The following is a 144,179-nucleotide window of genomic DNA, read 5'->3' as shown; positions in this document are numbered from 1 at the left end:
CTCTCCTACAATTTTACCATTACAAAACGAATTTTCAGTAGATTGAAAAATAATACTTCTCAGCAAAGACTCCATTAAAGCTCTGCAGAATTTTTTGTAGAGTTAGTTGATTTCATTTATTGAAATTAATGAGAGAAGTGCTGCCCAATTTATTTCACACCATTAAAGCCTTACAAACTTGTAACACTCGTTATTTAAAGCTCTCTTGATTGTATTTAATAGCTTTTGATCGAAGCTTTGAATTTTTAGAGTGATAGATAGAGCCCCAAATTGATTGCTATTATTTTGGTTCTCTCTATATTTGTTGCTTCGAATTATTTATATTCGGAGTTGTAAGCAAATCTTTACGATTTAATTTCTTAATAAAAAGAATTATTCCATGAATCTCTTAGTGTTTGTTTATTTCATTTTAGAGGTTTATTTTCCGCTGCAATTAATTAACGAAAAATGAAAAACATACATTCAACCCCCCCCTCTGTATGTATATTTGGACCTAACAATTGGTATCAGAGCTTGTTGATCGATATACAGATCTGATCCGTTAGATTATCAAGTTTTGTTGTTGATTTTGATTGTACGGAGTCTAGGAGTGCTTTCGGTGTGTAGATTTGATTTGGGTTTGTTGGTTTTGACTTGACTAGTTTGGTATTGTTGACTGACTGCGTTATCATATTTTGAGACGGTTTATTGCAAATTTTTCTCAGATCTGAAAAGATGAGTTCTCAGAAAGTTAGTAGTGTCAAGGTTCCTCAGTTTGATAAATCGAGATATAATCAATGGAAAAAGAAAATGCTATTGTATATTCGGGCGTCGAATCCAGAGTATATGAGAGTATTAAGAGAAGGAAGACATGTGCCAATGAAGGATCATTCGGAGTTGCCTAATATGAGGATATCATGCCCTAAAGAAAAATGGAATGCTCGTGACAAAAAACTGAGTGATAGCTCTGGATGAAGGCCTACAGCTTATTTTGGTGGATTCGATGGATGATGACATAAGTCACCAAATTATGGTCTGTGAGAGTGCAAAGCACATGTGGGAAACCATAGAACTGCTTATGGAAGGAACTGAAGATGTCAGGCAAAATTGATTGGATATCTTAACTTCACAGTATGAGGCCTTTAAGTCCTTGCCTGGAGAAGTATTACTCAAGTCTTTGAAAGACTGAACAAGTTGTTGAATGAATTAAGTATTCATGGCAAGACTTATCCTCAGAGAGAAGTCAACAAGAAGTTTATGTTAGTCCTACCTCACCACTTAGAGAATAAGGCTTCATCTGTTCGTGAGCGTGTTGACTTTGAAATCATGACACTTGAGAAGTTGTATGGTAAACTGAAGACTCATGAAATGGAGCAAGAACAAAGGAAGATCATCTATGGTGGTGGTACAGTTGATAGCAAGAATGCTGAACTACTCAAGACAACTGCTCTTGTAGCTAGTGGAATCAAAGAGCTTGACATTACTGCTGAAAAGCCTAGGTCTAAAGCGGAAATGCTCTTTGAGGCTGAGATGGATGATGGAAACCTCTGGGAGCCCAAGTGACTACTACACCACTGAGGAGCTGCAAAGCATGGAAGATCCTACTATGGCCAATCTAGCAGGGATGTTCAGTAACATCAGGTTTAGAAGAAAGCAAGGCTTTGAGGGTTCTGGAAGCAGCAACCGGGGTCAGAGGTCAAGTTCATCTTCTGGATCAGGTTACAAGACAGGGATGGTTGATAGAAGCAAGTTCAGATGATATAACTGAGATGAGGTTGGGCACTTTGCCACTGAGTGCATAAAGTCTTAGTAAAGAAAGGATAAAGGCAAAGCTTATCAGAAAAAGGACTCAGGTAGCTCAAGGAAGTATCCAGTAAAATCTTACATAACTGAGGGGAAGAGTTGGGATGACACTGATGATGAAGAAGAGCAATATGGAAATCTTGCATTGATGATAGAATCTTCATCTCAGGTAACATTTCCAACTATTCGTGCTTTACCTCCAGATAACTTGTGTGAGAATGAACATTATGTCGCCTTCAGGCAGACTGTCCTAATGTATGGAAATGTTGTTTCTCATCACTATCTTAAGGCACGATACAATACAAAGGAATGCATTGAACAACATGATCACATAAAAGAAGTGTATAGAAACGTTAGTACTACACTAAGATGTACTCTGCTTGATGTCGAAAACCTTAAAGTAGAACTAAAGAAAGTTAAAGAGGAAAATGATAAGTTAATTCTAGATAGGGTCAGTGTTGAGAATCTTAAGCAAACTAATAAATATTTAAAGCTTAAGATTACCAATCACCTTGAGACAGAGGAAGAGCTAAGGAACAAGAATGCAGAATTAGAAACTAAATTGCATGCTTTTACTGATTCTGCAAATCTTGCTAAGAAGCTCATAGCTGATCAAGTAGTAGGTGGAAAGGTTGGAATAGGTCTAGACTACGACGAACTTAGAAAAGCTTCTAAAAAACGAGTAGTTAAAAATGACCCTGTAGAGAAAGTTATTAATTCCCCTGATACACCTCATATTCTTAAGGAAGCTAAGAAGCCTCTATTTAAGAAAGCTATTGTTGAGCCCTTTGATGAAGATAATCTTTATATTCATCATGAGATTTTTGTTGAGGATCTCGAGCTCTCAAGGAGACAAAAGTCAAAGAAACCTACGTCTGTTGCTAGTGACTCTGACTTATCTTTTGTCGGACTAGGTTTTACTTCCAAGAATAAGAAGAATAGAAGTAGAAATGGCAGGATAGGAACTAATGGCCCTAGGAAGTTATGCAACAATTTTGGTTCTGCTGGTCACCTTACTCATGCTTGTAAAAAGGTTAAAGTAGACAATGTTAAGAATGCTTATGTGCATAGCATGCCTAAGATGCCTAAAGTTTCTAAGTGTAATAAATCTGTTTGCATGCCATGTGTAGTATCTTTCATGCACACTTATCTTGATTCCACACACTCACATAATACATCTCATAATCATGATAAGCATGTTAGTAAGAACACTGGTAGATCAAAGACTGTAAGCCCTCCTAAAGCTAGGAAAGTGGCACCTGTCACCAAGCCCAAGAGCAAGTCTGTTGGTGCTTCTGAAAGTGACAAGGAAACAGTCAATGATAAAGCAAAAAATGTTAAGCCTGTCAATTTTGTGAAGAGAAAAGTTATATATTCATATGCTTCTAAATCTTCAGGACCCAACGTAGTTTGGGTACCAAAGAATACTTAATCACTTTTGTTTTCAGGGCATAAAGCAGAAGAAGGTCATGTGGATTCTGGACAGTGGATGTTCAAGGCATATGACTGGAGATAGAGCCCTGCTATCAAAGGTGGTTGAGAAAGCTGGCCCAGTGGTTACTTTTGGAGATGGCAACAAAGGTTATACTACGGGATATGGCTGTTTGGAAATTGGCAATGTCATCATTGAAGAAATCTCTCTGGTTGAAGGTCTTATGCATAATCTTCTCAGTATCAGTCAATTCTGTGACAAAGGATGTGAAGTTCTGTTCAAGAAAGAGAAGTGTTTGATCTCTAATCAGAAGAATGAGAAGCTGACTTTCGATGGAGTTAGAAAGGGTGATTTGTTTGTAGCTGACTGGAATTCTGCAGATGGTCAAGTAATGTGTTTCTACAGTAAAGCCTCTCCAGATAAAAGTTGTCTATGGCATAAGAAGCTCTCCCACTTGAACTTCAAGACCATGAATTCTTTGGTTAAGAGGGAATTGGTGAGAGGATAGCCCGAGATAGAATTCAGTCCTGATGGACTTTGTGAAGCATGTGAGAAGGGAAAGTCAAATAGGGCATCACACAAGAAGAAGACAATGACTGATATCACTGAACCACAACAACTCCTTCACATGGATTTGTTTGGTCCTGTCAATGTCATGTCTATGTCAAGAAAGAAATATGGCTTAGTGATTGTTGATGACTATTCCAGATACACGTGGGTGTTATTCTTACATTTAAAGGATGAAGCACCTGATATAATTATTGATCACGTTAACAAGATTGAGTTAGAAGCTGGAGTGCATGTACGAACAATCAGATCAGATAATGGAACAGAATTCAGAAATGCAAAGCTGTATGATTTCTTTGTCGAGAAGGGCATCTCAAGACAGTTTTCAGCACCAAGGACTCCACAAAATGGAGTGGTTGAGAGGAAGAATCGAACATTGGTTGAAGCTGCAAGGACTATTCTTAATGAAGCCAATCTTCCTACCTACTTCTGGGCTAAAGCAGTTAACACTGCATGCTATACTCAAAACAGAACCCTGATCAACAAGATATATGAGAAGACCCCTTACGAGATAATGGCCAATAAGAAACCATCAGTGAAATACTTTCACGTGTTTGGAGGAAAGTGTTTTGTGCTTAAGGACGATGAGCATCTTGGAAAGTTTGATGCTAAAGCTAAAGAAGGTATCTTTCTGGGCTATTCTCTGGAGTCAAAGGCTTATAGGGTGTATGTGATTAGTGATCAAAAGGTTGTGGAAAGCCTTAATGTAATATTTGATGACGCCAAGCTCCCAAGTATTCAGAAGGAAGATGACAGTGATAATCTTGATGTTGAAGATCTTTCTGATGGAGAAGATGAACCTGAAGTTGTTCCAGATAACAATGATAATGGCAATAATCCTGATGATCATAATTCTGATGCAGATTCTGAAGGTAATGGTCATGAGATAAGTCATACTATCTCAGGGACTAGTCCTCAAGCTTCAGATTCTGTAGATCAAGCTGGCAACAACTCAGGGAGAGCAGAACAAGAAGAAGAACAAGGATCCGGTAGTCAAACACAACACAATTCTGGAAATGCTGAGTCATCAAGGGATAGTCTACCAAGACATAGAGTATGGAGTAAAAACCACCCTTAGAACTTGATACTTGGTAATCCTGACAGTGGAGTCAAGACTAGAAGAGCTACAGCATATGAATGTTTCTATTCTGGGTTCCTATCTCAAATGGAGCCAAAGAAATTAGATGAAGCTCTTGGAGATCCTGATTGGGTGATTGCTATGCAAGAGGAAATCAATCAGTTCGAATGACAGAAAGTGTGGAAGCTTGTACCTAGACCTAAAGACAAATCAGTGATTGGCACAAAATGGGTTTTCAGAAACAAGCTTGATGAAGATGGAATTATAACAAGGAATAAGGCGAGACTGGTTGCTAAGGGATACTCTCAAGAAGAAGGAATTGACTATGATGAGACCTTTGCACCAGTTGCTAGACTTGAAGCCATTAGGATGTTTTTAGCATTTGTAGCACATTCAAACTTCAAGGTATATCAGATGGATGTGAAAAGCGCTTTCCTGAATGGTGAGCTTAAAGAAGAGGTCTATGTGGAGCAACCCCCTGGTTTCATAGATCCTGAGTTTGAAGATTCATCTATTTTCTCTTCAAGGATCTTTATGGTCTAAAGCATGCGCCGAGAACATGGTATGACACTCTCTCAGAGTTTCTTCTTGAAAATGGTTTCACTAGAGGTGTCATAGATAAGACTCTGTTTCATAAAAATCATAAAGATGATACCATATTTGTGCAAGTTTATGTTGATGACATTATATTTGGGTCTACGAATGATGCACTTTGTGCAAGGTTTTCTAAGCTTATGCAGAGTAGGTATGAGATGAGTATGATGGGTGAGTTGAGCTACTTCCTTGGATTACAAGTGAGTCAGAAATCAGATGGTATCTTCATTTTTCAAATGAAGTACATCAGAGATCTTCTGAAGAAATATCAGTTGGAAGCTCAACACCTACAAAGACTCCGATGGCAACTGCCACAAAACTTGATCAAGACAAGTCTGGTAAGATGGTTGACATAACTTATTATTGAGGCATGATTGGATCATTACTCTACATGCCTGCGAGTCGTCCAGATATTATGTTTGCTATATGCTTGTGTACACGGTTCCAAGCTGATCCGAAGGAATCTCATATGATAGTGGTTAAAAGAATTTTTAGATATCTGAAGGGTACACCTAATCTAGGTATCTGGTATCCCAAATATACAGGCTTTGATCTCATCGGCTATACAGATTATGACTACACTGGTTGTAAGATTGATCGGAAGAGTACTTCAGGAAGCTGTCAGTTTCTTGAGAGAATATTGGTTTCTTGGTTTAGTAAGAAGCAGCATTCAGTTTCTACATCTACTACTGAAGCTGAATACATTGCTGCTGGTAGCTGCTGTTCTCAACTTCTTTGGATGAGAAATCAACTCCGAGACTATGGACTTGATTTGAAGAATATTCCTATCTATTGTGTCAACACAAGTGCCATAGCAATCTCAAACAACCCTGTTCAGCATTCAAGGACCAAACATATTGATATAAGGTATCATTTTATTCGAGAGCATATAACGAATGCAATTGTGGAACTTCATTATGTTCCTACAACGGACCAAATTGCAGAAATTTTCACAAAGCCACTTGATGAAGTTACCTTCAATAAGTTGGTTAGTGAACTTGGCATGTTGAATTTGTCCAATTAATTGGAAATCAACAAATATAATTTGGTGCGGGTAAACTTTACTTCCTCGATGATGATGCTATGGGGGAAAGGAAGTTTACATATCTATTAATTATATATATCCATGTTTGTAAACTTGTTTTGAAGCTAACTGATTACCATGCTTTACATGTTATATGCTAGTGGTAAGTAAGTTAGAGTTTTTGATGCAATATATGAGTTGTTTGAATATTTACATGTTATATGTTATCTCTGATGCAAACACTCTTGATATTGATATTCATTTTAGCATACACACATCTCTAATTATATTTTGTGTGATTATGTCATATTTTTTGAGTAATTTTGTATGTTTGTTGAGTTTCAGACCCTAGGCAACTCTGACAACAGACTCCTTGGTCACTCTGAATTTCTATTTATGCTAGAATAACTATGTTTGTCTTGTGCTAGAATAAATATGCTGCATAACTAGTGATAGTTGTGACATGATTGTATGACTTATATGTGATCTTGTTGTAATTCTGATGATCTTGCTATGCTTATATTTTGTTCTGGATATTAAATCCTGATATATGTTTTATACTCTGATTACCTTATGCATATCTTATAAGCTTAAAATAATGTTCATCTCTTTCCTCTATAGTATTGATCTATATTGGACTAACTTTGAACTATTTTGAAATGATGAGTTTCGTTTGAGTAGCATTTTCAAAAAAAATCAGAAAGCATGATCATCTGAGACATCCTTCATAAATCCATATAGTGGTAAGTAAAGGTAAAAGACCTCTAGTTCTAAGACTACTCTGTTCTTGATTATCAAATTCTATGATATTGAACTTCGGATGTTTGTGATCTTCAACACCCTCAGTGGTTTTAGGAACTGGCTAAGAGCCTATCAAACCTCATAGGTTCTAACCCAAGTCATTAGAACCAAACACTTCTCAAACAGTATTCCATTACCTTACTCTGATATATTCCCCAGATTTTGCTCTGAATAGTTACTATGTACATTCTCCCAACAGAATGTTATCTATTGAAAATTCGCCTGTCAGCCAGGGCATCTGTATAAGAGTCACTACCCCTTGATTAAAATGTTTCCAATGCACATGTGAGATTCACACACACAAGGAAAGTATTGACGCAACAATCATTGTCAAACCATATCAAGGTCAATGGCAATAGGTTGAAATCCTGGATCATGTTCTAATCTTTATCTCTGATTTTGAATAAGAATATATGATCCTGGTTGGTTACTTTAATAAGTCCTCACAGACTTCAGAAGAAATCTTTGATCCCTAATGGCATATCATTGATCATTGGTTATCTTCTCAGAATTCAAATCTGGATATGATTTTGACTTAGTCAAAATAGCGACTTATAAATGAGGACTCAGATATCAACTAACGAATTTATAAGGTATACTTCTTCATGGAAGTTAGGGGATATCAGGAATTCTGCCACTAAAAAGAATCCTAATTTCCCCTCTCAGAAGGAACATTTCTGAATCTCTTGACTGAGAGTTTCCATCCTTGAAGGTGGAAGGCAACTTTTCTATGAAAAGGATTTTCTCGCAGGTACACTTGGATGTTTGGAGCTTTGAGTGAGTGACACACTGTGAGACTGAGTGGCAAAAACTTGAGTGTAATGTGGAGTGAAACACAATGTGAGATCACTAAACAGAAATCACACACTTGCACTGTGAGGAATGGTTACCAATTATTCTCTTCACTTGGTTGGTTGATCATAAGGTTATACTCTGAATACATTTTGAAGGATTACTCAACTAAGGGGGAGAGATTTTGTGTAACACCCCCAGATCCGGGGTCGGGGATCCGTGTCGTCACGGTCTTTCTTTCCACAATATCACTTCACTTAATTAATAATAAATAACCTCATGTTGTGACCCCACACTAACACACACCACAACCCGTTATAGTATCAGAGATGAAATTGAAATAAGTACAAGTCCTTGAATCCACAATTTTAAAAGTTATTACAACCCAAAATGATTACTTGATAAGTTTACAGTTAATTGCCATTATCTGCCACAAGTTATAATTATACAATATTTGGTTCCCAAAAGTAGAATGCTTGATCTACCAATAGATCTACCTCTGCAGCTATAGCAGCTACAACATCAACGGGAAGACGCGGGACGCTTCCCACGCGCTTGCGCTGGGTCTGCTTGAGTCTGGCCATCTTTCCTAACTGTTGTTGTGTGATGAAGAAATGAAGCAAGAGTGAGCATTACAGCTCGCAAGATAATATATAGTGTAAACGATAATGCAAGTATCTAAATGGATAACTTACTGGAATCCTTTATCAAGTGTAAGGTAATTACTTACTGGGTATAAGCTTAAAGGAAGATGAATTTACCAATTACTTCACTATACTTATACCATTTTTAAAAATCTACTTGAACTACTACTGTTCAAAGTATAATAAGTTTCAAAAGGTCATCCCATAGATGAGACCACAAGTTAAGACTTGAATAGATTCAATCTTTGAAATATTTTTAAAGGAAATGAAGTTACGAGATACTTCATTCAATGGAAACACCATTATAACTGTTTGACCCTGTCAAAGCTTCGGCAACCACCCATTTGTAGCCTTTCGATCGAAATGCTCCGGGTAGTGTTGCAGAATTATCCAACTGGATGATGAACTCATTACGGGAGTTTGTCGCGCCAGGAAGACCACTTACGATGATCAGTCATAGTAGTGCAACCCCACCATTTTCTACATGTAGAGGAGAACCTGTCGGATTTACTTGTCAACCGAACACTGGACTCCTAAGGAATGTACCGTCTTAGCGGAACTTCCAGGCCATTTGGGCCAATATAATAAGGCTGGGCCGGCGCCACTCGACCACTTACACCACTCCTAGTTCAGATGAAATCCATGACTCTGAAACGTAAAGCTCGTCCCCCCTTTCCCCAAGTAGAAACTTGTTGATACGGCTCCACCAAGAAGTCATATCTAGTTGGAAAGGAAAACTCACCAATATTTCCCAAGCGATGCCTTTTAATGGATTAACTTGTTCCAAGAATTTTACTTCCCGAGTGTTGGGTAAGTAATCAAAAACTCTTTTATCAAAACAGCAACCTTGTTGCGAATATAAAATACACCACAGAGCCGGATCCCTCAGGTTTTGAGCGAGTATTTAAATCCCCTTCGAATGGAGGATCTTAAATATAAAAATGAGCTTTGGGATCCGCCCTAACCTTTAAAATCATTTGGAAGACTCGAAAACATTTTTAAGAATGTTTGGAGTGATGCTGATTTAATAAAATAAATCAGTCCCAATATATTAGAAAATATCTGAATATTATTATTTAAATAATATTCCCATTAAGAATAATCTTTATAAAAATAATTGAAGTAGAAGCTTTAAAACTTATACTTGAAATTAATATTAAATAACCAAAGATATACTTATACGAAAGTACTATCTTTATTTGAATAATCAAAAGTGAGTTTGATTATCGACACATTATTCTTTAATAAAATAAAGAATAATAATTAGTAAATAATCGGAGTCATAAGTCCTCGAATGAATATTCAAATAATAATTTTCATTAATAAAATAAACGGAGTCATATGTCCTCGAATGAATATTCAAAATAATATTCATTAATAAAATAAACGGAGTCATAAGCCCTCGAATGAATATTCAAAATAATATTCATTAATAAAATAAAGTTATCGAATAAACCTTATTCGATTCATAGTTTTGAAAACTATATCTATATATATATATATAAATATATATATAATATACTCGGGAACATCGGCTCCCAGTTTTAGAAAATGTTCACATTTGGGTCCCCTATACTCAGGGTATACGCAACTACTGCTTATCTCTAGCATAGGTATTATGCAAATTATAAGTGATTGAATCAATAGATATATATCAAGATTACGAAATAGGCATGCATATATACCATATCACATGCTCCAATATATCGCAAGAATTTGCTAATTAACCATCATGCATCTATCACAAGATAATGCATATACATATGTATACATCACAACAACAGTATAACGGGTAGAAAACTTGCCTGAGCGACTGGGGGTTATAAATGGCTTGGGACGAGTCTGGTAACCTATAAACAACATATAAGTTGGAATTAAACCAAAGTCACTTATAAATCTATACTTTAACCAATTTAGACTCTAACGCTCGCTTTGCGCTTAATGATTCTCTTAAGTTGCTCGAGTACCCTCGGCTCCACCATTTTTAATAAATTAGCCATTAAGAGTTTTAAGGCGATTCTTTCGCGAGTGCCTTAGCAACTGCCTAATACACTTTACATAAATGTTTCATATTCCAATTAGTCCTTTTAGGTCTTTAACCTATGTTTCAAAGTAAGGCGAGGGGTAATGGTTCGTTCGCGAAACGCCGTTACTTAAAACGGTCGTTTCTCCTAAACCGACATCGGATTCAAACGAACCACATACCAAAACGAAGCTCGTAACATGAACTATCTAATCATGGCAATGGTCAAAACCTAGCAGTGAGTTCACGGGTCCTAATGTTAAGAACAAAAATAGTCTAAAGTAAATCGGGCATTACGACAGCTATGTTTACGCGATTACCCAAATTTATACCACTCCAAATCAACCCACAATCAACATCCCAACCAAAATCCATCCATACTTCACCATAACAGCCCCAAAAACTCAATATTATCAATTTATACTATTCTAAAACATGAATTTAAACTATACTTAAGTTCATTAATCAATAATCCAAGAATTACAACTCCAAAAACATCACAAAACCAACTAACCTCTACATACACAACAATCAAGCCTCTCATGAACTATAACAACAAAACTAAACCTAATACTCAAAGTAAATTTAGGGTTTGGAGGGGTTATACCTTCCTTGGAGAGTTGAGAATCAAGTAATTAGCTTGGAATCACCGTTAAAAGTCCTTATCCAAGCTTAATCTAAACAAAAACTCAAGAACAAAAATTTTAGTTCTTGAAAAACACTATTCACCCTCTTCTTCCATGATTTTTAGGAAGAGATTGTGAATGAATTAGAAGCTCAAACTTATAGGATAGCTATATCTATGTATAAGGAGTCTTAGATAATTACCTTGCTAATTAACAAAGCTTGGATCTAGGATTTTGAATTTTCCTTCTTGAAATAATGCAAAAGGCCGAGAGCTTTGCTTGCAAAAAGGGGAAGTCAACTTGTGTTTTGGTGAAATGAATTGTTGGTTGGTTGTTTTTTTGGTTTTTTTTTAATTTATTACTTTTAACCATGGTAACTTTTGTGTGGTTCTTAATCAACCAACAACACACTTTGCTTTGGTCATGCTTATGTCACCTTGTTATGTCATCCTCCCACACTTGTCCTCTTCTTATTGGTTTGATGACATCATCCTCACTAACCTCTTTGATTAGCTTCTAATTACTTGGCTAATGATCGCTGATCTATTACACGGTTCGCTTAACTTTCGTTTTCGTTTATCATTTGAGGGATCATAACCGGGATCTTATTACTTGGGTTCCCTTAACCTTTCTCAATACATTAAATTCCTTTTTATGATCCTCTCTTATAATCCTTTAATTTAAATCCTTTTTATCCTGTTACCTTATACTCGATTCTTTCGGTATTTGGTGGATTTTCGGGAAAAATCAAAGTGTTCGAATTTGGATTCTGACGATCTTTACATACACTTATATATCATATAGAATACTAATACAATCTCAGAATAACAATAAAAGAACCCCTACATAGTGTGGCATGAAAAGTTTTCTTATTCATCAATATCAGCAAAAACACTATTCATAAGGGTTACAAAAAGTTCAAAATTTTGGGGTTATTACATTATGAAGAGATTATGGACTGATAGTCTTTCTGTAACTAAGAAGAGGGATTTCTGTAACTAAGATTATGGACTGAGAGTCTTTCTTTAACTAAGAAGAGGGATTTCTAACTTTATTGTACTAAGGAAGGGACTCTTCATCTTAGGGGGAGAGATTATTGGGCCTTGGTTCTGGATTCCAAAATGTTGTCTATGTACTTTATAGGAAGATCTGAAGATGATTGAAGACAGGGTCTGGAAGACGTATCTATCTGCAACTTTACATAAGGGAGAGAAGAATATGTTCTCTGCTGAAGCTGAATGCTTACAGAAGATGTGATAGGTATAAGATAGTATTATTTCCAAGTCCAGGATTGAAAGCTGATTGAAGATTTTGGGATAAGGTTAGTTGAGTTATCCTCCAAACTGTTGATTCTCCATTATTATTTGACCGTCAGGTGTAACAGTCAAATAGGGGGAGATTGTTGAGCAAGATTGAAGTTATATGTTTATCTCAACAATACTGGTTTGGATAACTCAACATAGAACAAGGACTTTGAAATAATCTATGTTCCACTAGGATCTGTACAGATTGGATATTGGGTATATGCACAAAAGGTTTTGTTAGCTGCAGTGAAGAAAACGTCAACAGTGATCCGTATGAAGTTTATTAATATGTTCCAGTATCGGAGGAATAAGGTTGGAGTCATTTGAAGCAGTTGTCAGAATCAGTGTGAAGACCTCAAGGATTCCTAGTGAAGTTGGTTATATTTGGTAGAAAACTTAACAGTTGTTTTTACGGGTATAATACGAAGGCCTGAGAGCGGAACTAGTCATCTGTGAACCAGACCCGTGCACTAGACGTCAGTGATCCGTGAAAGGGAAATGGAGTATTATTTTTAGGAACTGCTGTTAAGTGGTTTTGTACTCGAGGAGTCTGAAAATATATATTAAGGTACAAAATCCCGGAGATTAGAAGGCTTGCAGATACATAAGAGTACAGCTCGAGGGTTTAAAGGATTTATTTTTTAATCAATGACTAATTTTTATTAAATGAATAAATGGAAAATTAATCATTTATTTATTTAATTCAAAATCACATTTGATTTTAAAGTAAATAAATTAAATATTGATTTTTATTAAATAAATAAATAAATCTCAAAACATTTATTTATTTGATTTAATATCAATATTTAATTTTGGAAAAATAAATTTAATGTCTGAAGTTTAATTAGACAAATAAATAAAATCTTAATTTTATTTATTTATTTATTTTCAGCCGAGTTATTTAAAAATAAAGACAGTTCGTTAATTCATTCAAGAAATAATCTAGTTGTACTCTTATTCACAAAATGGCAGCCTACTAGTTCATTTGATTGCTTATTTATGTGGGACCCCAGATGAATAACAAAAGAAATGAAGCAACAGGCATGAGTTGTTTTTCTATTCGGCAATTTCTTTTTCCTCCGCACGTGAAGCGTACGACTGGCAACACCTTCTTCTTTATGCGCGCGTGGCCAGCAACTTCCCCTTGGTGCCTGTTTTCCTTCTCGCGCACAACAGTCACCCTCACCTGCATGTTGTACGAGCTGCATGCATGTGATACAAAAATTGTGCAAAAGAAATAAACAAATATTTGCCAGAGTTGAAAAACAAGACATGTACTGTGTGTTTCTATCGCCATAGAAGAATCGCCATAGGCGAATAAGAACAAGGAAAAGGTGGCTGTTTTTTTGTGTATTACGACTTATTTTCTCCTCCTGGCAGATGCATGTTGTCCAACTTAAATAGTAAAGAAAACAGTTGGTTGGCTTATTCTTTTGTGCTCACAGGTCGCCATAGGTGATATAATTTGCTAAGGAAAAGGCTGTTATACAATTTTATCCTGTCACCACAGAAATCAACACAGACACACTTGATCGTCACAGAATTAATCTTGCAAGTTGTGCCACTTCAAATACATGGATAAAAATTGTCCACGTAGTCTCTTTATCTCTCCTACAATTCTACCACTACAAAACCAATTTTCAGCAGATTGAAAAATAACACTCCTCAGCAAAGACTCCATTAAAGCCCTGCAGAAGTTTTTGTAGAGTTAGTTGATTTCATTTATTGAAATTAAGGAGAGAAGTGCTGCCCAATTTATTTCACACCATTAAAGCCTTACAAACTTGTAACACTCATTATTTAAAGCTCTCTTGATTGTATTTAATATCTTTTGATAGAAGCTTTGAATTTTTAGAGTGATAGATAGAACCCCAAATTGATTGATATTATTTTGGTTCTCTCTATATTTGTTACTTCGAATTATTTATATTCGGAGTTGTAAGCAAACCTTTACGGTTTAATTTCTTAATAAAAAGAATTCTTCCGTGAATCTCTTAGTGTTTGTTTATTTCGTTTTCGAGATTTATTTTACGCTGCAATTAATTAACAAAAAACGAAAAACATACATTCACCCCCCCCCTCTATATGTATATTTAGATCTAACAAGCTTCTCTATACTCTTCTTCCAGGATGCATCACAAAAGGACTCAATACATTGAACTTTAGTGATTTGAGCATGAACATCTCTAGATGATTTCCATGCCTTAATCAATTCATGTTCTCATTCAAGCTGTTTCTTTAAAATTTCTTCTTTCTTCAAGGACTCAGTTAATTCATCCTTAGCAATCTTACACTCAATTCTCAATTTTTTCAAATTCAATAAACTGAGACTCTAGCACATTATTCCTCTCACTTAAAAATAGATTGTTTTCTTTAATTTTAGCATTTTCCTTAGTGAGGGACTTAAGTGTAACACGCAGGTGATACAATTCTGTAGACATGTCATTTATTGCATCATTACACTCTGCTTTAGATAAATGTGCTAGGTTAGTGGTGACTACCTGATTGCTTGAAAAAATGGTCTCTGTTTCATCTGATTTTGCCATCAGGGCTAGGTTGACATAGCTTGTATCTTCATCTTCATCTTCATCCATTCCATCTGCAGCCCAGTCATTCTCCTGTGTGATGAAAGCCCTTTCCTTTTGCTTGAGCAACTCAAAGTATTTCTGTTTATAATCAACAGGCTCAAACTTCTTTTTGCTGGAATCAGACTTTCTACATTCATTGGCAAAATGACCCGCCAAGCCACATTTGAAACACTTGAATTTTGACTTATCAACCATGTTTCTGTTTGGCTTTGCTGCTCCAAAATTCTTCTTGAATTTGAGCTTGGCAAATCTCCTGGATAAAAATGCTAGATGTTCATAAATATCATCCATGTCATCTTGGCTCAACTGATCTTCATTCTCAGCTACCAGCCCTTTACCCCTACTTTCACAGACTTTTAATGTAGACTCAACAGCTTCCACCTTCATCTCTTTCTCCTTTTCCAACTCAGCAATCAGTGCTATGGATCCTCCTTTCTTCCTTCCCTTCTCCATCCTTTCATCTTGATCTATTTCAAGCTCATAAGTTTTCAGGATGCCATATAGTCTCTCCAAGGTGAACTCCTTATAATCCTGTGAATTTCTCAATGAGACTGTCATTGGCTTCCACTCTTTTGGGAGAGATTTAAGGAACTTGAGGTTAGAGTATTTTGTTTGATAGACTCTTCTATACATCTTCAAAGCATTTAGTATCTTTTGAAATCTACTAAATATATCAGTGAGTGACTCACTTTCTTCACAGTGGAAATGGTCATATTGCTGAATCAGGAGCTGCATCTTGTTCTCCCTTACTTACTCAGTACCATCACAGATAATCTGTATTGTGTCCCAAACCACTTTGGTTGTTTTACAGTTAATGATGTTGTCAAACATATCACCATCAACATCATTGAACAAAATGTTCATGGCCTTCTTATCCTTCCTAACTTGCTCAATATCAGGATCTGACCATTCATGCCTAGGTTTTGGAACAGATGGTTCATTGCCAATTGCAGCTCTCATTGGTACATGAGGACCTCTCTCTATACAGTCCACATTTGCCTCATCTTGGGAAAGAATATGTAGGTGCATCTTCACCTTCCAGTGGTGATAGTTGTCTTTGTCCATAAATGGAATTTTAACTTCAACATCTTTTTTGTTCATTTTGTTGTTTGTTGTGATCTTTAAACTCTTTGTATTTTAAAAGATGGCTCTGATACCAATTATTATTCCCTAACAATACAACAAGAATTACATAAGGGAGGTTGAATGTAGTTCTGGCTTCTTTTCTTGATTTTAAAAAATGTTCTAACTTAATACATATAACAGTTTTTGATTTTCTAAGTGCGGAATAGAAAGATAATTAAAATCAAAACACTAAGTAATAAAACACAAGGCTTTAAAACTTTCCGGTGGATTTGAATGTATCCACCAGATATATATATATATATATATATATATATATATATATATATATATATATCAGAATGAGAACTCTGTGGAGCTTTGAGTAGCTCGCAGCTGCTTTACAAGTTGAACAAACAAACTACAGAGAAATTCTTACAGAATACAGCTTGATATGTTTCTCTGAAAATAAACTTGCTTAGTTGATATTGTTCTACTTGCTACTCTTGGTTTATATATCACCAAGTTACATGATAGTAACACAAGATAATAAAATAAAATATATCTATCATAACTCCATGCTACTTCACTACTTTATTCCAGCATCCTTCAATATCTTCACATTTATATGGAAATGGTAATGCTTCTTTGTTCTCAAAATCCTGCTTAACAGGCTGCCACATTCCTTTTGCAAACACCCAATGCATGTGACTGTGTTATCACTGTCAACAACTATTTTGAATTTGATCATCCGTCGGGACTATGTTGATCATCCGTCGGGAATTTTGTTGATCATCCGTCGGGAGTCTTGCACACTTGACTCTATTTCACTTATACAGAATTACAAGACATCTCATATTTACAATTAGTCAACCTATTATGCATATCAATCTAGTAGTCAATATGACTCAGAGAACCCTACACAATTTACCAGACAAAAACATGTTATTTGCAGAAATGTGCTACAGTACTTATTTGTTACATAAGCTACACTCTCGATGGATGTCAAATTATCATCCGTCAGGACTATAAAGTTCATCCGTCGGGACTATATTAGATCATCCGTCAAGAGCTATAAATTTTACTAAGTTAAATCTACTAAGGTGTTTTGTTTAACTTATCATCAAGTTCACAACATATTCCTAACAGGGTTTCAGTTTATAATAATCATAATACAAATTGTGATACTCTTTACATGTATAAATAGAGTTCTAAACACTATCACAATGAAAACAAGGACTCTGTGGTTTATGTCTAACTAATATATTCCTAAACTCTGATTTGGAAGGAACATTATTTATCTCTTTATTCTTCCTGCAAGAATTAGCAAGATGATTAGTACTACCACAGTTCAAACATGCCTTTTTAGGTGAATTGGGAGGAGTTACATAATTACCATTCTTATTAACACCTACCTTGCCATTCCTATTTTTCCTAGGCCTTTTCTTCTTATCTTTCATGCGTAAAATCCTTCAGCTTTTGCTTAAGCTGTTTCTGAGTCATTGAACCAATATTTACTGATTTTGTGTGAACCTTTTCACTCTTATCAGTAATTAAGTTTGATCTAGGTGCTGAGGATGAACCTTCCTCATAGATTGACTTGACAGTATTAGCACTTGGATTAACTTAACGCTCTTTATTTGAACCTTATTTAGTTTGACCTTGCTGTCAGTATTTATTGGTTTAGTTTTCTCAGTTTCTTTTTCAATTTTCTTATTAGAATTAGATCTAGTAGCATATCCTAATCCTGATCCCCAACAGCCGTTCTCTAAAATTTCCTGAGTTTTTTTCCTGAGTTAGTCCAAATTTTAATAACCTCTCTTTCTTTAGCTAACTCATTTTCTAGATAAGCATATTTTTCTAACAATTTTTCTTTAACATAAACAACATTATCTCTTTCTTTTTGAATTTCTAGCATAGAAAGCAACTCAATTTTTAGGTGATCATTCCTTTTCTTTAACTCAGAGTTTTCACTCTTGATTCTATTATTCTCTAAGTTTTATCCTTATAACTAACATGCAGAGTCTTAAGAAATAATCTTAATTCATAGATATCATCATTATCAAAAGAAAGAGTTGTCTGAGGTACCTTTAATTCAGCATTATCAGCTTCAGCATCAGCATTTGCCATGAGAGCATAATTGACCTCATCATCTGATTCTGATGAATCATCCCAATTTTTCTTCTTTGAGATCAAGGCTTGTTTCTTCTCAGCTCCGGGTTTTCTGCAGTCAGCTGCAAAGTGTCCAATTCCATCACAGTTCTAACATCTCTCCTTTGACTTGTCAAGTTTTTCAGATCTTGATTCCTTCCAATCAGTATTTCTTTTTCCTCTTATCAGAGTTTGAGGAACTATATATTTTCCTATAAAATCTTCTTCCTTTCTTGAAATTCTTGTAGACCATTTTCTTGAAGCATTTAACCAATAGTGCAGCCATTTGATCCATGTCTTCATTATTATCATGATCACTATCAGTATCTGCTTCATTATCAATATTTGAGTCATCATCAGAGTTTGATGATTCAGTATCTGACTTTACAATCATAGCTTTTCCTTTGGAGTAGCTTTTTCTCTTAGCTTTCTCATTAGGCTTCTCTTCAACTTTGAGTGCTACTGGTTTAGATTTAGATCATTTCCTCTTACTTCTTTACTCCATCTCTAGTTCATGAGTTTTCAGTATTCCATAGATCTCATCTAGAGGTGTGTCATTAAGTTCATAGTTATCCCTTATTGATGTGACCCTAAAGTCCCACTTTTCAGGGAGAGCAAGTAAGAACTTCAAGTTTGAGTCCTCCAAATCATACTCCTTGATGACAAGAGATAAGTCATTCAGAAGCTTCTGAAATCTATCATAGATCTCAGTTAAGGACTCATTGTCTCTTGAGTCAAAGTGCCCATATTCTTGAGTAAGTACTGTCCTCATGTTCTTCTTGATAGCAGTTGTACCTTGACACTTTACCTCTAAAGCATCTCATATCTCTTTTGATGTCTTACATCCAATAACCCTATTGGACATAGCACTATCAAGACTTCCGTGCAAGATGTGTCTGATCTTAGCATCCTTCATAATAACTTAAAGATCTTCAGAAGTGTAGTCCTTCTTGTCTTTGTCAACCATCTTTTCTGGTTCTCCTGCAACAGAATCAGCTACCTTCATTGGTTTATGAGGATCATCATAAATCCTGTTTAGATATTCAAGATCTGTGTCTTCCAAATACATGGCCATCCTAACTTTTCAGATTGGATATTTTATGTATCTTCAGGATTGGCACCTTAATTGCTTCATGCCTACTCATGTTGCTTCTAATCTGTGATGTGGCTGGGGTTAGTGGTTTTGGATTCTGTGGTTCTTCTTTTTTGTCTGATATTGTAGATTGATTTTCAGATCTTAAACTGTTTGTATGTTAACAACAAGCTCTGATACCAATTGTTAAGCCCGTAATCAACTGTAGAGGGTGGTGATTACAGTTTATTCAACAATTTGACAAAACTTCAACAGAATCAACAGTTTTTATATTAACAGGTAAAAACTGATTATAAAGGTACTCTCTCAAAAGGATGAAAAATATCCTTGGGAGCTTCTAGGTTATGCGAATGATATAACAATGTTCGCAATGCTTATAGCATGGACCTAATCTGTGCTTTATATAGAATACAACTACACAATCAAATAAGGAATCCTATTCTATTACAATAAGGAAACTTATCCATGTATGATTGCTTCTGAGATAAAGTCCTTCACCACCTTGAATTCCTGCTTTCCTTTTCCATATTGAATATCTACTGAAGTGACAAATCCTGATGATATCATCTGATGATCATCAAGTATTGATATAAGTACTGATGACGTCAATCTTCAGTAAATGCTGATATAAGTCTTGATATGAACTTCTGATAGTTTCTGCTGATAACTTTAATTATATCTAACAGACAATGTCTCCGTCCAGTTTTAATTATATCATACTAAAGTGTCAATATAAGATTGTTATATTCACGGCCGCGACGTGTAGTTAGAAATTGTCAGATAATACATATTAGTTATTGAATTGATCTTATAAAAAATATCAAACACATTTGATTGATATAAGACATTCAGAGCATTCCGCTATATTCATAAAATATCTTCGTCAAACTCGTAATTTAAATGAACTAAACCTACGCGATGAATCAGTTCTCATAATGACGAATATTTTTTAAAAAAATTAGCCATATATTGAATTCGAATTAAACCGAAGTATTTCGGTATTTTTCAAAAAAAAGGGTCAAATTATATTTTTGAATTCAACTGAAATGCACCGATTTTTTATAGTCCTGACTTATATATATATATATATATATATATATATGCGATTCTATTTTTAGTATTTTTTTAAATATAGGAATTTGTTGAATTTATTTTATGTAGAAAGTTGAAGACACATTTTTAAACTCAAAAATGATTAATAAATAAGATAATGATTTGTTAATGTATTATGTTTGAATTTATATTTTAATTTAATTTGCCAAAATTAAGTTCACAAATAATCCAATAATCCAATAATCATGTTTAAAGTTAAATAAAATGTCTCAGTATTAAACACCAATTACATATTTTGTGTATGAGAAAACACGAATGATAATTTGGTGTAGTGGTGAAAAGATATATTGCTGAATGGGTATAATCGGATTCGATTCCTAATTATAATATTTTTTTTAAAATATAGATAACATACGAGCAAATTTATCTTTTCACGTGAATAAAATGTCTCACAATTTTATAATATTTGAAAGCAAAAAAATACCTAGTCAGCACATTCCAGTATTAATGTTGACTGTGAACAAAAAAACAACCAATTGTTTTAAACTAATTTTGTGTTTTCAAAAAGAATATATAATAGATTAATTCAATGGTAGTACGGTACATTATGCTAAACTAGCATAATAACCTGTACGAGGCACGGTCATTTTCTAGAATTTTTTTATGCATCATGCAATTATTATGTTCATAATTATTTTCTTATTTGTAAATGTTGTACAATGTCTAACGTATATTAAATACAAGTTGATTGCTTATCAATGTATATTATTTTCATAAAAGACAATACCAAATTACACAACGTTTCAATTATAACTCATTAAGCAATATATATATATATATTCTTGTTTGTATTGTATAATTTGTATTTAATGAATGAATATAAATAGGGTAGTCAGTGTACGTTTAAAACGAAACGATTATACTTAATCTGTAGAATGTCGTTAGTATATTTACAAATAAAAAGTTAAAAAATAACATTTATGTTGAATACAGAATTAACCAAAAATTTTGAATTTTATTTAAATAAACTATATGTAATGGTCTATATTATTACTGAGTTCACTACTGAGTTACAATTAACTTACTCAATTTAAAAAGATTAAAAATGCATAATTGAAGTCAGGATGTCTTGCAATCATAATATACAATAATGTAAAATTTACACTATTGTTAATATAAAAGTTAATTTTAATGAAAAGGTTAGTTTTTGAATTTCAACGTATGTATGCATGAAAATTTTAGTTTTTTATTTACACTACGGTTACCAAAGTAACATTAAGTTATATGTGTGTGTCAGCATGTAAATTATCGTATGTTACATTTCTTAGTAAATTACAATGGTTTCAATTATTTATATGCTAAATATTTGATTTATGTATATTTTTAATCACTATTAACATTTAGTGAGACAAATGATTACTTAAATAACATGCATTTATAATTATTCAGAAATTAAAATTATGTAATAAAAAAATTATAATAATTTATATATGATATTCATATTATCACTATATTATCAGTGACAAACAATCTATATCTAGTTTTTACGCAACTGAGTATCAATCATGGTTGTAACATAAAAATAGATTATATATTATAAAGACTTATAATTGATATTTGTGATTTTTTTCAAGGATTCGAATGAAAAATTATAATTATATCATTTTTAAACCGGTTTTAAGTTCCTTTCACTACTACGCTAATATTTCTTCATATAATAATTTGATAACATTGTATACTATTCTCCTAAAATTAAATATTTTTCAATTTGATAAAGTTTTAAAAATATCAGTTGAACTAGTTAATTCATTCAGATTATTAAACAATATATATTCTTTCTTTAAATAGTATAAAATACATTGAATATAATGTTACAATATATAGATATAACTTTTATTTGAATAATTCAAAATATAAAAATAATTCAAAATATTTGTAAATATTATTTTGATCAATGAATATTATTGATCTAGAAGAATTCTTTTTAAAATGCTAGTTTTTTTAAGTGAAAAATAAAAAATAAATCGATTTAATATATCATCGTAGTTTTAAAAAATCTCGTGAGATCTCATATCAAATTTCGAATATTTTTAAAATCGGAACAGGTCCCAAATATAATAATCACGCTACCAGTGAAGTTAGTAATTTTAATATAAATAATCAATTGACTTGATCTTATAAACATCTCAAACACATTAATTTATATTAATATAAGATATAAAAAAATCACATTATTGGTAGGATATTCTCGCCGAACTTGTAATCTAAATTTACTAAACGTAGAATGTGACGATGTTTTTCGGCCGGGTCATATAGTCAAATTTCGAGTATTTTTTAAGAATGGGCCAAGTTCTAATTTCAAATCGGAATAAAATAAAATGCTTTGACTCATTATAATTCGAGCTCATCTAAATATGTAATACCATTATAGATTATTTATATATAAGCGATTCTATTTTCAATATTTTCATTAAAAATTATATATGTACATTTTAATTACTTTTTATAATAATAAAATATGTTAAAAATATATGAGATACATTTTCAAACTAAAAAAAGATTAATGAATAAAATAATAATCATTTATGTACTATGTCTAATTTTGTATTAATTCTTTAAAATTAACTGTACAAATATTAAAGTAACTATCTTTTTTTGTGTAATTCAAGTAACTATCTTTAAAGTTAAATAAAATATTCATTTAGCATACTTACATATTATGTGTATGATAAAAAGCACATGTGACATTATGGTACAATGAAATATCTCGAGTTTGATTCCCACAAAACACATCTTTTATATAAAAATTAAAAACAGGGGTAGTTTAGTCTTTTTAATGAGACTTTTTAATCTCACTAATTATCCATTTGTTCTCTTATTATATATAGAAAAGATTGATGTATAGAAATTTGAATATAATACCAAAATATTTGAGTCTTTGAACTTTTTTTTTTTTTTTGAAACAAATTTGAGTCTTTGAACTTGATAATATTTTATTTAATACATAAAATTTAGTCAACAATCCAAGTCTAGTTAAACGAGGTTATATCAATTTTGAGTTAAAACAATTTAAGCCCGGCATTACATTTACGATATGGCATAAATTCAGTTGGGCTTGTTTTATTTGTTAAGTCTCGTCCTCAAGTAATTAAGATAACGGTTTTTCTGTTGTTTGCTCTAAACACAAACTTTTATAAATTTAGCTTGTTTTGATTTATCAATATTTTTTAATAAGGATGGACCCTTGCATTTATAACAAATACACCAATTAAAACACTCCAGAATTTATAAATTTTAGTATTTAATATGTGTCATGGACATTCACCAGACAAACCCTTAACATAAAATCTCATAACCTTACCATAGATCTTCAACACAGCCCACACTCAGCCCAGTAATCAAAGTCCCCACTCGGCCCAGCTGTCAGTCAGAAAAGATTAGTTGTTTTGATCCTCTTATTCGGTTCTCGTCATGTTATGTTAATTGTAAAAATTAAGATTTAATTGACTTTATAACGCGTGCGAGACACGGACATATTCTAGTATATTATATAATTTTTTTATTATTTTTTATTTTTATTTGAGATATTTGAAATTATTGACAAATATTACGATATTACAAACTTATTTTTGTATTATATTTATAATAAATTCCAAGCGTAGCTATATTATTATCAAATTACCGGAAAAGATTTAAGAATACATAAGATGTTATTTGTGTTGTATTAGTTCCTTTTACTCTGTTGATATGAATTTCGTTCAAGATACGTGCACGGTATAAATGCGATTATATTATTGTCAAAGTGTCACTAAATATTTGATACTATATAGTACATGGTATGTTTTTTGTATTATATTGGTAGGAATTTCGTGTAAAACAAGATGTGATAATTATATTGTGTATTGTAATATTCGTAATATAATAATATGATATGAGCTTAAAATTAGCCTTAGCCTAGAAGTATAATTAATGTTGAATTGATTAGACCTGATACGGTCCAATAACGAAGCCCATTTATAAGGCCCAAAGCCCTGATTATTTATTAATTTCGTAATTAATTAATAAGGGATAAGTCAGCTGATAAGATGAGTCCTAGAGAAGAAATAAATCCTTGTAGATTGGTCTCCAAGGTACCTGGTGGGATAAGGAATCAGCTTCCTTCCTCTTAGGACTCCAAAGTCTATTCTAATTCTGAGACTTGCCTACCAAGTCTTCTAACCCAGGTCCAATTCAAGGACTCTCAACATCTATATAAAGGGACTCACCCCATCGATCAGAACTACGTTTTTGACTTGATCCTTGACATACAGCAAGGTACGTAGGCGTCTTGTAAGGCAGATCGAGTCATGAAGCACAAGAGCAGTCAAATCGAGCCTCGAAGCTCACGTTCCTTAGTGATAAATACAGCAATTATTATACTTTAATTTTTTATCTATAACATTTGGCGCTGTCTGTGGGAAAAGCACAACAACAACCATGGCGAGAACACGGAGAACAAGCAGCACCCTTGAAGGAGGAACACCCGCGGGGACAACCCAAACGATTTCGTCAACCGTGGAGGTACCTCCGCATTCAACTTATGCCGCCACCCAAAGAGAAGCCCAGGTAGGGGCAACTGAACCTCAGCCACAAGGGACAATTCCCTCGGCCACTCAAGGGACGAGTTCCCAACTTCAGCAGCTACATACACCTGTGAATTCTCGACCCATTGGGTATGAGTATTCAACTATTGTGACTACTAACCCCTCTTATGGGATGCCCTTTTACCCCAAGGTTGGAGGAAGTGGACATGCTGGACGGGGTGAAGCACGAGGGCAAACACCCCCTACATACAAGGTTTGGCTCCTATCCCGGAGGATCAGGAGTTTTCTGGTCCTTATACTGAGAGAGACTCTGAATCTTCGAATGATGAAGCGGCCCCAAGAAGGAGACGTGCTGGCAAAGAGCCAATGACTGATGGTAACCAACGTCCTAGAAGCACCCGAGGGGTGAATCCCCAAGAAGTGTAGGAGAGAATCAAGGACCATGGGGCTGAGATTCAAAGGCTGAAGCGCGACTTGGAGGCGCACCAGGTTCCCAGGCCCCCATTACACCTAGGGGGAGAAATCCTCCTCCAATCATAGACCTTGATGGTCTGTCACAAAGAAGGGCCGTAGTCCCAAGAGCTCATCCAAGCAATCTTCTTCCCATTGGAGATCCTGATGATCCTGCTCTACCATTCACTGAAGAGATAATGAATTCCCATATCTCAAGGAAGTTCAAGATGCACACTATCAAAGCTTATGATGGCACGGGAGATCCCGCTAATCATGTCAGGACATTCTCCAATGCACTATTGTTGCAGCCCGGGAATGACGCTATTAAGTGTCGGGCCTTCCCTCAAACCCTGTCGGATATGGCTCAAAGATGGTATAGTCGTTTGCCCCCGAATTCTATTGGGTCCTTCAGAGAATTAAGTCAGGCTTTTATTAAGCAGTTCATTAGCGGGAGAGTGCATGAGAAAAGTTCAGCATCCCTCATGAGCATTGTGCAGGGAGCGAAGGAATCCTTGAAAGACTACCTGAATCGTTTCACGAAGGAAGTTTTAAAAGTCCTGGACCTGGATGACAAGGTAGCCATGATAGCACTGCAACAGGGAACTAGGGATGAGCTCTTCAAGATGTCCTTGGCCAAGCGGCCCCCTGAAAGCATGTTGCAGCTCCAAGATAGGGTCGGGAAGTACATCAAAGTGGAGGAGAGCATGAGGAAGACAGTAGTGAGTAACGAGCCCACTGAAGTCAAAAAGCGAAAAACTAATCTGGAATATATTGCTAAGGACAAGTATCCCAGAACTGAGCAAAACCCTGATTCAACCCCAAAGAAGGGAGGACCTGGACAAAAGTTCACTGAATGCTCCTAGAAGCCAGATCTTGATGGAAATCGAGAAAGATCAAGATATTTGTTGGCCTAAACCCTTGAAGGCTGATCCTGTCAAGCTAGATAAGAGCAAATATTGTATATTTCACAAAGATGTTGGTCATGACACCGATGAGTGTAGGCAATTGAAAGATGAAATAGAATTCCTCATTCGGAAAGGAATATTGAACAAGTACACTGGGGAAGGAAGAGATTGGAATAACAATGGAAGAAAGAACTTTGAAGATCATAGGAGGGACCAAGATGATCAGGGGCAGAATCCCTAGCCTAGGGGACCAGTTATAAATGCAATCTTTGGAGGACCACGACCCCGAGCGCCTGTGATAAACACAATCTTTGGAGGACCAACTGCTTCTGGATTATCCAGGAACTCTAGGAAAGCATATACCAGGGAGGTTATGCATATTGTTGGAGAAGCCCCTAAGAGGGCCAGGACAGGAGTAACAATGGCTTTTGATGATTCTAACCTAGAGGGTGTGAAATTTCCTCATGACGACCCGCTGGTCATAACATCGATAATAGGAAACAGCCCGGTCAAGAGAGTCCTCATGGATAATGGTGCTTCGGTGGATATATTGCTTCATGACATCTTTTTAAGGATGGGTTATATTGACTCCCAATTGACCCCAACCAACATACCGATATATGGATTTGCGGGAGTGAAATGCCCCGTGGAAGAAGTTATCAAGTTGCCAATTACCATAGGTCAGGAACCAAGGCAAGCAACACGGATGTTGGACTTTGTGGTGGTGAAGGCTAGTTCAACTTACAACGCTATCATGGGGAGAACAGGGATAAATGCCTTCAAGGCAGTCCCTTCTTCCTATTATTCAATTATGAAGTTTCTCACATGGAATGGGATTGGAGAAGAAAGAGGAGATCAAAAAATGGCTAGAAGTTATTATGTGGCCTCACTAAGGGCAGATGGAGTCGGGGGGCAAGTTCTGCCTATTGAAGATCTGGATATTCGAGAAAATAATGAGAAAAGAGGGAAGCCAACAGAAGACTTGGTTTCGATTCCTTTAGCTCCCGAGGATCCTGAGAAAGTGACTTTCGTTGGAGACACACTAGAGGAGCCCCTTAGAGGGAAATTGGTGAAATTTCTGCAAGAAAATAGTGATGTGCTTTCATGGTCGACAGCTGATATGCCAGGAATAGACCCGGAACTGATTACTCACAAGCTGAATGTGGATCCGAGTTGGAAGACGGTGAAGCAAAAGAAAAGAACTTTTGTTCCAGAGAGGCAAGAAGCTATAAAACATGAAGTAGAGAAGCTCTTAGAGGATGGTTTTATTTAGGAGATATAATTTCCAGAATGGTTAGCAAACCCTGTAATGGTGAAGAAGGCCAATGAAAAATGGAGGATGTGTGTGGACTTTACTAATCTGAATGACGCATGCCCTGAGGACTGTTTCCCATTGCTAAGGATAGATACTTTGATAGATGCCACTGCTGGACATGAGATGATGAGCTTCATGGATGGATTTAGTGGATACAATCAGATCAAGATGCACAAGGACGACATCCCAAAGGTACCATTCATCACTGACTTTGGTTTTTATTGTTATCTTGTTATGGCATTCGGTCTCAAGAATGCAGGAGCCACCTATCAAAGGTTGGTAAATAAAATTTTTAAGGATCTTATTGGCAAGACCATGGAAGTTTATGTTGATGACATGTTAGTCAAGAGTCTAGTGAATACTAACCATATAACCCATTTGAGGGAAGCCTTCGAGGTCCTGAGATACCACAAGATGATGTTAAATCCTGTGAAGTGTGCTTTCGGAGTAGGATCTAGAAATTTTTTGGGATTGATGGTCTCCAAGAGGGAAATCGAGGCCAATCCCGAAAAAATAAAGGCAATCCTAGACATGGAACCACCAAAAACTTTTAAAGATGTTCAAAAGCTCACTAGAAGGGTTGCAGCGTTGGGACGATTCATCTCCAAATCTGGGGACAAGTGTTTGTCGTTCTTCAAGTCCTTAAAGAAAGTAAAAGATTTTGTATAGAGTGAGGAAAGCCAGAAGGCATTCGAGGAATTAAAGAGGTATACGGCCCATGCCCCGTTGTTGGCCAAGCCGGCTCTGAACGAAATTTTATACTTGTGCTTGGCTGTTTCAGAGAATGTCTTGAGCGCTGTATTGGTTAAGGAGGAACTTAAAATCCAAAAACCCGTGTACTATGTTAGCATAATTCTGCATGAACCTGAATTGAATTATTCAACTATTGAGAAGTTTGCTTTAGCCTTGGTAATGGCTTCAAGAAAGTTACGTCCTTACTTTCAGGCTCATCAAATTGAGGTGCTAACAAATCAGCCCCTGACAAATATCATTCATAGTCCCAAGGCTAGTGGGAGGTTGATTAAGTGGGCAATAGAGCTGGGATAATTCGACATCAAGTATAAGCCACGAACGGAAATAAAAGCCCAGGCATTGGCTGACTTCGTGGTGGAATGTACCATACCCAACCAAGAAGTCGGGGGGCAGGAAGATACCATACCTCAAGACAAGGAAGTTGATAAGGGGGACAAAGAAAAGGATGATAAGGAGAAGGAATATTGGGTTCTCTATTTTGATGGAACATCAAAAACAAATTCAAGTGGAGCAGGTTTGGTTTTACAAAACCCCGATGAAATACTCCCAATACTATGGGCCTATAGGACTACCTGTAGAGTCATGACTGGAGCAACTCCCTTCTTGTTAGCATATGGGGCAGAAGCGGTTGTTCATGTAGAAATATCACATTCCTCTCCCAGGATTCAAGCTTTCAACGCTGAGGAGAATGAGGAAGGGCAAAGGTTAGCCCTAAATCTAATCGACGAAGTACGAGATGAGGCACATGCGAAGATAGTGGAATATCAGAAAAAGGCTTCGTTCTATTACAACCTAAGGGTTAAGGAAAGGTTCTTCAAACAGGGTGACTTAGTCTTGAAGAAAGTGGAAGCTTCTGGTATAGGGCAGAAAGGGAAACTTGCCCCAAATTGGGAAGGGCCATACAAGGTCAAGAGTGTTCAGGGTAGAGGAACCTACAAGCTTGAGACTTTGGATGGTTTTGAAGTCCCGAGAACTTGGCATGCACAAAACCTGAAGATTTACTATATGTGAAGCGGTTGAGCACGATTCTCACTTGTCAAGTTGACAAGTAGGTTGAAAAGCACCTTGAAGATTTACTTGCTTAGGATTTACATATTTTAGTTTTGTTTCGAGGTTTATTAAGACTTGTGTAAGGGATGGATCCCAATAATTTGTGAAATTCAGGAAGTTTTCAAAATATGTTCCAGTAACAAGACAAGTAAACTAAGTGCATAAGATGAAAGCATAAAGTTCGATAAATAAAACTAGTTTGAATAAATAGTACAAAGTCTGATAAACAAAGTCTCGAAGACAAGATAAAATAAATAAGCCTCGCAGGGCTAGAAAAGCTCTAAGGAGAAGAGGTGCCCTCGGCATCCATATCATCATCTCATCCGCTCTCGCTGGAAGTCTCAGTCATCCCGGAGGAGGAAGAGCTATCATCCGCAGCAGGCCTCAAAGACGACTCGGGAGGAGGAAGAAGTGGGTCTTGAGGGATACGATCTGAGACAACCACTCGGGTATGAAACCTCTGCAGTAAAGCCTCGTCATCAGGACAGACATAGTCCGCCGGGTTAATATCAGGACAAGCCTTGTTCACGGTCCCAAGGGTCGTGTCCCAGCCAGTCCTAAAAAACCCAGGGAAGACTGAGTCGTCCCTCACCCTCATGGACTGGGTAAACTCCTCCGAGTCCAAGTAGTTATTAATCGCCTTATCTTTCTCGGCCCGTAGCACCACCAGCCAGCATTGGACTCTCCGAGCTCCTCCTCCTTACGCTTCAGCTTCCGCTCCAAAGTGGCGTACTTCTTCTGCTGCATCCTGAGGGTATTATCCGCTTTATCCGAAGCCCTCTTCCAGGATTCAGCTTGCCTCACAGCGCCTTGGAAGTAGGCGTTAGACTGAAATGAAACAATAAACAGAAATGTAAGGCAAGTGAATGCTACAAGTAAAAAAGAGTACAAACGTAAGAAATAGTCATACCGAGGCTAAGGACTGAGCTCCCATGAGCTTTATCCTCTCCAAGTCGGGGGTAGCCACCACGTCGGTGAAGTCCTTGGGAGTTACGCCGTGGTAAGACCAATCCCAGGCGTGCTTCATGGATCCAACCACGGTATCCCCTCGGCGGAATCCCCAAAGAGGCTGAAAGGCACCCGTAGCAGAAGAGACAGGAGCAGCAGCAGTGACAGGGGCACTGTGGCCCTCAGCTCCCTCAGCTGGAACCTCCACCATGGGCTCCTTGTGCTTCCGTAGGAAGTTAGGCTCCGTAACCTTTCCTCGAGTATCCAGACCCGTAAGGCGAGCCTTCTTCATCCTGGAAGTCTCTTCAACAAGAGGCACATTATCCTCATTGATTTCCTTAGCAGCTGCAAAACAAGAGAAAAAACAAAATAAGTGGTGTTAATAATGTATGAAAGAAAGTAAAAACGAGAAGGGAAGAAAAATACCATGTTGAGAAACAGAGGATAGCCCCACATGGATGAGGGAGAACTCCTCTAAAAGAGTCCAGGTGATAGTGGCACCACCATCCCGAGTAAGCTCATCATAAATGATAGTTTTCTCGAGGGTTGGGTGAATGGATTTGAGGCTACCATCACTAACCTTCTCGAAGAAAGATCTGAAGAGGGTGCCCCAGTCACCATTCTCCCACCTTAACCCGACAAAACTATTCCTCCAATTTTGGTTATTGTCAGGAATGGAGGCGCTGTTAAAAATATGCTTACACTTGGGTCTTTGTTTAACGTAGACCCAACCACAATTACCAGAAGAACTGTTGTAACATTGAAAAACCTTCCTAAAAACAGCTACGGATAAGGGAAAATCTCCCCTAAGACAACAAACCATGAAACATAAAATGTTCCTCCAAACGTTTGGAAGAAGCTGACATGGGTTAATTTGCAAATCAGCTAGGAGGTGAGGAATGAAAGGGTGAAAAGGAAACATAAGCCCAGCATCAAGGGCATCTGTGTAAATAAAAAGAGTATCGGGTTTCCAGTGGCAAGTACGGTCACCACCAGAATCTGGAACTAGCCTAAGGGGAGGACGAACATTATAACGTGTGTTTAACTTATCATAATCAATATTGTGCCATGTATTGCAATGATTGAAAGAATCAAGATGTGCAGTTGAGGGATATTCATCCCCCTAGTGTTAATCATATATATCAAAGACATGTAAGAAGAACGGATTTCGACACCCTTACCTCGTTTTGAAGCTGAGGCTATCTTGGTCGCTCTCTCGAAATTCTTGTCAGCCATTGATGGAGCATGGAAGGCCCTAGAAAACCTCGGATGGAAAAAGAGGCCGGAAAAGGCTAAGGTAGTTTCCGGAAAAGCTTCTAAGGGAGGAGAGTTGAGAGAGGAGAATGTTAGAGTATTTGGGAAGAGAAATGAGAAGTAGAGAATGATGAGTGTGAATGAAAACACACTCCTCCCACCCTTATATAGGCGGAAAAAAGGGCAAGTTGGGCCTGAAAAAAGCCCATTTGGGCCCAAAGAATGGAGGAATCTGGAATGTTCCAGAAAATCTTGGAAGGTTTTTAAGAAAATTCTGATATTATTTGGCAAAATCTGGAAGAATCCAGAAATTCCAGAATATTCTGGAAGTTGGACTTAAGGATTAAAGCCCAACCTAAGTTTAAATGGGCATGTGGATGTGAAAAGCCCTGTAAGGGTTTATGACTGAAAATTCTTAAACCCAAATCTTTTGGGCCTAAAAAAGTATATATCAAGCCCAGTGAAGGGCCCAAATATTTAAATTAAAGGAAAACCCAGTCAAAAAGGCCCAAAAGATGAGCCCAAGGATAAGCCCAGTAAAGGGTTTATGTTAAAAACCCAAAAAAGGGCCCATATAATTGAAGTTATAAGCCCAGTAAAAAGTTGGCACAAGAGAAAAAGCCCAGGAAATTAGGGATTTTTATTCAAAATAAAAATTTCTGACCTAATTCGACCAGGATTGATACTATGATTTTGGTCGAATGATTGAGGTCGAGAATGCCTTCGACCAAAATTACGAAAAGAGGCTAATTCGGTCAAGAAAACCAAGATCCTGACCGAAAATAGGTCAGAATTCTAATTGAAAAATCCTTACCCAACAATAAAGTTTTTCGACCTGAGAATAGCATGGATTCGCGATCGAATGATTTTTGCTCGAAAATCCGTCGGTCAAGAATATAGATCCTGACCGAAAGGAAGATTCCTGATCGAACAAAAAAAAAGGGTGAAAATCCTGGCCGAAATTCGACCATGATTTTTGCTCGAAGTACTCCTCCTCGAAACCCTGTCGACCAGGGCAATTAGAAGGCTAATTCGACCAGGATCTTGGTCGAACAGGATTCCTGGTCGAACCAGATTTATAAAAAAAAGGGAGAAAAAGAGAAAGAGAAAAGAAGAAAAAATGAGGGAAGAAAAATCCTGAAAAAATAAGAAATTCAAGGGAATTCCTTAAAATATTTTCTGAAAATATAAATATTTTCAGGAAATGAGGAATAAATCCAGAAAATCGAGGAAAATCCCAGAATTAAGGGAAAAATCCAGAAATCAAGGAAAAATCCCAGAATTCCGAGAAAATTCCAGAAAAATCGGGGAAAATTCCAGAAAATTAAGGGAAAAATCCCAGAGTTCAGGAAAAATTCCTGGAAATTAAGATAAATTCCTAAATAATAGGGATTAAAGCAAATCGTTGTAAATGTGTAGGTCTCTCCACACTTTACGCAAAACGATACCCTGTAAGGGAACGAATGAACTTAACTTCTGCGAAACCTAGTCACTGTTTCCCAAAAATTGGGGGGCAAATGAAAGCGAATAAATAAATCATGATTACGTAGTTAATGTTGCATTAATTACACATGATTTGGACTACAAGGCCCAATAGGAAGATGTATGACATTCAGACCAAAAAGGTTACACATTGATCAGGCCTGATGGACCAGATCATACCTGATGGAAAAAAGAAGGCCCAAAACCCTAAATATTAATTAATGTTATAATTAATTAATAAGTGATAAGTCAGCTGATAAGATGAATCCTAGTGGAGAAATAAATCCTTGTAAATTGTCCTCCAAGGAACCTAGTGGGATAAGGAATCAGCTTCCTACCTCTTAGGACTCCAAAGTCCATTCTAATTCTGAGACTTGTCCACCAAGTCTCCTAACACAAGTCCAATTCAAGGACTCCCAACATTTATATAAGGGGACTCACCCCATAAATCAGAACTACATTTTTTGACTTGATCCTTGGCAATCAGCAAGGTACGTAGGCATCTTGTTAAGGCAGATCGAGTCACGAAACACAAGAGCAGTCAAATCGAGTCTCGAAGCTCACGTTCCCTAGTAATAGATACAACAATTTTTGTACCTTAGTTTTTGATACATAACAGAAACATAGGCCCTCAATTGATATATTTACTTAACGGGTTCATTTCTTTGTCTACCGCATATGAACAAAAACTGGTATTGATAATCTAATCAAAGCATAGTGCTAGTAATTTGGTTGTGTAGATTTCGGTCTATAACCCATTAATTATAGTTAGTTGAGGCTTGGGTTAAATATCATGGTTATAACTTGTCATATTAAGATGTTAAAAAGTTAAATAAGATCTCAACACTATTACGTGTCTACCTTATTATTGTACATGTGCTTGTGTTTATGTGCAGTAAAAAGAGATCAAAATTGGAGTTTTGTAATATTAGGATCAAAGAAGTTTCGAGTTTTAACAAGGTGCACCTAATTTATCATGTATTTATTATATATTAAATTGGCATTTTGACTAATCGTTGTGCATTATTTAATTTAGTTATGTAAGTTAGAATTTGAAATCTAAATCAATCGGGATTTTGCATGTGTAAAAAAAAGGCTTTAATTTTATTTTAAAATTATTACCCTCCTTTTTCAACAGATGTTATATAATAAAATTTAATCTTTTAATATATGTGCTATTTTGCTATTTTAAATTATTGCAGGGATGAATACATATCAAAATTACTTTATGATATAAATTAGATTCACTTTTCAAGTTTAGTGACCACACTGTCGCCTCTTCTGCATTTAGTTATTGGTACCTGACTACGTGAGCATATCATTGAGTATTTGAATTGTACAAGCAAAACAAATGTAATTAGGAACCATAGATTAGTTTAATTTATTTATGTAATTGTTTTTTACTAACGAGTACAGTGCCAAGTTAAATTGATTATTATAATAAATTATATTTTTGTATTTAGATCGGGTACCAGCAATTTAGAGGACCGTTTGCGGATTTTATTAATATTAAGTTTTACGATTTTTGAGGTACGGATTTATCCTCTTTTTATTCAGCGCTACTACTCATATAAATTAAATATCTCTGATTTTTTTCAATTCCATATTTCATTCGTTCCGTTATAGTTTGATCGTTTTGACTTCCGAAAATTGTTTTAAAAATTAATTTGAAAAGTTTTAAATATCTGTTATTGCGAATTTCAAAAATTATTTTTGACACCCTCTGCTTTGAATATTTTTATTTGAACCCTTAGAGATATAGGGTATACCGAGTTAACCAGCTGTAGGGGTACTACAGTCATGTTATTGCGGCACCAGTGACATGACACTTCCGTGACAGTGTGATTGGTCACGGCGTATCCTTCTGTTAGCTCTTGGGAGGAGCTTTTGCGCATTTGATATTTGTTTCAGGATACGTGGTGCACTCAGAGCTTGATTTGATTTGATTTGACGGTGACGTTGTATATGTCGTACACGTCAACCAGTTTGTTGCATACATTATGGTACCTTATGATGTATGTATTTGTATATGTTCTGATCTCGGTTTGAAATATCCTAACACCTTATTGTTTCAGCCATACTTATTTTAAAATTATTATTTTATTATAAACAGTGAAAATTTATATTTGATTTTATGTTTTATAAATTTGTATTCCAAATCCGTACTGGGGGTTTGACTCATGCCGTATTCTTTTTCTGACAGGTGCATAGGGGGATCTGGTACTGTGTGATGAAGAGGTACCCCTTTATATCATTTTTAGGATATTAGACTTCTGTCATTATTTAGACTTAATTATTTAGTAGATATTTTGGAATTTATATTTTTGGTTTGAACTGTTTAAAGATTTAATAAATTATTTTGAAGATTTTTAGACTGTTTAATTTTTATTTAGGGAAAATTTAGTGTTCTGTTTGCAGGTGTATGGATTTTAAGTAATATCTTCTTCTATTATTAAAAGGGGATGTTACATGTATTTTGTAAGCAAATATTTGATACTTCATAATTGTTATATTATATATTAAATAATTTAAAAAAATATTACTCAAAATAATTTTGTAAGTATATTTTAAATTAGATATTGATGAAATATTGTCGTCAGTTACTTAAACCACGATTAATTTGCTATAAAATTGTGTCATGTCATTTAAAAATTTGATAATAAAATTATGTTATATTTATAATTATTTCAAAATCTCTAATTTTTAAATGATACATATAACTTAAAATGACATATGTATAAATATATGTGTAGGTGTATGTTCATATATATGTATAATTATTTTAAAGTTTGACTATTAATGAATATTAGATATGAAATAAATAGGATAGGAGTTTCATAAATTGAATAAGGAGTTAAGTGTAATTATAGTGCTTGGAGGGTATAATAATCATTTTACCATGATTAAATTATCTCCCTCAGCGCCGACTTGCTCTATTATTTGTACTATATTATAATAACCAGAATGTGGTATAATTTGGTTAAACGGTTATTCCCTAATTTTTGTTATTAAAGGAAATAAATAAATAGTGTTATATATCCACTAAACTGCTAAATTGTTAAACTACTAATATAGTCTACTTATCCTACTAAACTACGACCACAACGAAATTTATTATTAAAAAAATAAATAAATAATGTTACATATCTGCTAAACTACCAAATTGTTAAATCACTATACGGAGTCTACTTCTATTAAAGTTATCCTATTATTTTTATTATAAATTTATAATTATTATATATTTACAAAAAATATTTTCAGAATTACAATATGACGAGATAAATAAATTTTTAAATATTAACGGGAAACCGTGCACCGTACGAGATTTAAACTAATATATATAATAGATATTAACCCTAAGAATAAAATTATTACGTGAGCTTGTAGGGTTTACCCAGTACCCACCCGAATGGTAGCGGCTGCGGGTTACCTACCAAGAAAAAAAAAACCTAAGAATAAAATCGGTTTAATTAATAATTTATACTCCACTTGGATTATAAGTGTTATAATAGTGTGAAATTACAATATATTTCATGTTGCATATAAAATTGTATCATATTTTATATTTTGATAAGAAATTTTGTAACTCATGTATTTTTGGGAAAAAAAGCACCTGCTCAAGAAGATTTATTTTTAAAATTTATTAAGTCACCTGTCTTTTCCTGGTCAAAGAAAAATAGTAATTTCACCGTCGGTCATTTATTGAGCTGGGGGCACCACGACCTACCATTGCAACATAATCCGAATTTTCTACTAAGCATTTAATATTTTTATCCTCATAATCAAATTTTTAATTCCTTTATGTTGAACTTTCCTTTTTCCCACTTTCTTTTCTTTGTTCCTTGCCACTAATAATCTATTTCTGTCTGAATCAGTCTGATCACTGTAAAGTAGTACTAACATATATGCTCTCAAATCATGTATAAATAATTAAATAAAATTTGGGGTCCGTCCTGTATTTAATACACGAGAAATTGTTACTGTAATCTCATGTAAATATAATAAACAGCTGCCCCTTTAATTTATTACCTCAGATAGCTCCGTTTGAAATTGTTGTTACAAATTGTTGTGATGTTTGAAAGAGTGTCGTTTAAAAAAGTGTTATTAAAAAAATCATATAACTATTTAATAATATCTTATATATATATAATATATATATGTTAAAATAATAATATTTTTGGAGGGTTTTGATGGCAAAATCAGCAACTTCTTATAAAAATAGTTTTTTCCAAAAGTATGAACTGACATATTTTCTCTAATATCGATTTTAGACCATAAATACTTGTATGCCATAAATACTTTTCAGAAAAATTGTTTTTAAATTAGATGGCGATACGGGCCCTTAGTTAATTGTTGCACACGTTATTTTTCTTATTTGACAATAATAATCTTAATTTTGGTATTTTTCTTTTATTTGTTATTTGTATTAAATTATACATTTTAATTTAATATAATTATAGGTTAAATTAAATTTGCTAAATTATATAAATAAATTTTGTCTTATTAAATAGTTGTGGGAATCGAACCCTGAGATTATTTAATATAAGTATCATAATTTAATATTATGTACTATTGTGTTTCGTTTTAAACTGTTTTCTGATTTTTAATAAAAAGTATAAATTTATATCTTAATTTATTTTAGTGTATTCAAAACAAAAAATCTCATAATATTTGTTTTATAAATGTATTATGACTCTTTTTCTTAATTTTTCTTATATTATTATGTTATGATATTTTACTAAATTATGATAATTAATGCCACATGTATATATACAATAATTTTTTTGAAAATCAACTTCAATATGTCAACATGTATATTTTTATGATGTAATAATGAAAAAATTAAGAAATAAGTACAATATAATTAATTTCTAATCAAATAAAATGAATATTACGAATTTAATTAACTAGATGCTTAAATAGAGGACAAAAAGAAAATATGAGATAAAACTAGGGGTAATTTGGTAAAGTCGACAATAAAGGGTGTGCATCCACCAATTGAGTTTGTGCAATTATCAACACCCTTTAAATTTTATCAAAAAAAATTAACTATTTTTGAGCAAAAAACTGATATTGGTGTTTATAACAACAATGCCAAAAGGTCGGCCCTAGGGTTGAGTAAAACCGAATTAAAATTGAACTGAATCTCGGTAATTCATTCTGGTTCAGTCCTGATTTTTTCAGAATTTCGGTTTATTCGGACCTAATAGATCAAAATATATTTCGGTTCGGTCTGGTTATTTGCAAAATATTTCGGTACGACCGAATAGATCGAATATGCCAAATCATAAATATTATAATTTTTATATTATATACATTTACATATATCTTAAAAATTATAATTATAATTTTTAATTTTTAATTATATATATACACTTTTTTTTAAACCAGAATTGTATTTATATGCTACTAAAACTCTCTACATCTTGTTACCTTAATGATGTATTAGATTTTATAATTTTTGGTTTAATTTTTAATAAAAAAGAATCACTAGTACAGAAGATACTAGTACAAAAAATAATTATAGGATCCATTTTTCCAATTTTGTCCTGGGCCCTTATATGTTATGGAACGGTCTAAAAAGACCCGGAATTACTACAGGTCCATAATGCAACTCAAATGGGCAAGCAAATTATAAACAGTGGAGCAAGCCTCTAGATGTTGAATGAAAATTAACTGTGATGCATTTTGTGTCGTTAATGGAGTCATAGGGGCTGGACGTGTGCTTCGAAACTCTCGGGGATGTTTTATAGGAGCCACAAGAATAAAAGGAAGTTGAATCCATTAGTCTCAAAGAAGCGTTGTCCTGGGCTAAGTTGCTGGGGATTAAGTGTTGTATCTTCGAGACATATTCAAAGATGTTAGTTATAGCGTGTAATGGTCGTGGAGGGGAGTCTTATTTTTACACGATTGTTTTTTATTGTATGTAAGAGTAGATTTTGTGCATAGTTCCGCGAACTGTATGGTTCATTTATTACCAAATGCTGCACGTTTTACGCCTGACCTTTATAGGCTTCTCATTTGAGGGATAAGAATGCGTCCGACACTTCAGATTAATAGTGATTATACATGCACGCATTAATAAAGGAGATAGCTAGTAGCACAACGCTATCTACATTATCCGTGAATTCATATGATTTCGGACGAGTCTTGAGTATATGCGATTAGATCTTGTAGTTACATGATCCTAAAATTAACAGTTGACAAATTTTCTACCGGATCTTGGGTCCTGGAATAAAAAATCTAAATTGATTAAATATCTTGTTCCCCAATAACTACACTACGTTAACTTAATTTTCTGAAAATAGATTTATATAGGCACGTGGTTTGAAAATTAGAGTATTAGAGAGTCACTACACTACTAACCGTAATTACTAAAATTACATTGTCAAGTAGGCTGGCGAGGTAAGTATTTCTCTTTTTAACTCTCAAAAGATATAACGAACACATTCTTCTTTTCCTCTGATGCTATCATATCACGTAAGTATCACTATATAGAGTCTGGGTAAAAATTGACAATCAAATGCCTACGAACATGCATGCAAGCTTTTCTCTCCATTATCCTAAGCCCAATATAGATAAAATAAATGTCCATCAAGCCGTCTGCAGTCATGGTATGTCGGCAACCTCCAAATTCAAAAATCAGTAGTCCATGTCTACATGATATGTTGTCTATAAACATATGACCCTACTCTTAGTATTAAGTATTAACACCCCCCCCCCTCAAATTTTCAGTTTTATTATCTATAAAGTATTCAAAACTTTTTATAATCTACTGAATAATCCTTTAGCCTCTTTTCTTTTCTTTTTTATAAAAAAACATCCTAAATCTGTCACTACTCACACGTATACGCGTGTACTGAATATGTATAAATTAACTAACTGCAAACAAAATCTACAAACATATCAAATCTTCTACTCATAGCCGTGCCCCTACCATACTATCATCCTTTTGCTTGTTTACTTTGTTTCTTGCATAACTTTTTCCTAAGATGAACGCTAAGAGACCACTGCTACTGGTTTTTATGTTCATGTTTTTAGCTGCAGGTCAAGTCAATGGCTCTGGTCATACACAGTTTCTAAAGGTGAGGCCTATTTTGGCTCCTGATTTATCTGCCACTTCTACTGCCTTCTTGCCTAAAGGAGCTCCGTTTCCACCATCCGGGCCGTCGTTGCGACATAACTCATTTGGTGGCCTTAAAAGCTGGCTGAAGAAATCTCCTTGAGCAAAATGATTCAAGTCTGAGGTGATGATGAATAATCAATGAAATTAGCTAATTGTCAAGATGTTTTTGTATATGTTCGTTGAGATCATCTATATAGGTCAGACCTTTTTTTAACAATATATATGTGTTTATTCGATAACTAGTCATGTTTCTTTAAAATCATGTCTTGTACAAGTTAACATAGTGCCTGAAAATTAGTGACATTTAACATTATATGTACAGAAATTTATGTATCAGTTCAGAGAGATTCAAACTTTCATTCACTGGTTATGTCATTTGAAACTGTTGTTTCTGCTGGAGAAAATGGTTGTTGACTTTCTCAAGACTGTTGATTACAGGCGATAGATTAAACAATTTTATAATGTCAGAACTCATTTAGACGCGGCATCGGTGCCACTTTATTTTGTTATTGAGCAGAAATTTGTCTGTAAAAAAAAGTTACCTAAATGTGTCTCTGGATAACAGACTTCTGCCCACATTTCATTTTTTTTCATTACCAAATGACCATTTCCCAGATTCTAATGGCATGTTGATCATTTTTTTCTACAAATTTACCATGATTAAATTTATTAGACTTAGTATTTAACCTATAAATTTTGGTTAAAATAATTGTCATTTTACATTTGGAGAAATGCTTGTAGGACTGTTTTGATTTAATCTCTAGCGTTAAAGTCCGTGCGATGGCACGGGCCTACATACATATATATATATATAATATTCAAATATTATCTCGAACTAACTTGTACCTTATTATATAAAAATATATAGAAATATTATCTCGGGAAATAATCAAAAATATTAATCTTGTAATTTTAATAAATTTTTATGATTAAAAACAATCTACTAAATTCTTATTATAAAAAAACATTGTATCTCAATTTTTTAACATCAAATCATATTAGAATTGATTTCTAATATAAAGAAATGACACATTAAAAATTAAAAATATATATTATACTACATTGTAAAAAAATTGATCAAAAAAGTATAGATTATTTTAAAAATATACTAATATTATAAATCCTATTATATATACACACATATCACGGTCCCTGAAATATTTATAAAACTTTCCTCGATCCCCGCCCCTAAGAATTCCCTAAATCCTCGACCTGAACAGGCAGGGATCGTATTGAGATTAGGTGGGCGAGATTAATACCCATCCCTATTTATTTGGCTGAGACTAAAAAATGAAGTGTAAAAAAGGCGAGTATATTTATTACAAATTCGTATCACTCCTAAATTCTTAACACTTACATTGACTAAGTGGATTTTATATATGTGAGATGAGTGAAATAAATTGGAAAATTATTCGGTAAATTAATAAAAGTGTAAGACATAATAAAATTAATGAAAAATGACATGCTCTCTTAAATATAATAACAAATAAATTACTTTCAGAAAACTATCATGATAAAAACTAAATTGGCTGATACGAGGGTGTAAATTATTGTCTAATTTTAATAAAACTTTTAGTCCTAATTTTCTTATTTTAGAAATATACTTGATAACAAATATTGAAATGTACAATATTTAATATAATATTTATATTAGATCAGATTTTAATATTTTATTTTTCAGAGTCACTGTCCGACCAATCCAAATTATTGTTTAAAAATTGACCGTCTTGGCCAATATATCCACCGAGTACACATACTTGAACATATTCACGAGTTGATTTTTCATTAGTCAAATAAAAAAAGCTTTTGAGTCTAACTCACATCAAACTCGGTCCTACTCGGATTAAAAATTAAAAAGTATAAAAATAAATGATAAAATAATATTGAACCAATACAGTTATTTAATTATTTAAGAGTATTACAAAATTTACTTACACTGTGTAATCTATATATGCGCAATTTTATAAAAAATCTAAAGTTTTTCACCTACGTTATGAATTATAATTAATATTTTTTCTATTATCTAGGAGATATATACAATAATGATAAGAATAAGAGTAATATAAATATATATATATATATATATATTAGTTGATTTCATCTTTAAATTAATATGTAATTTTTATATTATACATATCTATACTAATAAATTAGTTTTAAAAGTTAACTTTTAAATATATTTAATTTTTTATCAGAGTACTCATTCCAAGTACTCCAGAATTAAACTGAATACTCTTGACTCAGTAAACTCATTAAGTCAAACTTAATTAAACTGAATTACGATTTTTAAAAAATAAATCCGAATAAAGTATAAATAAATATTTAATAGTATAAAAAAATAAAAATTATAACAACTGACTAAATAATTTATATAAATGTGTGTGTTAACTTAAATAACAGATGCACATAAATAATATAAGCGAACATTTTATTCACTCAAAAGTTAAACTTATAAAAAAGAATTTGATATAAAGAGAGAATATGGCTTATCAAATAATAATTTCAAAGTAAACTAAAAATTATATAGCATATTTGGTAGTGACTTGAAGTTGGTAAGTAGGATGCTTGGTGTTCAATATCTATTGAATACAAAAATTGTATTTAATTTTAACAATAATTTTATAAGAATAGCATTTTTATAATTTTTAAGTATAAAAGGGCAAAATCGTAAATAGATAGAAGATTAGATGATACCGTGGAGTTGGTTCTCGCAATTTCTATTTTGATCGGCATGGTGGATTCCTCTCCTTTTAACTTTAAAATACTATATACTATACCTTCAATTTATAATGTGTGCCATAAACACTAAAATTTATAATTTTAACTCATGTGATTAGTGTAGATTAAATGAATGGAGAGGATCCATTATCATTAAGAACTAAGTCAATTATAATGAGTCAAACTTACACTCCCTTGGTTACGTTTTTTTATATTAAGGGACAAGGGATTAATACTGCTCATATTAAGTATAATTCTCGAATTTTTTTAAAAAATATATATTTTTCTTCTAAATAAAAATATAATGTTTAGATTTTTATATAAAAAAAAGAAAATTTCAATTATATTACATAACTATACTTTATAAGAGTATCTCCGAGAGGATTAGCTATTTTCATTAGTTAAAACATGATAAAATAGATATTATCTAAAATTTGTTGAATCTGTAAGAAATTTTACTTTAATGGTATTAGCTATAATGGTTAGTCATATTTGAAAAATATTATTGATTGTTATTTTTAAATTTTAATGGCTTTATTCATATTTTATATCTATCTTTTGAAAAAAAGAGGTTGTAAATGAATTATCATTATTTTTTAATTTTTTTATTTAATACAAGTAAAAATAAAATATATAATTAATAATTTTTTTTTTGATATAATTGTTACAATCTAAACATCTGAAAAACTAGTTAACAAACATTACATATATATACTATAAAATATTTACTAATTTTATTTATTATCGTTTATAAGTAATTTTTATAAATACATAATTTACATTAAAATAGTTATAAAAGTAATTAATAAATTTAGTTAACATGATTTTTTTAAACAAATAATGAATTTTTTTATAATTCTATAATAAAATAATTTTACACTTAACATTAAATAAAATTAAAATATAATATTTAAAAATAATATATATATATATTATAACTATTAAATTATGAATATATATACATATATACCTAGACACATAACTAGGATTATAGCGGCAGAATACATTTATTTTGGAGGGAAATGACCTGGATTTGATATGGATAATGGATTCTCATTCAACATATGTAGCGTGCTGGTTTCTCGTTATCTAAAAGTTTTGCTAATAGGTATCTGCGTTGGGGTATTGTTTTTTTTTCATATTAGGTATATTTTCAAATTTTTGATTGACAGCTAGATTTTATAGCTAAAAGGTGCATCCCGTTGGAGATGCTCTAATAATCTTAAAATATGTGTCAAATATAAGGAAAAATTATAAAAAAAATGAGTAGAACCAAGGAAATAAATTTTAGTACCTAACTAGTTATCTTGCCCGTGTTACGCATACGGGGTTTAGCTATATACGATCTATTTTTAAATTTTAAAGATATATATTCATGAAGTTGCGATATTGTGTGCCAACATTTTTATACCAATTATCATCATGTGTAAACAATAACAACAAATCATTCGATTACGTCTCTTTCCTTTTTCTGTGTTTGATAAAGAAATTGTATATTATTGTCGTCTAATAGTACGAAGAGTTTTATTTTTTGTATATATTTTAAGCACGTTTATAGTATAAAATATTAACCACATAACGGAAAGCATAATAATCTAATTACTGGACAAACTACTTGCTATTAAAAATTATTGGCCCATTAATTTAAAAATTTGCAAAAACATGAAGAACATCCAAAACTTTCAACTTCACCGTCGTGCAAAATGTTACTGTTTGCAAAACAGTAAACAACAATGGAAATTAAAATCAAACATAATTATTGAAGTTCTAAAATGGAAAAATGAGATAATCTTCATTCAAGATTCCTCGAAACGAAGCGATTATATGAATCTTGAGTCCGGTACCAAAACATATTACTTTTCCTGCATATCAGAAATTGATATAATGTTAATGCAGTATGATTTGATAAACAACTGTACGTATATTTTGTATGATAAATCACATCTAATAATGGGTAATTATACAATCTACCGACCTTTTTAACTCGTTTGCTAGTCAATAGAGTTGAACCTGGAGTGCATGCACCATCTGATAGACTGGGAATACTTATCTGCAATTTTGGTTATAGTATGAAAACATTTATAAATTCAAGAGCTAACAAATATCTTTAGGATATATAGTATTGTAGGTATATTATGAAATAAGCAGGAAATTTTTAAGATGTGAAACATGAAGCTCACATTTGTATAATTTGAAACTGAAGTCCCAGTATCAATGTCTTCAAGCACAAGAGAAGTGGTAACTGAACATTCATATGCATCCACAACATAATATACCGTGCTGCTAACTAATATGTTATCATCAGTGAGCTCAACTTTAACAGTAATTTCTCTTCCTGCAATTTGCTTCAATGGTGGATGATATGATGCAGGATCCTACAAAGTTACAATCAGTAGACAACTTGATATAATCATAAAAATAGTAACATATATTTCGGATAAAACAATTAATTGACACTAAAGGGATTAAAGTACTTTACATTGTATTCTTCAACCATCAGATTAATTACGATTTACCCAACAGTCGTTTCACGGCACGATCATATAAAACAAAATTAAAAGTTTATGTGTCATCTTCAGCAAGAACAACGATCTTGAACCTGCAAATAAGATATATGAATTGTTGGTGATTTTTTAGGCGATCAGTTATTTGTTCATATATACATTTAACTTTACAGATTTATATTGATAAGAGTATAGACTGAATTTATTTCTCGATAACCTCTTTTGTGGTACTGGATAATTCTTCTAGCATCTGGCACATCGATACTTTCCTTCGAACTTTATAACTTCTTCGTGACAATCATTCTTGTTGCAGGTACGATACCACCAGTTTTACTTTCTTCAACGGATTTAACCTTTACTTTGCACATAAAACTCATCTACACATTCCATTAACATGTTTTCATTTATTACATTCACAAAAAACTCTACTTTGTATTTATGCATGCAGTATTAATCAAATACAGAATGTATTATATGTGAACTTACACATTGATCTTAAATTTGCAGCATTCAGTAGAAGTTTTCTCACTTAACTCCTTTAGTGTAACCGTTTCAATGACAGACACCACCTCCTTAACATCTGTCGTAGTTGGAGAAGAAGTTGTCTTGTCAGAAGGTACATAACCTTCTTCGCGAAGTCTGATACAAATATGGATAAATGATTTTGAGATCTTCAAAAAATAATTAACTAATCATCTAAGATATATAGATGAAATATAGTTGATGAAAATGAGTGTACCTCTGTCTCATAGCAAAAATAAAATCATGATCCAAATTGATGTATATCTTAGACGCGGGTAGTGTGCTAATCTGAACATAACTTGTATATACATAAGAAATGAAATCATGTTGAGTACATGTTAATAATCTCACACTTTACTACTTTAATATTGAATTTTATAGGACTTACTCTTCCAAATCTTAAGCTTTGTACTTGACGCTATAACAATTATAGGCTCCTCTTCACCATCTTTAAATCCTGCCTTAACCTCTCTAACACGTGCATCAGTAGTCACGGCAAGATTACCCCATACAGTGACCTTATGAGAATCTCTGTATATGTAAGTTCAAGATTATTAAATAATACAAAAGCTATTTCTATAAAACAGAGTTTGATCAACAATAAATCTTAGCCAATGAGAAGTCCAATATAAACCTTCCGTCAGTAATCCTGAACTTGCAAATATCCTTCAGACCGCACATAGTTTTGATTTTCCATACATGCTCAAAATCCACTAAAACACCAATCACATCTACATACCAAGACCAATTATATATGTTGGATTAATAAGTGTATAAAATGAAATAATTTGAGAGACTAATATAAAAACTTAATTTGTTAGACTTATTGATACGTAAGTACTTGAAAAATAGTATAACCTGTTGAATAATCAGGAGAATCAGGTTTCTCATATGCGTTTGCAAGAGCAAACAAATCGCTCAAATCAACAAATTCAAACTTGTGCCTGGCTATCATGAAGTCGTCTTCAACTCTTTCAACATTAGTCGATGGCGAGAAGTTGATGCAAAATTTAGAGCTCACTGGTCTGAGAGAGCCCAAAGCTTCTTTTGTGTAAAAATTCGAAAAAACAAAGACACCACCTTTTACTATTTTGTGAGCATGATATTTTCAGTTATCAGCATAAACAAAAACATGAACATGACAGTCCTGATCATAAAATAGACAACATCAAGTTGTATAAATCAGTTAATATGAGTGTAATTAATTGGAAAACGTAAGAAAGTAAATTATAAATTTAGAGGCTTACAACGTCATCCAGTAAAACTAATTGTATTCTTTCATTGTTTCAGTCCCATTATCTGCGACAGAAACAGAAGGCCACATTCTGGTAACTCTAGCCTTTATCTTCCATGCGGTTCTAGAAGCGTCAATAAAAGAGAGCTGATCAAACATTGTGGATAGTTATCTGTATCATAAGACAGAAACATTAAGTACAATAGAAAGATAGAAGAAAAGGACAGTGGGATGTGGTTGTTTACCTGTATGAAGTCGATTTGTATGATGTAAAAATCGAATATGGTCTGCCAAGAAAGAAGAAGCAGTTTATAGAAGAAAGTGATGGTCGAAAAGGTAGGAGTAAATATCTCTAAGCAAAAAATTAGGAGGAGTAATCAGTTTATGTTTGTTACAAATCATAAGATATGACAGATAAATTGATTTATTGTAAAGATATTTTAATGATATACATTACATACCTATATGAATCTAGAAACATAAAATTAGGAGGCAAATTAATCATATGATCTTTGTATAAAATAAAAAGATATAACGTGTTTTACAAATATAAAAAGCAATAATATTAATATAGTGCACTATTATATTACCAAAAATACTATTTAAATATTTAACTCACTTATACGTTATTAATTCCAAGCATGCATCCTGAATGGTTGTTAAAGAAAAACTTTTACATATGGATTTATTTGAACCGGATAATTAATTGTAAGCATGTTTCATGAATGATAGTGGATTAATTATGTATTTTAGAGTTACAGAAAGGCAAACTTGTTGACAATAAAATTCTTTATTTATTTTAGATTCAAACGACCATCTTGTAAAGATTGATTCGATCTCTATACTTGAAAAAAAGATTGTTTTGTCTTTAAAATTATTGTTGTACACCTACCAATTGGATATTTTCGCTTTATAATTCACCAACATTATTGTCGTGTTAATACAATTTTTTTATGGAGATATATTTATCATCGCTGCTATATAGGATTTTCAATAATCGCACAAATATTGATATTTAAATGGGAGAAATATTAAAACTAATGACAAATCAAAGTTATGAGGACACAATAAACCATATGAAAAACATTGAAAGCTAACAATTACAATAAGTTCACGGATAGAATTTAATATTCGATCATAAAGTTTCGAAGACCGGATGTCCTAACATTGAGCGACATTTCAGAATTAAATAATAAAACAGATGAAATAGTGTCTTATTGATGAATAAAATAGTAAATTTCAGGAGCCATATCTTTCTTCAAGATATTTCATCATCAAGGTGTGTGGGCAGCAAGGTAAGCCATATCCTCCAACCTACACGATATTCTTAAATAATTCAGACAAAATCATTGATAAAATATTTGAGTTGTCTTATTGTGTTGCTTAACTACATTAAGTATGGTTCAAAGTTTAATGTACCTCTGTCGCATGAGGAAAACTTGTGGATCATCAATGTTGATATAAATCTTGGTAGACGGCAGATTACCAATTACATATGTATCTAAAATATTCCAAATCATAGTTAACTCATGAATAGAATAATGCATGTGAACTTTTCAAAACATTGAAAATAGGTATGAAATGCAAAAATGTACTTCGAAATACTGAAACTCTGGTTGATGCCAGTATAACAATAACAGGATTCTCCAGCTGAGTTTCATACAATGCTTCATAATGTTCAGGAAATGGAGAATAAAAGGATACACAGTGCCTATTCCTGTGAATTGTGTAAAGTATAAGTCCTTATACATTAAATATACGCAATGTAAGACTGAAAGGCATATGTCATAGCCTACTCGTTTATTCGAGTATTTAACTCAACTCAAATAAGAATGTAATAAGTAAATAGTGGATCAATCATCAGATAGATCTCACAAAGTAACATCTGTCAAAGAATAAAGAAACATTGTTCATCTGCAGACTTGAAGATTCACTGGAAGAAGTTCAAGAATTTGATCATGCCTCAGTGATATAAATCAAGATCGTGGATTTAATCAAGTGACAGAGATCTCGTCAAGGTATCATTTATTACAAGGATTCAATCAGAACAACAAAGTCAAGACATGAAGAAACGTTACGAAAGTTAGTCACTCATGAACCAGACAGTACATCGAGTGTCAGCATTGAAGTGACGGAATTGATTCATAAGTCTCAGTGACTTTCAGAAGATTGACAGAAGAATGGTTGCTGCTCAGGGTTAGTATTAATTCTCCATTAGTTAATTAAGTCATATAATTTAATTAAGAAAATAAATTATATCTGCAAGGATTAATTTATTAATTAATTGAATTAAATTGATTAATTAATTTAGAATTAATATTAAGGAATTACAGAATTTTAATTGGTTTAAAATCTATTTAAATTGAAACAAGGCAAACTGATTGTATTAGTATGACAATCAATAGTCATACCGAAAGTCATGCTAATTCATTAATTGTCTTGTTAGAATTTTTATTAGATTAAAAATCTGTTATTAATCTTTGCAAGACAATCTGAATTGTACTTATGTAACAATCGGTATGACAATCGGTTGTCATACCGAAAGTCATGCTGGTTCAAAGGATTGTCATTGCAGTTCATTTGCATTCGGCTGTTTACTTAAAAAAGAAACAAAAGAAGCAGAAGACAAGATCATCCAAAAACACAGCAAAAACAGAACATACAGAAGAACAAAAGAGAAAAAGAAGCAGAAAAATATTACATCTATTCTGCAACTTCAAGATCAATTTCTAGATTGTAAAGTTATATCCAATCAACTAGAAATACTTATCTTGTTCTTGTGTATCAATCTAGCGGATTAAAATCCCTAGAACTTAATCTCAAATCGCTTTTAGCATTTGATCTTTTAATTACAAAAATAGAAAAAGTTCATGTCGAATTTATTCTAAATTTGTAATAATTGATTTGAGATTAATCCCTTGTAACTGATACCGTAGTTGTAACACCTTTCAAGTTTAATAAAAGTTTTATTTAACTTGAATTTTGTTTCACAATTTTATTTCGCATTTTATTCGACTAAACGGTATTGTTTGCATTCAACCCCCCCTTCTACAAACAAATTGGGACCTAACAATTGGTATCAGAGCCTTCTGATTAACGTACAAATCTAGATCCTAGACTTTTGTGTTTCTTTCACTTCTTGAATTTTTTATTCACTCAAAAAATTCATAATGACTACACAAAAAGTTGGAACCGTTAAAATTCCACTTTTCGATAAAGAAAATTATGTTATGTGGAAGAAGAAGATGCTACTGTTTTTACAGGTTGCTAATCCCAAATATTTGCAAGTGTTGAAGAAGGGTCCAAAAATACCTATGGTTATTGAACCAGAGGTAATAGAAAATGATGTGGTGATCACCAAAGCGAGAACTTATGTGAAGGATCCTGAGGACTTCTCTCCTGCTGAAATAGAAGAAGCTTCCCTGGATGCTAGCCTTCAATTAATCTTAGTAGATTCCCTTAATCCCCTAATGAATAGACATGTGATGAATTGTAAAGATTCCAAACATATCTGGGAAACTATTGAGATTATTAATGAAGGCACAGAGGAAGTTAGGGAGAACAAACTAGAAATCCTAACCTCTGAGTATGAATACTTTAAATCCAATCCAGGAGAAGGAATCACTGAAGTGTTTGAGAGGTACAATGCATTGATCAACAACCTGAACATTAATGGTAAATACTATTCCATCAGGGAGGTCAACAAAAAGTTCCTTTTGACACTGCCAACTCATCTCGAACATAGAATCACTGCCATAAGAGAAGCAAGAGATCTGAGTGAGATTTCTTTGGAAAGGCTCTATGGTGTGTTAAAGACTTATGAGTTGGAGCAGATTCAGCAGAAGGAAGTTTACGGGAAAGGAAGAGTGGTCAGCACGTCTACTGCTCTAGTAGCTGATGAACAGCAACAACAACCACTATATCAACAACAATCTCAACAGTCAGATAGAATGGTACAGTCTTCCAAGGTTGAAGATAATGTGATAGTAGCAGAATTTGATTCTCCTACTATAAATCAATCAGGAGATGATTATTATTCCTTGGAAGAACTGGAGCAATTGGAGGATGAGTCAATGGCCCTGATTGTCAAGAGATTCTCAAATGTCAGATTCAAAAGGAATCCCAAGTTCAAGTACAAGTCCAACTACAACAGATTCCAGAAAGGTGGATCTTCATCCTCTAACACCAGCAGTGGTGGGTATAAAACAGGGATGGTTGATCGAAGCACCATTCGATGCTTCAACTGTAATGAGTTGGGACACTTTGCCACAGAATGCAGGAAGCCAAAACAAGCAAGGAAGAACTCTTACGATTCTAATCAGAAGAGTAAATCTGAAAGGGCGTACCTGGCAAAGGGAAGAAGCTGGGATGATACTGACAGTGAAGATGAAGAAGTTGGGAATCTTGCTCTCATGGCTAGTGATGCAAGCACCTCATCGTCAAGAAAAGAGGTAAAACTTTCTGATGCTGAAATGGTTTATCATCTAAGAGGTAACTTAGATTGTGCTCATCGTGATAATGAATTGTTAAATCAACAAATCAAAGACCTTGAGAAAGAAGTCAATGAATTAAGACTTGTGCACATTAATCAAGATAAACTTAAAGATCAAGTATCTTTTCTAGAGAATAGAGTTGACTGTTATAGACAACTCGAAACTATTCTCAAAGACAAGATCACCGGTCTTGAGGCTAAGGTTAAAGCTTACTTTAATTCTTGTTCGAAGTCCAAAGAGTTTTACAATAAGCAAGCTGTTAATCAAACACACGGAATAGGTTATGATTACAATGCTGCTATTGGAAAATTAGGCATAAACTCCCCTCCTCATGTATGTGCTAAAGGCAGGGAAGTACCACATGTGCTTAAGGGTGTTGATGAACCCCTCTATAAGGAATCAATTGCTGAACCATTTGATGAGACCTCTTTTATTATTCAAGAAGAAATCCGTGCTGAAGATAATGCTAATGGGAAAGCTGTCTCCAAGACAAGTGTGTCAAAAGTTCCAGTCAAGGTTGTGAAAGCAACTGAGACTAACTCAGACACACATGAGTTGGATAACACAAATGCCATGTCTACCATGCATAAGTTGCCTATTGTTAATCCTTCTCATAAAGCATGTGGTGTTCCTGATTGTATGTCTTGTGCTTTTAATCTGTTGTTTGCTTATTTTAATGGTAAGCATGTTTCTAATGATAAGACTACTCCTCGTCAGCATGTGAATAATAGAAAGCATGATAGGTCTAAGACTGCTAGTCCTCCTAAAGCTAGAAAGGAGACATTTGTGCCTAAGCCTAAACATAAATTTGATAAGGCTGTTTTAAAGGTCAAATGTTCAGTCATTGAGAATGTTGAGAATAGTGAAATTAAGAATGTTGTTTTGCCTGATAAAGGCCAATTTTACAAGTATGCCGGACCCAGCCAAGCTTGGGTTCCGAACAAGTTCTAATCCATTTGTATTGCAGGGCATTAAATAGGTACAACCGGTAGTGTGGATTCTTGACAGCGGATCGTCAAGACATATGACCGGAGATAGAGCCCTGCTATCAAATGTGGTTGAGAAAGCTGGCCCAGTGGTTACCTTTGGAGATAACAGCAAAGGTTTAACGGAGGGATATGGTTGTTTGCAAGCTGGAAATGTTATCATTGAAAATGTATATCTTGTGCAAGGACTTGAACACAATCTGCTTAGCATTAGTCAGTTCTGTGACAACGGCTACTATGTTTTATTCGACAAGCTGAAGTGTCAGATTCTGCACAAGAAAAGTGAAAAACCCTCCTTAATGGGAATCCGGAAAGGAAATCTGTTCGTAGCTGACATGAACTCTGGAAGCAATCTTGAAGTCAATTGTTTCTATGCAAAGGCATCGTCAGATGAGAGTTGGCTATGGCACAAGAGACTTTCCCATCTCAATTTCAAAACAATGAATTCTCTTGTCAAAAGAGAATTGGTAAGAGGTCTGCCTCAGCTGGAATTCTCTCCAGAAGGACTATGTGAGGCTTGCCAGAAAGGAAAGTCAAAGAAAGCAAGTCACAAAGGCACTGACACATCTTCCATAACTGGTGTTCTGTAATTATTGCACATGGATTTATTTGGTCCAGTTAATATCCTTTCTATGTCAAAGAAGTGTTACTGTCTTGTGATAGTTGATGACTATTCCAAGTATACGTGGGTTTTATTTCTTCACTCTAAGGATGAAACACCACAAGTTGTGATTGATCATATCAAGATGATTGAGTTAGATTCTAACGTCCCTGTTAGAGCAATAAGGTCAGATAATGGAACAGAATTCAAGAATGCACTTCTCAATGGATTCTGTACAGACAAAGGGATTACCAGACAATTTTCAGCTCCTAGAACCCCTCAGCAAAATGGAGTGGTAGAAAGGAAGAATCGTACATTGATTGAAGCTGCAAGAACGATGTTAAATGAATCAGGTCTTCCAATGTACTTTTGGGCTGAAGCTGTCAATACTGCATGTTATACTCAGAATCGAACTCTAATCAACAAAGACTTCATGAAAACTCCTTATGAGATTTTGAATGAACAGAAACCTTCTATCTAATACTTTCATGTATTTGGTGCCAGATGCTTCGTGCTCAAGGATGGAGATGATCGTCGTGGTAAGTTCGAGGCAAAGGCATATGAGGGTATTTTTGTTGGATATGGAAGAAGATCATATAGAGTGTATATCATTGATCAACACAAAGTAACTAAAAGTGTCAATGTTACATTTGATGACACTAAACTCCCTAGTATCCAAACTGAAGATCCTTCTGAGAAACTGAAGTTTGATGATACGTCAGATTCAGAGTCAGAACATGGTCAAGAACCTGAGGTTGTTGCTGGTGAAGAACCTGTTAATCCTGATGATACTCAAGGTAATAGTGATGGAAACTCTGGCAACAATGGAGATACCACTGCTACTGACGGAGAATCTTCAAGTCAATATGGCAACAACTCAGGGGGAGATGCTGAAGGATCATCTAGTAGGACACAACATCACAATGAATTTCAAGGCGAATCATCAAGATCAAATCTTCCAAGATAGACTGTCTGGAATAAAGCTCACCCTTTTGAGTTGATTATTGGTGATCCAGATGTTGGAGTCAGAACTAGACGTGCTACTCAAAATGAGTGTCTGTTCTCAGGATTTCTTTCTGAGATGGAACCTAAGAAAATTGAAGAAGCACTGACTGATCCAGATTGGGTGATTGCTATGCAAGATGAACTCAATCAGTTTGAAAGTCAACAAGTCTGGAAACTGGTACCTAGGCCTGTACACAAGAAAGCTGTTGGTACTAGGTGGGTATTCAGGAATAAACTAGATGAAGATGGTGTGGTTACAAGAAACAAGGCAAGACTGGTAGCTAAAGGGTATTCTCAAGCTGAAGGTATTGATTATGATGAAACCTATGCTCCAGTGGCTAGACTTGAGGCCATCAGGATATTTCTGGCATTCGCAGCATTTTCAAACTTTAAAGTTTATCAAATGGATGTCAAGAGCGCCTTTCTGAATGGAAAGCTGGATGAAGAGGTATATGTAGAGCAACCTCCTGGTTTTGAAGATCCAGATCATATGGATTTTGTCTTCTTTCTTTTCAAGGCTATCTATGGGCTAAAACAGTCTCCAAGAAAATGGTATGACACTCTCTCTGAATTTCTTATTGAAAATAGCTTTATTAGAGGTGTCATAGACAAAACTCTCTTTTCTAAAAAACATAAGAATGATACTATATTAGTCCAAGTCTATGTGGATGATATAATATTTGGGTCTACTAATGATAATCTCTGTAAGAGATTTGCTAAGTTAATGCACAGCAAGTTTGAAATGAGCATGATGGGAGAGCTGAAGTTCTTTCTTGGATTACAAGTAAATCAAAGGTTAGATGGAACATTTATTTGTCAATCCAAGTATCTCAAGGAACTCCTCAAAAAGTACAATCTAGAGGATTCTGCATCAGCAAGGACTCCATCAACTACAGCTGTCAAGCTTGGACCATGTGAAAACTCCATTAAGGTAGATGTCACAAGCTACAGAGGTATGATTGGCTCGTTACTCTATCTTACTGCAAGTAGACCAGATATTATGTATGCTACATGTTTATGTGCAAGGTTCCAAGCGGATCCTAGAGATATTCATCTCGTTGCTGTTAAACGAATCTTAAGATATCTTAAGGGAACACCAAATCTAGGTATTTGGTACCCTAAAGAATCTGGTTTTAACCTTGTCGGATATACAGATTCAGATTATGCAGAAAGTGTTGTTGATAGGAAAAGCACCTCAGGAAGTTGTCAATTCCTAGGAAGCAGGCTAGTCTCATGGTACAGCAAGAAACAGCAAACAGTTTCCAACTCAACGACCGAGGCTGAATATATTGCTGCTGGAAGCTGCTGTGCTCAGATCTTGTGGATTAGGAACCAACTACGAGACTATGGCTCTGTATTGAACAAGATTCCTATTTTATGTGACAACACAAGTGCAATAGCCATCACCAACAACCCTGTGCAGCACTCGAGGACAAAGCACATTGACATCAGGTATCATTTTATTAGAGAGCACGTCATGAATGGTACTGTTGAACTATTTTTTGTTCCAGCAGAAGAACAAATAGCAGATATTTTCACTAAACCACTTGACGAATCCACATTTACCGGATTAGTTGGTAAATTGGGCATGTTGAATAGTTTTAGTGATTAATTTAGTTAATATCTGGAATCTGTTCTTGAATGAATTTACAAATGAATTTTTCATAAATGAAAAATTCATCTGCAAATTTATTTTATCATTTTATCATATTTCTTGCTTATTTCTTTGTAATATATATTATCTTATCTATTTTTATTTTCCCTATTTGTTAATTTAAAATATCTCAGAATATTTTATTTCCGTATTCAAATAGAAGTCTGTTCCATTTATTTTATTTTATTTTGTTTTCTACTGCAATGACAATCGGCAAGACAATTGAATTGTCTTGCTGAAAATCATTTCAGTACTTATATATATATATACTTATTTTCATATTAATTCTGTGTTTATTGCTGGTATGACAATCGGCAAGACAATTGAAATTGTCTTGCTGAAAGTCATTTCAGTGTAAATTATGTTAATTATGTTCTTCAGTATAGTTTTATACTGGCAAGACAATCGGTATGACTATTGGATTGTCTTGCCAGTTATAAACCATATAGATAATTATTTTCATTTTATTATTATACTGGTATGACAATCGGTATGACTATCAGATTGTCATACCAGTTATAATTTTAATATTTATTCTGTTATTTCTTTTCCTTCTTTTTGCCTGGTATGACAATCGGTATGACAATCCCGGATTGTCATACCAGCTGTTATATAAAGGCTTTTGCTGTTTTGTTTTAAACCATTTCAACATAACAGTTCATTTCAAAAATTTTGAACAGTTTTTCTCCCTAATTTTTCTCTCTTCTCTCTCTTCGAACCAAATCAACAATCTGTCTTCTTCCTTGCTCGAGTTTTTACTCAGCACACAAAATCATCACTTTGTGATATATACATACAAGTATATATATAAAGAGATGCTGTTGAATTTTTCTTAAATAAAAATTATTATAAAAAATGCAAAATCAAATAAAAATCAGTTTGCCCCTTCAAATTCCAGTTGTGTTATTGAATTTGAACCTTTTATTTTAATTTTAATTTCTGATTTGTGTCTTTTGGTTTGTCAAAACTGTGTTTGTGAGTTAAGAATTTTAACGAGATACATTTCTGTCTAAATTTTTCGATTATAATTAATTTAATTCAAATTATTAAATTAATTTAATTAATTCGAATTTTCTTAATATTATTCTTAAAATTCTGAAAAGCTTGTGTCTTATTATTATTTTATAAAATGGCTCTCAATTTCCAAATTGTCGCGCATAATCAGGTTGGTTATTTTAATCCGGAAAAATGTGATGTTGAAAAATTTAAGCCATGGATTAGATTTTTAAATGACCATTCGATTGTTAGCTCTGCTATTAAATCAAATGTGATTTTAAACGTCGATCTACTTAGACTGATTTGCACAACTTCTACTGTGGCCGATGATTCAAAATCTTTTTCATTCACCATCGCAAACACACAGTATGTAGTTGATGAAACAGTCGTCAATCGTGCGTTAAATTTTCCACTAGACAATTTCTGTAATTTACCCTCTGAAAATGATATCACAAATTTTTTCAATGCTATTCACTATCAGGGGGTGATCAATTTAACCAAACTTTCTAAATCAAATTTGGTGTCTGAATGGGATATATTCTTCGATACACTTTCCAAAGTGTTTGCCAACTGCACAAAATCTAATTTTCATAACATTACTTCCACCCTGCAGTATATTGGTCTTGCGGTTGTTTTCAATCAAAGGATCAATTTTGGCAAACTACTTTTTCCCATTCTCTTGAGACGTCTAACTTCTGCTTTACGTGATCATTCTACAAATCGTAGGGTATCATGTTACTATGCTCGTTTTCTTATGCTTATAGCAGATCATCTACTCACCCCTGAACACAAAGCACTTTTTGCTAACTCTGCTGTAACCGAACCCCCACCAGTTAGCAAAAAGATTTACACTCGCCAAGACACAACCTTCAAATTTATGCAAGTTCCAGTACTTGTATCTGCTTTCATGGCCAATTATATTCCCTTACCTATTTTTAATCTTCCCGGCCATGAACAGCAACCTCAACCTCCAGTGGTTCAAGCCACCCAGGCTCTTCCATTACAGGTAGTAACTCCTCACTCTCACTCTCTTCCTACTTCTGTTGTAAGACCCTCAGTGGTTGATAGGGCTGACCATGAAGTTGTAGAACCACAGCTTCAATCCCAGGTCATAGAGCCAAACACAGAGTCTCATTCTATCTCAACCTCTCCCCCACTGTCTAAAATGTTACCCAGGAGATTACTAGGAAGTAGTACATTGTCAAATATGAGTGAACCCTCAGCTCTGCCTCCTCCTAAGAAAAGAAAAACCTATTCTGAGGCATCTGAAAGCCCATCCTTGTCCTCCCAACAGGACATGGACTTTGAAATGGCCAATGAACAGTTACTAGAGGCATTCTCTCAACAGGATGCATCTATTGAAATTCGCCATAGGGCCATGGCATCTTGTACTGAGTCAAGCACAATTCCATTACTCACAATGGAACCATACACTTCCCCAGATCATACTCAGGACACACAGCGAGGAGTGCACGTAGAGTCGGTTACAGTGCCTGCCATAGTTACGGCAGAAGAGCAGTCACATGCTTCAGAGGGAAAATCTGACTCTCCGCCATCTTTAATAGAGTCATTTTCTCCCCTCCCAGATCCAACACCTCTGGCTCCCTTATGGGATTCTCCACTCGCAGATTTATCTGGAGAAAGTGGAGGGCAACTCGGTCAATCTATCCCTGAAGCAATTCAGACATCTATTCCAAAAGATTTGATAGTATTGACTGAGGATCGGGACTCGCGAATTCCCATTGCACCACCACTGACCTCTCTTGAAGAGGCTAGGGTGATTTTTAATGCAGGTACACAAGAACAGCAACTGGAAGACTCCTCACGAGCAATCATATTGAGAGAAACACATGCACGTGAGATGAGTGAACCAAACACGAGTGAAATTCAGGTGAGAGCACACACAGACACTGATACTGTCAACCTGTTAGCTCAGATTGCTGCCCTGAAAGAAGAACTTGCTAAAAGCCAAGCTGAAGCTCAAGCATTCAAAGCACAAGTGGTTGAACGGTCTTCTTCTTCCACCTCTGTCAACAATCAGCTTGCAATCATAAGGAATGACATCTCAGATTTAAAGACTACTGTAATACCAAAGCTCAATTCTATTCAGGACACTCCAAATTTATCAGCTGATGACATATCCAACTTCTGCTCCCTACATACAAGAATGACTTCCCTTGAAGACCTCGTTGAGATGAATCATTCACTGGACAACTCAAGATTTCTAAAGATAGAGACGGGCATGGAACATCTAAATGAAGGGATGAAGCACTTATATTACATGATCAAGAATTCTCATTGCCCTAATGAAGAACAAAGAGCTTATTTTGAAGGACCGTCTGGTGGAGGATCAGGCTCTGGAAGTGGTGGAGGTTTCAAAGGAAAGTCAGCAGAGGATCCCTCAACTAAGGGGGAGAAGAAAGGGAGTAGTACCAAAGGGAAAGAAAAAGATACTTCTGCTGGAGATAAAGGAAAGGCTGATGATGCCTACTACAGTGGAGAATAGGATGACTTCGATATTTTTGACATTCCCACTGAACCAGTTCAGGAAGATAAAGATGGGTTATTTGAAGCTGAAGAAGAAAGTGATTTTGAAGATTGGGAAGAAGAAGATACAGTGGATCCTAGGTTTGAGAAAGAATTTCAGAAAGAGCAGTCAGAGATGCAAAGAAAAGAAGCTGAACTCAAGAAGGTCTCACAGATCATTGACAGGAGAAAAGACATACAAAGAACAGAAACTCTTCAAAAGCAACGTCTTCATGACATTAAAGCTCAAGAAAGGAGAAGAGATGTCAGACTAAAGATTGGTGAAAAGTGGGATGAAGCTAGGAGAGTACTCGATATGCCTCAGCTATGCACTAACAATGATAGGCAGTTCTTACATCTTCTTGACAAGCTGGAAATCTCAAATCCTAACAATGACATGTACATGAATGCTATCAAGACTGAAGTCTCAAGGATCACAGCTGCTTTTGATAGATCCCTAAATGAGATGAGCATTTTTGTATACTGTCAGAGTGAAGGATCATTCAAGGTGTCACTTCATCTATTTGAGAATCGTTCGTTGTCAGAGATTTGGGTTCTTTTAAACAAAGTCAAAAGAAGCTCAGAATTGAATGAAGTTCTTCGGGAAAGGCTTAAAGAGTTTGCCAGCAGGGCTAGTCCTCAAGTGGTCAACAATCCTCATCAGGTGAGATTCTTTAAGTCTGATTGTCTTCAAATCTGTCAGCTAGATGTACAATCTCTTAAAGACTACTCAGCTAAGCATCTGGTCTGGATGGAACATCATTTGAGAACTGCTGGATATTCATCCATGTTGAAGACTCAAGCTGCTGACTTGATTCAAGCTTATTGTGAAAAGAATGTTAAAAGGTACAATCAACTCAAGAATAAGTTGAAGTCAGTTGGAGTTCAACCAGTCAGACCTGCAAGCTTCACTTCAGAAAAAGATCGTGTCTTTGACAAGGAATTGCTTCAAGATTTAGAAGAAGGTGAAGTCAGAAGAGAAGACAACTAAAGTCAATTAGCTCAAAACTCAATGTAATATGATTAGAGCGTTATGAATCAAGATAGACTAATGTAGTTATATGTTCAGGCTAGAGGAACATCTATCTTGTATTCACTTGTAAATTTCATTTGGAATCTGGAAAATGTTAAATATAATCCAGAACTTTTCTGCTATTTACTTTACATTACTGTTTATATCTTTTTCTTATTTGTTAGTTGAGTTATCCTCTAGGTATTTGTTGTTATTGTCTAACAAGCAAATAGGGGGAGATTGAAAGGCATATGTCATAGCCTACTCGTTTATTCGAGTATTTAACTCAACTCAAATAAGAATGTAATAAGTAAATAGTGGATCAATCATCAGAGAGATCTCACAAAGTAACATCTGTCAAAGAATAAAGAAACATTGTTCATCTGCAGACTTGAAGATTCACTGGAAGAAGTTCAAGAATTTGATCATGCCTCAGTGATATAAATCAAGATCGTGGATTTAATCAAGTGACAGAGATCTCGTCAAGGTATCATTTATTACAAGGATTCAATCAGAACAACAAAGTCAAGACATGAAGAAACGTCACGAAAGTTAGTCACTCATGAACCAGACAGTACATCGAGTGTCAGCATTGAAGTGACGGAATTGATTCATAAGTCTCAGTGACTTTCAGAAGATTGACAGAAGAATGGTTGCTGCTCAGGGTTAGTATTAATTCTCCATTAGTTAATTAAGTCATATAATTTAATTAAGAAAATAAATTATATCTGCAAGGATTAATTTATTAATTAATTGAATTAAATTGATTAATTAATTTAGAATTAATATTAAGGAATTACAGAATTTTAATTGGTTTAAAATCTATTTAAATTGAAACAAGGCAAACTGATTGTATTAGTATGACAATCGGTATGACAATCAATAGTCATACCGAAAGTCATGCTAATTCATTAATTGTCTTGTTAGAATTTTTATTAGATTAAAAATCTGTTATTAATCTTTGCAAGACAATCTGAATTGTACTTATGTAACAATCGGTATGACAATCGGTTGTCATACCGAAAGTCATGCTGGTTCAAAGGATTGTCATTGCAGTTCATTTGCATTCGGCTGTTTACTTAAAAAAGAAACAAAAGAAGCAGAAGACAAGATCATCCAAAAACACAGCAAAAACAGAACATACAGAAGAACAAAAGAGAAAAAAAAGCAGAAAAATATTACATCTATTCTGCAACTTCAAGATCAATTTCTAGATTGTAAAGTTATATCCAATCAACTAGAAATACTTATCTTGTTCTTGTGTATCAATCTAGCGGATTAAAATCCCTAGAACTTAATCTCAAATCGCTTTTAGCATTTGATCTTTTAATTACAAAAATAGAAAAAGTTCATGTCGAATTTATTCTAAATTTGTAATAATTGATTTGAGATTAATCCCTTGTAACCGATACCGTAGTTGTAACACCTTTCAAGTTTAATAAAAGTTTTATTTAACTTGAATTTTGTTTCACAATTTTATTCCGCATTTTATTCGACTAAACGGTATTGTTTGCATTCAACCCCCCCTTCTACAAACAAATTGGGACCTAACAAAGACACACTTAATTAAATCACACTCACAATCTGTCACTAATATTGAAGCGCATAAGATCCCTTGAACCATGTCGGGTCGGCACAGTCCTCATGGCTTCCAGATTCTCAACAACTCCAACGATATCTGTTAATTTAGACATTTAGCCATAAGTTCAATACATAATATACTAACAATTGGTATTGCTAAATCTTATAAGTTACCTGTAGAGTACACAGGCTGGTTTTCAGGTCCATAAAAATAGAAAGAATCGCGAAGCTCGTTCAATGGTGTGATATGAAACTTATGCCTCGGGATGAAGAGATCATTGTTCAGGTCCAATACAACAGTGGTGGAGGCAGTAAAATGGATCATATCCTTCGAATGTACAGGCCTAAACAAACCAGTAGCCGGGGAAACATTCATGTTTCTGATGCAATAGATGGTGCCTGGAGTAATAATACCAGCAAAGAGATTCCAAAGCTCTGGAGCAACGACCGCGTGCATATGGTTATTCTGGAAATTGAATAACAGAGATAGGTAATGTATTTATATAAAACTAAATGCCACATTTAGAAGATATGATAGTTTATGCAATGTTGTAATGAATCATATTGTAACGAATCAATATGGCAGAGCTAGTAGTATTGTTCAAAATATATAGATTTGTTGTAACATACCTCACAATCTAACAAAATCATATTGTAACGAATCAAAATGCCAGAGCTAGTAGTATTGTTCCAAATCCTGGTGACACGAACTCTCAGGAACCAATCGTTCTGAGTCTCATTCAAAGCAGAAAAATGACTGTGCATCTCCATATCTGCAAAATGTTCAACAAATAATGAGTATAAAAGGCTACATAAGAAAGCACTAATGTGTTTATAATGGTTGCTCTTACCAGATGCAAAAAAATTATTGATCAATGGTAGTGAACCAGGTATGCGTGTTGTTTATTCTCATATAAATGATGTGATCGTGTCCTATATAACTACCATCTTCCCACGTATCATGGTTCACAATTGATTGTTAGGATATTGATTGATCCCGTAATCATGCATTATTCTGATTTATCTAAACAAATTAACAGCTAAACATTCCTTAACAAATAAACTGATAAGGCACTACTAGAAATAGTGCATACGACATCGGTACTTAGACATCGGCACGTAATGTACCCGATGTTAAAAGGGTTTTTAACATCAGTTTGTAATTAAGCGATGTTTATAAGAATTTTGACATCAGTTTCGTATAGTATCCGTTGTCTATGTTCAATATTAGAAATGCCAAATAAATATTTTTAACTTTGACATCGGTTATTTTTAGAAGTCGTTGTCTATGACCAATTCTAAAAAAAATAAATTTTAAGTTATCATTTATCCCCAGTTATAGTATACAATTCCCCCTCCCCCCTAAACTGAAAATTTGGCCCCTTCAACTCATTTTTCATTTCCCCCCCTTTTTTAGAATATCTCCCCCTTTGCCCCCCTTTACTCACACCCGACTCTCTCTCTCTCTGTCTCTTCTCAAATCACCATTGTAGCTTTCTTTCAAAAACCTCGACTCCATCTTAAACACCATGATTGTTCCTTTCAAGCCTCGATTTCATCTCCTTCATCTCTCATCTCTTTCTCTCCTTTTTCACCCTCCCTCCCATAAACCCCCTAATTTAGACCTAGGGACCTAATTAAGCTCCAAATTGAGCTCTCTCTTCACTTTTTCTATGTATTCTCTCTTACCAACTATTTCTCTTTTTTCTTTCGTCTCTCTCAGCGTCTCACTCTCCCTCTCCCATCTCCCTATCAACACATCTTAAACACTAATTTACCCTATTCTAACAATTTAGTACTCACAGTTTCATAAATTCAAACCACAAACCCTAATTAAGGACGAGCCCAACCCAAAATTGGTTCAATTTGGACCTTGGTGAAAGCGATTGAGGATATTTTGATGACAGGTAAGGAGTTTGTGTTGTTTAATGGCTTCAAATATGTAGTTAGAATGTGAGGAATAGTGGTTGTTTGTTAATCGTGTGTATGTTTATGTTTTTTACTTATGTTTATTAATTGTAGATGAATTCTCTATTATTTAGTTTATTGTAGATGTAATTTATTATACTAAGGAATTGTTTACATTTTTAGGATGGGGAAAGTTTTAAAGCTGATGTTTCGGTGGGACGGAGTTGGAGACAAGATTTTTTAACAGTATTAGAGTATCAATCTTCTCAAGTTTTTGTTTTTTTAGAGTATTAATCTTTCATTCTTTTAATATATATCTTTCAGGTCTCATCACCAGCATATCTGACTCTTGCGGGTGCTTATGAATATATTTGACTGATCTGCGAGCATCTGAAGGAAGTTCTCACAAACACTAAAACCTCTTATATGATTTATCAAAACATGAAGGTCCAATCTTACCACCAGCAGCAGCTTTGGCACCAACAATTTGGCCCCAATACCATCTGCGGTGGGCTTGCCCTTCTAAAGCTCAAGTAGGAGAAGTTGAAACTCATTGTAGGGGTTTGATTAAAAAATTCTCTGAACTATAGAAGGTAAATTTTGGTAACCGTTCTACTTTATGATTAAATTTGAGGGTGATTATAATTTTTGACCGTTGATGTTGCTTCTTTATCTTTATGCTGAAAAAGATATTAAATCGGTGAATACTAGTGTACGTTTGTACCAACTATTAAACTACTGGTGTCTGGTGTGGACTAGGGGTTTTTCTTGCTAGCTTTTTAAGTTGGTGAAAATAACTTATAAGCCAATTTTTATAATTTTCAAACAATTGAACGAGTAATTGCTTTTTTTTTGACAAAGAGATGACTGTTGGCTTTGGCTTATAAGTTGAGATGGTAAAGCCATCTAATATGCCTTAATACCTTTCTCTTCTATTTATGATTTATGGAATGCCCTTGTATATTGTATATATCATCTCTGTTGACTTCCCATTCTACATTCTCTACGTTCCCTCCTGCTAGTAGCAATGCCTGAAGATGACAATTCCTATGAAGGACCATGCTTTTACCAAAATCTTTAAATAGGCTTTTGATATTTTAACTTCCTCCCAATGATATATTGGAGAGGAGGTTTTTTTTTCTTATATGTAAAATGTAAAATTTGTTTTATTAAACAAATTCTTTCTACATGATATGTTTAACCGGGCATTTTTCTCATTACAATCCACTTGCATCAGAATAAACTTTTTTCTTTAACATAACTTCAGCATTTTGGCTAACAAATACTTAAAAAGAATAAACATTTGTTTCCAGTTATACAAAGTGGTCTCTTCGGATAAGCTAGTGTATATCTGTTCCCTGAAATATCGCATCAGTTTAAAGGACTATCCAAACTATTAGCTAATGTTCGGGATGCAAATCAGGGGAGGTATCAGATCAGAGTGCTCGTTTTGTTTTGGTATTTCTAGTCCCTTTATCAATTTTACAGTCTATATATTCTACCAGGAGTGACGGTAATAGTATGGGACGTTCCCATTGCTTTTTATAAATTCTCTAGTTACCAATCATCTTCATCAATCATCAGATCAATCCATTTTCAGCTTTTCGCAAATAGAAACATATGACTTTGTTGTTTCTGTACTTTCTCAGAGGAATAGGATGGACTTGAGGGTAAGGGGATATGATCCACTCCTCAACACATTCTACCACATTCTCGACGACGACAATCACTCTGCCAATGACAACAAATCCAGCCACGCTTGTACTGATGTCCGTGATGCCAAAGCCATGACTCTTGCAGACGTGAAATAGTATCCAAATTCCTACGTGTTTGTGGTGGATATGCCGGGATTGAAGTCAGGTGATATTAAGTTGCAGGTGAATGAAGACAATATGCTGGTGGTGTGTGGTGAGAGACATAGGGAAGAAGAGAAGGAAGGCGTGAAATATGTTAAACTGGAGAGGAGAATTGACAAGTTTATGAGGAAGTTTGTGTTGCCTGAGAATGCTAATTTGGAGAAGATCAAGGCTGTTTGTCAGGACGGTGTGTTGAGTGTTACTGCTGGAGAAAAGTAATATGCTCTTACTGAAGAGCATATTACTGCTGCTCTGAATAACTTTGATCCTGAAAAATATGACAGTCTTGCAACCATGTCAGATGGCGCAAACAAGCTTTTAATGTCGGTATGGTATATGATCAGTTTCTACTTGTATATATATATATTTTCATTTGGCTAAATTTCTACATGCATTCTTTAATGATATGTTTTTACTTGTATATTAAGAATATACTAATTTGTTAATATAAATATTCTAAATTTATACTAATTTATCAAGTTGATGTTATTTATAATTCTATGTTGGCATTTGTTTCGTGGTGGCCTGTGGGGGACCAAACAAATTAAGAATATAGTTGGTCTTCTCACAGCCCCATTGCTTAATCACTAGCTTTACATTTATCTCAACTCAATCGACAGCTTAATTATATTTCATTGCACTCTCTTGTTCTTAATTTAAAAACCAAATTACCAAAACTAAACATTAATTTCCTGCGTGTAATAATAATATCAGGGACGGTGAGAGTCATTAAGATATGCGCTTGAAATGAAATGGTCTCATCCAAACATTACTTCTAAGCAGCAAATATTGCTAAAAACTTCATTACCACCAAGTTATTAGTATCATTGTATAATATCTATGTAGAGTAAACAAGAACAACAAATAACACAACATCCATGTTCTGACTTAGAGGAATAATTAAGAGAGGCTGATATATTTTAGTGAATGTATATTTACATTGACAATTTTTCTACATTTAGGATTTTAAGATGTTTTATTATGTGAAGTTTGGGAGGAAGAGAGAGACTGATGGTATGACCTTACTTATTTCTCTCATTCCTAATTGTACGTTATGAGAATACGAGATAAATGAAAGGTTTAGCAATGCGCATAAAAGCTGCATCATGTTCCCTTGAAATTCAAAGCTGAACACTTTGATTCTCTATTTTCAAATATTTAAGTGTAGAACTTGATACATTGAACCGACTTGTTTTACCAAATTTAGATACATATATTGATTCTGACTTGTAAAAATAGAGAACTCTGGGTATCTCGTGTGTTTTATTCCTTTCTTCTCATTAGTTTTCTCATTTTTTTTGGGACCTAATCACTTATTGTATATGCAGGTATATGAGCATATTACTTATGACAACGAGAAGAACATATCTCTTGCAAAACTTCCAGGAATGCAATAAAGGACCATCATCGCATCTTCATTGTCAAAAACTTTTAGTGTAACTGGTGAGTTGTAAATACAGTCTGAATCATTTGTACCATTAGATTTGGACATACCATGTAAATACCTCACTGAAGTTCTGATCCTAAATGATAGCATGAGTGTATTGCATTGCCTTATAGCCAGCAGTCTGGATGCATTTCATAACTGTTCGTTCTTTGGTTTGGATGATCAGGTGATATGAGTTCTGGCTTCTTTGGCTTTGTCGAGGTAAGTAGTTCGTCGAGGTAAGTAGTTCATCGAGTTGCGTACTAGGATAAGTCTGGAAAGTTCAATCATATCATTTCCTAATGATGTTTTTTAACATGTCAAGTAGGGGTTTTTATCGGAATCACATGGAAGAAGTGATCAGGTTTTTCGAAACTCATCACAAGGTAACTCTGTAATCTAGATCTAAAATTGCAACCCGTTGAACCCCTTAAGATGGTCTGTAGAGGTAGCAGCGCTTAATGTAGAGGTTGATATTTTAAACTACACATGTTACGTGGCTTGCAATCTGTAGTCTTATTCATAGTATTTGTTATTCTGGTAATAACATGCAGTGAAGATTACAATTTGTGGTGGAGGGCTTACCCTACAGCAGGATCATCTACCTTGTACATGTTCCTCTATTCCATTTTCTACTTTTTCACAAAGTTGGAGATCACAAAGCTAGTTTTCGACATCCTGTATTTTGGGTATATGTCAATCACGTCGTTTGCCTTCTTTGTCTTTGACTTGGATGATTGGCTTTTATGCTTGGCTTCTATGATTTCCTTTGACATATTTGTTCCAAGTCAAATATGTTTAGATTGTTGGATGTAATAACTAGTGAATTTGGGTTTTATTGTTTGTGGTTGGGATATTTATTTTGGACTTGGAATGTGTCTGAATTGACCACTTGTTGGAATATTGAATGTTAAGAAATTTGGCATCGATGTAGCATTATGTTTATGTTGCATTGTTTGGTATTTTTTTGGTTGTAAATGTAATTGGTTCATGTGGATGTGAACAGTATAAGGATTGCATGCAATATACAAAACATTAACATCATATTGGTAAATATAAACTGATGTAAAAAATATAAGAAATACATCAGGTAAAATAATATTAAACGAAAATGAACTAAAAAATCCGATGTGAAATAGTCATTTGACATCGGTTCTGAAAAGAAACTCAATGTAAAGAAGGCAAATAACATCGGAAGGTTATAAAAGCTGATGTCTTAAATTTTAAAATTGTAGAGAGTACACATCGGTTTAAGAAAATAATTGATGTTAAACATATGATTTCACATTGGATACAGAAACAGAACCGATGTCTAATCCTACATTTCACATGAGACGTCTAAATGAACCGATGTCTAGTCCCGCATTTCACATCGGGAAAATAAGTGAACCGATGTTGATTCTCTATTTTGACATCGGTTTTTTCGAAAGAATTTGAATAAATGGCTTTTAGAGCTTGTAGGTTTCATGTTTTAATGGATAAATACCTCATAATATACTCATATTCACTTAGAAATACTGTAATATAAGTTGAGATTTGTTGCAAATACATCACATTTAATCTTGAAACCGATGTATAGCAGTGTAATAGACATCGGCTGTTAACCGATGTCAAAGGCTGATGACATTTAACATCACACGCGAAGACATCGGTTCAGATTTTTTTTAACATCGGTTCTGAACCGATGCCTGATGCCATATTTTTAGTAGTGAGGGGAAATCAGATATCTTTGTATATATTTCAAAATAAAGTTGTTCCCAACACATTTTATCTTCCATTTCTCTATACCTTAAACCAAGTAATTAGGTACATTTGCATTGTTTATCTTATAATATAATGGTTAGATTTTTATATAAAAAAAATTCAAATATATTACATAACTATACTTTATAATAATCTTAAAATATGTGTCAAATATAAGGAAAAATTATTTAAAAAAATGAGTAGAACCAAGGAAATAAATTTTAGTACCTAATGTGTGCTCGTAAACACACTAATTAAAGCGTTAATTGAAAGCTTACTTCCTTGATTAATATTGAAGAGGTCTTTCAAAATATGCATATGATATCTTATGATATCATATTCAATGGCTTGACAGTTGGCCCTATATTTCCTAAAAGAGGTCTCCGGCGGGGAGACCCTCTTTCTCCCTACCTTTTCTTATTCTGTGTTGAAGACTTATCGAATTTGTTTGACAATATGGAGTCTGAAGGTAAGATTCATGGGTGTAAAATTAGCCCAACAGCGCCGGGGGTGTCTCACCTTTTATTTGCTGATGACTCGTTTTTGTTCTTTAAAGCAACGGTGGAGGAAGCTATTTGTGTTAAGGAAATTCTGGACAAGTATGCGGATATCACTACTAGAAATAGTGCATACGACATCGGTACTTAGACATCGGCACGTAATGCACCCGATGTTAAAAGGGTTTTTAACATCAGTTTATAATTAAGCGATGTTTATAAGAATTTTGACATCAGTTTCGTATAGTATCCGTTGTCTATGTTCAAATATTAGAAATGCCAAATAAACATTTTTAACTTTGACATCGGTTATTTTTAGAAGTCGTTGTCTATGACCAATTCTAAAAAAAAAAAAATTTTAAGTTATCATTTTTCCCCAGTTATAGTATATAATTCCCCCCTCCCCCCTTAACTGAAAATTTGGCCCCTTCAACTCATTTTTCATTTCCCCCCCTTTTTTAGAATATCTCCCCCTTTGCCCCCCTTTACTCACAGCCGACTCTCTCTCTCTCTCTCTTCTCAAATCACCATTGTAGCTTTCTCACAAACCTCGACTCCATCTTAAACACCATGATTGTTCCTTTCAAGCCTCGAATTCATCTCCTTCATCTCCCATCTCTTTCTCTCCTTTTTCACCCTCCCTCCCATAAACCCCCTAATTTAGACCTAGGGACCTAATTAAGCTCCAAATCGAGCTCTCTCTTCACTTTTTCTCTGTATTCTCTCTTACCAACTATTTCTCTTTTTTCTTTCGTCTCTCTCAGCGTCTCAGTCTCCCTCTCCCATCTCCCTATCAACACATCTTAAACACTAATTTACCCTATTCTAACAATTTAGTACTCACAGTTTCATAAATTCAAACCACAAACCCTAATTAAGGACGAGCCCAACCCAAAATTGGTTCAATTTGGGCCTTGGTGAAAGCGATTGAGGATATTTTGATGACAGGTAAGGAGTTTGTGTTGTTTAATGGCTTCAAATATGTAGTTAGAATGTGAGGAATAATGGTTGTTTGTTAATCGTGTGTATGTTTATGTTTGTTACTTATGTTTATTAATTGTAGATGAATTCTCTATTATTTAGTTTATTGTAGATGTAATTTATTATACTAAGGAATTGTTTACATTTTTAGGATGGGGAAAGTTTTAAAGTTGATGTTCCGGTGGGACGGAGTTAGAGACAAGATTTTTTAACAGTATTAGAGTATCAATCTTCTCAAGTTTTTGTTTTTTTAGAGTATTAATCTTTCATTCTTTTAATATATATCTTTCAGGTCTCATCACCAGCATATCTGACTCTTGTGGGTGCTTATGAATGTATTTGACTGATCTGCGAGCATCTGAAGGAAGTTCTCACAAACACTAAAACCTCTTATATGATTTATCAAAACATGAAGGTCCAATCTTACCACCAGCAGCAGCTTTGGCACCAACAATTTGGCCCCAATACCATCTGCGGTGAGCTTGCCCTTCTAAAGCTCAAGTAGGAGAAGTTGAAACTCATTGTAGGGGTTTGATTAAAAAATTCTCTGAACTACAGAAGGTAAATTTTGGTAACCGTTCTACTTTATGATTAAATTTGAGGGTGATTATAATTTTTGACCGTTAATGTTGCTTCTTTATCTTTATGCTGAAAAGATATTAAATCGGTGAATACTAGTGTACGTTTGTACCAACTATTAAACTACTGGTGTCTGGTGTGGACTAGGGGTTTTTCTTGCTAGCTTTTTAAGTTGGTGAGAATAACTTATAAGCCAATTTTTATAATTTTCAAACAATTGAACGAGTAATTGCTTTTTTTGACAAAGAGATGACTGTTGGCTTTGGCTTATAAGTTGAGATGGTAAAGCCATCTAATATGCCTTAATACCTTTCTCTTCTATCTATGATTTATGGAATGCCCTTGTATGTTGTATATATCATCTCTGTTGACTTCCCATTCCACATTCTCTACGTTCCCTCCTGCTAGTAGCAATGCCTGAAGATGACAATTCCTATGAAGGACCATGCTTTTACCAAAATCTTTAAATAGGCTTTTGATATTTTAACTTCCTCCGAATGATATATTGGAGAGGAGGTTTTTTTTTCTTATATGTAAAATGTAAAATTTTGTTTTATTAAACAAATTCTTCCTACATGATATGTTTAACCGGGCATTTTTCTCATTACAATCTACTTGCATCAGAATAAACTTTTTTCTTTAACATAACTTCATCTTTTTAGCTAACAAATACTTAAAAAGAATAAACATTTATTTCCAGTTATACAAAGTGGTCTCTTCAGATATGCTAGTGTATATCTGTTTCCTGAAATATCGCATCAGTTTAAAGGACTATCCAAACTATTAGCTAATGTTCGGGATGCAAATCAGGGGAGGTATCAGATCAGAGTGCTCGTTTTGTTTTGGTATTTCTAGTCCCTTTATCAATTTTACAGTCTATATATGCTACCAGGAGTGACAGTAATAGTATGGGACGTTCCCATTGCTTTTTATAAATTCTCCAGTTACCAATCATCTTCATCAATCATCAGATCAATTCATTTTCAGCTTTTTGCAAATAGAAACATATCACTTTGCTGTTTCTGTACTTTCTCAGAGGAATAGGATGGACTTGAGGGTAAGGGGATATGATCCACTCCTCAACACATTCTACCACATTCTCGACGACGATAATCACTCTGCCAATGACAACAAATCCAGCCACGCTTGTACTTATGTCCGTGATGCTAAAGCCATGACTCCAGCAGACGTGAAATAGTATCCAAATTCCTACGTTTTTGTGGTGGATATGTCGGGATTGAAGTCAGGTGATATTAAGTTGCAGGTGAATGAAGACAATATGCTGGTGGTGTGTGGTGAGAGACAAAGGGAAGAAGAGAAGGAAGGCGTGAAATATGTTAAACTGGAGAGGAGAATTGACAAGTTTATGAGGAAGTTTGTGTTGCCTGAGAATGCTAATTTGGAGAAGATCAAGGATGTTTGTCAGGACGGTGTGTTGAGTGTTACTGCTGGAGAAAATTAATATGCTCTTACTGGAGAGCATATTACTGCTGCTCTGAATAGCTTTGATCCTGAAAAATATGACAGTCTTGCAACCATGTCAGATGGCGCAAACAAGCTTTTAATGCTGGTATGGTATATGATCAGTTTCTACTTGCATATATATATTTTTTAATTTGGCTAAATTTCTACATGCATTCTTTAATGATATGTTTTTACGTGTATATTAAGAATATACTAATTTGTTAATATAAAGATTCTAAATTTATACTAATTTGTCAAGTTGATGTTATTTATAATTTTATGTTGGCATTTGTTTCGTGGTGGCCTGGTGGGGGACCAAGCAAATTAAGAATATAGTTGGTCTTCTCACAGCCCCATTGCTTAATCACTAGCTTTACATTTATCTCAACTCAACCGACAGCTTAATTATGTTTCATTGCACTCTCTTGTTCTTAATTTAAAAACCAAATTACCAAAACTAAACATTAATTGCCTGCGTGTAATAATAACATCAGGGACGGTGAGAGTCATTAAGATATGCGCTTGAAATGAAATGGTCTCATCCAAACATTACTTCTAAGCAGCAAATATTGCTAAAAAACTTCATTACCACCAAGTTATTAGTATCATTGTATAACATCTATGTAGAGTAAACAAGAAAAACAAATAACACAACATTCATGTTCTGACTTAGAGGAATAATTAAGAGAGGCTGATATATTTTAGTGAATGTATATTTACATTGACTTTTTTTCTACATTTAGGATTTTAAGATGTTTTATTATGTGAAGTTTGGGAGGAAGAGAGAGACTGATGGTATGAACTTACTTCTTTCTCTCATTCCTAATTGTACGTTATGAGAATACGAGATAAATGAAAGGTTTAGCAATGCGCATAAAAGCTGCATGCGCATAAAAGCTGCATCATGTTCCCTTGAAATTCAAAGCTGAACACTTTGATTCTCTATTTTCAAATATTTAAGTGTAGAACTTCATACATTGAACCGACTTGTCTTACCAAATTTAGATACATATATTGATTCTGGCTTGTAAAAATAGAGAACTCTGGGTATCTCGTGTGTTTTTTTTCTTGCTTCTCATTAGTTTTCTCATTTTTTTTGGGACCTAATCACTTATTGTATATGCAGGTATATGAGCATATTACTTATGACAACGAGAAGAACATATCTCTTGCAAAACTTCCAGGAATGCAATAAAGGACCATCATCGCATCTTCATTGTCAAAAACTTTTAGTGTAACTGGTGAGTTGTAAATACAGTCTTAATCATTTGTACCATTAGATTTGGACGTACCATGTAAATACCTCACTGAAGTTCTGATCCTAAATCATAGCATGAGTGTATTGAATTGCCTTATAGCCAGCAGTCTGGATGCATTTCATAACTGTTCATTCTTTGGTTTGGATGATCAGGTGATATGAGTTCTGGCTTCTTTGGCTTTGTCGAGGTAAGTAGTTCGTCGAGTTGCGTACTAGGATAAGTCTGGAAAGTTCAATCATATCATTTCCTAATGATGTTTTTTAACATGTCAAGTAGGGGTTTTTATCGGAATCACATGGAAGAAGTGATCAGGTTTTTCAAAACTCATCACAAGGTAACTCTGTAATCTAGATCTAAAATTGTAACCCGTTGTACCCCTTAAGATGGTCTGTAGAGGTAGCAGCGCTTAATGTAGAGGTTGATTATTTTAAACTACACATGTTACGTTGCTTGCAATCTGTAGTCTTATTCATAGTATTTGTTATTCTGGTAATAACATGCAGTGAAGATTACAATTGGTGGTGGAGGGCTTACCCTACAGCAGGATCATCTACCTTGTGCATGTTCCTCTATTCCATTTTCTACTTTTTCACAAAGTTGGAGATCACAAAGCTAGTTTCCGACATCCTATATTTTGGGTATATGTCAATCACGTCGTTTGCCTTCTTTGTCTTTGACTTGGACGATTGGCTTTTATGCTTGGCTTCTATGATTTTCTTTGACATATTTATTTCAAGTCAAATATGTTTAGATTGTTGGATGTAATAACTAGTGAATTTGGGTTTTATTGTTTGTTGTTGGGATATTTATTTTAGACTTGGAATGTGTCTGAATTGACCACTTGTTGGAATATTGAATGTTAAGAAATTTGGCATCGATGTAGCATTATGTTTATGTTGCATTGTTTGGTATTTTTTTTGGTTGTAAATGTAATTGGTTCATGTGGATGTGAACAGTATCAGGATTGCATGCAATATACAAAACATTAACATCATATTGGTAAATATAAACCGATGTAAAAAATATAAAAAAGACATTAGGTAAAATAATATTAAACGAAAAAGAACTAAAAAATCCGATGTGAAATAGTCATTTGACATCGGTTCTGAAAAGAAACTCAATGTAAAGAAGGCAAATAACATCGGAAGTTTATAAAAGCTAATGTCTTAAATTTTAAAATTGTAGAGAGTACACATCGGTTTAAGAAAATAATTGATGTTAAACATATGATTTCACATTGGATAAGGAAACAGAACCGATGTCTAATCCTACATTTCACATGGGACGTCTAAATGAACCGATGTCTAGTCCCGCATTTCACATTGGGAAAATAAGTGAACCAATGTTGATTCTCTATTTTGACATCGGTTTTTTCGAAAGAATTTGAATAAATGGCTTTTAGAGCTTGTAGGTTTCATGTTTTAATGGATAAATACCTCATAATATACTCATATTCACTTAGAAATATTGTAATATAAGTTGAGATTTGTTGCAAAGACATCACATTTAATCTTGAAACCGATGTATAGCAGTGTAATAGACATTGGCTGTTAACCGATATCAAAGGCTGATGACATTTAACATCACACGCGAAGACATCGGTTCAGATTTTTTTTAACATCGGTTCTGAACCGATGTCTGATGCCATATTTTTAGTAGTGTATGTCAGGTCAGCAAATCAATTATCAGAAGTTAGGGATCATGTTTAGTTCTAATGTGCGAATGGACAAGCAAAGGCAGTTATCTGCAGTATTGGGTGCTCATAATGACATCTCGTATAGTCACTATCTAGGACTCCCATCTCTTGTGGGAAGATCAAGAAGAGAGTGTTTGGCTTTTTGAAAGACAGAGTGGTTAAACGCATTCAAGGTTGGATTGCAAAACCGTGTCACGGGCAGGGAAGGCGATTCTTATCAAGAATGTAGCTCAAATTATCCCGGCGTACAGCATGTCGTGTTTCTTACCACCCAAGACATTGACTCAGGAAATTGAAAAATTGTTTAACGGGTTCTGGTGGAAATCGGGGTCGTCTCGGAGGAAGGGACTATACTGGCTTTCATGTGAAGGTGTGAGTATGTCCAAGAGCAGAGGTGGTTTGGGGTTTAAAAACCTGCACGGATTTAACATTGCTTTGTTAGGGAAATAGATATGGAAATGTATTATGCAACCTGATTTGTTAGTCTCTCGTGTTTTGAAAGCAAAGTATTTCCCTGAAGTCTCTATTTTACAGGCTGGCAGGGGGGAAGGGTCAAGCTTTCTCTGGCTTGGGTTATGACAAGCAAAGGAAGCTCTGTGTCAGGGTTTCAGATGGGTTATTGCAACTAAGGATCCTTGGCTGTCAAAAAAGGTGGATTTTAAAGTAGAGAAACACTGGAGCTACGAACACAGGAATGAGACTGTTTCTTCGCTATTCTACCCAGGAACTAAACTCTGGGATTCAGGTAAGGTATATGAGATGTTTACCAATGATGATGCAAAAGCCATTCTGGAAACCTCTGTGCCGCAACAATCTGTTGAAGATAGGATGGTTTGGTCCATGTCCACTGATGGAATTTATAATGTAAGGACTGGATATCATTTTTGGCATAATCATTTTGTTGGTGATTCTCTATGTACCCGATCTGTTGGCTGAAATAGATTATGGAATCTGAAAGTTCCTCATAAAATGAAAATATTCTTATGGAGGTTTTGTAGAAACAACATACCAGTGAAAAACCGTCTTCGTCACAAAGGAGTTCGTGTTACTATTATTTGCCCAATGTGTAGTGAGGATGTTGAGCATATGTGTCATGTATTCTTCGATTGTCACTACGCTAAGAGTTGTGGGCAGGCTGCTGGTCTATCATTTGATATGTCCCAAGTTCCCTCTGCACCCGAATGGTTACTTAGTCAGCTCGAAATCTTGAGTGGTAAAGATTCTATTAAGCTGGCAACTGTGTTGTGGGAAGTATGATTTTGGCGTAATAAAAAGGTGTGGGAGGATAAGCTTGTTCCTGCAGTGACAGCTATGGAGTTGAGTTTTAAATATGTTGATGAATGGAGAAAGGCTAAGGGGAAGGTGACTTATGCTACTGGTGACTATTCTGCCCGTGTGCTGCTAACACGCAAATGGACTCCTCCTCCTCAAGGGATGTTAAAGGTAAACGTTGATGCCTCTGTCTACCCTCAGGCTGATTCATTCTCAATAGGAATGGTGCTACGTGACCATACTGGCTTATTCCTAGAGGCAAAAGTATTAACACTGCCATGTCCAAATACAGTTTTTGAGGCAGAATGTATTGGAGTTGGTGAGGCCCTCTCATGGGTTATACAAAGAGGAGAAGACAATGTGATCCTCGAGTCAGACTCTCTTCTCACCGTTAATGCTGTGCGTAAGAAAGAGTACTTAATCGAGGTTGGCCATAGATCACTGCAAGAGGCTTCTGAACTCCATACCAGGTTCTAAGATTCATCACATTCGCAAGCAAGCTAACATCTTTCAGAAGCGAATGCTTTGGAATATTCACTTCTTTTTCTGGTCGTTCCGCTCTCGAGTTCCTTGTTCACTGAATTGCTTCCATGTTTTTACGTCTCCTGCTTGTTTGTTGGAGACAATTATGAATGATTATCCTAATGAATAAAATTCTTATTTGCTTTCAAAAAAATATGCATATGATGAAAGATGCATGAACCACTGTAAAATGAAATTCAGATTCAAAATTTTGTAGTCGCTCAAAATTATGGGTTCAACTCTCACCCCCATCTACCAATGCCCTTCCAAAGGTTTTCTTGGAACGTTGCAGGGATTACATTCTTCAATATTGGCACTCACATGTAGCAAACCTTAATAGAGATTATGATGTGTTAATCGTATATAAAATTTCATTCTACAAAAGATTAAATTCTAATACGTTAAAAGCAGATAAACAAAATAAAAATATGAAATAATTTTATCAACATTGCAATTTCTCCTAAATCTTGAAAGGTCCCTTTTGAAAGTGCAAATCAAAAAAGTCGATTAAATTGGGATTTTCCACCTTCCAAAGAATCTGCTGAAAACGGTACCAAAAATTTCCTGAAACTCTTACTTGGAGATTATGTACACTACATGACTACAACACAAATTGGGAGGACTGGGATGACTGGAACCTGCTTATAGATTTGATAAAACAAGAAAATAATTATTGAACAGGAGACGAGAACAAAAATCAGGGAACTATAACTCCCCTCCCTTTCCTCAGCTTTCAACCTACTGTGATATGCCAAAATAATGTTCACTGGAAACTCATCCTCTAACATTGTACTTCTGGTATACCTTTTCCCGGTTCTCGGACCACCATGTCTCTGCTTGGTGCTCTCCAAATTTTCTTCGACTGCAAATATGGAACATAAAGGTCATCATTGACAATTGAATTTACCATTTACTAAACGCATACACATGGTAATATAAAATGATTGTTTCACAAATAATGACCTTATAGACAGTGGCTAATAGGACTAAATTATAGATCTAGCCCTCTAGACTTCTGATAAATGAGTCTATTTTTGACAAAATAAATGTATGGTTTCAAACACATTTAATAAAACAATATAATGTCAGTACCTGAAGCGCACTCTCTTGAGATCCCTAGTTCCATCTTGTAGTGCTACTAGTGTTATATACACACCGGGTTCATATTGCTCTATCCACTCGGCCTCAACTTGATTTGGATTAGTAGGCACAGTCAAATTTCTGTGTTTCATGCCATTCTCGCCACCTTGAAAATGCCCAGGTTCCTTGTCGGGGCCAGATAAAACACTATTACTTCCCTCTTGCACTCCATTACTACTAGGAAGTTTATGATCCGAAAAATCTTCCCTTACATTGGATGTCAAGAGGTCCTGGCTGTTACTGGAACTGATTCCATTGCACACCGTCAGGTCTCTAGGTAGTTCAGTAGGGCCATCCGCCCCATCAACTGAACTAGTTTCCCCGCCTACTTGAGAAACAAAGTTAGAGCTTTTTATCGAATTGGATCTTGAACTTCGTTCTCCATTTGTCTCCAGATGGTTTACACTGTCTCGATCCAAGCCATTGGGCAAGCATGCAAGCCTTATGCTTTCAGAGTCATAAGCACCAGGTGGCAATCTCTCAGCCATATCTTTGAGCTGACATAAACAATAGAAATAAAGTATTAATAATTTAAAGTGTGGGTGGAAAGCATGACAAAAATAATATTAACATGGACAAAAAAACTGTCGGCATCAAAGCTTCATGAGGGTGGTTTAGCTTTCTAATATCAGTGCAAAAGCCATGGATCCTCACAATATTAGATAGTTAGATTTGAGTTTCTTAGGCGTAAACTAAAAATGCTTATAGCCTACATTGAAGCAAATGGAGTGAACAGCTTAAACAATTAGGATTCCTGCATTACTGTAACATCTAAGGATCCGTTTGTTTGAAAAAAAAAGAGAGAATTGCAGAATGCATCCCATTACTTTCAAACCCGTTTCAAGTTGCACCCCTTTTGTAATTTTCCGTCAAATACAAAAGTTAACGTCAAGTGTTTGAAGGGTAAAGTTGGTATATTAGTATTTGAACGGTAATTGCAGCTTGCAACCCCTAACTTTCAATTCGCATGCAAAATGCACCCCTTTGACAGTTACAACTAAAAATAATGAGGGTAAAATAGGAATTTTAATATAAAATTTAAATAAATTTTGTAGTTATAATTCGAAAAAAGCTAAAAATATTTATAATAATGAATTCTTCCCCTACACTAAAAATAATAATGTCACATTATTTAAAAAAAATTGATGCAACTGATTTAATATTAAAATTTAATATACATGTAATTTAAATTAATTTTAGTGGATTATAAATTTTTGGAATTAACACCATGTAATAAAAACTAAATTTGAAGCTATGACTCAAAAACAGAAAAATATAAAATATATGTAAAATTCAATTTTTAACACAATTTAGAACAGATAAATATTTTAATTAATTTTTTCAAGCTGAAATTCCTATTTTGCCCCTGCCCAATAAAGGAAATTAGGCAAAAGGGGTGCTTTTTGTACCGAGTTTCAAAAAAAAGGGATGCAAACTGCAATTTTTGAAAATAGGTGTATAATATTGATTTTGGACCAAAACTAAGGGATGTAAAATGCAATTCTCTCAAAGACGTAAATATGTTTTAGTTATGAAAGTACTAAATTACCCCCGTTGACTAACGTTAACGGTCATATTTGACGGAAAATTACAAAAGGGGTGCAAGGTGAAACGGGTTTTAAAATAATGGGATGCAATCTGTAATTGTTCAAAACAGGTATACAACTTTGAATTTTGGCCAAAGTTAAGAGGTGGATTCTGCAATTCTCTAAAAAAAAGGACTTAATTTGGAAAATTGTTTCTAAAAAAAAACCGGAGAGTAATTTAAAATATTTACCAAAAAATAACTTATTTTATTCGCATTGTTCCTGATCATAATTTGTAAGCAAATGCTCCAAGGAATTCAAGAATTTAAAAATAGTACTATATGTTTGAAGATTATACATAGAAAGGATCCTTCTGACTCTTTAAACCTCAAAGTTTACATACATTTAATGCAAAACCTTAATATATATATTTAGGATTTCTAGACTAAATTTAAAAAAATTATAAGGAATGAGGACAACTTTACCTTCACACACCAATTACAAGATTGTATCTCAGAGACTCAGACACAACAGTGGAGGAGATCAAGATTTAATGGCAGAGATAGCAGGCAAGAATGGGAAGTAGAAGACAATAACAAAAGCCTTGAAGGATGAATAAGATGAGGTGATACGTAAATTTATCTAGATATATGCATGTAAGTATATACATACGCAAATAAGAATGTTACTTTTGGGTATCATCAGGATATGCATTTTACCAATGTGTATACCTCGGAGATACACATTTGGCGCATATAATATATGTATCACACTATCATTCACAAATTAGATACAACATTCTCATTTGTGTATCCCATTCTGTAGGTGATCGCCAGTCTGATTAAAACCTGTTGTTTTAGTGAACTTATTTTGGAAAACAGTTATGTATTATAATTGTCCTTCAACCTAAATATAACTACATCGCACATGTATATAGTTATAAACTGATGAAGTTACCCATATTTTTTGTTTGAATTCCAAAACCCACATGTACGCTACCTAGAACTCATAAAAAAAAAATACGAGGCAGGAGAGAAGATCACGAAGAGAAACTACCTGTGATGTGAGCGACTTTATTACATCTTTTGCAGCTTTGGATTTTAGAGATTCCTCCGTGGCCAATGCCATCGCCTCTTGGGTTTTCTGTGTTGATTTCTGAAGCTCTTTTTCTTGAAGTTCACATTGATGTCTCAAACTTTCCACCTATTTTAAGTCCCTAGTAAATCTATTATCAACATTTTCAAATTATATACATCCAAAAGGCATTTATTCGAATATTAAATTTACCTGCCGACGCAACTTAAACACTTCCTGATTTAATAGATCATTTGTCTTCTTTAAACTATCAGCAACACTCTTGGAAAATGAAAGTCCTGATGTTGTAGGAACAGGTGTTGCTGAACGCGGAGGGCTTGGCTTTCTAGAAAACGGCGACACCGACCTGGAACTAACACCGGATGAAGTAGGCAGCGATTTGGGAATAGTTCGTCGGATATCAATGGCAGTGGACAACACAACATCTTTTAGTTGTAACAGGGAAGGAGCCTGCGAGGAACGGACTAGTGAGAATGTATCAGATTTTTTAGCTTGCCTAGCTGCTTTGCTATCTAACTGTTTGATCAGATCCACATTGGACGGGACCCCGAACTTTGCTAATCGAAGTTCAGTTTTGTCTAAGCGGTCCTTATTTTCACCTGAAAGGCGTGGTATGGCAGTTTTTCTTATACTTCCACCAGTTTCAGTCATCTTATTCAGTTTCACAAAACAGGAATCACAAACACGATATGGTTTGCTAGGGTTTGGAGCCAATGCTGCCCTCAATGCTTTCTTAGAACTGCAAGAGTGACAGTGCACAAGCCCACAGTTATAGCAGTTGTGCCTCTTCCTAGTAAATCCAAAAGCTTGCCTACAAGCAGAACACTGAGACTGCTCGGCACCAGAAACCCATTTATGAAGACAGATTGCTGTAGTGTAATTTGAGCCACAAGATATGTACTTAATGTGTCTATCTTTCAAAGCTTCAACTAAATTGGGTGTTTTCCGATCTTCAATATCTCCATGACCCAACCTCCCGTTAGCTCCTTTACCCCACGTATAGACCTCATTCTTAGATGTTAATACAGCTACATGATATGCGCCACATGCAATTTCTTCGACAAACTCTCCAGATAATTTATCGTCTATAGAGCAAGGTACCTTACCATCAGACTGAGGATTGCCCAGCTGACCATACACAGTACTTCCCATTGTAAAAACATGTCCCGATGTGGTCAAACCTACAGTCAAACTGTGCCCACAAGCAACTTTGTGAAAATCATAATCAATAAGAACTGGCACACACGTAGGTTTGAGTCGGGCTTCCTTGTCTCCATGTCCCAAACGATTTTTGTCACCATCACCCCAAGTAAACAATTTTCCAGATGATACGCTTGAACTAGACTGAGTAACAATAACTTCAACTACAGCAGCAGTGTGCCATACTCCACAAGCAACAGCAATTGTCCTCAACCCCGACAGAGATTCTATTTCCCTTGGATATGGAACACTTTCTCTGTCTCCATGGCCCAGAACACCAAAGGTTCCATCACCAAATGTAAACAGTTGTCCAGTTGACGTTACCAAGGCTGTGTGCCATGGACCACAAGTAACCATAGCAATTTGAAGTCCCTCGAGAGGACCAGATAGTTTCTTGGGTATCCAGTGACTGACTTCAGTTCCATGCCCAAGAAGCCCAGCATTATGTGTGCCATCTCCCCAAGTGTAAATTTCTCCAGCCATTGTAACAGCACAGGTGTGAAATTCACCACAAGCAACAAAATCTACATTGCAAGCTGCTAGAGATTCAACTAATTGAGGTTGCGTAATATCTTTACGAACACCATGGCCAAGTCGCCCACCAGATTCTTCTCCCCATGTAAACACTTCACCCTGCCTCGTGACAAGAGCAGCATGCCTGACCCCACAGGCAATGTGATGTACATCCAAAACTACATTGGATTCCAGGGGTCTTGGAAGGAGGATGTCAGTTCTGCTGGTTATAGAATCACTAATTTTATCACTATCTGATTTGACAAGATTATCACATATTACCTCACCCCATATGTACACATCAGCTAAAGCATCGTAATCATCTGGCACAGATCCATGACTAGATGTACTGGGGGCACTAGAAACACTGACACGGAAGGCATCTGAACCTGATCCCTTTACTTGCATATTTGTTTGATCCAGAGCTACATGTGACCCTTCAGAATTGATGGACTTCTTAGGATGATAGTCCTTTGGAGAATTTTTGTTGAAACTGAGAGAAACGTCAGGAGAACTACTATCTCGAGCAGCACTATCGCTTGCACTATTTAAAGTTAAGTCTTTACTATCCTGAAATTATTTGATGCAACAAACATTACACAGTCCAAAAAAGTAGAATATAAAACTCAAAGTTATTTTTTAAAAAACAAATTAATGAACAACATTAGTTCACACAGTTTAGGACCTTATCCAGTTAAAAATGCATATTAACGGCTTAATCTAAATTTAAACTTACAACATAGCAACTTATAATCAAGATTAATAGGTTAACTGTGTAACATCGTTGATTCGTTGTGGTGTTACCACATGCATGGCTGAAAAATTACATAGGATATATAATACACACAAACACACTTAGAAGACAACTTGCTAGGAAAGTTTAAACATTAGCATCTATTACCATATATTAGATTCAAACGCCTTTCAGTGGTAGGCTGAACACTGGTACCATGATTTAAGTTAAAATCTATTTATAATATAATAATTTAGATCTAATACAAATATGTGTGTGTATATATATGTGTATCATAATTTGTTTCATATATTTCCATTCATGTCAAAAAATAAACTCAATAAGTATTTGATTATAATTATAAATCCAAATATAGAAAACATTCTATTATCATTCATGTCACATTTAAATTATTTATTCCATTTTAATTGCTTACTTAAACCTATATGCTTATTGTAATTTTGGTTTTTATGAAAACCAATTTACCTTGAAAACATTGGAACCCTTTAAAAGAAACTGAAATCATATTATTTTTTCCCTGTCGAAACAAAAGTGAAAATGCCAGCTATTTTAGCATCCACTAGTTTGATTTTAAAATAATTAAATTTTTACTCTAATTAGTTATCGACCAAACCGAACTATATACATTGTTATCTATTATCACCATTCTATGATACAGTTGTTAACAAACACATTCTTAGAAGCAATTTATGCATAAATATATATTCACTATACTCCCTATGTCCCGTTCATAAGTTCATTTGTATACACTTCCCTTTCCCTTTTTGGGGTGTCCCTCTCAATTGTATACGTTCCAAAAATAGTAAACTTTTATAATATACAAACTAACTACATCCACTACTTTCTATATACATTAAAAATTTATTGCTCCCACCACTTTACCCACTTTTCTTAGAGCATCTCCAACCCAAGGGAGCCCTTACCTATATTTGTGCCTCATAGATGGATATAGGGATTGTTGCTCAAAAGATCATCTCCAACCATGTGAGCCCCTGACTAATTTTTTTAGATGAGAGAAAATGGTTCTCTACATTTGATTAACCAATTTTGCTTCCCTATCTTGATGACTCATCTTAGTGGTATCATTTTAGAATGACTTTATTCGTAAATTCAATTCATAAACGATCAAATTCGATGTAAATTCATATTTATTTATTTGCTACTTTTTTTTGAAAAATATATAATTAATAAAAATATATTTTTATATATATTACAACTAATATTTTTTAAATAAAATAAACTGTATTTCGTAGAATAAGGGTACAAGATTAAATTTAATAAAGTTAATTATTTTAATTAGTGTTAAATTAATAAATAACTAATGAAATAAGAATAAAATACCATATCTGAAGATACACGGAATCAATATACGAAACACCGTTGGAGCAAAACATCTTTTCGACTCCCTATATTTTAGGTAAGCATTATTTTAATATAGTTTGGGGAAGCATTCTATATTATATTATAGGTAACCCAATTGGAATTGCTCTTATTCCTTCTCACTAAATTACATTTTTTCTTAATCTCCGCATCCAACACCCAATGTATCATGGTTGTCACGTCGGAAAGTCCAGGCGAGGCGAGTCGATGGACCTCAGGCTAGTCGACTAGTCGACAAGATAATAATATATTACTAAAATTATGTATAATAAATATATTATGTATTTGAAGTTTCTAATAGCCAGCTTAATGTTGTGTTTCACAATTTTAGGATCCAAATACTTGAAGAGAATGCAAGTGACAATTTACAATAGCCTGATAGTGCCGCAACTAAATTTATAAAGCTTAAAACATCAAATGAAAACAATAATAAGTTTATTACTTCAAAAATCAACCGAAAACAGAGCCAATAAGTCGAAACATGGCAGATATACATACAAATTCGTATATATATACATACATAATATGTATGTATAGTTAAAAAGCATCCACTGAAAATTTGTATATATATACATACATCATCTGTATGCATAAAAAGCTGTTAGGTCGCGTCGTTTTTTTGTTATATTAGAAATTAGGGTTGAAATATTAGGAAAAAAAGGATTTGGGCTAGATTTGGGTCATTAAAATAAACCAGTCGGAGGCCCATAACGACTAGTCGACCTGACTAGTCACCCAGTCGACCAGTCAATCGACTGGTCCCAAAATATGCATTTTTATCAAGTCGACATGTTCAGTCGAGTGTCAGATCTCGACTGCTGCTGGACTTGTCTAGCCGATGACTAGCCGAGTGCGAATGTATACATTTCAACGGGACAGAGGGAGTACAAATTCTTGAATGTATCTAATATAATCTTAATTTCTAATGAGAAATTCATTAATACTACACATTTTTTAATCTAATTAACATATTTTATAAAGATATACTAATAGCAGCATGGTTTTCCCGGTGTATGTGCTAGTATAACTGAATTGGTAATCAAACTCCACTTCATAACTCTGTAATTAGAAGCATAGAGTTGTAAAATTATTTGTAATGCAGGGGTGAATGATAAAAACTAGATAGAAATACAAAATATCAGAGGGTACTGGAGTTACATCAAGGTAGAGGCCTCCATCACCCCATCCATCAATTTTGGAGCGTCCACCTTGCCCCGAAGTTAATAAAGATTTAAGACCTGCAATCCAGACCTCAGCCTCAGCTTTGTCCTTGCAAATCTGGAAAAAAAACTAATATTAATTTAACATTGAAGTCAAAAACAACGGATGGGGGGCAAATTTGCTAAAATGAACAGATTACAGAATCATATATTCATAACCCACCAAATCAAGTGACCGTTTCCCGTTGTTGTATATGAGAGAAAATGACAAATAGTCCTTTTCAGGACGAAGATACCGTTGAAATACAGCCTGATGAAATATTAATTGCAAAAAGTTAAAAACCAATATAAGTACTACAAGGTGTTCAAACTATATAGTCAGATGTAATATAGATAGTAAACCTATTTGTCCAGGGTATGTTCATTTGCAATTCATAACATAATCAGGATTTTTTTTAAGAAAATCTGAAGTACAGGCAGACTGCAGACAAGTGGTTATTGAAGCCTTATTCTAGTAACTTACAGTTCTTTGTCCAGGAATGATTCGTGAAACCGAAGCTAACTTTAAAACTCTTTCGCCACTACTAGAGAACCAGATCAAGGAAGAACAATCCTGAAATTGAAATACAAATCATCAGCTAAAAAATCAGAAAAGCAAACCTAGCAGTACTGTGTACATATGATAACATATATACAGTTTGCCATCGTAGTGATTAGTGCATTGTGTGGTCAAGGTGATACACTGGAAAAGCAACAGATTAATAAATGAAGTGACAATCTCATACTAATGTAAAACAAAATATTAGCAACAATCAAGAAATGTCCTTGTAAATGAAACCCTACTGAACCTGTTTTAAAGACTAATTCCGTCTCACTTTACTAATTTATGCCATTGGTACTCTATTAGGCCTTCTCATTTTGTCAAGGATATGTTTTGACAGAAGTCCAGAACACAAGGAATGGTCACCATATTCATATACGAATCTCTATTTTAAATATAATTAACAAACATAATCAATTAAAACACACATCATATATTTCAGGTCAAGGCTTCTTGAGGAAACCCAGGTAACCAAAATTGAATGATGTTCATGCAGCCTTTAACTTATATACTCTCACGCCAACTAGCATTTCGCAGAAAAAATGTACTCCCTCCATCCTAACAGATTGTTAGCACTTTTCTTATTGGTACGTCCCATCCAGTAGTTAACATTTCCTAAAATTGTATATTCATCTTCATTAATTTCAGTAGGTCTCACTAACTTACCCACTTCCTCTTCTCTTTTCTTTACATTTATTAATCTCTGTGCCCTACCCAACTGTAAACAATTAGGTAGGACAAAGGTAGTATATAAGCAAACAGGGGCACTCTCCATTACATATTTCTTAGGATTGTGGCACTCTCCATAACATATTTCTTAGCCTAAAAGCTAAATCCCCGATACCGACAAGAAATGCAACAAAAATAGCGCTAAGATTCTCTAAAATATTGGAAAATAGAACACACACAAATATATATATATATATATATATTACTGAATTTACAATACAAATTATATTAACCAATATATAATGACTATGTAATAAATAAATTTACAATTAATTAATACAACAAAGTTTTATTTTATTATTTATAAAATATTTGGCAAATACTTCTCCACACTTCTAATGCACTCTGTGTTAGTTACTAGTGAATTCTTCTAGTAAGGTTTAGCTAGTAGGGTTGTAGGCTAAGAATGTTTTTAGTTGAACATAATTATATATATAGATAAATATAATTAATATATATATAATTGCTAACAAATTTTATTATACAAGAATATTCATATCTGTTTACACATAATTACATATCTTACTTTGCAAATTAAGTTCCTACAAATTCAATGGTAAGAAATACTTACGTAAGAAAGTCTGAATGGACAAAATTTTGGCTTTCCCTTCCGACCATATTTAAGTAGCTGAGAACCCTTCTTTAAAGTAATTAGCGCCTGCAACCGGTAAAAGAGGAAAATACAAAGTGATAAGCTGTTCCGATACATATAATAATATAAATGCAAAATCATTACGCACTAAATTTACGCTGGCAACACCACCACCACCAACCATGGTGGGATGATCTTTTAACCAACAAGGCCTTCAGATAATAATATTAGTAGTAGAAAGTTCTGTTTGTTCAATACATTATTTTGCAGAGTACAATATTATATCTTTTGTAGAGTAGATATCAAAAGAATAGGAAGTCAAGGAACACAAACCATTCCAGAATTTAACAAGCTGTAGCAAAAGTTATGGTGTAAGCTTTTCAAGAGGGTTCTGAAGCCACAAGTAAGTGTTAAACTGTTGATGTATGAATCCCACTAAAGGGTAAGCTCTGCAACATATTTCCCAGTAGCCGACAGAGATTATTATATGCATAGCATGTAAGCATGTACAAAATTTAGTAGCTTGTTGACTTGCTACTCCAGATAAAAGTTGGCCGGTAGTTCGTGAACCTAATAGCTTATTGCAAACCTTTTCAGTAATTTCTCAACTTTCTATTTGGCAAATGCATATAAGTCTGAATTTAGGCATAAGAGTTTAAACTACAGTTATTTATCAAAATTGTACCTAAATTTGCATCTAATGGGAACAGTAGCGAGGTTCAATGTTTTACTATTATCAACTTGGTGGCATAATTCATCGACTTTTGCACAACACCAAAGACAAATCAAAAACTGCAGAAACTTATATTTTGTTTTTTAAAGGGGCATTTTAAGGTCAAATGCATTGCCATGATACCAGACTTTACAATATCCATGGTTATCACAGTGGCAATTTGAGCCTTGGTGCCCAAGTGCCTTGAAATCGACTATTTGCAAGTAGTAAAAAGCCAGAAAGTAGTTCATATGCATATATTTAGACATCTCAGCTATCTGCTATCTACAGTGCATAGTATTCTACAACCCAAATGCCCATCTTCATGGTTTAAACTTATTCCCGCCTTTGTAATCATATTTTATTGTTTATTTAGCTCCTCATGATCACGCATCTCGTATTTCTTCTAAATTTTTACTATTCTCCAATCTCCATTACAATACATAGTCTACTCTCATACATATCAGAAAAATAGTACCTTTGTTCTAAAAAAAAGTTATGCAGGGTACTAAATTACCACCAACCTAACAGTGTATCAAGTCAAAATTAACTTTTTCTTAATTATGAAGAGAAAAATGCACCAGAACACACACAAGTCCACTCTAGCAGACCAATCATCTGCACTATCAAGAGTTTATACACTGGTCCGAAACTCTATGATCTCACACACAAATATCAACATTCTTTTTAATTTGACACTAACCTTACTTCCGGGACACAGTAATAAAGAATTACAATACATTACAATACAACAGCAAAAATTAAAACAGCTAGAACTAATGAAAAGATATACCTGTTCGATATTGTCAGCATTAGCGGAGCTCGCGAGATCTGCCATTCCATGAGAGAGATTCACCAGCACACCACCGCCACCTCCGAAGAGTTCCGGTCGTCATCAAAAGTCAAAAACCGTGTGCCGTATACTACCATCAAACTCTTCACCCCCACGCCTTCTAAACAACTCTCTATTTACTAATAAATAATTAACACGATAATCGAGAACACTAAACCCTACAACTCAACCGCAGCCTCTCAGATCTATCAATTCAATTCAAAACAAGTGTATTCCAAGCCGTTTCGATTATTTTGACTAAACAGCTCTAAGTGGCTCACCCGCCGTTAAATTAAATTTTCAAATATAGAGAGAGATTAGAGGGAGCGAAGATTAAATTATACGGCGGAGTTGAGGTTGATCTACGGAAACGGTGAAACGCAATCAACGGTGTGGAGAGATTTTTCAACTGTGAAGAGAGATTAGAGAGAGTTGAGATTATAGAGGAGAGGAGAGAGTCCTGGAGAGGTCAAAGATGAATCTCTATGAATGAAAACAAGGAAAGAAAAGGGCCTGAAAACTAAAAGAAAAGCGGACACACATTTTTTCCAATTTCCAATGCTAATCTCTCCTTCCTCTTCTTTCTAGTAATTACTTCACACATTTTCGTAGCTCTTTTTCATTTTTACAGCAACTGTACTGTTAACCAGACCTTGCAACTCCGATAACCGGATCGGTTTCGGATCGGATCAATTTCGGATCGGTTCCACTTTCGGATTATGATATAACTGGAGGTCATTCGGATCGGATCGGATGTCATTCGGTTCGGGTCTAATTCGGATCAAAAGCAGATGAAATTCGGATAAAAATCGAACAAAATTCAGTTAAGATTAAATTCGGTTAGGATATTTCGGATCATAACTTATTTATTTTTTCATGTTTTGAGACTTAAAAAAATATCTTTTTATTAAATATAGTACTTTTAATATAATATAATGTACTGTTACATTAATTTATAATTAAATAATCAAATTATCACGAATATAAGATACATTTAAGTTTGAATTTTGCTTATTTCGGATCATATTCGGTTCGAATATTATCTGAATCGGTTTTGTTCGGTTCCAATTTATAATCGGATCTAGTATTTCGGATCATTTTCGGTTAAATTTTCGGTTCGGGTAATTTTCGGATCGGTTTAATTTGGTTTTCGAATAATTATCGGATCTCGGATCGGATCTTGGATCCATGCATTTCGGTTCGGTTCTTCGAATGCAGAAATGTCAGGCATACGGTAAACTTCATACTCATTTTCTTACTCTCTTTCATTATATTCTGTAAAGTTTGTTGTTTTTTAAAACTGTATTTTTCTATGTTAAACAAATTATGTCACTGTATCTACAATAGTTGTAAAAATAAACTGTTTTCTAGAAATTTCTTATTTGCAGAAAAGTATTATAAATTAGTATACTTTTATTATACTAACATTATCCTTGTAAAGCGTACTGTGTGTAAAAAACTAGTATAATATATTAAAGTATTTATTCCTTCTATAGTACATTCCCAAAAATCTTAATTAACTAAATTATGTATTTAGTTCGATATAATTTTAATTAGGGAAAGGTCAAATATTTTTTTTAAAAAATACTGTCATATTTTTAAAAAAATACGTTTTCATTTACAGAAATACTATTTTTCAAAATTGTTCTGCAAAAATACGGTTTTCTAAAACTCGATTCAACTAGATACGACGAGTTGCTTCAACTCCATATAATCTCGTCCAACCTCAAATGCAACCAAAAAATCGATTCAACTAGTTGCATATCTATTTGATTTTGATCACACCGTACTTTTGCAAATATTTTCAGAATATAGTAAAATTTTAAAAAAAAATAGAATAGCTAATATTTTTGGTAATTTATCTTTTAATAGGTTAAATTATACAGTCTTTTTTGCATATTATGAAAGTTCAAGTAAAAATTGAGTAAATTTATTTTTAAAAAGGTCAATAAAATTAAAAGAAACGTCAAAATAAATTTTTCATCACAAAATTTAAAAACATAAAATCTCAGGGATATTCATATATTTCCTCAAATCTTAACATCCATGCAACTCTGTAAACAAGGCTCTGTAAAAATTGTTAATTGGGTCTCTAACAGCCCGCACTTACCGACTATTAAATTTAAATACCAAAACTTAAGTAAAAGGGGTGAGTTACAAAACTCAACAAATACAGTTTGACTAACTATTTAACTGAAAAATAATTGATGTTTTAATAAAACGATATTTTAAAAACAATAATAATTTTGTAAAACATTTTTTGAAATAAAGGCAATTCAGAGTTTTATATTTTAAAATTCAGAATTTAAAACAGAACAAAACAGAACAAAACAGAACAGTATTATATAACAGAGTAAAATAGATAATTACCACAGTCTTAATCTACGGCCACACTTTGCCAGTAGCCGACCTCTAATTCTTATTTTTATTCTTTATATCACACTTTGCCGGTGGTCGTCATCTAAAATTCAATAATTACGCGCCCTTAATAGGTATCTAAAGTTGCACACTCGTGCGCCTACTAAAATGTATCTAAACCTAGTTCTGGAACTAAAAAATGTAAATTACGAACGAGTTCGAAAACGTAGAGACTGGGTTTTCAAAAGATTCACGTATCTTATTTTTTATAAAGTTCGAAACTGAATTCTAATATCTTATACAAAATTCAAAATTCAAGGTATCAAAATCTTTTCCAAAAATAAAAATTAGTCAAAGAGTACTTATCTCAAAGTCGACACTGAATCCAAAATCAATAACACGAACAGATACTAAAATTAATAAACGGAACATAGATAATTATTTATAAACAAATTGTATTCTTACACCACAACCAAGCCACTCTCTTTAGAAACCGACATAAATACTACTCCCTCCGTCCCGTAGGATGTATATGTGCACTGTTTGCACGTATTTCGAGACTTCTATAGAATATAGTTTTATAATATTTTTAAAAAAAAAAAATTTTGAATAAAAGTTTAAACATAAAACTTTTATTCAAAAAAAATTAAAAAATTTATTATGAAATTATAATTTAAACGAGTATTGAAAAACGTGTCAAAAAATGATATAGAGAATTTAATGAGACGGAGGGAGTAACAAACACATGCGACAATTAATCAACTTAAATATATACCGCATGTCACTTCAATTATTTAAAGACTAAAATACATATTATAATTAAATAAATTACTTAATATCAAGGTGGAAATGGTCTTGGCTTTAAAGCCCAATAGCACAAACTTAAAGATATAAACTCGAATGGAGAATGATGACACTTCTTTTTAACATATGTAATCTAAACTCAATACACCATGCATGCATACGTGCTACTATTAAATTACATGATCATACATGTTATCATTTTGCCCGAAATTGGGACAAAATCATGGCAAAAATTATATTACTGGACGAAATATCTTAATCGTATATTATCCAAATAATTAACAAATTACATATAAATTGACACAAAATATGAAATAAAAATATAATTTACAAAAATAATAAGTTTTAAGGAAAGAATAAGTAGATATGTATATTCACTTTATTACAAGGACATTAATTTATAAATATCTAAAATAAAGAATGACAACCTAAATCTTATTTATGATTTTAAAACTCATGAAACCAGAAATCAAGTAGCATGCATTCGTTATATCCCGTAAATTAAAATATCAAAATAGTGTTAGGAATATGCTCTAGGTTTGATGATATTTTACCAAAACATCTTAATAGATTTAATTAAGTGTAATTGTAGCTCTCAATGGATAATCTTAATTGTCATCCGTTGAAAGAATAACTTATGATTAAATAAGTTTTTGTAGCACATTCCTGTATACTGTAATGTCTTGAAGGATTAGAAGTTTTAGGATATTCCAAGTCATGTTGGCTTCTAGTATGATATGTAAAATAAATTGGCTACTTGTAAATATTAGATGACTTGAAATTTTGCATAAGTGAAATTGAGTCAACTGCTTGGAAATACTTTCAACGGATGTTTCTACAAGGCTTCGACGGATGACCCAAGTTCCAATCAACAGATGATCCAATAGAGTCTCGACGGATGATCGAACAGAGTCTCGACGGATAACAAATTCAAATAGGAGTTGATAGTGACTTGAAGGTCACATGGGTTGATTGTATATAAAAGGAATTTGGCCACCTGTAATCAGGATTATAAAGATCAAGAAGTATTTCCATTTTCATGCTAACTTGAAAAAAATACAAAGATGTTGGATGGAGAAATGAAGATTAATGTGATTAGACTTAGACATGTTTGTTTTATTAGTTTGACTTTTTCACATGTAACTTGGTAATATATAAACCAAGAGTAGCAAGTAAAAAAATATCGATTGAAAGAACTGAGAAATAGATAAGGCATAATCTGTTAAGAATTTATAAGTTCTCTCTCTGTAAATTCACTTGTAAGCAGTTGTGTGCTTTTTGCATCACATAGATCTTCTATATTTAATATATCTCTGGTGGAAACAATAATCCGTCAGAAAGTTTTTAAACATCCTTGTTTATTTACTTTGTGTTTGAATACTTGAATATTTCTTATCCGTAATTAGCATATTCATACACAATAATATTTATATTTGTAAGAAGTTTTTTAAAGATTTAAAAGAAATCAAGAATTACATTCAACCCCCCCTTCTGTAATTCTACTTGTTAGATTGTTTGGGAATAATAATTGGCTTACTATCTACTTGTTAGATTGTTTGGGAATAATAATTGGCATCAGAGCAAGCTCTTGACACACTAAGAGTTTAAAGATCAAAGCAACTAACAACATGAGCAGGAAGGATGTTGGAGTGAAGATCTCTTTCTTGGATAAAGACAAATATCACCATTGGAAGGTGAAAATGCACCTGCATCTTCTCTCTCAAGATGAAAGATATGTTGATTGCATTGAGAAAGACCCTCATGTTCCTCGAAGAGCTGTTACAGATACTAAAGAAGCTGTAAGCAATGAGCAAAGTATTCCAAAGCCACCATCAGAATGGACAGATGAAGACATTGAACAAGTACACAAAGACAAGAAGGCTATGAACATTTTGTTCAATGGTCTTGATGGAGAAATGTTTGACAATGTTATCAACTACAAAACTGCTAAAGATATTTGGTATATAATTCAAATCATATGTAATAGAACTGAACAAGTGAGGGAAAATAAGATGCAACTTCTAATCCAGCAGTATGAGCACTTTCATTGTGAAGATAGCGAATCTTTGAGTGCCATCTTTAGTAGATTTCAAAAACTACTAAATGCACTAAAGCTGCATAGAAGAGTCTATCAGATAAAGGATTCAAACCTGAAATTCCTTAGATCTCTACCAAAAGAATGGAAGCCCATGACTGTCTCTCTTAGAAATTCTCAAGATTACAAGGAATTTACTTTGGAGAGACTGTATGGTATTCTAAAAACTTATGAGCTTAAGTTGGAATAAGATGAGTAGATAGAGAAAGGAAGGAAGAAGGGAGGATCTATAACTTTGGTGGCTGAACAAGAGAGAGTGAAAGAGATGAAGGTTGAAGCTATGGAATCTGCACCAAAATCTAGGGTTTGTGAAGGCAAAGGAAAAGGGCTAGTGGCTGAGCATGAAGATCATCTCAGTCAGGATGGAATGGAGGACATAGATGAACATCTAGCTTTCCTATCAAGAAGGTTTTCCAAGCTCAAATGCAAAAAGAAATTTGGATGGTGAAGGTGAGGGTATGAGGGTGGGAAGCCAAGGGGAGCCCCTGATGCAAGAAAAGAGAGATAATGAGAGAAAATCAGGTACAATAGAAGAATGGGAAGAGCCCACTGCTAGTGAGTTAAAGGATGTCAGTGATGCAGAAAAGAAGCAACTATTTTAGCAAGAATATCAAGTTGTTTTAGACTCCGTTTCTTTTGACGCTGAGGCATTTATTCATCATGTTCCAGAATATCAAATTCTAGCTGGACAGGGCAATGAGGCTGCTGAGAGGACTTTAAACTTAGTGCACACTACAACTTCTATGCTAAGAGCCAAGGATGTAATCAACTCTCTTCCACCTACAGCCGGTGATGATCTTGAGTTAGATTATAGTGACTCTCTTGGAGATGCTTCTAATGAAGAAGATGATGGCATGAACATAGGGGGATATGCAGGACCCAGCTCAACCATAAGCATTCCAGCCTGGATGTTTAACAAGGACTGCACTGATCATCATTTTAAATCTACTATATTTAAGCTTATCCATCAAACTCAATCAGCTCTTCAAGCCACCACAGATGCCTATACCAAATATCTTCTCTAAGCCCATCTAGAATCTCTACAACTGCAGAAGATTCAATCTCTCAAACAGATTCAAGATGTGGATGACATCAAGACCAATATTGAGCAAGTCAAGAAGGATATCAATGACAGAATGTAGTATAAACTTCCTGAATCAACAATAAAATACATCCATAAAAAACTCAGGAAGGACTATGACTTGAGTAGCAAAATTGATTCTTTGGACTCAAGGCTGGCATCAGTTGAGAATTCTCTTACCAAGGTGCTTGTCAACCAAGTCCATCAAACACTCATTCTTCAAAAATTGGTGGCTGCTCAAACTCCAACCCCTGCATTACTTGATGATAACAAAAGGGGGAGAAGGATGCAATTGTCCAAGTTAGTGAGGGGAGAAAGATGTGCATATTCAAGTCAACAAAGTAATTGTTGCAGCCATTACTTTCTCCAAGCCATCAATATTAGACATCATTGACCTGATCAATATTGCAGCAGCTGAACTCAAGCTGAAAGAACAAATGAAGAAAATTGATGAGAAAATTGAAAAGGTATTTAGTCCAATTAAAAATCAAGACAAATCTGTGAAGCACTTTACACAATTGAGACAGATTCCAATTAGTGAAATAAGCTTGAGGAATATGGAAAGAGGTCAAACCTCAGCTAGAAGATATCAAAAGGCCACTGTGATTTTGAAGCCCAAGAATCATTCATCAAAATATTCTAGCAAGAATCCTTTGGACCTAGTCTATGTAACTCCTGAGCCTGATGAAAAGAAGCTGCCTAGTCACTCCATTGCCAATCATAAAGATCCAAGAGACTCAGTCTTGAAGAAAGAAATAGAAAAGATCTACAAAAATGGCAAACTGATTTGTGTGATGGCTGGACATCCTCAATTTGGAGAAGCCAAGAAAGAAGAAAAGTTGAGACTCAAGAATCAGAAAAGGCAGGCTGCCTTAGAAGTTAAGAAACAAGCTAAAAAGCTTGCCACCAAATCAGAAGTTGAGAAGCTTGCCACCATAACTGAAACTGAGAAACTGGAGGAACCAAAGCAGAAATCAGGAAAGGGGTATAGGAAGGAAAGAGCCAAGAGGAAGCTTTATTTGAAGAAGAAGAGATAGGACCAAAGCCAACCCAGTCTACTACTACAAATCAACCAATTATGCCCACATTAGAGGAAGTTGAAATCAAGGTCCATCCTGGTGTGAATTTTCATGGTGAGCCAATCATTCCTAAGGATGAACCAATAGACTGGGAAAGCCTACCTATTCCAGAGCTAAATCTCCCTATTCCAACCTCCTCTAAAAGAAGAAAGAACATACCAAGCAAGCCAGTCAAGTCTATCCCATTTAAATCCAAAACCTTATCTAAACCCAAGCCAATTGTCAACAAAGGAGATCAACTCTTTATTTGTGACATAAAGGAGTTTCCAGACATTAATCTTTACCTGGATGAGATAGATGAAGGGAGCTATTGATGCCCACAAAAGACTCCCAGAAAGGTTAATGTTCAAGTACAAGGGTGGAAAAGAATTTACTTGGCCTCTTTATAGGATTCTCAATGAAGGCTACTTTATCTTGGTAAAAGTATTCTCTGCAATCAAGAAAGATTTTGGATTCACCATGGTGGCCAAAATAGAGATGCTTAACAAAATTCAACAAATTTAAAGAAGCTGGAGAGAACCATGTGCACTTCCAAGAATCTTAATTCCAAACATTGTAAGTAGAGTGCACTTGAAGCCTTACTGGTTGATAGAGTTCAAGGATGAGAGGAACACCAGAAGATTTTTCAGACTAGAAGATCAACTAAAAATATCAAGTAATGAAACTCTAAATGAAATGCAAGAGATGCTGGATCTATCTAATGAAGATGAAGCCGAGTTCTACAGACAACTCCAACTTCAGATAGAAGAGAACAATGTGAAGCTTGGAAAGAAGACTAGACATTCAAGGAAAAAGAATTAATCTGCTCATACTAGAGGAGCACCTTGAACAAAGCTTGTAAGTCTTGTGTGAACTTTCTTTTGTCAACTTTCAATAAAATTGCAGCCCTTAACATTTTATCTGCTATTAAATGATCTTTTTGTATAGGGTATTTTGTTATCATCAAGTCCTCCTAAATTTATTCCTACAATTCTAGTAGACATAATTTGGGGGAGATTGTTAGGAATATGTTATAGGCTTGATGATATTTTGCCAAAACACCTTCGTAGATTTAATTAAGTGTAATTGTAGCTGTCAACAGATAATCTTAATTATCATCCGTTGAAAGAGTAGCTTAAATATGTCACAACCATAGTTTCTACAGTGAGTTTAACTGTGATTCCAATCATAGGGTTACCTATCACCTCTCAACCTTTCACCTCAAACCAAATAGACACCCCCTCTACATCCAATCCTACACAACCTTCACACATCATCTCACAGTGGTTGCAGGATGTTCAAACTCAGCCAATAACCATGAATGATCTCCTCGTGGACCAACTCTCTGGCCTTGCCAACATTACCCAACAATTGCTCACAACTGATATGTCCAACCAGGATTATGAGGCTATCTTGCTTTCTTATAAAATAGATGCTGAAGAACAACAACAAAAGATTGTCAATAAAGCTGAACAAGATAGAAATTGGATGCTTGGATAGATAAAGGATTTCAGCCTGGAAACGGATGAGGTTTTGGCTAGGTTTAGAGAAGAGTATATCACAATCCTAGGAAGCAATGCCAAGAATCTCAGTCCACAGGAAGTTTATAATACTATTACAGAAGTCTACAAGGCACAACTCAAAGCTTTTCATCTCATTAGTAAAGCACCACAACAGACTCTCCATAGTCATCAAGATAGAATCTATAGATTGGTAAAAGACAAATTGGATGACCTTGTGCCAACTCAAGTAGAAATCAAAAACAAGTTCAACAAATTTGCTGACCAAATGGCAAGGTTTGATGTGACTATCATGGAGAAGAGCATCAAGTGTTGGATTTTTAACGCAGCGGGGGCATGGCAAAACACTTTTACACATACAAAATCCAAATAAAAGCATATAAATCGTGAATAAAAATTCGAGGGATTGAATCTAACCTTTTAAAATAATTCGGAGACAACGATCAGAGATCCATAGCAGTTGCTCCTCAAGTGTGAAGCACTCCACCGGTATCCACCAAGAAAACGATGTTAAGGAGGAGGAAGGAGGTGGAGAGAATTGGGTTTTCCAAACTTTTTGGGTTTTCGGGTTCGATGTGGGTTAGAATAAAATTAGGGTCTATAATAGTGTATTAATAGGCAAAATTTTCAGCTGAAATTTTCCCATAAATATTATTATTATTATCCCATTTATTATTCTCATTAATAATTAAAACACCTTTTAATCATTAATCCTTTTTCTAAACACTTTAGAAATAATTCTCTCTCTTGATTTAATTTCCAAAAATTAAATCCTTTAATTAATAATATTAAGAACTTTTCTTAATTATTTTATAATCAATTAAATCTCATTTAATCAATTATTAAATTTGCCAATTAATTATTTATTTCACAAATAAATAATTATTAGCCATTATTAATTAATTCCTCCACCATTAAATCATTCTCTTTTTATGGTGTGACCCTGTAGGTTCAATATTAAGCCGGTAGTAGAAATAAATAATAATAAAACTATTTTATCATTATTTATATAAATTCTCTAATTTATTAAATATGATTAATTAATTAATCACATTTATTCTACATCGTGAGTGATGCTTCTCAACATATCGCAACTATCCGGATAATATGAATTCACTGCTTAGAATACCAAGAACCTGTCAGTGAATAGTTACCGTACAATAAACTCCTTCTACCCTACAATGTCCCGATTAAATACAAGGCATGGATCTCGTGTCAAGCCTATCAAATTCAATCACTTGCTTACCATTTACTATGCGTAGTTCTATGCAAATTAGAAACTCCTTTCTAATTTCATTCACTCTGGCCAGAGATTCCTGAACTAGCATAAGTGGATCAGCCTTGAACATTCGCTTCCTTCACTGGAAGGGGTAGATCCTTTATTGATCATACACTATCTTCGTGTACAAATTCCTATACCCAGAAGAGCCCTAATAATTGTCCCTGGAGACTAAGAACTAAACCAAAGCATAGTTCAGTATACACAAGATGACTATGATGACCTCAACTCTAAGGATACTTGTACAACTATCACTATGTGAACAACTGCTGACACGTGAGTGAACTCCATCAGTTGTTCAGCTGTGCGAGTCATGTTCAATGAACTTATTCCATAATAAGCACCTAAATTCTAGCTATAGTGTCACCACACAAATGTCTATGAGAACAGACATCCTTCATAATGAAGCAAGCATAGTATGTACCGATCTTTGCGGATTATTAATTACCAGTTAGTAATCCTATGACCAGGAACTATTTAAGTTTAGAGTTATCATCTTTTTAGGTCTCACTATTATGATCTCATCATAATCCATAAAAAGCTTTACTCTAAACTATGGTATATCTTGTTTAAACACTTAAATAGATAAAGCCCGTAACAAAAACAAAACAAGTCTTTATTAATATCAATGAAATCAAAACAGATTACATAAAAGTTATTCCTAAATCCTAATTCCTGATTGGACTTAGGACATATTCCTTTCAATCTCCCACTTGTACTAAAGCCAATCACTCTGGTATCTAATACCCATCTCATCTGTATGACGATCAAAGTGACTTTCAAAAAGTAGCTTTGTGAGTGGGTCTGCTATGTTGTTATGTGTGTCAACTCTATTTTAATACAATATAAGAAATGTTACCACGCTCCCACTAACCCTTTTATAGACGCATGGTTCATCTACGTTTTTGATAAAATCAAACTCTTTGATTGTCTCATCAAAATGAATGTTCCATCTACGAGAAGCTTGCTTTAAACCACATATGGTTCGCAGTAGCTTACACACTAGGTTTTCATTTCCCTTGGAAAGAAAACCATCTGGCTATATGCCAGAACACATAGTCGTAGTAAGCAGCAATCGCAAGCAAAATCCGAACTGATTTTAACAGGGCTACAGGTAAAAGACTTCATCAAAGTCAATCCATTGCCTTTGTTTGAATTCTTTTGCCACAAGCCTGGCCTTACAGGTCTCCACCTGGCCATCTACTATAATCTATCTTTTGTATACCATATACATAGATTCCATTCTGGATTTCATGGTACTATGCCATTTCTCTGAGTCAACACTACTCATAGCCTCATTATAGGTCACAGGTTCGTCATCATCAAATGATTGACAACTCATTGTCATTCTCAATGACAAGGCCATATTACCTCTTAGGTTGGCGAGACACTCTCCCTGACCTACGAATGGGCTGTTCCACAAAAGGTTGTTCAGTCAGAACAGATGTTTCCACTTGATCTAGTAGTTTGTGCTTCTTGAACTTCATCAAGTTCAATTTTGCTCCCACTGTTTTCTTCAAGGATAAACTCCTTTTCCAAGAAGGTAGCATGTCTGGAGACAAACACCCGATGATCGGTGCAAAAGTAATACCCTAAAGTCTCTTTAGGATATCCCACAAAACTATATTTTACGGATCGATATTCCAGCTTATGTGGGTCAACTTTCTTGACATAAGCTGGACATCCCCAAATCTTAACATGTTTAAGACTCGGTTTCCTTTCTTTCCATATTTCATACGAAGTTTGAGGAACAGATTTTGGAAGGCACCTTATTCAGTAAATATGCTGAGGTTTCAAATGCATAACCCCATAGGAATACTGGAAGATTTGCATAGCTCATCATGGACCGAACTATGTCTAACAAAGTTCAATTTCTCCTTTCAGATACCAATCTGGAGGAGTCCACTGGGAGACTATACCATTTACTTTGAGATAATCTAGAAACACTCCATTAAAGTATTCACCACCTCGATCTGATCGAAGAGTTATAATACTATGTTTGGTTGTTTCTCCACTTCATACTTATATTCTTTGAACTTTTCAAAGGCCTCAGACTTGTGTTTTATCAAACACATATCCGAATCCAGATCTATCATCTATGAAAGTAATGAAGTATGAAAATCCATCCATGGCTTGCGTAGACATTGGTCCACATACATCTGTGTGTACCATTCCTAGCAAATCTGCAGCCCTCTCTCCATGTCCACTAAATGGAGACTGCAGTGCCACTATGAAGTGAGATTTTCATCATCCCTTTTCTTTTATTAGTTTGTTCAATCTGAAGTAAATTATGTCTCATATATACAGACCATTATTTAAAGTACCACGTCCATAAAGAATATTATCTCTAAGAATAGAACATTCATTATTCTCAATAGTAAATAAAAATCCAGCCAAGTCTAACATGGGAATAATATTCCTCACAATCGAGGGAACAAAATAACAATTATTTCAAACAATAGTCTTGCCCGTAGGCATATGTAAATGAAATGATTCTACATCTTCAGCAGCAACTCTTGCTCCATTTCCATCAGTAGAATCACCTCCTCTTCCTCAAGAGTCCTACTTCTCCTTGGTCCCTGGAATAAATTGCAGATATGAGAACCACAGGCGGTATCTAATACCCAAGTAGAAATGACATATTCACTTCTATCATGAACATACCTGAATCAGAAGCGGTAGTCTCACTACCCTTCTTCTTCAATTCTGCAAGGTAAACCTTGCAGTTCCTCTTCCAGTGCCCCACCTTGTTACAGTGAAAGCAAACAACTTTGCTCTTGGGGTCTTCAGCTTTTGGTGGAACCGGCGTTTTCTCACCTACTTTCTTCTTCTTGGAAGAGTTCCTCTTCCTTTTCTTAGGATTGGAACCTTCACCAATTAGAAGAACAGAACTCTTCTTAGGGGGAAAATTCGATTCCGCAGACTTCAACATGTTGTGGAGTTCAGGCAGGCTGACATCCAACTTATTCATGTGAAAGTTCACAACAAACGGCGAGAATGAACTCGGAAGCGATTGCAAGACCAAGTCTTGGCTCAGCTCCCCATCCATGGCAAAACCAAGTTGTCCAAGACGTTCAATCAAATTGATCATCTTAAGTACATGGTCATTCACAGATGATCCCTCAGACATCCTACAACGGAACAGCTCCTTCGATATCTCATATCGAGCTGTCCTCTCTGCCACATCATACAACTCTTGTAGATGCATTAGGATAGTGTGAGCATCCATATGCTCATGTTGCTTCTGTAGCTCAATGTTCATGGAAGCTAGCATGATGAATTGAGCAACATTTGCATCATCTATCCACTTACGATACATAACATGTTCATCATTATGTGCATCACTAGCAGGTTCAGTAGGCTTAGGTGAGTCAATCACGTATTCCAGCTTCTCAATCCTGAGAACAATTCTCAAGTTTCGAAGCCAGTCAGTATAATTAGGACCAGTCAATTTGTGAGCATCTAGTATGCTCCTGAGTGATAGTGCAGAAGACATAACGTACAAAGTAAATCTGTAAATGATAAACACATAACAACACTTAGCAAATATTCGATTTTATTTCAAAACACTATATGAATCGGGTCTTTATTCATAAGTGGCTCCCACTAGTTTTCCTAATTTATTCAACCCCCTACATGAAAAATTAAGCATTCATAATGCTAGTGGGAATAGGGATCCTACATTCCATTACACAACCCCGGCTGTGGCACGAAATGCCATGTAATGTTCAATAGGCAGACAACTCTTGTCAATTACATCTAATGTTATTCCCTAATCAAACTTTAGCCTCTTGAATAATTGAGTCACGGCTGTGGCACGACAAACTCAATATTCTAAGTCAAGTCTAACCCAACATTCCGTACAATTGAATCAGTCCCCAAAGGCCCACGGCTGTGGCACGTAACGACCTTTAGATTCTTATTCAATGTACACATCTCTATGTAATAGACAAGTATTTCTTATTTCGAAATCAAAGCCTTCGGCTGTGGCACGAAACGACAATGATTCAAAAATAAGAACTACTTTCTACCATGTTGGAAGGCTATGACCGACACAAGCCCGTTGTGTCATTGGCCAATTACTACTTGATATTATTTAATTTTAGAGGGATTATATTACGTTACAATCATAATCATATTATAAAGAGATTCTTCCTTTTAAATTAAATATTTCAAATCAATAATCAATAATCAGATGATTCCCAGATCGGGTGGAGCATTGTCAAGAGGCATCACTTAATAACCCTTTCTTACAGATAGAAATCTGTTGTTGACAGAATCATGCAGAATTAGCTATTGCAGGCTCTCATGCTACGGATCAGTGTTCTCTTATTAATGAATCTGTTCTGTATGTGAATAATTTCCAGAAACCGTAGCAGCCTGTGCCCACTACTTATCATCCTAATAACAGAAATCATCCCAATTTCAGCTGGAGAAATAATCAGAATGTTTTTCAGCAGTCATATCAGCAAGCTGCAAATAAACAGTTTAATCTACCTGAATTCCAGCAACCTCAGTAATATGCTCAAAGATAATCATATCCTCAACAAGGAGGTGCTGCTCCACCTTCGAGTGCTGATTTCGAGAAGTTAAAACTGTTGTGCAAAAGTCAGGCTGTTTCTATCAAGACCTTGGAAAATCAAATTGGACAAATAGCCAAAGCCTTGCTCAATCATCAACCTGGCACACTTCTGAGCGATACTGAAGTGCTAGGCAGGAAGGAAGCTAAAGAGCAAGTCAAAGCTGTCACCTTAAGGTCTGGAAAAGTTGTTGATACTGAAAAAGAAAAAGATGTAGAAGTTGAAGTTGTAGATGAAGAAGGAATGCAAAAGGAGAAAGAGGGGGAACCAAGGAAGACTACTGTTGAACACACTCTGCCTGAGGGTAATACAGGGGAGAAACAACTCTATCCTCCACCACCTTTTCCTAAGCGATTGCAAAAACAAAAGATGGACAAGCAATTTGGTAAGTTTCTGGAGGTGTTCAAGAAACTTCACATCAACATACCTTTCGCTGAGGCTCTTGAGCAAATGCCTAGTTATGTGAAATTCATGAAAGGTATTCTTTTGAGGAAGGTGAAACTAGATGATCTTGATACCATTGCTCTGACGGAAGAGTGCAGTGCCGTGCTGTAACAAAAGTTACCTCCAAAGCATAAGGATCCAGGTAGCTTCACCATTCTTTGCACCATTGGCAAGTTGTCATTTTACAAGTGCCTTTGCGATTTGGGAGCAAGCATCAATCTGATGCGGTTGTCTATCTTCAAAAAGCTGAATTTGCCTGATCTGAAGCCCACCTACATGTCTCTACAATTGGCTGATCGTTCGATTACATACCCATGAGGCATCGTGGAGGACGTGCTAGTAAAGGTGGACAAACTCATCTTTCCTGCGGATTTTGTTATTCTGGATTTCGAGGAAGATAAGAAGATTCCCATAATATTGGGAAGACCCTTCTTGGCTACAGGCCGTACCTTGATAGATGTGCAAAAAGGTGAACTCACTATGAGGGTGCAAGATCAAGATGTGACATTCAATTGTTTAATGCGATGAAATTCCCTACGGAAGATGAGGAGTGCTTCAAGGTGGATTTGATCGATTCTGCAGTTACTTCAGAACTTGATCATGTGCTATGGTCGGATGCCTTAGGAAAATCCTTATTGGGGGATTTTGACTGTGAAGATGATGAAGGAAATGAGAAGTTACAATATCTGAATGTTTCTCCTTGGAAACGGAAGTTAAACATGCCATTTGAATCTTTTGGTAATACTGATCTCAAGAATGCTGAGGGAAAGCTCAAACTATTTATTAAGGAAGCACCTACTTTGGAGCTTAAATCACTGCCTGAACACTTGAGGTATGCTTTTTTAGGTGATGCATCTACTTTGCCTGTTATTATTGCATCTGACCTTTCAGGTAGTGATGAGAACAAGCTCTTGAGGATTCTGAGAGAATTCAAATCGGTCATCAGATGGACTATAGCAAATATAAAAGGGATCAGCCCTTCGTACTGCATGCATAAAATTCTGCTAGAGGAAGGTAGCAAGCTGACTGTTGAGCAACAGTGAAGGCTTAATCCTATCATGAAAGAAGTGGTGAAGAAAGAAATTCTAAAATAGTTGGATGCAGGAATCATATATCCTATTTCTGACAGTTCTTGAATGAGCCCCGTGCAATGTGTACCTAAGAAAGGAGGTATTATTGTGGTAGTAAATGAGAAGAACGAGCTCATCCCCACTTGAACAGTCACAGGATGGAGAGTATGCATGGACTACAGGAAGTTGAATAAAGCTACGATGAAGGATCACTTCCCTCTTCCATTCATTAATTAGATGCTTGACATGTTGGCTGGTCATGAGTATTATTGTCTTCTGGATGGCTATTCGGGCTACAATCAGATTTTCATTACACCAGAAGATCAAGAGAAGACTATTTTCACTTGCCCATTTGGCATGTTTGCTTTTCGCAGAGTTTTTTTGGCTTATATAGTGCACCTGCCACTTTTCAGAGATGCATGATGGCCATATTCTCTGATATGATTGGAAATAATGTCGAAGTGTTCATGGACGACTTCTCCGTCTTTGGACATTCGTATGATGAATGCTTGAATAATCTCCGTTTGGTGCTCAAAAGGTGTGTTGAGACCAATCTGGTGCTCAATTGGGAAAAATGTCATTTCATGGTGCAACAAGGCATCATTCTTGGGCATAAGATCTCTAGTAAAGGTTTTGAGGTGGATAAAGCCAAGGTGGGCGTCATTGAAAATCTTCCACCACCTATTTCTGTGAAAGGAATCCGTAGCTTTCTTGGTCATGCGGGTTTTTATCGGCGTTTCATCAAGGACTTCTCTAAGATATCTAAGCCGTTGTGCAACTTGCTCGAGAGAGATGTTCGTTTCAAATTTGATGAAGAATGCTTGGCAGCAGTCGAGACTCTCAAGAAGAGTTTAATCACTGCACCAGTTATTACGGCACCTGATTGGAGAGAACCTTTTGAGATGATGTATGATGCAAGTGATTATGCAGTTGGAGCAGTTCTTGGGCAGCGAAAGACTAATATATTTCATGTGGTCTACTATGCTAGTAAGACGCTAAATGGAGCCAAACTGAACTACACCACTACTGAGAAGGAGCTCTTAGCTATAGTTTTTGGTTTTAAAAAATTTTGATCTTATCTACTTGGGACAAAGATGACAGTGTTCATTGATCACGCTACCATCCGCTATCTGGTCTCAAAGAAGGATTCGAAGCCTAGACTTATTCGCTGGGTTCTCTTACTACAGGAATTCGAGTTAGAGATCAAGGATCGAAAAGGTACTGAAAATCAAGTAGTTGACCATCTCTCTAGATTGGAGAATCCCGATTCTACTTCACATGATAAGACATTGATCAACGAATCTTTTCCGGATGAGCAGTTGTTCGTAATTTTAGAGGAAGAGCCATGGTTCGCAGACATTGTGAATTATCTTGTTATCAATATAATGCCTCCTAATAAGAATGCGGCTCAAAAGAAGAAGTTTCTGTATGAGGTGAAGTGGTACATGTGGGATGAACCATATTTGTTTAGACAAGGAGCTGACTAGATCATCAGGAGATGTATCCCATTCTGTGAGACAGAGGGGATATTACGAGACTTTCATTCCACAGTTTATGGTGGACATTATGGTGGTGAAAAGACAACAGCTCGTATTCATCAAGCATGTTTTTTCTAGCCTACGTTGTTTAAGGATGCACATCAATTCGTTTTAAGGTGTGATCGTTGCCAAAGAGTTGGGAATCTTTCCAGAAAGGATGAGATGCCTTTAAATGTGCTACTTGAAGTTGAGGTCTTCGATGTTTGGGGAATCAATTTTATGAGACCAATTATCTCATCCTGCAATAATCAGTACATCTTACTAGCAGTCGATTATGTCTCGAAATGGGTAGAAGTCAAAGCTCTACCGACTAATAATGCAAAGGTAGTGTTGAGTTTTCTTCATAAGCAGATATTCACAAGGTTTGGAACGCCACGAGTTATCATAAGTGACGAAGGGTCGCATTTATGCAATCATAAGTTCACTTCTATGATGCAACGCTACAATGTGAATCATCGCATTACTACTGCCTATCATCCGCAAACTAAAGGTCAAGCTGAAGTGTCTAATAGAGAGATCAAGCGCATTCTAGAGAAAGTCGTTTGTTTGTCAAGGAAAGATTGGTCTTTGAAGCTCGATGAAGCTGTTTGGGCTTATAGAACAGCATACAAGACTCCACTTGGGATGTCCCCGTTTCAACTTGTCTATGGTAAGGGATGTCATTTACCTGCAGAGCTTGAGCATAAGGCTTATTGGGCATTGAAGAAGTTAAACCTTGATCTAAATACAGCTGGGAAGAAGCGAATGCTTCAGTTGAATGAACTTGATGAATTTCGACTTCAAGCGTACGAAAACAACAAAATGTACAAGGAAAAGGTAAAAATGTGGCATGATAGGAAGCTATCACCTAAGTCATTCATGTCGGGGCAACAAGTTCTTCTATTCAACTCTCGTCTCCGACTTTTTCCTGGAAAGTTGAAATCAAGGTGGTCTGGACCATTTATCGTTAAAACTGTGTTTCCACATGGAGCGGTGGAGATTTTTGAGAACGATCCGGGCCAAGCATTCAAAGTAAATGGTCAGAGACTGAAGCACTATTATGGGGATACGGCAAATCGTGAAGTGGTTAGTGCCGTTTTATTGTCAACTTGATCGCATAACTCCATGTCAAGCTAATGACGTAAAAGAAGCGCTTCTTGGGAGGAAACCCAAGATATGAGACCATAGGACACCTTAGAATATAGTACTTTATCCAAAAACCCAAAAAAAATCAGAAAAAAGAGTTGTAATTTTTTTTCTCAGAAGCCTAGCAAGCGCTCGCGCGCTGGAAGCAGACGGCCGCTTGCCAGCAGGTGCCCGCGTGCTGGTGCTAGGCGACCGCGTGCGGCCCTGACTGTTGAAAAATCGTTTTTCAGCCTAAAAAAAGAAGAAAATTTCACAAAAAAATATAAACCATTAACCCACGATTTCCCCCCCATACCTTGCCATAATTCCCACTCCTAATCAAATTCTAACCCTCATTTTGCCCTATAAATACATACAACCTCTCCATACACATCCCGCACACTTTCACTCTACAAAATCTCTCCTACACACCAAACACAACTCTCTAACTCTTATTCTCAGTTCTCATGGCCCCAAAGAGATCACGAACTTTGGGTAGCAGCAGCACCAATCCGACTGCTACTGATTCTTCGAGGAATACTGCTGCGAGACCCTGATTGTTGGATAGGGCTGCTGAAGAAGAATACACCAAGCTTCTGACTAAGCCTATTATGAGGGAGAGGGGGTTCTTGCCATCAGGGAGGGATGGTGAGTTGTTACCGATGATTGCTGAGAAGGGATGGATTACATTCTACGAGGCACCTGAGGCGGTTCCGATGAGTATCGTTCACGAGTTCTATGCGAACGCCAAGGCCGACAAGAATGGGTTTTCTGTTATTCGTGGGCTTACTGTTGATTATCAGCCCGAGGCGATTCGCCGGGTGATTGGACAGCGACAAAGGAAACCACAAAAGGAGCATTGGAATGCAAAGACCCCTGAGGACTTTGATTTGGACTTGATTATTGCTAATCTCTGTCAGCCGGGCACAGTGTGGAAGTTCAAATGGGGATCCAATGATTATCGTAGTTTCCCTGCTGTCGCGATGAACAGGTATGCTCGTGCTTGAAATACGTTTATATATGCTAATATTCTTCCTTCTTTGCATGCAAATAAGGTTATAGTGGAGAGAGCGAGGTTGTTATGGGGTATTCTGAATGATGAATATTATGTGGACCTTGGTGAGTACATCTACCAAGGGATTTTGAAGTTTTTGAGGGGGAAATCACAATACTCTATCCCGTATGCCTCTATTGTCACGAAGCTTTGCAAGGCAGTTGGAGTCCAGTGGCCTTCTTACGAGCAGTTGCAGATGTCGGCCGCTCCTATTGATTCATCGACTTTGAATGCGATGCAGGAGTGGACGGGTGGAGAGCCCGAGTCACATGGTTTGGGGTATCACCTTCCAGGAGGAGTTCCAGCAGCTGGTGCTACCATGGCCAGGCCCAGTCAGGCTCAGGGAGAGGCCGGCTCTTCGAGAGCTCAGGGAGGAGATGGTTCGGGATTGGCTGATGTCCACTACAGGAGGCTTTCGAGGAGGATGTATGCGATGTATGAGTCATAGAGTAGGTTTGCGGAGGAGCTCACCCAGGCACTTGGGACTGTATTTAGAGGCCTTGGAGCTAACATCCAGTGGCCCGTTTTTGGTGAGGATTCTGCTTATCCACCTCCTGACACTCCACCCTCTGAGGGTGATGATGATGATTCGTCTGAGTAGGTATACCCTGTGTTCCTTTCTATTACCTTCACCGGGGACAATGAAGATTTTAAGTTTGGGGGTGGTAGTTAAGGAACGTATCTGTGTGTGTGTGTCATGTAGTTGCATTTTCATGATAGTTTAGTTCATATAGTTGCATATTTTTGCCATATAGTTTTTTTAAGGATTTATAGCTTTATTTATCATGTCATATAGCTCATGTATATACCATGATCCCTTTGTGTTGCTTTACCGATTAATATGTGATATTGATGCGAGTGTAGTGATAGCGTTAGAGTGATGTTGAATCTTGTTAAGTTGATATGCATGCTAAAAACACTTATAATTTCACTAAGTCTTAGAGTATGCTTAAGGACTAGATTGTTGTCATGGTTTGATGGTTTTTGAGGTTAATCTATTGCTTATGCTTAGAATGCATGATAGGCTCTGAATGATAAAAGACATGAAAAGATAAATATTGGAAAAAAAATTGGATTCATTGCTAGTTGTTATAACGACTCGTGTATTTTGAATTATTTAAATATGTGATTATGGAAATTATTAGATAAATAAAATATGTGTATTGGTTTTGACCGTTATGTGTTGATTGATTAGTAGCTATATGCGATTTATGGTGTACCGGGTTCTCCGCGTGATTAATTTTGGAGTCGTATAGAATTGTTTTCAATCTCAAAAGTAGATTTAATGCAAATTTATTTGTATAAATATTTGAAATATCTCTAAAATTGTTTTTATGATTTTATAATTATATTAATTATTTTTAGGATTTTATAAAATTGAGAAATCAATATTTTATTAATTATTTATCTTTAAATGAATTTCTGATTGCTTTTATTTGTAAAATCCATATTTAATTCTAAAATTCTTCAAAAAATAAGAAACTCATATTTATTTAAGTTTGGAATATTCCGAGAATTTTAAAATTATTTTGGAAATTTTTGGGATTAATTTCACCCGTGTGTTGATTCGTTTAATTAATAAAAGCGAGTATAAATTGTGTTTCAGATTTTTTTTAAAAATTAGGAAATTTATGCTTTCATTAACTTCGGGATATTTATAACCTTTTAAGATTGTTTTCGTGATTTTCTGAATTTATTTTAAATGCAACTCGGTTCGTTACTTGTGAATTTCGGGTACGAGATGCGTTTCAAAAATACTTTAAAAATCTGAGAAATTTATTTTGTTAGTTTTGGGATTTTTAGAAAATTTTAAAACTAATCCGTTAATTTTAGGGTTAATTTTTACCCATAGATTTGTACGCTATTTCGTAAAAGCACGAATTATTTGGGGCTTACAGTCGAGTTCGGGACAGATGTCGTGATTTTATAACACTGCAGATACACGTGGCATCACTTCAGAATCTTATTTGCTGCTTATTAAAAAAAATATATATAGAAAGGATAAAAAACACATAACACACAGGGATACCCCTGTTCATCTCTCACATAATCTTTGTTCTCTCTCTCGTTTAATCCCTCACATCACTCTAATAACCCTGTAATTCCTCTCGCCCTACTCTCCCTTCCCCACCCCGTTTCCCTTTTTCTTTCCGATTTCCCTGTCTCTGGGTTCTGCTGCCGTTTTCCTCTCCGGCTCCGGCCACCGCCCCATCTCTAGTTGGCTCTGATTGCTTATTCCGGTTTTATCTCATTGTATATGCATATATAGATACATACGTATATATATATATGCTACTGTGTGTGCGAAACCGTTGGTGTGAGTGTGTTGTGTGCGTGTGTTCGTGTGTGTTTGTGTGTGCGGAGACGTGGCCGTGTGTTTGCTTGACTGTGATTTCTCTGCTTCTGTGATTGGGCTTCTTTAATTGGGCTATGTTGTTGGACTTTGTTGTTGGGCTCCTGATGGGGAGTGCGTGCAGTTGAATATTGGTTGTTATAATTTTAATTTTGATTCCCTTTTTCTGCAGGGAATTATTGATTAAAATGCGTGATATTAAAGTTATAATTCGTTTGGGAAATAATTTTAAATCGGCGAAATTTATTCGGACACCTGAATATTTTGGGCACCAATAAATTTTGCCGCCGTCGGCGATGAGCCTTGGCGAGCCGACGGTGGACTGTGATGTTTATTCTGAGTCCTAATATTTTAAAATAAATAACGAAATAAAATACGAGTAATAATTAATAATTGTGATTGAGTTGGAATTTGAAAATGTGTGGATTTTGATTGATATTGTTGTTTGAAGCAGTGATTGGATAATTGGTGCGATTGTTGTGTTTGAGATTTGACGTCGATTGATGTTTCGACGGGTAGTCCGATAAACAAAGGAGACGCTGCCCGATTTCCGGGAAACTGAATTATGTAAATACGGGAACGTATCCAATGATTATCGGGACGTCGAGTGACTATATGTATATGTGTATGTTTTATATACGAAACTTGGTTGTACGATGTAATGAAATATTTTGCCAAATCGATAACCCTGAATTCGTAAAATAAATAGTATATATATATATTTATATATATTTTCCGAAAACGAACACCGAACCGATCTTCGAGATTGTCAACCCTATTTGTTGCGTGTGTTATTATAATATTCATAATTATAAGTCGGGTTTGAATATCGTTGGGTAAGAATTAGTATCGATGATATGTCAAGCATACCTAGACGTCTAACGTAGGGTATTTCGACCCTGTAGGTTATAATCGGGAACCTGAAAGTGGACGATGGACTAGAGATGACCTAGTAGTCAGTCGACGAGCTTAATAGAGTTTCAACAGAAAAACTTGAGTATCAAAGTCGAATCCAATGGGATCTAGTGATTGGACGTTAAAGCCTGAGCGACAGAGTCGGCTCAGAATTAATCAGTAAGAGTTGTAAAGCCCTGTAAGGCAAGTACTTCTGAACTCTTCTTCAAGATATATTGCCAATATTTTCGAACTGTTTCATAACATGTCGCTATTATTCAAAATAACTCCTATTTTATAATGTAAATGCTTTAAACTATTTAACTTTGAACCTTGATTTTTCTTGATCTTGAGCCATAAGCCTTATTATTTGTAAACCATCCTTTGTTGATCCTCAGACACCAAACCACACAAATATAATACTACACTCCAAATGTATAACTACCAAACACCAAATACTGGAACAAAATTATTTGAAAACACAAAAACTTTTATACTCCAACCACTCTTTATAACATCAAAGAACCATACCTTGAAAAATCATTACTAGTCTAATACCTGATCCTTTACAAACTGGAAACCGTTTCTTATATATACCCTGATATACCCTTGTGATACTCAAGAATTGCATTATGCTTTTATACCCATGCTTTATCGCTGTTGATTATGATCTTGCTTATTGATTTACATTATTTATTACACTAAATTGTTTTAGAATTGGATAGTTTTCTTTATATGGACCAGATTCGTGGTCAGACCAGATTCGTGGTCAAATTAGGCCAATGTATGCCTTGGATCCAGTTCATAGAGCAGAGTTGTGTGCTTCGCTCGGGGTTAGTGCATGACTGATCAGCAACCTAACCTTGGTTTTTAAAATTTAAAATGAATATCAAATTCTAATGATTAGTTAAAAAGAAACTTGATTCCTCTGAATCATTTCATTTGATTATTGCTTAACCTCAGTTATCTCTATTAAGACTTGCTGAGCTAGTTAGCTCACCTTTGCAATTCTTTTATATATTTTACAGTTGAAAATAATATGGATGATAGTGAAGTTCCTCAGTCCAAAGTGCGGGCTAAGGTTCCAGTTGAGTTGAATCGAGCTAGCAGAAGCTTCATGCGGTAGAGAGATAGTCAGATTGTAAGAATGATTTTATTATCAGTTGTAAGTTAAATTAGTTGGGATTTGGTACGTTGTAATAAAGGTTAAGATTGTGGCTTGTTTTCATACTTTAACCTGTTGCGATCCGTGGTTATGTGAAACAGGGTCATTGCAAATAATATTTCCTATATAGGTTTATATATTGTGTATGTGTTGTGGACCCCAAACTTCTGACCCGGGTTTGGAGGGCGCCACAGGTTGGTATCAGAGCTATAGGTTATAAGTCACTGAAACAAGCCTAGATTGTCGGGATTGGGTAGAGGGTTAGGATTAGGAATAGGAAATAGAAAGATAAGACGTTGTGAGGTTGAATGCGATTGTATAGTAGGTCCCCGACACGGTTCGTATTGCGATTCGGGATTCTTAACTTGCGATGTGATCTTCAGACAACGGCAATGGAAGATCCTGACTTTCCTGTATCATCTGATCGTTTGGAGTTTTCCGTTCGAGGATCGTCATCTTCTATCAGATTTGATTTGCACCTTGTTCTTCCATCAGTATTAACGGTACTACCTTCCGTTATTACAGTTGCACCTCTTCAAGCTATTCTACGCTATTCTACCACCTTTGATGCGAGACTACCTATTTACGAACCTCCATCTGTTTATTCTTGTATTACTAGACATTCAGCTGTGAGTGTATCTCTTCAGTTTACCCTACACCCTGTTCTATACCCTCAGTCTAAAACTTGTCCTATGAAGCAATTGTACCTATGAGGATGGATGCGGGAGTCGCAGTAAATGGTGAGTATTGAGATACAAATAAAGGTGAGAAGAAGTTTAAAAAGAAGATTCAAGTGTTTCGGAGGATAGCTGTTACCTGGTTATAAGAAGCTATTAGTGATTAGGCCACCCGTGACTAGCTGGTGGAATAAAGTAGATAAGTATTGAAAAGAGAGTTAGAGGAGATTATGGTTCTGGAGCTTTCTTGAAGATAATTAATGGTGTTATGACGATATGATATATTTATAGTAATAAGGTGATATGGCATTAGCCGACTTGTTGACTATTGGATAGTCTGTTCCACTTAACGATTGCAAAGTCGATAACGGGAGTATTACCAGTATGAAAGCCTTGATGTGAAGCTATGAATAAGATAATATGCAACGACAATTGAAGTTTCGTCGATTAAGAAAGGCAAATGGACACGATGAAGGAGAAAGGTAGATTGAAGTGAACGAACCTTTATGTGATTGTTTCTTTAATTTGGTACCTTGTTATAGGTAAGAAGGACAACAACTAACTCATATAGTAAGGACAACCAAGTTTGTGATTTTCAAAATTTTTAAACAAGTTTTCGAAAAGATTTTTCCTTACAAAATTTCTAAAAGTTTTTTTTAATAAAATAAGTGTTAAACACTGGTTGTCAAGTTACTACTTGAGTTTCTTGTTTGTTAAAAGACCCGAATTACCTGAAAGGATGTTTATTTTAGACTTAGTATTGTTCATTCAGAGAACAAAGCAACCCGTGATTATGAATAAGTTGATTATTCCTAACAGTAAGGTACAAATATTGTTTGATAAGATTAACAACATAATCAGCGTACGGAGCAATTACTCGTCCAATTACAGGACTATCCAAGTTCAAAGAATTCATTGGTCTAACAGAAGCCTGAGTATGACTGAAGGAGATTGAGAAGATTTCCAGATTTTCTTAAAAGAAGAAAATATTATTAACAAAAGGATTGTTATGTTGAATGATTCGAGGTTATTCCAAATTGAAAGAGGAAACTCGAGGTTATCTGGTAGGGATGCCATTATGATCGAATTGTTAAAGTATTATACGTGTAGGTGTGATGTTAAAGACGCAAGACCTAACAAGTAAGAATCTACCATAATGCTTAATTTGCGAAGACATTTCAGCGTACTTTCTAAAGTTGATATATGACACAATTGGGATATGATCAAACAAGCTTGAAAGATGAATACAAGTGAAATGTGGATGGTGACTAATGGTAACGTTCTTGTCTTCAATATTACAGCATATATTCCTTTTTAATTCCTAAAAATGTATGAACTTCTTTTCTTAATAAACTCCTTAAGATGATATCAAAAAGGAGAATATTGCATTCCTTTTAAATTTAATTGTTCCCCTCGAGTTTTGCTCTCTGATTGGGACAAATAGTGTTATGATGAGACACTTTATCGGGATGACGAAGAGTCGGGTGAGACGCCACCTAATCATGTGCTGTATGCCATATGGTACGAAAGACTGGCCATCTTAAGTACCAATGTGGTTGTCTCATTCATATTCAAATCATCACTTCTTCTTTCTTTCCAACTCTAAGTTTATTAAAACCGTGAATCCTTCTAGTTATTTTGTCGTACTGTTGTTCTTTGCAAAAAGTTTTTCAAGTAAAAATCAACGCATTCTAAACCAAGCGGGCAAAGTTCCATCTACCTCTCATGCATGGAAAGGAAACAAGGGCATATGGCGAGAATTGCAAATCACTAACCCAGTCAGGAATGCACTAAGAGTCAAGGGAATCTACTACAATAAGGAATACGTCTCCAAGAACGAGAGTTTAAAATTGTCTGTGAAATATGTTATTCTGAATACGGATGCGGTGACGTGAACGATTATTGTGGAAACCTTACACGCTAAAGTATTGAAAGACGCGAGAGAAACTTAATTATTTATCTCTCAAGGTTTTGTTGATAAGATGAATTACCCTGATGAATTGATAAGATTATGATCAAAGGACTAGCAAGTTAAGAATGTGTAATTGTTGAATAAGTACTAATGGTGGAATTGAGATTTCTGGCAATAAGTTGTGAAAAATTGATATCATTTGAGATAAGAGGATTTGACATTATTCTAAGAAATGGATTAACTATTTATGCGTGATGCACAGACAAACCGTTGCAATGAAAAGATAGTCCTGAAGACGTCAAATGAGAATATGATAAGGTACAAAGGAAGAAGGAGAGTAAATAATTTGTTAACAATGATTACGGTGATCAAGATGTGAGCATTATGGTGATTACGAGATAAATAAAAGTCAGAAGCAAACAAAATTTGAAGATTTTATAGCAATTAAGGAGTTTCAAGATATGTTTCCAGATGAGTTATCGATATTTCCTCCAGATAGAGAAATGAAGTTCGTGATTGACTTAGCACCTGAGACAAAGCCAGTGATCAAGGACTTACACAAGATGGCACCAGTTAAAATGAGGAAATTAGCAAAACAGATGCAAGGGATGTTAGAAGAAGGAACGATTAGACCTAATGTACCCCATAAGGTGCACCGGTATTAATTGTTCATAAGAAATATGGAAGTATGAGATTATGCATCGACCAGCGAAAGCTCAACAAGTTTACTACCAATAGTAAGTATTTATTACCTCGAACTAATGATTTGTTCGATCAGATGAAAGGAGCAAAAGTATTTTCTAAACTTGATTTAGGATTTGGGTGTTACCAATTGGAGATTGAACCTATGGATATATCAAGGATCATTTTCAGAACTAAGTGTTGCTGCTATAAAATTCTAACAATGTCATTTGGATTAACCAATATACCAGTAATATTTAAACTTGATGGACATAATCTTTAAGGAATATCTGGATGAGTTGTATTTGTGTTACTTAAAGTCAACGGAGGTCCATGCGAAGCTAACCAGGAGAAGCAAGAAGTTTATATGAAATGGAGAAGGGTGAAGAAAGTTTTGCGGAGTCAAATGAAAGAATGGTTACATCACCTACTTTATCACTTTGAAAGTATCAAGGAGATTTTGTAGTTTACAGTGATGCTTCTCATAAGGGAATAGGATGTGTGTTGATGCAGCACAATAAAGTTATTGTATATGCATTCAGACGACCGAAACCTTATGAGTAGAAGTGTCCTACTCATAATTGGGACTGACAATAATAATATTCGCTTTGAAAAATTGGGAAACATGATAGGTATGGAGAAAGGTGTAAGATCTATAAGGACCATAAAAGTTTAAAGTATGTATTCACGAGGAAAAGCAAATGTAGAGGTAAGCGATAAGCAAAAAGGAGAGAACGAACATAGAGACTGCACCAGAAGAATTATCTGTGGAATTTTAGAAGATTGAAATTGGAAGTCAGAGTTCATAATCCAAAAGGAGCAAGGATGGATAGTATGACCTTTCAGTCGAAGTTGTTAAGGGAAAGATAAGGAGATGTCAAGAGAAGATAATGGATTACGATGTTAGCAGTTAGTAAAAGGAAATTTATGGGCCCAGGAGAACGATCACGATATCCCCAGGTTTTCTTCCAGCACTTCGATGCTACAAGCAAAAGAATCAAGAAATAAGATTCTACAGGGAATTCACAATATAGAGTATTTAATTTATTGAAGAAATGCCAAGATATACGGAAATTTAAAGAAAAATAGTGATAACCAGGTATAAGAAGGAAATTTCAAGATGGATTAGGAAGTGCTGGACATGTCAAAGGATTAAGGCGAAGTATTGGAGGCCTAGTGAATAAGGCGAACCCAGGGAGTGGTTTTACAAAAAGTGAATCGTGAAGCGTACCAGTGATGTTAAGGGAGAAAAGGACTAAAATTATGAGAATATGTACCGGCTACCGGGAGTTTAACAAAATAACGAATAAGAAGAAGTGAGACCCTGTAAAGAATTGATTACTTATGAGACTTAAATTCAAGAAGTGTGTTATGTCTCGAGAATTAACTTTAGATCCGACCTGAGAACATAACAAAGATTACGATTAAAGTGAGTTATGAGCATTACTAGCTCTGGTGATAGTATGTAAAATAACAAGTGTATCAGTTGACTATAAGGAATTAAGGAACGTGGTGTATAAGGAGTACTTGGATAAGCAAACTGTATTTATTGATAATGTCCTCAGCTATTCAAAGAATAAGAAAGTCTGTGTGGAATGCCCAAGGATTTTCCTCCAAAGATTAGAAGGAAAGCAACTATCTGTTGAGTCTTCAAGTATGAAATTTTGATTGAGGTTAACAAAAGATTCTGAATTAATCCATTAACAACTACCTAAGCAAAGCTGTATGGTAACAGATGCTTTATGCCGACAGAAAGGATTGGATGTAATTAAGACCACCGAGGAGTTAACAAACGAATTGGAAAGAGTGGAATCTGAAATTTAAATACTTAAAGGTGATAATATATGAATATATGAGATTACTTTCCAGCCTTAACTGATGGAAAAGAGTAAGAGATGTTTAAATGTTTGGAAACCAAGTTAAAAACGAGTACCGCCTATCATCCTTAAACGGAGGGTCAAAGTACGGAAGTGATTCCGGAAATGTAAGATATGTTGAGAGGTTGAGTTTTAAGGAAACACTGGAATAATCATTTATCATTGATGTCAGCTTTGGAATGCCACTTTACCAAGATTCATGTGAACGCAAGTGTAGGTCCTCATTTTTATTGAGATAAAGTGAGAGAAAGAAAGTTGTCAAATTCTAAATTAATTCAGCACACCAAGAGTGTAGTGATATTGATTGAAGCAGCTCGGAGTAGACAGAGAAAGAAGGCGAAATTGTATCGAGAGAGAATATGAGTATAGAAATAGGACCAGTAGTGTTAGTACAAGTTTCATCTTGAAAGAGACTGGATAAGTTTGAGTAAAAGGGACAGGTTAAGTCTTAAAATTAATGAACCATTCGAGGTATTGATAAAAATAGGTAAAGTTGTTCATGAGTTGATGTGAACGTCACTACAGTGTGTATATATAATGTGTTTTTCTCGTCAATGTTAAAGCGATAAGTATTTGATTTGAATTAAGCAATTGGTTAGGAGCCAATGGGCTCTTGTCTAAGTTTATTCTGCATATAGTGATCAATCCAAATTCTTGATCGTTAAAGGCGAGTTCTTGGAAATGAGAGTATATCCATAGGAAGTACGTTTGAAATCCTTGAGTAGAAGAGTCTATTTGGAAATTAGAGTCAGATATGCTTGACAAATATCCTCATTTGTTTAGTTAGACCAGATTCTGAGGACATAATCTTTTTAAGGGGGGGAGGATATAATGACTAGAGTATTTTGAATTATTTAAATATGTGATTATGGAAATTATTAGATAAATAAAATATTTGTATTGGTTTTGACCGTTATGTGTTGATTGATTAGTAGCTATATGCGATTTATGGTGTACCGGGTTGTCCGCGTGATTAATTTTGGAGTCGTATGGAATTGTTTTCAATCTCAAAAGTAGATTTAATGCAAATTTATTTGTATAAATATTTGGAATGTCTCTAAAATTGTTTTTATGATTTTATAATTACATTAATTATTTTTAGGATTTTATAAAATTGAGAAATTAATATTTTATTAATTATTTATCTTTAAATGATTTTCTGATTGCTTTTATTTGTAAAATCCATATTTAATTCTAAAATTCTTCAAAAATTATGAAACTCATATTTATGTAAGTTTGGAATATTCCGAGAATTTTAAAATTATTTTGGAAATTTTTGGGATTAATTTCACCCGCGTGTTGATTCATTTAATTAATAAAAGCGGGTATAAATTGTGTTTCAGAATTTGTTTAAAAATTAGGAAATTTATGCTTTCATTAACTTCGGGATATTTATAACCTTTTAAGATTATTTCGTGATTTTCTGAATTTATTTTAAGTGCAACTCGGTTCGTTACTTGTAAATTTCGGGTACGAGATGCATTTCAAAAATGCTTCAAAAATCATGAGAAATTTATTTTGTTAGTTTTGGGATTTTTAGAAAATTTTAAAACTAATCCGTTAATTTTCGGGTTAATTTTTACCCGTAGATTTGTTCGCTATTCCGCAAAAGCACGAATTATTTGGGGCTTACAGTCGAGTTCGGGACACATGTCGTAATTTTATAACACTGCAGATACACGTGGCATCACTTCAGAATCTTGTTTGCTGCTTATTAAAAAATATATATATAGAAAGGATAAAAAAACAAATAACACACAGGGATACCCCTGTTCATCTCTCACATAATCTTTGTTCTCTCTCGTTTAATCCCTCACATCACTCTCATAACCCTGTAATTCCTCTCGCCCTACTCTCCCTTCCCCACCCCATTTTCCCTTTTTCTTTCCGATTTCCCTGTCTCTGGGTTCTGCTGCCGCTTTCCTCTCCGGCTCCGGCCGCCGCCCCATCTCCGGTTGGCTCTGGTTGCTTAATCCGGTTTTGTCTAATTGTATATGCATATATAGATACATACGTATATATATATGTGCTACTGTGTGTGCGAAACCATTGGTGTGTGTGTGTTGTGTGCATGTGTTCGTGTGTGTATGTGTGTACGGCGACGTGGCCGTGTGTTTGCTTGACTGTGATTTCTCTGCTTCTGTGATTGGGCTTCTTTAATTGGGCTATGTTGTTGGACTTTGTTGTTGGGCTTCTGATGGGGAGTGCGTGCAGTTGAATATTGGTTGTTATAATTTTAATTTTGATTCCCTTTTTCCGCAGGGAATTATTGATTAAAATGCGTGATTTTAAAGTTATAATTCTTGTGGGAAATAATTTTAAATCGGTGAAATTTATTCGGACACCTGAATATTTTGGGCACCAATAAATTTTGCCGTCGTCGGCGATGAGCCTTGGCGAGCCGACGGTGGACTGTGATGTTTATTCTGAGTCCTAATATTTTAAAATAAATAACGAAATAAAATACGAGTAATAATTAATAAATATGATTGAGTTGGAATTTGAAAATGTGTGGATTTTGATTGATATTGTTGGTTTGAAGCAGTGATTGGATAATTGGTGCGATTGTTGTGTTTGAGATTTGACATCGATTGATGTTTCGACGGGTAGTCCGATAAACAAAGGAGACGCTGCCCGATTTCCGGAAAACTGAATTATGTAAATACGGGAACGTATCCAATGATTATCGGGACGTCGAGTGACTATATGTATATGTGTATGTTTCATATACGAAATTTGGTTGTACGATGTATTGAAATATTTTTCCAAATCGATAACCCTGAATTCGTAAAATAAAGAGTATATATATATTTTCCGAAAATGAACACCGAACCGATCTTCGAGATTGTGAACCCTATTTGTTGCGTGTGTTATTATAATATTCATAATTACAAGTCGGGTTTGAATATCGTTGGGTAAGAATTAGTATCGAGGATATGTCAAGCATACCTAGACGTCTAACGTAGGGTATTTCGACCCTGTAGGTTATAATCGGGAACCTGAAAGTGGACGATGGACTAGAGATGACCTAGTAGTCAGTCGACGAGCTCAATAGAGTTTCAACAGAAAAACTTGAGTATCAAAGTCAAATCCAATGGGATCTAGTGATTGGACGTTAAAGTCTGAGCGACAGAGTCGGCTCAGAATTAATCAGTAATAGTTGTAAATCCCTGTAAGGCAAGTACTTCTGAACTCTTCTTCAAGATATATTGCCAATATTTTCGAACTGTTTCATAACATGTCGCTATTATTCAAAATAACTCCTGTTTTATAATGCAAGTGCTTTAAACTATTTAACTTTGAACCCTGATTTTTCTTGATCTTGAGCCATAAGCCTTATTCTTTATAAACCATCCTTTGTTGATCCTCAGACACCAAATCACACAAATATAATACTACACTCCAAATGTATAACTACCAAACACCAAATACTGGAACAAAATTGTTTGAAAACACAGAAACTTTTATACTCCGACCATTCTTTATAACATCAAAGAACCATACCTTGAAAAATCATTACTGGTCTAATACCTGATCCTTTACAAACTGGAAACCGTTTCTTATACATACCCTGATATACCCTTGTGATACTCAAGAATTGCATTACGCTTTTATACCCATGCTTTATCGCTATTGATTGTGATCTTGCTTATTGAATTACATTGTTTATTACACTAAATTGTTTTAAAATTGGATAGTTTTCTTTATATGGACCAGATTCGTGGTCAGACCAGATTCGTGGTCGAATTAGGCCAATGTGTGCCTTGGATCCAGTTCGTAGAGCAGAGTTGTGTGCTTCACTCGGGGTTAGTGCGTGACTGATCAGCAGCCTAACCTTGGTTTTTAAAATTTAAAATGAATATCCAATTCTAATAATTAGTTAAAAAGAAACTTGATTCCTCTGAATCATTTCATTTGATTATTGCTTAACCTCAGTTATCTCTATTAATAATTGCTGAGCTAGTTAGCTCACCCATGCGATTCTTTTATATATTTTACAGTTGAAAAGAATATGGATGATAGTGAAGTTCCTCAGTCCAAAGTGCAGGCTAAGGTTCCAGTTGAGTTGAATCGAGCTAGCAGAAGCTTGTAAGAGAGATAGTCAGAGAGATAGTCAGATTGTAAGAATGATTTTATTATCAGTTGTAAGTTAAATTAGTTGGGATTTGGTACGTTGTAATAAAGGTTAAGATTGTGGCTTATTTTCATATTTTAACCTGTTGCGATCCGTGGTTATGTGAAACAGGGTCATTGCAAATAATATTTCCTATACAGGTTTATATATTGTGTACGTGTTGTGGACCCCAAACTTCTGACCCAGGTTTGGAGGGCGCCACAGTTGTGGCTAGGCGTCAAATGGCTAGTAGCCGGCTCGTATTGTATACGAGTAGTCTAGGGTTGAGTAAGATGGAGCGAAACACACTTGCTCAGAAATTGAAAAAAAAAGAAATTAAAAAAAAGAAAGAAAAAAAAAGAAAAAAAAATATGGTTTAATGCACAATTGATCATGAGTGGGCTCTTTGGTATTCGAGTTATTAAGTTCTTAGGGGACTTTGTGCCTAGTGACCTAAGGCTTTTATAGTCTGGGATCCACTAACCTAACGCTCGCTAAATGGGTACCATTGCATAAGTCTTTTGTGGAACTCACTCATTGCACGATCAAATAAGCATTTGTTTTATGTGTTGAATAAATGCAAGATTCCGTAATAAACTCCAATAATATTGAAGTGTTATAAGTTATTTTGTATCTAGAATATATTATTCGTATAAGCTTGTGATTGCCTTGAGGATAATTAAGTTATGGTGATTGATCTAGTTTTGAAGCATATCTGTTAAGCATTAGCAGACACCACGTTTCTAGTTGTATGTTAGCTTGCGTGATTTGATTGATCTTTAGTCGCCTAATTGCATTTGTTGATATGTCATGTGTTGGTTGGTTTAGTCATCGCGAGGAGATCGCTACATTCATATAAGTTGCATTTATGCATGTTTTATTATGAGTTTGAGTCTGTGATGCTCGAGGACAAACATCGATTCAAGTTTAGGGGTGTAATAAGTGGCATTTTACACCACTTAGAGCGTCTCATATCGGCTTGAATTGGTGTCTTGAACTCAAGTATTTTGTGTATTTGACGCGTTTTCTAGTGTTTTTGCATTTCAGGGTATAACTTGCTTAGATAGGTGGTTTTCATCAAATAAAACTTAAGGAAGTGCTTGGAATCAGTCTAGGGGCGATGAGCGAAGAAATCAACAAAATAAAAGCAAAATAAAGTATTTTCCAGAAGGGTAGCAGGCGGTCGCACGCCGGGAGCAGGCGACCGCGTGGAGACAGCAGGCGACCGCCTGCGGGCGGAAATTTAGAATCTGGATTTTATTAATTCTAGTACAATTGGGCTTCTGTTGGCGCTGGTTCTCTTGGGTTATTATATAAACCTTATGGGAAGACATTTTCTTCATCAAGATCATCAAGAGCAAGGGAAAGAAGATTGACAAGACCGTTTTAGCACGCAGCAACGAAGAAGAGGAAGCATACGTTTATCTTGTGATTCTTTTAATTCGTTGTAACAGTGGATGCTAGTTTTCTTTATACTTTGAACCTTAATACTCTTGTGACGTACTTCATTATTTATTAAGTATTTTTATTAGCCTTATATCGTTGTGTTATTATCATGCTTTCATATGAACCCATGGTGACGATGAGTTCAATTATGGGCTAATCGTGATCATGGGATCCTAACGGATTTACTATGGAATTATTTAGTTAATTGTTTAATACCTTTTTATGTGGTGATTATATGATATCTAGTATAGGTTGTGCTTATTCGTCTTATATGCGTCACGAACATGTAAGATAACATGTTAATCTCTTATGAAGCGACAGTGAATCTTGAGATTTAGAACTTGCCATGCTAGCATAGGTTCATGTATTGTATGCATGATTAGTGGGTAACTCTAACCGTTTTACTTGCCCTGTATAATCATCATGAATAACTTGGGCTTAAATCGTTATGTTGTCAAATTCTGTAGACATATAGGGTCTCAACATAATTGATGCCTATTCAACTTCAATCTTAATTGTGGATGCTTGGTAGAATGGTATTCGTACAACGAAAGTTGGCGTTTATCAGTTTCGTGTTGTTCGATTAATATCATCACCATTACATGCTAAGGTTAATAACAATAACTATTGAATGAAGTAGTAATGAAGTTAGGATCTCATGTATGTTTAATATTGTTAATTCAAGTGTTTAATTCTCGTAGTAATTATTAGTTTACCAACCTTAGTTGTTATTGTCATGGCATTGAAGAATAATCATACATTGGTGAGTAAGTGTTAATTAAATATAATTAATCAGAGTCTTTGTGGGAATGAACTAGAAATCATTCTATATTACTTGCGAACGCGTATACTTGCGTGATTTATTTAGCGCATGCTTTGTGCCTAACAGATATCGACAAGTCAAATGAAGATGTGAAGATTGGAGATATCGACAAGTCATTTCTACATGTAGAGATCTGGAGACCTCGACAAGTCAAATACACTTATAGAGATCTAGAGACCTCGACAAGTCAAATACACTTATATATAACTCAGAGACCTCGATAAGTCATTATACTTATCCAGATGTCACTTCTCTATAGAACAAACTGGAGATCTCGACATGAAGCTCAAATACAGTTATATAGACAAGTTAAAGATTCACGATTATCAATCAACAAATGATCTATTCATATATATTGGAAAGTCTACAAAAACAGCTTGAAAAGTTCAAGATCAAGGGCCAAGATTAACTGACAAAGGATGGTCACAGGCCTACAAGATTTGCAAAGATTTATTAAGCCAAAAATAGAAAGATTCAGAGATAGCTTAGAAAATGGTTTAGTACATCTTATTGCATGTTGTGTAAACCTGTGTTTACTAATCTATAAAGTAAACACTGTTCCTTTGTTTTTAGTTATAACAAAACATATCTAAATTTTCTTGTACTCTCTCAAGAAAGAAGCCGAGTTCTTATATTTTTAAGAACACAGAATTTGTAGCAAGACAAACTTAATTAATATCTCTACAATCATAAACTGCTTTGTTCACCATATCCAAACAAGTTTTAAAAAGGCTAAAAATCAAGAAAACACATTCACTCCCTCCCCTCTGTGTTGTACTCAATATTTAACACTATTTTTTTCTCAAGTGTTAGACAATTTAAAATTATTTTATTAATTTATATAATTATCTTTATCATGTCAAATTTAGAGATTTTTTTCCACGTCACCCTTTAATGAAGTTACCTTCATTTTTTATAGTTCCTTATGTGATAAATGTCAACCATATTTGTTCCATTTTTCTGACAATAGACTACTAGTTATATTTCATTTATGATGGCTTTTGCTTATTTTGTTTTAAGTAATTTGTAGTATATTACATTAACATTACTTGAATATTAAAGTAGAATTTATTTAGACGGCGCTCCTCAATTTTTTTTAATTTCGGCCACTAGATCTTCTAGTTTAGATTTTTTATAATAATTAATTGAATTTTAATGAGTTTTATATATTTTTACAACTTATATATGAATAAAAAGGATCATTTTTCGTACCGATTATGTGCATTTTATTTTCTATTCTTATATTTTATCCCCTTGTACTAACATTGTTTTGGTACCGACTAATATGTTTGTATAAAATATATACAAATTTGACAAATATTTTTTTTGTATAGGTACGAATATTATGGATGGTGACTGATCATGGATGTATCAAAAGAAAGATGTTGACGATTATCTAAATCCTAAATTTGTTGATGGCTTAAAATAGTTCATAAAATATGTCAAATCTCGACCTTCATCGACGAATGGAACAAACATTCAATGTCCTTGCTTCACGCGTAAGAATCGTAAATTCTGGGATGCAGATACAGTGGAATTACATCTTTTAAGAAAAGGATTTATAGAAGCTTACTACGTTTGGGATCGACATGGAGAGCAATATATTGTTAGAGAAAATGCTTCATTGAGTCATACAAATGTTTCAAGTGATGGGGAAAGAAACAATTCTATGTATAATATGGTGATGGATGCAGCTGGTCCAAACTTTGATCCACATTGCTCAGAAGAAATGCCGAACTCTGAAGAACAAAAGTTGTACAATATTTTGAAATCTTTTAAATAAAAGCTATATGATGGTTGTGAAACTTCTCAGTTATCTGTTATGGCTCAAATGTTAAGATTGAAATTTGAGCATCATTGGTCGGAGGCTTGTTATGATCAGACATAAAAAAAAATTAAATATATTTTGCCTCGAGATAATACTTTTCTTGATAGTTTTTATAGTACGACGAAACATATGGAAGGACTAGGTCTTCCCTTTGAGCATATTGATTATTGTGTTAATGGGTGTATGATATATTGGGGTGAAGATAAAAACATGGAGGCCTGCAAATTTTGTTTGCAGTCAAGGTACAAATTTAAAATTTATGGATCTACTGGAGAGAGAAAATAGGTGGCTGCTAAAAGAATGATATATTTTTCATTAGCTCCGAGGCTGCAAAGATTGTATGCATCGACAGCCACCGCATCTTATATGAGATGGCATGTCGAACACCAACAAGAAGATGATATGATGTGTCATTGTTCAGACTCCGAAGAATGGAAGCAATTTGATCGAGTACACTGTTCATATTCTTCAGAAATAAGAAATGTGAGACTTCGGCTTTCTACTGATGGCTTTCAACCGTTTAGTCGATCTGGTAAGCAATATTCTTCTTGGCTAATTATTTTGACTATGTATAACTTGCCTCTGTGGATGTGTTTAAAAGAACCATAAATGTTTTTGTCCATGCTCGTGCCTGGACCAAAAAATGCAAAATAAAGGATAAATGTTTTCCTTCAACCTTTATTGCAGAGTTAAAAAATGTCGTGGGAAGTTGGAGTTGAGACATGGGATGTTTCGTTGAAATAAAATTTTTGAATGCGAGCTGTACTGCTTTGGACAATTAGTGATTTTCCTGCTTATTCGATGTTGTTTGGAAGGAAAACTGTTGGCCATTTAGCTTCCCCTCATTGTGCTCATGACTCTAATGCGTTTAATCTGTCACATGGTGAAAATACAACATGGTTTGATAATCACCGGAAATTTCTACCACTCACTCATCCATTTTGAAAGAATAAAAAATAGTTTATTAAAGGAAAGACAATATCTAAATCTACACCACCGACACTATGGTGCCCCAAAAATTCTAGGTTAGGGATCTAGAAGACCACGCCATCTTGAATCTTGTATAATACTTATCTCGTACAACATAATATAAATACTCACACCTTTATGACCCAATACTTATCCACACACACACACACTTATAGGTTATTGTCTTGGAAATGAACAATTCCTTATTAGAGTTATTATATCCACAGAGTGATATTTATAACAGACAAAAAGTAGTTAAGTCTTACCACGGTTGTAATTTTTTTAAGGTTAGAATGGCGACCAAATATAAGTTTCTTCATTATTACCTTACATAAGTCATACTTGTAAATAAGCCGGACTAAAAACAACTGAAAACCAATCCAGCTTATACGGTCTACCCGGGGTACTACACCGAACATCCTCTTGGGACAATCGAATCATGGTGTCGCGTTATATGATATGGAAATATTCGAGTTTAAAAAGAGAATTAACCTTAATCGCTACGGCGCAAGCGATTCTAATCCACAATCTTCTATTGTATTCCTGTACTCCCTTGAATGAAGTGTGGCCTTTGATCCTTCAAGGTTGAGCCTCCATGAACCCTAGAATTTTCAGAACCCTTCTCCATGGAGGCATAATGAGTATTTATAGGCCACAATAAGGATCAAGGAGAAAATTAGGCCGGGCCTTCTAATGATATCATGGGCTAAGCCCAATATCATTATATTAATTAATTCCACTAAATAATTAATATTGCACTACCCACCTAATTCCGGTAATTTATTTATTTATTTAATTCGGCTCCTTTAATATTTGCTTATTAAATTCCCCATATTTAAAATAGCGGATGTCCATTAATTAAATGAATCACTGATAATTTATTTAATTAATTTCTTTTATCCTTGATCATCCACTCAACCTTTATTTAATTATGCTGGAATAAATCCACCTGCAGGGTTTCATATAATTAAATCTTTTTGAGCTTTCAAGGGGACATCATTAACTCGAATAATATCAGGACAATGATTCCTTCAACCGTCAATATTCACAATTGTTTTCTTAAATTGACACAACACAACAGTGAATCAAGATGCCTGCCATGAGAACCACAGCCAGGAAACGGGTAGGAAATGGCCAGCTGTTCCATAGATTATTTGGTGCTATACCACAGGTAGTCAGAATAAGCTGGATTAGTTTTCAGTTGTTTATAGTTCGGCTTATTTATAAGTATGACTTATGTAAGGTAAGAAACAAGAAACGTATATTTGGCCGGCGGACTAGCCTGACCTAAAGGTCACTCCCCGGTAAGACTAATTACATTTGGGTTGTAATAAAATTTCTCTAGTTATGATGGTTCGTTTCCAAGACAATAACCTGTAAGTGTGTGTGTGTGATAAGTGTGGGGTCATGAAGCGTGAGTATTTATATATTGTAGTGTGAGTTGTGTGGTTGTAAGAGTTTAGATGGCGTGGCTTCCGAGACTCCTGACCCCGGGTTTTGGGGCACCACAGAAATGGTATCAGAGCCTTAGGTTATCAAATCTTAGAAATGATAGGACATAAAATACGTAGACATAAAAATAATAAAATAATCAATTAGAGCTCAAGTTAAGTTCGTCGTCGGGCTAGATGGGTAGTCTTGACAGTTTTACCCTCAAAGGAATTCCAACTCTAAGTTAGTAACACCTTGCCTATTGTGTCAGGTACCAGTGGAGCCTAGGAGGGAGGTTTATCCTGTTGATGATGTCATGATTCCTGAACGTGACCCTATTCTCGAGCCAGAGAGCCCACCCATTGATGATTCAGACGATGACCCTACTGAGGATGTCCTAGAGGAGGAGACTAACCTTCCTGTCCCCATAGCTAATGGCGTAGTATGGAGGGATGTAGAGATGTACCCTCACCAGGCTATTCGCTCTCCTACACCACCCCCAGGGATCCAGAGCCCTATGCCTTATACTGATGATGATGATGAGGAGGCGATATGTGCACAGTTCCACGAGGTTCATGACATATCCTCTAGCGACCCAAATTCACCTCTACCACCACCAGAGACCATGCATGTAGCCGTACACGACTGGATAGTGGGTCAGCTTAACGTTGAGATCACTGTGGCATCTGCTCACATTGCAATGTTACGCCAAGTACTGACAGCTGAGAGAGCCACCCGACTAGGATACCCAGGAGATTTCAGAGCTGCTTCCCCAGCCATAGCCCACAGAGAGATCGATAGGATCGAGCTCCGTACCAGGGTTCAGATGAAAATGACAGTAGTGGGAGGATACATGCCGGTAGTTGATGTAGAGCTAATGATTGTAGGAGCGATGATGAGGGTGTGTGACCTCACTCGCAGTGATAGTGACTGAGAGACTAGTGACTAGATATGGACCTTGAAGAAGGCTGGGTGACTTGTCACCAATTTTGATAGGATAGCTAGTAATAGATAGATTTCCTAGCCCTTTAGGGTACATGGCTTATGTATTTTCATTTCAGTATTCAGGTCTAGTAGTGATAGATTGTAATCATGCATGTATGAACTCGGCTAGTTGTTTCATCCCTAAGATATAAATGGGAGATCTTATTAATATATATCTAAGCAGTTATTAAGAAATGATGTCTATATTATTATACTTTATAAAAACCTGATAGATAATAAATGACATGCTTACATACGAATAAAATAATCCAATTGTTATAATTACAACTATGTTGACCAATTTTCAATATCAGAACAATGACATTACGTAAAAGAGGAACTAGGGCACAACCCATAGAATCTGTTAACCAACAACGAGGTGAACCTGACCCTGTAGTGAATGAGGAAAGTGAAGAAGACCTAGACTATAATGAATATGATGAGGAAGAATATGTAGAAGAAGAGGCTGATGATATCCATCAAGGAGGATACCCCATGAATGAATTTATGGAATTGTTAAGAGCAAATCTAAACCAACAGCCTATTCCACCACAACCACATGCTTCACAACAGACTGCAACTACTGCCTTTAGAGCCTTCAAATCTCTCAAACCCCCAGAGTTTCTAGGATCGGCCGACCCCGTTGAAGCACGGGCCTAGCTCAAAGAGATAGAAAAGTCTTTCGAGATAGTAGGTGTTGAGGAACGACATAAGACCATTTTCGCTTCTTACATGCTGAAAGGATAAGCTAACTACTGGTGGGAGTCCAAACGAAACCTAGAAATTGATACTGTGATTCCATGGGATAGATTTACCCGACTGTTCTTAGACAAGTATTTCCCTAGGTTTATGGAAACCCAGATGGAGATTAGGTTTCTGGAGTTGAAACAGGATAAGATGACTGTGGCAGAATATGAGGCCAAATTTACTGAGTTGTCGAGATTTATGCCTGAGTTCGTGAATACCGAAGAAAAGAAAGCGTGAAGGTTTCAGCTTGGTTTCAAATAGTGGATACAGAACCGAGTAGCAGTGTTAGAGCTGACAGACTATGCCACCTTAGTGCAAAAAGCCTCGATTGTTGAAGTTGGTAGTGAGCAGAGTGTGAAGGAAAAGGAAAATAGGAAAAAGAAGATAGGAAGCCAAGGAATAGGAACCGGGAACAGTAGCCTTCCGAGCAGGTTCATCAGGGGAGCGGTGTCCCAACCTGCACGAGGCCCTAGATTCAGAAAGGCCTGTTAGGGCGAAAACACACGCTAATAACACACGCAAGTATACGCGTTCGCAAGTAATATAGAATACTTTCTAGTTCATTCCCACAGAGACTTAGACTAATTATGTTCAATTAAACTCACTCACCAATGTATGATTATTTCTCAATGTTAAGAAAATAACACTTATATTCGTTAACTATTTATCAACTACAATTAACTACTAAAATTAACCACTTAATTAATACTTCGAATTAACAATATTAAAACACTCATGAGATCACAACTTCATTACTACTTCCTTCAATAGTCATTGTTATTACCTTTAGCATGCAACAGTGATGATATTAATCGAATAACACGAAACTGATAAAAGCCAACTTTCATTGTACTAATATCATTCTACCAAACATCCACAATTAAGATAGAAGTTGAATAGGCATCAATTATGTTGAGTCCCTATATGTCTACAGAAATTGACAACACAATGATTTAAGCACAAGTTATTCCTTTTGATTACACAGGGCGAATAAAATGGTTAGAGTTACCCACTAATCATGCAACATCATACATGAACCTATGCTAGCATGGCAAGTTCTAAATCTCGAGATCCACCGTCGCTTTACAAGAGATTAACACCCTATCTTATATGTTCGCGACGTACATAAGACGAATACGCACAACCAATACTAGATATCATACAATCATCACACACTAAGGTATTAAACAACTAACTAAAGAATTCCATAGTAAATCCGTTACGACCCCATGATCACGATTAGCCCATAATAGCACTTATCGTCATCATGGGTTCATATGAAAACATGATAAATAAACAAAAGAGAATAATAACTAAACTAATTATATTAAACCAGAGTCCGTCACAAGAGTAAATAGGTTCAAAGTAAGAAAACTAGCATCCAACGTTACAATGACATAAAGAATCACAAGAAAATATGCTTCCTCGTCGTTGCGGTGTGCTAAAACGGTCTTCTTCCTTATCTCTTTCTCTCCTTGCTCAACGATTCAACACAGTGAAAACGTCTCTGAATCTACTTATATAGAAGTCCCATAAAACTCAGATTACACAGAAGTTGGAAGCCAAACAGAAATAGAAGTCTAAAATAGATATTCTTTTTTCCCGACCCTGCGCGGCCGCTCAGCATAGCTGAGTGGGCGCTCAGCTTCCTACGCGGCCGCTCAGCATAGCTGAGCGGGCGCTCAGACCCCTACTGGATTTTTTCTGAGTTTGCTCCGTTTCTTCACTGTAATCTGCTCCTCTCTTCCCTCTCGCAATGCTAGACACATGCCAAGGCTTATTCTTGATGATTACTCCCCCGAAATGCAACTAATACCCTGAAATGCACAAACACTAGAAAAACGCATCAAATACGCAAAATACTTGATTTCAAGACACCAATTTAAGCTATTTTAAGACGTTCTAAGTGGTATAAAATACCACTTATCAAGGCCCCAAGCGAGAGTGTTGGCCAGGGCGGCGGACAATCTAGGGCAACATTTCATAGCCAACCACGCGCCCCAATACCAGAATGTTAAACCTATAAGAAGAGACACCTTGGAGTGTGTACCCTGGCAATAGCCCCTCTGAGATGTTACCGGTGTGACCAAATTGGACACCTTGCCAACAACTACACCCGGCCCAATATAACGTGTTTCCAATGTGGAAAGGTAGGACACATGAGTAAGGATTGCCCAACGTTGATGCCCCCAGCCTCAGGGATGAGCAAAGCTGCATGCAACCGACCCCCAGCTGCTAGGACCTTCAACATGATCGTTCAAGATGCTGTCCAAAACACTGACGTGATAGCAGGTACCCTTTTGTTAAATTCCGAAAATACAAATGTCCTATTTGATTCTGGACCAACCAAGTCTTTTATATCTCAAGATTTTGATAAAAAGTTAAAACTTAATGCCATACCCTTATGTTAGATATTACGAGTGGAAATAGCAAACAAAGAAATAGTTCCTGTAAATCAAGTACACCCTAAGTGCAAGTTGAAATTAGAAGGGAAGATCTTCGAGGTTGACCTAATCCCATACGCGTTAGGAGAATTTGATGTAATCTTAGGAATGGATTGGTTATCCATTAACGGAGCGCAAATAGATTATGAACGGAAGAAAGTAAAGATAAGAGTGCAGAATGAAAAAGAAGTAGTGTTTAAAGGTCAATGACAGAACCAGAAATTTCTAACCATGCTACAGGCAAAAAGATTGTTAAGGAAAGGTAATGAGGCCTATTTGGCTTATGTGATAGATACCAAGAAGGAAGCCCCTAATATACAGGACATACCCGTAGTAAACGAATTAGAGGATGTATTTCCAGAAAACTTACCAGGATTGCCACCTGACCGAGAAATAGAGTTCGCTATAGAATTAGCACCAGGAATGGCACCAGTATCCAAGGCCCCATATAGGCTAGCCCCAGTTGAGATGAAGGAACTAGCTTCTCAACTGCAAGAGTTATTAGATAATAGAATGATAAGGCCCAGTGTGTCGCCATGGGGAGCGCTAGTACTGTTCGGAAAGAAAAAAGGACGGCAGTATGAGATTATGCATAGACTATCTAGAGCTGAATAAGCTGACTATTAAGAATAGGTACCCTCTCCCCAAAATTGATGACCTATTCGACCAACTCAAGGGAGCTGTACATTTTTCCAAAATAGATTTGAGAACAGGATATCACTAGTTGAAAATCAAACCGGAAGTTATACCGAAGATTGCTTTTCGCACTAGGTATAGACACTATGAGTTCTTAGTTATGTTGTTTGGGTTAACCAATGCACCCACAGCCTTTATGGATTTGATGAACAGAGTGTTCAAAAAGTACCTGGATATATGTGTGATAGTTTTTCTAGACGATATTATGATCTACTCAAAGACAGAGCAAGAACAAGCAGAACATTTGAGGATAGTCTTGGAAATCTTGAGGAATGAGAAATTGTATGCCAAGTTCTCGAAATTCGAGTTTTGGTTGAGAGAAATTCAGTTTTTAGGACATGTGGTGAGTAGCAAAGGAGTTTTAGTCGACCCTGCCAAAATAGAGGCGGTATCCAATTGGGAAAGACCAACTACCCCAACGGAGGTTAGGAGTTTTGTGGGTTTAGCAGGATATTACCGAAGATTCGTGAATGATTTTGCTAAGATAGCCGGTCCACTGACTAGACTTACCCGGAAGACAGAAAAGTTTGTATGGACAGAGAAATGTGAGGAGAGTTTTCAAGAACTGAAAAGGAGACTGGTGTCAGCACCAGTGCTCGCTCTTCCCGATGGAAAGGGAGAGTTTGTGATATACAGCGACGCATCGCTTAAAGGATTAGGATGTGTACTGATGCAGCACGACAAAGTTATAGTGTATGCCTCTCGACAATTGAAGGAATATGAGAGCAGATACCCAACGCATGATCTAGAATTAGCAGCCATAGTGTTTGCCCTAAAAATTTGGAGACACTACCTATACGGTGAGAAATGCGAGATCTACACTGACCATAAAAGCCTCAAATACATTTTCACTCAGAAGGAACTGAACATGAGACATAGGAGATGGTTAGAGTTGATAAAAGACTACGACTGTGAAATTTTGTATCACCCGGGTAAAGCCAATGTGGTGGCTGACGCCCTTAGCAGGAAGGAAAAACTCAAGATGATAATGATATTAGAGGAGTTGATTAAGGAATTTGAGAAGATGGAAATTGACGTGAGAATGACCAGTAAGGGAACGGAAGGATTATTTGAGATTAAGCTAGTGCCAGAGCTGACTGAAAAGATACGAATATGTCAGGAAAAGAAGATGAATGAAGAAAGAGGAACTTTGACCGGTGAAGAAGTGAGATGCGAGAAGGATGAGAAAGGGATCATGAGGTATGCGTCCTGAATTAGGATTCCAAATGTGCAAGAGTTAAAGGATGAGCTGCTGCACGAAGGGCACAACTCTAGATATTCAATCCACCCAGGAAGTACGAAAATGTACCGTGACCTTAAGGAATATTATTGGTGGACTAACATGAAGAGAGAAGTAGCAGAGTGGGTCAACAAGTGCTTGACATGCCAGAGAGTGAAGGCTGAACAATAGCGACCTAGTGGACTATTACGACCCCTAGAGATTCCGGAATGGAAATGGAAGCATATAGCCATGGATTTTGTGACAGGCTTACCAAGAACAAAGACCAATCACGATGCCATATGGGTTATCATAGATAGATTGACCAAGTCCGCACACTTCCTACCAATGAACGAAAGATACACCGTAGACAAGTTGGTAGATATTTACTTGAAGGAAATTGTAGTGAGACACGGCGTTCCTGTAGCCATAGTGTCAGATAGAGACCCAAGGTTTAATTACTGATTTTGGAGAAGCTTCCAGGAATGCGTAGGCACCAGACTAAACATGAGTACCGCTTACCACCCCCAGACTGATGGACAAAGCGAAAGGACTATTCAGACCCTAGAAGATATGCTACGAGTATGTGCCATTGATTTTAAAGGAAATTGGGATGACCACTTACCCCTGATCGAATTTGCTTACAACAATAGCTATCACGCTAGCATAGGAATGCCCCCGTATGAAGCTCTTTACGGAAGGAGATGTCGCTCTCCCCTATGTTGGGACGAAGTCGGAGAACACAAGATATTAGGACCAGAGTTAGTCCAACAGACCAGAGAAATGGTAAGACTCATCAGGAAAAGACTGGTAGCAGCCCAAGACAGACAAAAGAAGTACGCTGACTAGACCAGGAAGTATATGGAATATGAAGTAGGAGATTTTTTGCTATTGAAGGTATCTCCGTGGAAAGGAGTGATGAGATTTGGAAAGAAAGGAAAGCTGAGTCCCAGATTCATAGGACCCTTTGAAATTTTTAGGAGAAGAGGACCTCTAGCTTACGAGCTTGCCTTGCCTCCTAATTTGCAACAAGTACACAACGTGTTCCACGTGTCCATGTTAAGGAAGTACCATGCAGACGCATGACATGTAATAGAATACGAGCAAGTAGATTTACAACCAGACCTAACCTACATCGAACAACCAGTAAGCGTAATGGACCAAAAAGAACAAGTGCTGAGGAACAAAACTGTGAAGCTGGTTAGGATCTTATGGAGAAATCAAAATGTCGAAGAGTCAACTTGGGAACTTGAAGACGTAATGAGAAATAGATATCCCCACTTATTTTTTAATTGATTCCGGGACGGAATCCTTGTTAGAGGGGAAGACTGTAATAACTCGAATTTTTGAGACCTTGTAAAACGTTTAATGAATAGTAACCCTGACAGACGGGAAAAACTTTTGAGCCCACACTATGTATTGCATGAGGAAATGAGTGTCAGAGTTGATATTACGATTATACGTACTAAATGAGTGTATGTAAATGCTATTAGTTTTCGAAGAAAACAAACTTTGAAAAACGACCGTATTTATGACTCATCGAGGATTACGGGAATCACAATATAATTACGAGATTAAAACCTTACGGATTTATATTCAAGTATGATAATTAAAAATATAAGAAATGAATACGAAAGGAATTACATCGCGAACCATTTACGAGTAAGTATTACGAAGAACGTTTAAGTAACCGAGCGAACGCGTAAACGATTAAATAAACGTAACGCACTAACTAAATCATGGTAAGGAAGTAACCATGGTTACTTCATCAAATAGTGAGCTAACCATAGGATGACCAAGATAGCTAGCAAAATAGTGTGCTAAGGAAGCTAAACCTTGTAGTTAGCTTGTAAGCTAGCAAGCTACAAAGATTTGTCCCTAAGATTTGCAACCAAGAATCAACCTGGAATGCTATACTAGGAGAATAAAATCAATTGCAAGATATCACCCCATCTTCCTAGAAGCAACCTAGCAAATCAACCAAGCTAAGCAACCAAGAGGAGTATAAATACCCCCCTTGATGCTCCATTCGGCCCTAATGAAAAAAAGGGAGGAATTCAAATTCAAAACTCCAAGTTCTAGCTCTTATAAAATCATCCAATTAATTCTCAAGCCACCTAACAATTAAACTAAGGTAAGAAAATTCGTTCATCTCTTTTTATCAAGGTTTGATGGGTGAAATAAATTCAAGAAACTCACTAGTGAATAGTGTGAATAGTAACCTCTCATTGGTTTCTTGATTTCAATGGTGGTTTTAGGTTCTAAAAATCATACCAAGCACTTCCAAGCCTCCACCATCCTCAAGAACACATCTCAAGCTTTCAAGAAAGGTAAAAATCTTTGGCCCAACTTTATTTAAGATTTATTTTTGAGATTCATTTAGTATGTGGTAGTAAACCTAGTGTAATGAGTGTTATTGGTGAAATCTTGATGATTAAGTTAAGTAGATTTAAGGTTGGTAGTTGTTGCCTCAAGAAAATGATATTATTGAGAGGAGTTTATGTGTTGATAATGATATGATGAATATTGGTGGTTGTGTTAAGAGTTAGGGCGTAAACGAAATCCCCGATCATAAACGTAACTTCGTTAAAACCAACGAATCATAACTTTAAGTTTCTGCAGAAAGTCCAGAAGTTGTAAACTATAGTTTCTTGAAAAATAAACCTTTTTTAGGATAGAAAATTTTATAAGGATCGTTTAGGCGTTTGAATTGCTTGATTCCGATTTACGGATCAAAAGTTATGACCGTTTTAGTAAAAGTGATTTACGCGACAAAAACTGCTACGAATTACGAACTTTGAAAATATAAAGGATCAACTTAAAAGTGTTCATAAATCATGAAATTCTTACAGAGATTAAAATATTAAGTTTCATAACTTCCATAAAAATTTTAAGTGAAAATAATGATTTCTCAATTTTATAAAAATGTTGGAGCCGAGACTGCGCAAGTAGAAACCGTGAGAATCCATAAGCGGAGCCGACGGCGATAATAAGAATGAACCTAAGATACTTAGGGAAATGAAGTGACCATAATGTGAATATGACTTAAAGGAATAAAAAGGGTAGTATAAGTTGAGAGGGTGCATAATAAGTAGCGCATGAGTGCGAGTTGCCATAAATTAGAACGGAACCTAACGAAATGAAATGTGTTTATGGTTATAGATTTCCGAGCGGAATCTAGAGCATCCTCCACCTCGAGATACCCAGGCAAGTTTACGAACCCAACTCCATTTTTACTGTTGTGTTGTGAAAGGATTGTTTTACTATCATTGCATAAATACCATGCTTATCATGATACGTAGTTGTTGAAATTTCGCATAATGTAGCGATGTTGTACGATAAAGTATATATCGTGAAATGTTATTTCGCTTTAAAGCGTGACGTATTATATAAGACCGAGAGTCGGTCGGGATTTAAGATAAAATCCGGGAATCATTCCGGTGATATTATAGGACGGTTATAAGTCCATAGTAGTACGTTTTAAAAGGGACTCAACGTCCAGTTACAAAACATTAAAACACCTCGAACTTTTATTAAAACGATTTCCCAACGATCATATTCCCTTAACTATATTTTATTTTCGAATAATAAATACTATATACTTATTCGTTATTATGGGAGTAGTATACTCCAACGATTTTTATTTCAAACCCGATTAATCACTATAGATTATTAATTATGGAGACACAAACTAGTTGAGGAATATTATTTTAAATATTCTTTTAGAGAGTAAACCCATTCGAGGTTTAATTATTTATCAATTATCATTTAATTATTTATTATTTATTAAAGGTTTTATTATTGATTTAAAAATCATAGATCCTGATTTAAAAATATACTTTCTGATTTCGTAAAATCATTCTAGTAATTTCAGATCGTCGGAGAATATTATCCCGACTTATTTAATATGTTGAATATAGTTTCAAGGAGAAACTTTTCCCCCTTATTAATTATTTGTTGACAACGGTCAACTCACATCCTTAGTACTTCCTCCTAAATTCTCAGAAGTACGTATATACATATATATACACTTATATCTTAGAGAGATAAGCTGTCTCTATCAACAAGCAAAATGCTTGGGGAACTTCGATGTGGTTCGAGTTCTCGAGATTGATAGAATTCTTTTAAAGGACAAGGGAGGGGTAGACTCTGGTATTATGTGTGCTTGATGGACTACCAAAGGTACCGCAGGCGAAGGTACTCAGTGTACTCAGGAACTTGTGAAGTATGTGTATACCTGAAAATGGGACACGTAGCCCGAGTGCGGCAAGGGTGATAACCGGGATACGAAGGTGTCGTCCTTCTACTAGTAGAAAAGGTTACTATTATCGTATTACGACTGATCATCGTATACGGTGGCTCCAACAAGTGTCCTAATTCTTCCAATTGCAATTGTGATGTAATACCGTAACCCAAGCCTAGGTGCTGGGATTACTATTAAGGTATTCGCATGATATTAAAATCCCTTAAAGAATTGTTTTCATAAAAAGGTGTGTATCACCAAGGAAAACTATTTTTGAATAAAACATAATTTTCATATATGATGTTATCATACAGTCATTTTCATATTGTACATAATTATGCTGGGCATTATAGCTCACAATTGTTTTCTTAAATTGACACAACACAACAGTGAATCAAGATGCCTGCCATGAGAACCACATCCAGGAAACGGGTAGGAAATGGCCAGCTGTTCCGTAGATTATTTGGTGCTGTACCACAGGTAGTCAGAATAAGCTGGATTAGTTTTCAGTTGTTTATAGTTCGGCTTATTTATAAGTATGACTTATGTAAGGTAAGAAACAAGAAACGTATATTTGGCTGGCGGACTAGCCTTACCTAAAGGTCACTCCCCGGTAAGACTAATTACATCTGGGTTGTAATAAAATTACTCTAGTTATGATGGTTCGTTTCCAAGACAATAACCTGTAAGTGTGTGTGTGTGTGTGATAAGTGTGGGGTCGTGAAGCGTGAGTATTTATATATTGTAGTGTGAGTTGTGTGGTTGTAAGAGTTTAGATGGCGTGGTTTCCGAGACTCCTGACCCCGGGTTTTGGGGCGCCACAAAAAACACATCCCGAGGTGGACTTTCTCTTATCCTTATCTGTCTGGAAATTTGAATCGGTATATCCCAGAGGTAATAAATCCGAGGACTTGTAAACTAACATATACTCCTTAGTTCTACGCAGGTACTTGAGTATTGTTTTTACTACACTCCAATGTTCCTATCCTGGATTTGACTGGTATCGGCTAACCATGCCCATGGTAAAACAAATATCAAGCCTCGTACATAACATAGCATACATTAGGCTTCAACATGCCGAAGCATATATAACTGCCTTCATGTTCCCTATCTCCTTAGGTGTCGAAGGGCACTGACTCTTTGATAGAGAAACTCCATGTCTGAAAGTAAATTACCTTTCTTGGAGTCCTGCATGTTAAAATGAGCTAATACATCATTTATGTAAGGCTCCTGAGATAAAGCCAACATCTTTTTCTTGCGATCCCTTATAACTTTGATCCCAAAGATGTATTATGCTTCACCTAAGTCCTTCATTTCAAATTGTTTGAACAAACATGCCTTTATTAAAGATAACATCTTAACATTATTTCCAATGAGTAAAATATCATCAACATATAGCACTAGAAAAACCACTGCATTTCCATCACATCTCTTATACACGCATGCTTCACTTGGAATTTGATCAAATCCATGTGACTGGACTTCCTGATCAAAATGAATGTTCCAATACCCAGAAGCTTGTTTAAGTCCATAAATAGACCTTTTAAGCTTACATACTAGATGCTTTTGGCCTTCCTTAATGAGTCCCTCTGGTTGTTGCATATAGATGGTTTCTTCAAGACTTTCATTAAGGAAAGTTGTCTTGACATCCATTTGTCAAATCTAATAATCGAGATGAGCTGCTATATATAAAAGAATACATATTGACTTAAGCATGACCACTGGCAAAACAATTTCCTTATAATCGATACCTTCTTTATGAGTATACCCTTGCGCAATAAGTCTTTCTTTCTAGGCTGTCACCTTTTTATTTGATCCCCTTTTTTTCTTGTAGATCCACTTACATCCAATAGGTTTTATACCTTTGGGTGGTTCCATGAGCTCCCTGACCTGATTAGAATACATTGATTCCATCTCAGATTCCATTTCCTTTTGCCAAAGATCTGTATCTTTGTATTGTAGTGCATCTTCGTATATCCTGGGATGATCATCATGTTCACCAGAGACCAAGTCTGAAGACTCTCCCAAAAACATTAATCTATCAGGATGTTGAACAACCCTCCTACTATGACGAGGCACTGGTGCGGTATTAGTGACAGGTTGTGCATTTTGTTGTGGCTGTTCTACTTGTACTATAGGTTTCTGGATATTATCAGCCCCCACTAGTTCCTCTAAAATGACACTACTCATGGGGTTGTGATTCATTATATAGTCATGCTCTAAGAATCTAGCATTGGTGCTAACAATAACATCCTGATTCTTCGGACTATAAAATAAATAACCTTTCATTCCCATGGGGTAGCCTATAAATAACCTTACTTCTATACGAGATTCTAACTTAGTCACGTTCTTGTTCAGCACATGTGCTGGAAAACCCCTTATCTGAATGTGTCTTAGACTCGGTTTATCCCCGGTCCATAATTCTAAGGGAGTTTGAGGAACCGATTTAGAAGGTACCAGGTTCAGAAGATAAGATGTTGTTTTTAAGGCATGTCCCCAAAATGACTTGGGTAAATCTGAATAACTCATCATCGATCTAACACTTTCTAAAAGAGTTCGGTTCCTTCTCTCTGCTATACCATTTTGCAAGGGTGTGTCTGGTGTAGTTAACTGGGATTCTATCCCATTTTCTGATAAATATTCCCTAAATTCTCCAAGAAAGTATTTGCCACCACGATTTAATCGCAGTGACTTGATACTTTTATTAAGCCGCTTCTCCATTTTAGCTATGTACTCTTTGAACTTCTCAAAGCACTCAGAATTACGGCGCAACAAATAAACACACCCATATCTAGAATGATCGTCAATGAATGTGACGAAATACTCATAACCACCTCTTGCTTGGATATTCATGGGCCCACATAAATCAGTGTGAACCAATTCTTACACATCTTTGGCTCTATTCCCCTTTGCCTTGATAGGCCTATTAGTCATTTTACCTTCCAAGTAGGATTCACAAACTGGAAATGGCTCCATTTCCAATGAGCTTAAAGGCCCATCTACTACCAGTCTTTGAATCCTTCTCAAGTTAATATGACCCAATATCAAGTGACAAAGAAATGTTTGGTTCAAACTAGAAGGTTCCTTTCTTTTAGTAGAGGTAGACGACGTGTTGTTCAATTCCCTATATTGTAGTTGCAGTGCAGGTTGACTAGGATTAATTATTTACAAATTGTCTTGTAATGTACCATAATATATAATTCATTTATTCATCATAATAGAAACATTACGATCCAAACAAACATTATAACCATCCATAGCAAGCTTAGAAACCGAAAATAGATTCCTTCTAAAAGAAGGTACATAAAGATAATTGTTGAAAACCAAAATCCTATCAGAACCAAAAGATAAATGAATAACTCCTACTGCAGCTACTGCTACTTTCGTAGCATCTCCCATGAACACGTATATCTCACCATCTCTAAGCATTCTGGATAGCTGGAACCCCTACATAGAATTAAAAACATGATTAGTGGCTCATTTATCTACACACCAAGTTCTCGTAGATATAGCCGCTATATATATTTCTGTAACTAGAGAAAGAGACGTACCAGTATTGTTTATCTTCTTAGGAAGAGGACAATCCTGTTTCCAGTGACCTGACTCTTGCACCTGAGCACTTTCCCTTAAGATTTTTCACACCACCTTGAACTCCCACTTTCTTCATAGCTTTTTATGTCTGAGCCTTTTTCATTTTCTTCTTACCTTTCGGCTTAGAGGAAGATCCTTTCTCAACCACATTCACTTGAACACTCTGCCGAAATAATCCTTCAGCTACCTGAAGTTCTGTCAGAAGTTTCGAGAGACCATACAACCTCTAGTTCATGTTGTAATTCAAGTGAAACTGCTCAAAACTCTTGGACAAGCTCATAAGGTTAATGTCAATCTGGGTTTCCTCATCAAGTTCAGCACCAAGGATCTCTATCTCATTCAGATGTG

At 35.2% G+C, this 144,179-nt stretch overlaps 2 protein-coding genes across 3 annotated transcripts; both read right to left on the bottom strand.

The window, feature by feature from the left end:
- Window positions 1–47,491: 47,491 nt before the first annotated feature.
- On the bottom strand, window positions 47,492–63,086 carry LOC141714701 (replication protein A 70 kDa DNA-binding subunit A-like). The gene is made up of 6 exons (XM_074518204.1): window positions 62,946–63,086; window positions 62,490–62,781; window positions 62,316–62,412; window positions 49,057–49,178; window positions 48,881–48,962; window positions 47,492–47,585 (listed from the first exon to the last, which is right to left on the bottom strand). Exons 1-6 carry the CDS (start codon window positions 63,084–63,086, stop codon window positions 47,492–47,494), a joined length of 828 nt encoding a protein of 275 aa, XP_074374305.1.
- Window positions 63,087–78,006: 14,920 nt separating this feature from the next.
- On the bottom strand, window positions 78,007–90,343 carry LOC141712910 (PH, RCC1 and FYVE domains-containing protein 1-like). Of its 2 annotated transcripts, XM_074516039.1 has the most exons (9): window positions 89,714–90,340; window positions 88,188–88,274; window positions 86,810–86,899; window positions 86,510–86,596; window positions 86,285–86,404; window positions 81,472–83,562; window positions 81,241–81,387; window positions 78,611–79,155; window positions 78,007–78,380 (listed from the first exon to the last, which is right to left on the bottom strand). In XM_074516039.1, exons 1-9 carry the CDS (start codon window positions 89,756–89,758, stop codon window positions 78,293–78,295), a joined length of 3,300 nt encoding a protein of 1,099 aa, XP_074372140.1. In that variant the 5' UTR covers window positions 89,759–90,340; the 3' UTR covers window positions 78,007–78,292. The 2 variants fall into 2 exon arrangements, 1 of the variants encoding a protein (XP_074372140.1); XR_012571727.1 differs by lacking the exon at window positions 78,007–78,380 and having other exon boundaries at window positions 79,019–79,155; window positions 81,241–81,400; window positions 89,714–90,343.
- Between the last annotated feature and the right edge of the window lie 53,836 nt (window positions 90,344–144,179).

This window comes from Apium graveolens, chromosome 3, assembly GCF_009905375.1.
Source record: "Apium graveolens cultivar Ventura chromosome 3, ASM990537v1, whole genome shotgun sequence".
NCBI lineage: Eukaryota > Viridiplantae > Streptophyta > Magnoliopsida > Apiales > Apiaceae > Apium > Apium graveolens.
This window is presented reverse-complemented; position numbering and strand designations above follow the sequence as displayed.

Excerpts from the sequence above, each read along its gene's own strand:
- LOC141714701 (XM_074518204.1), bottom strand. The coding sequence starts at position 63,086 with ATGGAGATGCACAGTCATTTTTCTGCTTTGAATGAGACTCAGAACGAT. Across the intron at positions 62,413-62,489 it reads CCAGCCTGTGTACTCTACAG|ATATCGTTGGAGTTGTTGAG; the intron begins GTAACTTATAAG and ends CTAAATTAACAG. Across the intron at positions 48,963-49,056 it reads CAGAGTTTCAGTATTTCGAA|ATACATATGTAATTGGTAAT; the intron begins GTACATTTTTGC and ends GGAATATTTTAG.
- LOC141712910 (XM_074516039.1), bottom strand. The coding sequence starts at position 89,758 with ATGGCAGATCTCGCGAGCTCCGCTAATGCTGACAATATCGAACAG. Across the intron at positions 88,275-89,713 it reads ATGCTGACAATATCGAACAG|GCGCTAATTACTTTAAAGAA; the intron begins GTATATCTTTTC and ends TACCGGTTGCAG. Across the intron at positions 79,156-81,240 it reads TAAAGTCGCTCACATCACAG|CTCAAAGATATGGCTGAGAG; the intron begins GTAGTTTCTCTT and ends TGTTTATGTCAG.